Consider the following 134847-nt stretch of genomic DNA (forward strand, 5'->3'; position numbering starts at 1 on the left):
TGGGGGAGAGCTCCAGGGAAGCCCAGTCTGGCAGGCGCTTGCTGGGCACAAACGGAGGATCCCTCTGGCTGTGGTGCTGCCTCCCCCAGCCAGGGGCGCTGGGACCCTGATTCCCTCCGCCCAGCGCTTAGTCTGGGCGGCCAAGCAACCGCTGGGGAACGCAGCCCTGGGCGCTCTCTTTGCCTGACAAAGAGCTCTGCTTGCGGGAGGCTTTGGCAGTTTGCACACCCCCGGCCCCTGAGCCTTCTGCAAAGAGGCCTGGCTCCTAGGTCCAAAGGGAAGGCCAGAGCGGAGCTGAGGCCAGCCAGGCGCCAGGCACGTCTCCCACACTCCCGCAGCCTGCTCCTTCCCGGGCGAGAACGCTAGAAGCTGGGAAGCGCTGGGCGAGGCTCGCCCAGGCCAGAGCAGCCTCTCGGCCGGGGCTCTGCGCTACCGCGCCTGGGCGCAGAGCTGGAGCTCCGCCGCTCTGGCAGCTCGCTCGGTCCTTCCCAGTAACAGGCCCGCAACCCCTCTCTTCTCTCCGGCGTGCTGGGAACCGGGCTTCCAGGCCTGGGCACAGAGCACTTGCCCGGAGCTCTCTGCTCAGGGACTGGTTCCCCTGCGCTGGGGCTGTGCTCTCCCTAGCCCAAACGCACCGGGGAAGGCCCCAAACCACATCCACACGACTCTACGCTGGGGGAGAGCTCCAGGGAAGCCCAGTCTGGCAGGCGCTTGCTGGGCACAAACGGAGGATCCCTCTGGCTGTGGTGCTGCCTCCCCCAGCCAGGGGCGCTGGGACCCTGATTCCCTCCGCCCAGCGCTTAGTCTGGGCGGCCAAGCAACCGCTGGGGAACGCAGCCCTGGGCGCTCTCTTTGCCTGACAAAGAGCTCTGCTTGCGGGAGGCTTTGGCAGTTTGCACACCCCCGGCCCCTGAGCCTTCTGCAAAGAGGCCTGGCTCCTAGGTCCAAAGGGTAGGCCAGAGCGGAGCTGAGGCCAGCCAGGCGCCAGGCACGTCTCCCACACTCCCGCAGCCTGCTCCTTCCCGGGCGAGAACGCTAGAAGCTGGGAAGCGCTGGGCGAGGCTCGCCCAGGCCAGAGCAGCCTCTCGGCCGGGGCTCTGCGCTACCGCGCCTGGGCGCAGAGCTGGAGCTCCGCCGCTCTGGCAGCTCGCTCGGTCCTTCCCAGTAACAGGCCCGCAACCCCTCTCTTCTCTCCGGCGTGCTGGGAACCGGGCTTCCAGGCCTGGGCACAGAGCACTTGCCCGGAGCTCTCTGCTCAGGGACTGGTTCCCCTGCGCTGGGGCTGTGCTCTCCCTAGCCCAAACGCACCGGGGAGGGCCCCAAACCACATCCACACGACTCTACGCTGGGGGAGAGCTCCAGGGAAGCCCAGTCTGGCAGGCGCTTGCTGGGCACAAACGGAGGATCCCTCTGGCTGTGGTGCTGCCTCCCCCAGCCAGGGGCGCTGGGACCCTGATTCCCTCCGCCCAGCGCTTAGTCTGGGCGGCCAAACAACCGCTGGGGAACGCAGCCCTGGGCGCTCTCTTTGCCTGACAAAGAGCTCTGCTTGCGGGAGGCTTTGGCAGTTTGCACACCCCCGGCCCCTGAGCCTTCTGCAAAGAGGCCTGGCTCCTAGGTCCAAAGGGAAGGCCAGAGCGGAGCTGAGGCCAGCCAGGCGCCAGGCACGTCTCCCACACTCCCGCAGCCTGCTCCTTCCCGGGCGAGAACGCTAGAAGCTGGGAAGCGCTGGGCGAGGCTCGCCCAGGCCAGAGCAGCCTCTCGGCCGGGGCTCTGCGCTACCGCGCCTGGGCGCAGAGCTGGAGCTCCGCCGCTCTGGCAGCTCGCTCGGTCCTTCCCAGTAACAGGCCCGCAACCCCTCTCTTCTCTCCGGCGTGCTGGGAACCGGGCTTCCAGGCCTGGGCACAGAGCACTTGCCCGGAGCTCTCTGCTCAGGGACTGGTTCCCCTGCGCTGGGGCTGTGCTCTCCCTAGCGCAAACGCACCGGGGAAGGCCCCAAACCACATCCACACGACTCTACGCTGGGGGAGAGCTCCAGGGAAGCCCAGTCTGGCAGGCGCTTGCTGGGCACAAACGGAGGATCCCTCTGGCTGTGGTGCTGCCTCCCCCAGCCAGGGGCGCTGGGACCCTGATTCCCTTCGCCCAGCGCTTAGTCTGGGCGGCCAAGCAACCGCTGGGGAACGCAGCCCTGGGCGCTCTCTTTGCCTGACAAAGAGCTCTGCTTGCGGGAGGCTTTGGCAGTTTGCACACCCCCGGCCCCTGAGCCTTCTGCAAAGAGGCCTGGCTCCTAGGTCCAAAGGGAAGGCCAGAGCGGAGCTGAGGCCAGCCAGGCGCCAGGCACGTCTCCCACACTCCCGCAGCCTGCTCCTTCCCGGGCGAGAACGCTAGAAGCTGGGAAGCGCTGGGCGAGGCTCGCCCAGGCCAGAGCAGCCTCTCGGCCGGGGCTCTGCGCTATCGCGCCTGGGCGCAGAGCTGGAGCTCTGCCGCTCTGGCAGCTCGCTCGGTCCTTCCCAGTAACAGGCCCGCAACCCCTCTCTTCTCTCCGGCGTGCTGGGAACCGGGCTTCCAGGCCTGGGCACAGAGCACTTGCCTGGAGCTCTCTGCTCAGGGACTGGTTCCCCTGCGCTGGGGCTGTGCTCTCCCTAGCCCAAACGCACCGGGGAAGGCCCCAAACCACATCCACACGACTCTCCGCTGGGGGAGAGCTCCAGGGAAGCCCAGTCTGGCAGGCGCTTGCTGGGCACAAACGGAGGATCCCTCTGGCTGTGGTGCTGCCTCCCCCAGCCAGGGGCGCTGGGACCCTGATTCCCTCCGCCCAGCGCTTAGTCTGGGCGGCCAAGCAACCGCTGGGGAACGCAGCCCTGGGCGCTCTCTTTGCCTGACAAAGAGCTCTGCTTGCGGGAGGCTTTGGCAGTTTGCACACCCCCGGCCCCTGAGCCTTCTGCAAAGAGGCCTGGCTCCTAGGTCCAAAGGGAAGGCCAGAGCGGAGCTGAGGCCAGCCAGGCGCCAGGCACGTCTCCCACACTCCCGCAGCCTGCTCCTTCCCGGGCGAGGACGCTAGAAGCTGGGAAGCGCTGGGCGAGGCTCGCCCAGGCCAGAGCAGCCTCTCGGCCGGGGCTCTGCGCTACCGCGCCTGGGCGCAGAGCTGGAGCTCCACCGCTCTGGCAGCTCGCTCGGTCCTTCCCAGTAACAGGCCCGCAACCCCTCTCTTCTCTCCGGCGTGCTGGGATCCGGGCTTCCAGGCCTGGGCACAGAGCACTTGCCCGGAGCTCTCTGCTCAGGGACTGGTTCCCCTGCGCTGGGGCTGTGCTCTCCCTAGCCCAAACGCACCGGGGAAGGCCCCAAACCACATCCACACGACTCTACGCTGGGGGAGAGCTCCAGGGAAGCCCAGTCTGGCAGGCGCTTGCTGGGCAAAAACGGAGGATCCCTCTGGCTGTGGTGCTGCCTCCCCCAGCCAGGGGCGCTGGGACCCTGATTCCCTCCGCCCAGCGCTTAGTCTGGGCGGCCAAGCAACCGCTGGGGAACGCAGCCCTGGGCGCTCTCTTTGCCTGACAAAGAGCTCTGCTTGCGGGAGGCTTTGGCAGTTTGCACACCCCCGGCCCCTGAGCCTTCTGCAAAGAGGCCTGGCTCCTAGGTCCAAAGGGAAGGCCAGAGCGGAGCTGAGGCCAGCCAGGCGCCAGGCACGTCTCCCACACTCCCGCAGCCTGCTCCTTCCCGGGCGAGAACGCTAGAAGCTGGGAAGCGCTGGGCGAGGCTCGCCCAGGCCAGAGCAGCCTCTCGGCCGGGGCTCTGCGCTATCGCGCCTGGGCGCAGAGCTGGAGCTCCGCCACTCTGGCAGCTCGCTCGGTCCTTCCCAGTAACAGGCCCGCAACCCCTCTCTTCTCTCCGGCGTGCTGGGAACCGGGCTTCCAGGCCTGGGCACAGAGCACTTGCCCGGAGCTCTCTGCTCAGGGACTGGTTCCCCTGCGCTGGGGCTGTGCTCTCCCTAGCCCAAACGCACCGGGGAAGGCCCCAAACCACATCCACACGACTCTACGCTGGGGGAGAGCTCCAGGGAAGCCCAGTCTGGCAGGCGCTTGCTGGGCACAAACGGAGGATCCCTCTGGCTGTGGTGCTGCCTCCCCCAGCCAGGGGCGCTGGGACCCTGATTCCCTCCGCCCAGCGCTTAATCTGGCCGGCCAAGCAACCGCTGGGGAACGCAGCCCTGGGCGCTCTCTTTGCCTGACAAAGAGCTCTGCTTGCGGGAGGCTTTGGCAGTTTGCACAACCCGGGCCCCTGAGCCTTCTGCAAAGAGGCCTGGCTCCTAGGTCCAAAGGGAAGGCGAGAGCGGAGCTGAGGCCAGCCAGGCGCCAGGCACGTCTCCCACACTCCCGCAGCCTGCTCCTTCCCGGGCGAGAACGCTAGAAGCTGGGAAGCGCTGGGCGAGGCTCGCCCAGGCCAGAGCAGCCTCTCGGCCCGGGCTCTGCGCTATCGCGCCTGGGCGCAGAGCTGGAGCTCCGCCGCTCTGGCAGCTCGCTCGGTCCTTCCCAGTAACAGGCCCGCAACCCCTCTCTTCTCTCCGGCGTGCTGGGAACCGGGCTTCCAGGCCTGGGCACAGAGCACTTGCCCGGAGCTCTCTGCTCAGGGACTGGATCCCCTGCGCTGGGGCTGTGCTCTCCCTAGCCCAAACGCACCGGGGAAGGCCCCAAACCACATCCACACGACTCTACGCTGGGGGAGAGCTCCAGGGAAGCCCAGTCTGGCAGGCGCTTGCTGGGCACAAACGGAGGATCCCTCTGGCTGTGGTGCTGCCTCCCCCAGCCAGGGGCGCTGGGACCCTGATTCCCTCCGCCCAGCGCTTAGTCTGGGCGGCCAAGCAACCGCTCGGGAGCAGCCCTGGGCGCTCTCTTTGCCTGACAAAGAGCTCTGCTTGCGGGAGGCTTTGGCAGTTTGCACACCCCGGGCCCCTGAGCCTTCTGCAAAGAGGCCTGGCTCCTAGGTCCAAAGGGAAGGCCAGAGCGGAGCTGAGGCCAGCCAGGCGCCAGCCACGTCTCCCACACTCCCGCAGCCTGCTCCTTCCCGGGCGAGAACGCTAGAAGCTGGGAAGCGCTGGGCGAGGCTCGCCCAGGCCAGAGCAGCCTCTCGGCCGGGGCTCTGCGCTATCGCGCCTGGGCGCAGAGCTGGAGCTCCGCCGCTCTGGCAGCTCGCTCGGTCCTTCCCAGTAACAGGCCCGCAAGCCCTCTCTTCTCTCCGGCGTGCTGGGAACCGGGCTTCCAGGCCTGGGCACAGAGCACTTGCCCGGAGCTCTCTGCACAGGGACTGGATCCCCTGCGCCGGGGCTGTGCTCTCCCTAGCCCAAACGCACCGGGGAAGGCCCCAAACCACATCCACACGACTCTACGCTGGGGGAGAGCTCCAGGGAAGCCCAGTCTGGCAGGCGCTTGCTGGGCACAAACGGAGGATCCCTCTGGCTGTGGTGCTGCCTCCCCCAGCCAGGGGCGCTGGGACCCTGATTCCCTCCGCCCAGCGCTTCGTCTGGCCGGCCAAGCAACCGCTGGGGAACGCAGCCCTGGGCGCTCTCTTTGCCTGACAAAGAGCTCTGCTTGCGGGAGGCTTTGGCAGTTTGCACACCCCAGGCCCCTGAGCCTTCTGCAAAGAGGCCTGGCTCCTAGGTCCAAAGGGAAGGCCAGAGCGGAGCTGAGGCCAGCCAGGCGCCAGCCACGTCTCCCACACTCCCGCAGCCTGCTCCTTCCCGGGCGAGAACGCTAGAAGCTGGGAAGCGCTGGGCGAGGCTCGCCCAGGCCAGAGCAGCCTCTCGGCCAGGGCTCTTCGCTATTGCGCCTGGGCGCAGAGCTTGAGCTCCGCCGCTCTGGCAGCTCGCTCGGTCCTTCCCAGTAACAGGCCCGCAACCCCTCTCTTCTCTCCGGCGTGCTGGGAACCGGGCTTTCAGGCCTGGGCACAGAGCACTTGCCCGGAGCTCTCTGCTCAGGGACTGGTTCCCCTGCGCTGGGGCTGTGCTCTCCCTAGCCCAAACGCACCGGGGAAGGCCCCAAACCACATCCACACGACTCTACGCTGGGGGAGAGCTCCAGGGAAGCCCAGTCTGGCAGGCGCTTGCTGGGCACAAACGGAGGATCCCTCTGGCTGTGGTGCTGCCTCCCCCAGCCAGGGGCGCTGGGACCCTGATTCCCTCCGCCCAGCGCTTCGTCTGGGCGGCCAAGCAACCGCTAGGGAACGCAGCCCTGGGCGCTCTCTTTGCCTGACAAAGAGCTCTGCTTGCGGGAGGCTTTGGCAGTTTGCACACCCCCGGCCCCTGAGCCTTCTGCAAAGAGGCCTGGCTCCTAGGTCCAAAGGGAAGGCCAGAGCGGAGCTGAGGCCAGCCAGGCGCCAGGCACGTCTCCCACACTCCCGCAGCCTGCTCCTTCCCGGGCGAGAACGCTAGAAGCTGGGAAGCGCTGGGCGAGGCTCGCCCAGGCCAGAGCAGCCTCTCGGCCGGGGCTCTGCGCTATCGCGCCTGGGCGCAGAGCTGGAGCTCCGCCGCTCTGGCAGCTCGCTCGGTCCTTCCCAGTAACAGGCCCGCAACCCCTCTCTTCTCTCCGGCGTGCTGGGAACCGGGCTTCCAGGCCTGGGCCCAGAGCACTTGCCCGTAGCTTTCTGCTCAGGGACTGGTTCCCCTGCGCTGGGGCTGTGCTCTCCCTAGCCCAAACGCACCGTGGAAGGCCCCAAACCAAATCCACACGACTCTACGCTGGGGGAGAGCTCCAGGGAAGCCCAGTCTGGCAGGCGCTTGCTGGGCACAAACGGAGGATCCCTCTGGCTGTGGTGCTGCCTCGCCCAGCCAGGGGCGCTGGGACCCTGATTCCCTCCGCCCAGCGCTTAGTCTGGGCGGCCAAGCAACCGCTGGGGAACGCAGCCCTGGGCGCTCTCTTTGCCTGACAAAGAGCTCTGCTTGCGGGAGGCTTTGGCAGTGTGCACACCCCCGGCCCCTGAGCCTTCTGCAAAGAGGCCTGGCTCCTAGGTCCAAAGGGAAGGCCAGAGCGGAGCTGAGGCCAGCCAGGCGCCAGGCACTTCTCCCACACTCCCGCAGCCTGCTCCTTCCCGGGCGAGAACGCTAGAAGCTGGGAAGCGCTGGGCGAGGCTCGCCCAGGCCAGAGCAGCCTCTCGGCCGGGGCTCTGCGCTATCGCGCCTGGGCGCAGAGCTGGAGCTCCGCCGCTCTGGCAGCTCGCTCGGTCCTTCCCAGTAACAGGCCCGCAACCCCTCTCTTCTCTCCGGCGTGCTGGGAACCGGGCTTCCAGGCTGGGCACAGAGCACTTGCCCGGAGCTCTCTGCTCAGGGACTGGTTCCCCTGCGCTGGGGCTGTGCTCTCCCTAGCCCAAACGCACCGGGGAAGGCCCCAAACCACATCCACACGACTCTACGCTGGGGGAGAGCTCCAGGGAAGCCCAGTCTGGCAGGCGCTTGCTGGGCACAAACGGAGGATCCCTCTGGCTGTGGTGCTGCCTCCCCCAGCCAGGGGCGCTGGGACCCTGATTCCCTCCGCCCAGCGCTTAGTCTGGGCGGCCAAGCAACCGCTGGGGAACGCAGCCCTGGGTGCTCTCTTTGCCTGACAAAGAGCTCTGCTTGCGGGAGGCTTTGGCAGTTTGCACACCCCCGGCCCCTGAGCCTTCTGCAAAGAGGCCTGGCTCCTAGGTCCAAAGGGAAGGCCAGAGCGGAGCTGAGGCCAGCCAGGCGCCAGGCACGTCTCCCACATTCCCGCAGCCTGCTCCTTCCCGGGCGAGAACGCTAGAAGCTGGGAAGCGCTGGGCGAGGCTCGCCCAGGCCAGGGCAGCCTCTCGGCCGGGGCTCTGCGCTATCGCGCCTGGGCGCAGAGCTGGAGCTCCGCCGCTCTGGCAGCTCGCTCGGTCCTTCCCAGTAACAGGCCCGCAACCCCTCTCTTCTCTCCGGCGTGCTGGGAACCGAATTTCCAGGCCTGGGCACAGAGCACTTGCCCGGAGCTCTCTGCTCACGGACTGGTTCCCCGGCGCTGGGGCTGTGCTCTCCATAGCCCAAAGGCACCGGGGAAGGCCCCAAACCACATCCACACGACTCTACGCTGGGGGAGAGCTCCAGGGAAGCCCAGTCTGGCAGGCGCTTGCTGGGCACAAACGGAGGATCCCTCTGGCTGTTGTGCTGCCTCCCCCAGCCAGGGGCGCTGGGACCCTGATTCCCTCCGCCCAGCGCTTATTCTGGGCGGCCAAGCAACCGCTGGGGAACGCAGCCCTGGGCGCTCTCTTTGCCTGACAAAGAGCTCTGCTTGCGGGAGGCTTTGGCAGTTTGCACACCCCCGGCCCCTGAGCCTTCTGCAAAGAGGCCTGGCTCCTAGGTCCAAAGGGAAGGCCAGAGCGGAGCTGAGGCCAGCCAGGCGCCAGCCACGTCTCCCACACTCCCGCAGCCTGCTCCTTCCCGGGCGAGAACGCTAGAAGCTGGGAAGCGCTGGGCGAGGCTCGCCCAGGCCAGAGCAGCCTCTCGGCCGGGGCTCTGCGCTATCGCGCCTGGGCGCAGAGCTGGAGCTCCGCCGCTCTGGCAGCTCGCTCGGTCCTTCCCAGTAACAGGCCCGCAACCCCTCTCTTCTCTCTGGCGTGCTGGGAACCGGGCTTCCAGGCCTGGGCACAGAGCACTTGCCCGGAGCTCTCTGCTCAGGGACTGGTTCCCCTGCGCTGGGGCTGTGCTCTCCCTAGCCCAAACGCACCGGGGAAGGCCCCAAACCACATCCACACGATTCTACGCTGGGGGAGAGCTCCAGGGAAGCCCAGTCTGGCAGGCGCTTGCTGGGCACAAACGGAGGATCCCTCTGGCTGTGGTGCTGCATCCCCCAGCCAGGGGCGCTGGGACCCTGATTCCCTCCGCCCAGCGCTTATTCTGGGCGGCCAAGCAACCGCTGGGGAACGCAGCCCTGGGCGCTCTCTTTGCCTGACAAAGAGCTCTGCTTGCGGGAGGCTTTGGCAGTTTGCACACCCCCGGCCCCTGAGCCTTCTGCAAAGAGGCCTGGCTCCTAGGTCCAAAGGGAAGGCCAGAGCGGAGCTGAGGCCAGCCAGGCGCCAGCCACGTCTCCCACACTCCCGCAGCCTGCTCCTTCCCGGGCGAGAACGCTAGAAGCTGGGAAGCGCTGGGCGAGGCTCGCCCAGGCCAGAGCAGCCTCTCGGCCGGGGCTCTGCGCTCTCGCGCCTGGGCGCAGAGCTGGAGCTCCGCCGCTCTGGCAGCTCGCTCGGTCCTTCCCAGTAACAGGCCCGCAACCCCTCTCTTCTCTCCGGCGTGCTGGGAACCGGGCTTCCAGGCTGGGCACAGAGCACTTGCCCGGAGCTCTCTGCTCAGGGACTGGTTCCCCTGCGCTGGGGCTGTGCTCTCCATAGCCCAAACGCACCGGGGAAGGCCCCAAACCACATCCACACGACTCTACGCCTGGGAGAGCTCCAGGGAAGCCCAGTCTGGCAGGCGCTTGCTGGGCACAAACGGAGGATCCCTCTGGCTGTGGTGCTGCCTCCCCCAGCCAGGGGCGCTGGGACCCTGATTCCCTCCGCCCAGCGCTTAGTCTGGGCGGCCAAGCAACCGCTGGGGAACGCAGCCCTGGGCGCTCTCTTTGCCTGACAAAGAGCTCTGCTTGCGGGAGGCTTTGGCAGTTTGCACACCCCCGGCCCCTGAGCCTTCTGCAAAGAGGCCTGGCTCCTAGGTCCAAAGGGAAGGCCAGAGCGGAGCTGAGGCCAGCCAGGCGCCAGGCACGTCTCCCACACTCCCGCAGCCTGCTCCTTCCCGGGCGAGAACGCTAGAAGCTGGGAAGCGCTGGGCGAGGCTCGCCCAGGCCAGAGCAGCCTCTTGGCCGGGACTCTGCGCTATCGCGCCTGGGCGCAGAGCTGGAGCTCCGCCGCTCTGGCAGCTCGCTCGGTCCTTCCCAGTAACAGGCCCGCAACCCCTCTCTTCTCTCCGGCGTGCTGGGAACCGGGCTTCCAGGCCTGGGCACAGAGCACTTGCCCGGAGCTCTCTGCTCAGGGACTGGATCCCCTGCGCTGGGGCTGTGCTCTCCCTAGCCCAAACGCACCGGGGAAGGCCCCAAACCACATCCACACGACTCTACGCTGGGGAGAGCTCCAGGGAAGCCCAGTCTGGCAGGCGCTTGCTGGGCACAAACGGAGGATCCCTCTGGCTGTGGTGCTGCCTCCCCCAGCCAGGGGCGCTGGGACCCTGATTCCCTCCGCCCAGCGCTTCGTCTGGGCGGCCAAGCAACCGCTGGGGAACGCAGCCCTGGGCGCTCTCTTTGCCTGACAAAGAGCTCTGCTTGCGGGAGGCTTTGGCAGTTTGCACACCCCCGGCCCCTGAGCCTTCTGCAAAGAGGCCTGGCTCCTAGGTCCAAAGGGAAGGCCAGAGCGGAGCTGAGGCCAGCCAGGCGCCAGGCACGTCTCCCACACTCCCGCAGCCTGCTCCTTCCCGGGCGAGAACGCTAGAAGCTGGGAAGCGCTGGGCGAGGCTCGCCCAGGCCAGAGCAGCCTCTCGGCCGGGGCTCTGCCCTATCGCGCCAGGGCGCAGAGCTGGAGCTCCGCCGCTCTGGCAGCTCGCTCGGTCCTTCCCAGTAACAGGCCCGCAACCCCTCTCTTCTCTCCGGCGTGCTGGGAACCGGGCTTCCAGGCCTGGGCACAGAGCACTTGCCCGGAGCTCTCTGCTCAGGGACTGCTTCCCCTGCGCTGGGGCTGTGCTCTCCCTAGCCCAAACGCACCGGGGAAGGCCCCAAACCACATCCACACGACTCTACGCTGGGGGAGAGCTCCAGGGAAGCCCAGTCTGGCAGGCGCTTGCTGGGCACAAACGGAGGATCCCTCTGGCTGTGGTGCTGCCTCCCCCAGCCAGGGGCGCTGGGACCCTGATTCCCTCCGCCCAGCGCTTAGTCTGGGCGGCCAAGCAACCGCTGGGGAACGCAGCCCTGGGCGCTCTCTTTGCCTGACAAAGAGCTCTGCTTGCGGGAGGCTTTGGCAGTTTGCACACCCCGGCCCCTGAGCCTTCTGCAAAGAGGCCTGGCTCCTAGGTCCAAAGGGAAGGCCAGAGCGGAGCTGAGGCCAGCCAGGCGCCAGGCACGTCTCCCACACTCCTGCAGCCTGCTCCTTCCCGGGCGAGAACGCTAGAAGCTGGGAAGCGCTGGGCGAGGCTCGCCCAGGCCAGAGCAGCCTCTCGGCCGGGGCTCTGCGCTCTCGCGCCTGGGCACAGAGCTGGAGCTCCGCCGCTCTGGCAGCTCGCTCGGTCCTTCCCAGTAACAGGCCCGCAACCCCTCTCTTCTCTCCGGCGTGCTGGGAACCGGGCTTCCAGGCCTGGGCACAGAGCACTTGCCCGGAGCTCTCTGCTCAGGGACTGGTTCCCCTGCGCTGGGGCTGTGCTCTCCCTAGCCCAAACGCACCGGGGAAGGCCCCAAACCACATCCACACGACTCTACGCTGGGGGAGAGCTCCAGGGAAGCCCAGTCTGGCAGGCGCTTGCTGGGCACAAACGGAGGATCCCTCTGGCTGTGGTGCTGCCTCCCCCAGCCAGGGGCGCTGCGACCCTGATTCCCTCCGCCCAGCGCTTAGTCTGGCCGGCCAAGCAACCGCTGGGGAACGCAGCCCTGGGCGCTCTGTTTGCCTGACAAAGAGCTCTGCTTGCGGGAGGCTTTGGCAGTTTGCACACCCCTGGCCCCTGAGCCTTCTGCAAAGAGGCCTGGCTCCTAGGTCCAAAGGGAAGGCCAGAGCGGAGCTGAGGCCAGCCAGGCGCCAGCCACGTCTCCCACACTCCCGCAGCCTGCTCCTTCCCGGGCGAGAACGCTAGAAGCTGGGAAGCGCTGGGCGAGGCTCGCCCAGGCCAGAGCAGCCTCTCGGCCGGGGCTCTGCGCTCTCGCGCCTGGGCGCAGAGCTGGAGCTCCGCCGCTCTGGCAGCTCGCTCGGTCCTTCCCAGTAACAGGCCCGCAACCCCTCTCTTCTCTCCGGCGTGCTGGGAACCGGGCTTCCAGGCTGGGCACAGAGCACTTGCCCGGAGCTCTCTGCTCAGGGACTGGTTCCCCTGCGCTGGGGCTGTGCTCTCCCTAGCCCAAACGCACCGGGGAAGGCCCCAAACCACATCCACACGACTCTACGCTGGGGGAGAGCTCCAGGGAAGCCCAGTCTGGCAGGCGCTTGCTGGGCACAAACGGAGGATCCCTCTGGCTGTGGTGCTGCCTCCCCCAGCCAGGGGCGCTGGGATCCTGATTCCCTCCGCACAGCGCTTAGTCTGGGCGGCCAAGCAACCGCTGGGGAACGCAGCCCTGGGTGCTCTCTTTGCCTGACAAAGAGCTCTGCTTGCGGGAGGCTTTGGCAGTTTGCACACCCCCGGCCCCTGAGCCTTCTGCAAAGAGGCCTGGCTCCTAGGTCCAAAGGGAAGGCCAGAGCGGAGCTGAGGCCAGCCAGGCGCCAGGCACGTCTCCCACATTCCCGCAGCCTGCTCCTTCCCGGGCGAGAACGCTAGAAGCTGGGAAGCGCTGGGCGAGGCTCGCCCAGGCCAGGGCAGCCTCTCGGCCGGGGCTCTGCGCTATCGCGCCTGGGCGCAGAGCTGGAGCTCCGCCGCTCTGGCAGCTCGCTCGGTCCTTCCCAGTAACAGGCCCGCAACCCCTCTCTTCTCTCCGGCGTGCTGGGAACCGAGCTTCCAGGCCTGGGCACAGAGCACTTGCCCGGAGCTCTCTGCTCACGGACTGGTTCCCCGGCGCTGGGGCTGTGCTCTCCATAGCCCAAAGGCACCGGGGAAGGCCCCAAACCACATCCACACGACTCTACGCTGGGGGAGAGCTCCAGGGAAGCCCAGTCTGGCAGGCGCTTGCTGGGCACAAACGGAGGATCCCTCTGGCTGTTGTGCTGCCTCCCCCAGCCAGGGGCGCTGGGACCCTGATTCCCTCCGCCCAGCGCTTCGTCTGGGCGGCCAAGCAACCGCTGGGGAACGCAGCCCTGGGCGCTCTCTTTGCCTGACAAAGAGCTCTGCTTGCGGGAGGCTTTGGCAGTTTGCACACCCCCGGCCCCTGAGCCTTCTGCAAAGAGGCCTGGCTCCTAGGTCCAAAGGGAAGGCCAGAGCGGAGCTGAGGCCAGCCAGGCGCCAGCCACGTCTCCCACACTCCCGCAGCCTGCTCCTTCCCGGGCGAGAACGCTAGAAGCTGGGAAGCGCTGGGCGAGGCTCGCCCAGGCCAGAGCAGCCTCTCGGCCGGGGCTCTGCGCTATCGCGCCTGGGCGCAGAGCTGGAGCTCCGCCGCTCTGGCAGCTCGCTCGGTCCTTCCCAGTAACAGGCCCGCAACCCCTCTCTTCTCTCTGGCGTGCTGGGAACCGGGCTTCCAGGCCTGGGCACAGAGCACTTGCCCGGAGCTCTCTGCTCAGGGACTGGTTCCCCTGCGCTGGGGCTGTGCTCTCCCTAGCCCAAACGCACCGGGGAAGGCCCCAAACCACATCCACACGATTCTACGCTGGGGGAGAGCTCCAGGGAAGCCCAGTCTGGCAGGCGCTTGCTGGGCACAAACGGAGGATCCCTCTGGCTGTGGTGCTGCCTCCCCCAGCCAGGGGCGCTGGGACCCTGATTCCCTCCGCCCAGCGCTTAGTCTGGGCGGCCAAGCAACCGCTGGGGAACGCAGCCCTGGGCGCTCTCTTTGCCTGACAAAGAGCTCTGCTTGCGGGAGGCTTTGGCAGTTTGCACACCCCCGGCCCCTGAGCCTTCTGCAAAGAGGCCTGGCTCCTAGGTCCAAAGGGAAGGCCAGAGCGGAGCTGAGGCCAGCCAGGCGCCAGCCACGTCTCCCACACTCCCGCAGCCTGCTCCTTCCCGGGCGAGAACGCTAGAAGCTGGGAAGCGCTGGGCGAGGCTCGCCCAGGCCAGAGCAGCCTCTTGGCCGGGACTCTGCGCTATCGCGCCTGGGCGCAGAGCTGGAGCTCCGCCGCTCTGGCAGCTCGCTCGGTCCTTCCCAGTAACAGGCCCGCAACCCCTCTCTTCTCTCCGGCGTGCTGGGAACCGGGCTTCCAGGCCTGGGCACAGAGCACTTGCCCGGAGCTCTCTGCTCAGGGACTGGATCCCCTGCGCTGGGGCTGTGCTCTCCCTAGCCCAAACGCACCGGGGAAGGCCCCAAACCACATCCACACGACTCTACGCTGGGGAGAGCTCCAGGGAAGCCCAGTCTGGCAGGCGCTTGCTGGGCACAAACGGAGGATCCCTCTGGCTGTGGTGCTGCCTCCCCCAGCCAGGGGCGCTGGGACCCTGATTCCCTCCGCCCAGCGCTTCGTCTGGGCGGCCAAGCAACCGCTGGGGAACGCAGCCCTGGGCGCTCTCTTTGCCTGACAAAGAGCTCTGCTTGCGGGAGGCTTTGGCAGTTTGCACACCCCCGGCCCCTGAGCCTTCTGCAAAGAGGCCTGGCTCCTAGGTCCAAAGGGAAGGCCAGAGCGGAGCTGAGGCCAGCCAGGCGCCAGGCACGTCTCCCACACTCCCGCAGCCTGCTCCTTCCCGGGCGAGAACGCTAGAAGCTGGGAAGCGCTGGGCGAGGCTCGCCCAGGCCAGAGCAGCCTCTCGGCCGGGGCTCTGCCCTATCGCGCCAGGGCGCAGAGCTGGAGCTCCGCCGCTCTGGCAGCTCGCTCGGTCCTTCCCAGTAACAGGCCCGCAACCCCTCTCTTCTCTCCGGCGTGCTGGGAACCGGGCTTCCAGGCCTGGGCACAGAGCACTTGCCCGGAGCTCTCTGCTCAGGGACTGGTTCCCCTGCGCTGGGGCTGTGCTCTCCCTAGCCCAAACGCACCGGGGAAGGCCCCAAACCACATCCACACGACTCTACGCTGGGGGAGAGCTCCAGGGAAGCCCAGTCTGGCAGGCGCTTGCTGGGCACAAACGGAGGATCCCTCTGGCTGTGGTGCTGCCTCCCCCAGCCAGGGGCGCTGGGACCCTGATTCCCTCCGCCCAGCGCTTAGTCTGGGCGGCCAAGCAACCGCTGGGGAACGCAGCCCTGGGCGCTCTCTTTGCCTGACAAAGAGCTCTGCTTGCGGGAGGCTTTGGCAGTTTGCACACCCCGGCCCCTGAGCCTTCTGCAAAGAGGCCTGGCTCCTAGGTCCAAAGGGAAGGCCAGAGCGGAGCTGAGGCCAGCCAGGCGCCAGGCACGTCTCCCACACTCCTGCAGCCTGCTCCTTCCCGGGCGAGAACGCTAGAAGCTGGGAAGCGCTGGGCGAGGCTCGCCCAGGCCAGAGCAGCCTCTCGGCCGGGGCTCTGCGCTCTCGCGCCTGGGCGCAGAGCTGGAGCTCCGCCGCTCTGGCAGCTCGCTCGGTCCTTCCCAGTAACAGGCCCGCAACCCCTCTCTTCTCTCCGGCGTGCTGGGAACCGGGCTTCCAGGCCTGGGCACAGAGCACTTGCCCGGAGCTCTCTGCTCAGGGACTGGTTCCCCTGCGCTGGGGCTGTGCTCTCCCTAGCCCAAACGCACCGGGGAAGGCCCCAAACCACATCCACACGACTCTACGCTGGGGGAGAGCTCCAGGGAAGCCCAGTCTGGCAGGCGCTTGCTGGGCACAAACGGAGGATCCCTCTGGCTGTGGTGCTGCCTCCCCCAGCCAGGGGCGCTGCGACCCTGATTCCCTCCGCCCAGCGCTTAGTCTGGCCGGCCAAGCAACCGCTGGGGAACGCAGCCCTGGGCGCTCTCTTTGCCTGACAAAGAGCTCTGCTTGCGGGAGGCTTTGGCAGTTTGCACACCCCCGGCCCCTGAGCCTTCTGCAAAGAGGCCTGGCTCCTAGGTCCAAAGGGAAGGCCAGAGCGGAGCTGAGGCCAGCCAGGCGCCAGCCACGTCTCCCACACTCCCGCAGCCTGCTCCTTCCCGGGCGAGAACGCTAGAAGCTGGGAAGCGCTGGGCGAGGCTCGCCCAGGCCAGAGCAGCCTCTCGGCCGGGGCTCTGCGCTCTCGCGCCTGGGCGCAGAGCTGGAGCTCCGCCGCTCTGGCAGCTCGCTCGGTCCTTCCCAGTAACAGGCCCGCAACCCCTCTCTTCTCTCCGGCGTGCTGGGAACCGGGCTTCCAGGCTGGGCACAGAGCACTTGCCCGGAGCTCTCTGCTCAGGGACTGGTTCCCCTGCGCTGGGGCTGTGCTCTCCCTAGCCCAAACGCACCGGGGAAGGCCCCAAACCACATCCACACGACTCTACGCTGGGGGAGAGCTCCAGGGAAGCCCAGTCTGGCAGGCGCTTGCTGGGCACAAACGGAGGATCCCTCTGGCTGTGGTGCTGCCTCCCCCAGCCAGGGGCGCTGGGATCCTGATTCCCTCCGCCCAGCGCTTAGTCTGGGCGGCCAAGCAACCGCTGGGGAACGCAGCCCTGGGTGCTCTCTTTGCCTGACAAAGAGCTCTGCTTGCGGGAGGCTTTGGCAGTTTGCACACCCCCGGCCCCTGAGCCTTCTGCAAAGAGGCCTGGCTCCTAGGTCCAAAGGGAAGGCCAGAGCGGAGCTGAGGCCAGCCAGGCGCCAGGCACGTCTCCCACATTCCCGCAGCCTGCTCCTTCCCGGGCGAGAACGCTAGAAGCTGGGAAGCGCTGGGCGAGGCTCGCCCAGGCCAGGGCAGCCTCTCGGCCGGGGCTCTGCGCTATCGCGCCTGGGCGCAGAGCTGGAGCTCCGCCGCTCTGGCAGCTCGCTCGGTCCTTCCCAGTAACAGGCCCGCAACCCCTCTCTTCTCTCCGGCGTGCTGGGAACCGAGCTTCCAGGCCTGGGCACAGAGCACTTGCCCGGAGCTCTCTGCTCACGGACTGGTTCCCCGGCGCTGGGGCTGTGCTCTCCATAGCCCAAAGGCACCGGGGAAGGCCCCAAACCACATCCACACGACTCTACGCTGGGGGAGAGCTCCAGGGAAGCCCAGTCTGGCAGGCGCTTGCTGGGCACAAACGGAGGATCCCTCTGGCTGTTGTGCTGCCTCCCCCAGCCAGGGGCGCTGGGACCCTGATTCCCTCCGCCCAGCGCTTCGTCTGGGCGGCCAAGCAACCGCTGGGGAACGCAGCCCTGGGCGCTCTCTTTGCCTGACAAAGAGCTCTGCTTGCGGGAGGCTTTGGCAGTTTGCACACCCCCGGCCCCTGAGCCTTCTGCAAAGAGGCCTGGCTCCTAGGTCCAAAGGGAAGGCCAGAGCGGAGCTGAGGCCAGCCAGGCGCCAGCCACGTCTCCCACACTCCCGCAGCCTGCTCCTTCCCGGGCGAGAACGCTAGAAGCTGGGAAGCGCTGGGCGAGGCTCGCCCAGGCCAGAGCAGCCTCTCGGCCGGGGCTCTGCGCTATCGCGCCTGGGCGCAGAGCTGGAGCTCCGCCGCTCTGGCAGCTCGCTCGGTCCTTCCCAGTAACAGGCCCGCAACCCCTCTCTTCTCTCTGGCGTGCTGGGAACCGGGCTTCCAGGCCTGGGCACAGAGCACTTGCCCGGAGCTCTCTGCTCAGGGACTGGTTCCCCTGCGCTGGGGCTGTGCTCTCCCTAGCCCAAACGCACCGGGGAAGGCCCCAAACCACATCCACACGATTCTACGCTGGGGGAGAGCTCCAGGGAAGCCCAGTCTGGCAGGCGCTTGCTGGGCACAAACGGAGGATCCCTCTGGCTGTGGTGCTGCATCCCCCAGCCAGGGGCGCTGGGACCCTGATTCCCTCCGCCCAGCGCTTATTCTGGGCGGCCAAGCAACCGCTGGGGAACGCAGCCCTGGGCGCTCTCTTTGCCTGACAAAGAGCTCTGCTTGCGGGAGGCTTTGGCAGTTTGCACACCCCCGGCCCCTGAGCCTTCTGCAAAGAGGCCTGGCTCCTAGGTCCAAAGGGAAGGCCAGAGCGGAGCTGAGGCCAGCCAGGCGCCAGCCACGTCTCCCACACTCCCGCAGCCTGCTCCTTCCCGGGCGAGAACGCTAGAAGCTGGGAAGCGCTGGGCGAGGCTCGCCCAGGCCAGAGCAGCCTCTCGGCCGGGGCTCTGCGCTCTCGCGCCTGGGCGCAGAGCTGGAGCTCCGCCGCTCTGGCAGCTCGCTCGGTCCTTCCCAGTAACAGGCCCGCAACCCCTCTCTTCTCTCCGGCGTGCTGGGAACCGGGCTTCCAGGCTGGGCACAGAGCACTTGCCCGGAGCTCTCTGCTCAGGGACTGGTTCCCCTGCGCTGGGGCTGTGCTCTCCATAGCCCAAACGCACCGGGGAAGGCCCCAAACCACATCCACACGACTCTACGCCTGGGAGAGCTCCAGGGAAGCCCAGTCTGGCAGGCGCTTGCTGGGCACAAACGGAGGATCCCTCTGGCTGTGGTGCTGCCTCCCCCAGCCAGGGGCGCTGGGACCCTGATTCCCTCCGCCCAGCGCTTAGTCTGGGCGGCCAAGCAACCGCTGGGGAACGCAGCCCTGGGCGCTCTCTTTGCCTGACAAAGAGCTCTGCTTGCGGGAGGCTTTGGCAGTTTGCACACCCCCGGCCCCTGAGCCTTCTGCAAAGAGGCCTGGCTCCTAGGTCCAAAGGGAAGGCCAGAGCGGAGCTGAGGCCAGCCAGGCGCCAGCCACGTCTCCCACACTCCCGCAGCCTGCTCCTTCCCGGGCGAGAACGCTAGAAGCTGGGAAGCGCTGGGCGAGGCTCGCCCAGGCCAGAGCAGCCTCTTGGCCGGGACTCTGCGCTATCGCGCCTGGGCGCAGAGCTGGAGCTCCGCCGCTCTGGCAGCTCGCTCGGTCCTTCCCAGTAACAGGCCCGCAACCCCTCTCTTCTCTCCGGCGTGCTGGGAACCGGGCTTCCAGGCCTGGGCACAGAGCACTTGCCCGGAGCTCTCTGCTCAGGGACTGGATCCCCTGCGCTGGGGCTGTGCTCTCCCTAGCCCAAACGCACCGGGGAAGGCCCCAAACCACATCCACACGACTCTACGCTGGGGAGAGCTCCAGGGAAGCCCAGTCTGGCAGGCGCTTGCTGGGCACAAACGGAGGATCCCTCTGGCTGTGGTGCTGCCTCCCCCAGCCAGGGGCGCTGGGACCCTGATTCCCTCCGCCCAGCGCTTCGTCTGGGCGGCCAAGCAACCGCTGGGGAACGCAGCCCTGGGCGCTCTCTTTGCCTGACAAAGAGCTCTGCTTGCGGGAGGCTTTGGCAGTTTGCACACCCCCGGCCCCTGAGCCTTCTGCAAAGAGGCCTGGCTCCTAGGTCCAAAGGGAAGGCCAGAGCGGAGCTGAGGCCAGCCAGGCGCCAGGCACGTCTCCCACACTCCCGCAGCCTGCTCCTTCCCGGGCGAGAACGCTAGAAGCTGGGAAGCGCTGGGCGAGGCTCGCCCAGGCCAGAGCAGCCTCTCGGCCGGGGCTCTGCCCTATCGCGCCAGGGCGCAGAGCTGGAGCTCCGCCGCTCTGGCAGCTCGCTCGGTCCTTCCCAGTAACAGGCCCGCAACCCCTCTCTTCTCTCCGGCGTGCTGGGAACCGGGCTTCCAGGCCTGGGCACAGAGCACTTGCCCGGAGCTCTCTGCTCAGGGACTGGTTCCCCTGCGCTGGGGCTGTGCTCTCCCTAGCCCAAACGCACCGGGGAAGGCCCCAAACCACATCCACACGACTCTACGCTGGGGGAGAGCTCCAGGGAAGCCCAGTCTGGCAGGCGCTTGCTGGGCACAAACGGAGGATCCCTCTGGCTGTGGTGCTGCCTCCCCCAGCCAGGGGCGCTGGGACCCTGATTCCCTCCGCCCAGCGCTTAGTCTGGGCGGCCAAGCAACCGCTGGGGAACGCAGCCCTGGGCGCTCTCTTTGCCTGACAAAGAGCTCTGCTTGCGGGAGGCTTTGGCAGTTTGCACACCCCGGCCCCTGAGCCTTCTGCAAAGAGGCCTGGCTCCTAGGTCCAAAGGGAAGGCCAGAGCGGAGCTGAGGCCAGCCAGGCGCCAGGCACGTCTCCCACACTCCTGCAGCCTGCTCCTTCCCGGGCGAGAACGCTAGAAGCTGGGAAGCGCTGGGCGAGGCTCGCCCAGGCCAGAGCAGCCTCTCGGCCGGGGCTCTGCGCTACCGCGCCTGGGCGCAGAGCTGGAGCTCCGCCGCTCTGGCAGCTCGCTCGGTCCTTCCCAGTAACAGGCCCGCAACCCCTCTCTTCTCTCCGGCGTGCTGGGAACCGGGCTTCCAGGCCTGGGCACAGAGCACTTGCCCGGAGCTCTCTGCTCAGGGACTGGTTCCCCTGCGCTGGGGCTGTGCTCTCCCTAGCCCAAACGCACCGGGGAAGGCCCCAAACCACATCCACACGACTCTACGCTGGGGGAGAGCTCCAGGGAAGCCCAGTCTGGCAGGCGCTTGCTGGGCACAAACGGAGGATCCCTCTGGCTGTGGTGCTGCCTCCCCCAGCCAGGGGCGCTGCGACCCTGATTCCCTCCGCCCAGCGCTTAGTCTGGCCGGCCAAGCAACCGCTGGGGAACGCAGCCCTGGGCGCTCTCTTTGCCTGACAAAGAGCTCTGCTTGCGGGAGGCTTTGGCAGTTTGCACACCCCCGGCCCCTGAGCCTTCTGCAAAGAGGCCTGGCTCCTAGGTCCAAAGGGAAGGCCAGAGCGGAGCTGAGGCCAGCCAGGCGCCAGCCACGTCTCCCACACTCCCGCAGCCTGCTCCTTCCCGGGCGAGAACGCTAGAAGCTGGGAAGCGCTGGGCGAGGCTCGCCCAGGCCAGAGCAGCCTCTCGGCCGGGGCTCTGCGCTCTCGCGCCTGGGCGCAGAGCTGGAGCTCCGCCGCTCTGGCAGCTCGCTCGGTCCTTCCCAGTAACAGGCCCGCAACCCCTCTCTTCTCTCCGGCGTGCTGGGAACCGGGCTTCCAGGCTGGGCACAGAGCACTTGCCCGGAGCTCTCTGCTCAGGGACTGGTTCCCCTGCGCTGGGGCTGTGCTCTCCCTAGCCCAAACGCACCGGGGAAGGCCCCAAACCACATCCACACGACTCTACGCTGGGGGAGAGCTCCAGGGAAGCCCAGTCTGGCAGGCGCTTGCTGGGCACAAACGGAGGATCCCTCTGGCTGTGGTGCTGCCTCCCCCAGCCAGGGGCGCTGGGACCCTGATTCCCTCCGCCCAGCGCTTAGTCTGGGCGGCCAAGCAACCGCTGGGGAACGCAGCCCTGGGTGCTCTCTTTGCCTGACAAAGAGCTCTGCTTGCGGGAGGCTTTGGCAGTTTGCACACCCCCGGCCCCTGAGCCTTCTGCAAAGAGGCCTGGCTCCTAGGTCCAAAGGGAAGGCCAGAGCGGAGCTGAGGCCAGCCAGGCGCCAGGCACGTCTCCCACATTCCCGCAGCCTGCTCCTTCCCGGGCGAGAACGCTAGAAGCTGGGAAGCGCTGGGCGAGGCTCGCCCAGGCCAGGGCAGCCTCTCGGCCGGGGCTCTGCGCTATCGCGCCTGGGCGCAGAGCTGGAGCTCCGCCGCTCTGGCAGCTCGCTCGGTCCTTCCCAGTAACAGGCCCGCAACCCCTCTCTTCTCTCCGGCGTGCTGGGAACCGAGCTTCCAGGCCTGGGCACAGAGCACTTGCCCGGAGCTCTCTGCTCACGGACTGGTTCCCCGGCGCTGGGGCTGTGCTCTCCATAGCCCAAAGGCACCGGGGAAGGCCCCAAACCACATCCACACGACTCTACGCTGGGGGAGAGCTCCAGGGAAGCCCAGTCTGGCAGGCGCTTGCTGGGCACAAACGGAGGATCCCTCTGGCTGTTGTGCTGCCTCCCCCAGCCAGGGGCGCTGGGACCCTGATTCCCTCCGCCCAGCGCTTCGTCTGGGCGGCCAAGCAACCGCTGGGGAACGCAGCCCTGGGCGCTCTCTTTGCCTGACAAAGAGCTCTGCTTGCGGGAGGCTTTGGCAGTTTGCACACCCCCGGCCCCTGAGCCTTCTGCAAAGAGGCCTGGCTCCTAGGTCCAAAGGGAAGGCCAGAGCGGAGCTGAGGCCAGCCAGGCGCCAGCCACGTCTCCCACACTCCCGCAGCCTGCTCCTTCCCGGGCGAGAACGCTAGAAGCTGGGAAGCGCTGGGCGAGGCTCGCCCAGGCCAGAGCAGCCTCTCGGCCGGGGCTCTGCGCTATCGCGCCTGGGCGCAGAGCTGGAGCTCCGCCGCTCTGGCAGCTCGCTCGGTCCTTCCCAGTAACAGGCCCGCAACCCCTCTCTTCTCTCTGGCGTGCTGGGAACCGGGCTTCCAGGCCTGGGCACAGAGCACTTGCCCGGAGCTCTCTGCTCAGGGACTGGTTCCCCTGCGCTGGGGCTGTGCTCTCCCTAGCCCAAACGCACCGGGGAAGGCCCCAAACCACATCCACACGATTCTACGCTGGGGGAGAGCTCCAGGGAAGCCCAGTCTGGCAGGCGCTTGCTGGGCACAAACGGAGGATCCCTCTGGCTGTGGTGCTGCATCCCCCAGCCAGGGGCGCTGGGACCCTGATTCCCTCCGCCCAGCGCTTATTCTGGGCGGCCAAGCAACCGCTGGGGAACGCAGCCCTGGGCGCTCTCTTTGCCTGACAAAGAGCTCTGCTTGCGGGAGGCTTTGGCAGTTTGCACACCCCCGGCCCCTGAGCCTTCTGCAAAGAGGCCTGGCTCCTAGGTCCAAAGGGAAGGCCAGAGCGGAGCTGAGGCCAGCCAGGCGCCAGCCACGTCTCCCACACTCCCGCAGCCTGCTCCTTCCCGGGCGAGAACGCTAGAAGCTGGGAAGCGCTGGGCGAGGCTCGCCCAGGCCAGAGCAGCCTCTCGGCCGGGGCTCTGCGCTCTCGCGCCTGGGCGCAGAGCTGGAGCTCCGCCGCTCTGGCAGCTCGCTCGGTCCTTCCCAGTAACAGGCCCGCAACCCCTCTCTTCTCTCCGGCGTGCTGGGAACCGGGCTTCCAGGCTGGGCACAGAGCACTTGCCCGGAGCTCTCTGCTCAGGGACTGGTTCCCCTGCGCTGGGGCTGTGCTCTCCATAGCCCAAACGCACCGGGGAAGGCCCCAAACCACATCCACACGACTCTACGCCTGGGAGAGCTCCAGGGAAGCCCAGTCTGGCAGGCGCTTGCTGGGCACAAACGGAGGATCCCTCTGGCTGTGGTGCTGCCTCCCCCAGCCAGGGGCGCTGGGACCCTGATTCCCTCCGCCCAGCGCTTAGTCTGGGCGGCCAAGCAACCGCTGGGGAACGCAGCCCTGGGCGCTCTCTTTGCCTGACAAAGAGCTCTGCTTGCGGGAGGCTTTGGCAGTTTGCACACCCCCGGCCCCTGAGCCTTCTGCAAAGAGGCCTGGCTCCTAGGTCCAAAGGGAAGGCCAGAGCGGAGCTGAGGCCAGCCAGGCGCCAGCCACGTCTCCCACACTCCCGCAGCCTGCTCCTTCCCGGGCGAGAACGCTAGAAGCTGGGAAGCGCTGGGCGAGGCTCGCCCAGGCCAGAGCAGCCTCTCGGCCGGGACTCTGCGCTATCGCGCCTGGGCGCAGAGCTGGAGCTCCGCCGCTCTGGCAGCTCGCTCGGTCCTTCCCAGTAACAGGCCCGCAACCCCTCTCTTCTCTCCGGCGTGCTGGGAACCGGGCTTCCAGGCCTGGGCACAGAGCACTTGCCCGGAGCTCTCTGCTCAGGGACTGGATCCCCTGCGCTGGGGCTGTGCTCTCCCTAGCCCAAACGCACCGGGGAAGGCCCCAAACCACATCCACACGACTCTACGCTGGGGAGAGCTCCAGGGAAGCCCAGTCTGGCAGGCGCTTGCTGGGCACAAACGGAGGATCCCTCTGGCTGTGGTGCTGCCTCCCCCAGCCAGGGGCGCTGGGACCCTGATTCCCTCCGCCCAGCGCTTCGTCTGGGCGGCCAAGCAACCGCTGGGGAACGCAGCCCTGGGCGCTCTCTTTGCCTGACAAAGAGCTCTGCTTGCGGGAGGCTTTGGCAGTTTGCACACCCCCGGCCCCTGAGCCTTCTGCAAAGAGGCCTGGCTCCTAGGTCCAAAGGGAAGGCCAGAGCGGAGCTGAGGCCAGCCAGGCGCCAGGCACGTCTCCCACACTCCCGCAGCCTGCTCCTTCCCGGGCGAGAACGCTAGAAGCTGGGAAGCGCTGGGCGAGGCTCGCCCAGGCCAGAGCAGCCTCTCGGCCGGGGCTCTGCCCTATCGCGCCAGGGCGCAGAGCTGGAGCTCCGCCGCTCTGGCAGCTCGCTCGGTCCTTCCCAGTAACAGGCCCGCAACCCCTCTCTTCTCTCCGGCGTGCTGGGAACCGGGCTTCCAGGCCTAGGCACAGAGCACTTGCCCGGAGCTCTCTGCTCAGGGACTGGTTCCCCTGCGCTGGGGCTGTGCTCTCCCTAGCCCAAACGCACCGGGGAAGGCCCCAAACCACATCCACACGACTCTACGCTGGGGGAGAGCTCCAGGGAAGCCCAGTCTGGCAGGCGCTTGCTGGGCACAAACGGAGGATCCCTCTGGCTGTGGTGCTGCCTCCCCCAGCCAGGGGCGCTGGGACCCTGATTCCCTCCGCCCAGCGCTTAGTCTGGGCGGCCAAGCAACCGCTGGGGAACGCAGCCCTGGGCGCTCTCTTTGCCTGACAAAGAGCTCTGCTTGCGGGAGGCTTTGGCAGTTTGCACACCCCGGCCCCTGAGCCTTCTGCAAAGAGGCCTGGCTCCTAGGTCCAAAGGGAAGGCCAGAGCGGAGCTGAGGCCAGCCAGGCGCCAGGCACGTCTCCCACACTCCTGCAGCCTGCTCCTTCCCGGGCGAGAACGCTAGAAGCTGGGAAGCGCTGGGCGAGGCTCGCCCAGGCCAGAGCAGCCTCTCGGCCGGGGCTCTGCGCTCTCGCGCCTGGGCGCAGAGCTGGAGCTCCGCCGCTCTGGCAGCTCGCTCGGTCCTTCCCAGTAACAGGCCCGCAAGCCCTCTCTTCTCTCCGGCGTGCTGGGAACCGGGCTTCCAGGCCTGGGCACAGAGCACTTGCCCGGAGCTCTCTGCTCAGGGACTGGTTCCCCTGCGCTGGGGCTGTGCTCTCCCTAGCCCAAACGCACCGGGGAAGGCCCCAAACCACATCCACACGACTCTACGCTGGGGGAGAGCTCCAGGGAAGCCCAGTCTGGCAGGCGCTTGCTGGGCACAAACGGAGGATCCCTCTGGCTGTGGTGCTGCCTCCCCCAGCCAGGGGCGCTGCGACCCTGATTCCCTCCGCCCAGCGCTTAGTCTGGCCGGCCAAGCAACCGCTGGGGAACGCAGCCCTGGGCGCTCTCTTTGCCTGACAAAGAGCTCTGCTTGCGGGAGGCTTTGGCAGTTTGCACACCCCCGGCCCCTGAGCCTTCTGCAAAGAGGCCTGGCTCCTAGGTCCAAAGGGAAGGCCAGAGCGGAGCTGAGGCCAGCCAGGCGCCAGCCACGTCTCCCACACTCCCGCAGCCTGCTCCTTCCCGGGCGAGAATGCTAGAAGCTGGGAAGCGCTGGGCGAGGCTCGCCCAGGCCAGGGCAGCCTCTCGGCCGGGGCTCTGCGCTATCGCGCCTGGGCGCAGAGCTGGAGCTCCGCCGCTCTGGCAGCTCGCTCGGTCCTTCCCAGTAACAGGCCCGCAACCCCTCTCTTCTCTCCGGCGTGCTGGGAACCGGGCTTCCAGGCCTGGGCACAGAGCACTTGCCCGGAGCTCTCTGCTCAGGGACTGGTTCCCCTGCGCTGGGGCTGTGCTCTCCCTAGCCCAAACGCACCGGGGAAGGCCCCAAACCACATCCACACGACTCTACGCTGGGGGAGAGCTCCAGGGAAGCCCAGTCTGGCAGGCGCTTGCTGGGCACAAACGGAGGATCCCTCTGGCTGTGGTGCTGCCTCGCCCAGCCAGGGGCGCTGGGACCCTGATTCCCTCCGCCCAGCGCTTAGTCTGGGCGGCCAAGCAAGCGCTTGGGAAGGCAGCCCTGGGCGCTCTCTTTGCCTGACAAAGAGCTCTGCTTGCGGGAGGCTTTGGCAGTGTGCACAGCCCCGGCCCCTGAGCCTTCTGCAAAGAGGCCTGGCTCCTAGGTCCAAAGGGAAGGCCAGAGCGGAGCTGAGGCCAGCCAGGCGCCAGGCACGTCTCCCACACTCCCGCAACCTGCTCCTTCCCGGGCGAGAACGCTAGAAGCTGGGAAGCGCTGGGCGAGGCTCGCCCAGGCCAGAGCAGCCTCTCGGCCGGGGCTCTGCGCTATCGCGCCTGGGCGCAGAGCTGGAGCTCCGCCGCTTTGGCAGCTCACTCGGTCCTTCCCAGTAACAGGCCCGCAACCCCTCTCTTCTCTCCGGCGTGCGGGGAACCGGGCTTCCAGGCCTGGGCACAGAGCACTTACCCGGAGCTCTCTGCTCAGGGATTGGATCCCCTGTGCTGGGGCTGTGCTCTCCCTAGCCCAAACGCACCGGGGAAGGCCCCAAACCACATCCACACGAATCTACGCTGGGGGAGAGCTCCGGGGAAGCCCAGTCTGGCAGGCGCTTGCTGGGCACAAACGGAGGATCCCTCTGGCTGTGGTGCTGCCTCCCCCAGCCAGGGGCGCTGGGACCCTGATTCCCTCCGCCCAGCGCTTAGTCTGGCCGGCCAAGCAACCGCTGGGGAACGCAGCCCTGGGCGCTCTCTTTGCCTGACAAAGAGCTCTGCTTGCGGGAGGCTTTGGCAGTTTGCACACCCCCGGCCCCTGAGCCTTCTGCAAAGAGGCCTGGCTCCTAGGTCCAAAGGGAAGGCCAGAGCGGAGCTGAGGCCAGCCAGGCGCCAGCCACGTCTCCCACATTCCCGCAGCCTGCTCCTTCCCGGGCGAGAACGCTAGAAGCTGGGAAGCGCTGGGCGAGGCTCGCCCAGGCCAGAGCAGCCTCTCGGCCGGGGCTCTGAGCTATTGCGCCTGGGCGCAGAGCTGGAGCTCCGCCGCTCCGGCAGCTCGCTCGGTCCTTCCCAGTAACAGGCCCGCAACCCCTCTCTTCTCTCCGGCGTGCTGGGAACCGGGCTTCCAGGCCTGGGCACAGAGCACTTGCCCGGAGCTCTCTGCTCAGGGACTGTTTCCCCTGCGCTGGGGCTGTGCTCTCCCTAGCCCAAACGCACCGGGGAAGGCCCCAAACCACATCCACACGACTCTACGCTGGGGGAGAGCTCCAGGGAAGCCCAGTCTGGCAGGCGCTTGCTGGGCACAAACGGAGGATCCCTCTGGCTGTGGTGCTGCCTCCCCCAGCCAGGGGCGCTGGGACCCTGATTCCCTCCGCCCAGCGCTTAGTCTGGCCGGCCAAGCAACCGCTGGGGAACGCAGCCCTGGGCGCTCTCTTTGCCTGACAAAGAGCTCTGCTTGCGGGAGGCTTTGGCAGTTTGCACACCCCCGGCCCCTGAGCCTTCTGCCAAGAGGCCTGGCTCCTAGGTCCAAAGGGAAGGCCAGAGCGGAGCTGAGGCCAGCCAGGCGCCAGCCACGTCTCCCACACTCCCGCAGCCTGCTCCTTCCCGGGCGAGAATGCTAGAAGCTGGGAAGCGCTGGGCGAGGCTCGCCCAGGCCAGAGCAGCCTCTCGGCCGGGGCTCTGCGCTATCGCGCCTGGGCGCAGAGCTGGAGCTCCGCCGCTCTGGCAGCTCGCTCGGTCCTTCCCAGTAACAGGCCCGCAACCCCTCTCTTCTCTCCGGCGTGCTGGGAACCGGGCTTCCAGGCCTGGGCACAGAGCACTTGCCCGGAGCTCTCTGTTCAGGGACTGGTTCCCCTGCGCTGGGGCTGTGCTCTCCCTAGCCCAAACGCACCGGGGAAGGCCCCAAACCACATCCACACGACTCTACGCTGGGGGAGAGCTCCAGGGAAGCGCAGTCTGGCAGGCGCTTGCTGGGCACAAACGGAGGATCCCTCTGGCTGTGGTGCTGCCTCCCCCAGCCAGGGGCGCTGGGACCCTGATTCCCTCCGCCCAGCGCTTAGTCTGGCCGGCAAAGCAACCGCTGGGGAACGCAGCCCTGGGCGCTCTCTTTGCCTGACAAAGAGCTCTGCTTGCGGGAGGCTTTGGCAGTTTGCACACCCCCGGCCCCTGAGCCTTCTGCAAAGAGGCCTGGCTCCTAGGTCCAAAGGGAAGGCCAGAGCGGAGCTGAGGCCAGCCAGACGCCAGGCACGTCTCCCACACTCCCGCAGCCTGCTCCTTCCCGGGCGAGAACGCTAGAAGCTGGGAAGCGCTGGGCGAGGCTCGCCCAGGCCAGAGCAGCCTCTCGGCCGGGGCTCTGCGCTATCGCGCCTGGGCGCAGAGCTGGAGCTCCGCCGCTCTGGCAGCTCGCTCGGTCCTTCCCAGTAACAGGCCCGCAACCCCTCTCTTCTCTCCGGCGTGCTGGGAACCGGGCTTCCAGGCCTGGGCACAGAGCACTTGCTTGGAGCTCTCTGCTCAGGGACTGGTTCCCCTGCGCTGGGGCTGTGCTCTCCCTAGCCCAAACGCCCCGGGGAAGGCCCCAAACCACATCCACACGACTCTACGCTGGGGGAGAGCTCCAGGTAAGCCCAGTCTGGCAGGCGCTTGCTGGGCACAAACGGAGGATCCCTCTGGCTGTGGTGCTGCCTCCCCCAGCCAGGGGCGCTGGGACCCTGATTCCCTCCGCCCAGCGCTTAGTCTGGGCGGCCAAGCAACCGCTGGGGAACGCAGCCCTGGGTGCTCTCTTTGCCTGACAAAGAGCTCTGCTTGCGGGAGGCTTTGGCAGTTTGCACACCCCCGGCCCCTGAGCCTTCTGCAAAGAGGCCTGGCTCCTAGGTCCAAAGGGAAGGCCAGAGCGGAGCTGAGGCCAGCCAGGCGCCAGGCACGTCTCCCACATTCCCGCAGCCTGCTCCTTCCCGGGCGAGAACGCTAGAAGCTGGGAAGCGCTGGGCGAGGCTCGCCCAGGCCAGGGCAGCCTCTCGGCCGGGGCTCTGCGCTATCGCGCCTGGGCGAAGAGCTGGAGCTCCGGCGCTCTGGCAGCTCGCTCGGTCCTTCCCAGTAACAGGCCCGCAACCCCTCTCTTCTCTCCGGCGTGCTGGGAACCGAGCTTCCAGGCCTGGGCACAGAGCACTTGCCCGGAGCTCTCTGCTCACGGACTGGTTCCCCGGCGCTGGGGCTGTGCTCTCCATAGCCCAAAGGCACCGGGGAAGGCCCCAAACCACATCCACACGACTCTACGCTGGGGGAGAGCTCCAGGGAAGCCCCGTCTGGCAGGCGCTTGCTGGGCACAAACGGAGGATCCCTCTGGCTGTGGTGCTGCCTCCCCCAGCCAGGGGCGCTGGGACCCTGATTCCCTCCGCCCAGCGCTTCGTCTGGGCGGCCAAGCAACCGCTGGGGAACGCAGCCCTGGGCGCTCTCTTTGCCTGACAAAGAGCTCTGCTTGCGGGAGGCTTTGGCAGTTTGCACACCCCCGGCCCCTGAGCCTTCTGCAAAGAGGCCTGGCTCCTAGGTCCAAAGGGAAGGCCAGAGCGGAGCTGAGGCCAGCCAGGCGCCAGGCACGTCTCCCACACTCCCGCAGCCTGCTCCTTCCCGGGCGAGAACGCTAGAAGCTGGGAAGCGCTGGGCGAGGCTCGCCCAGGCCAGAGCAGCCTCTCGGCCGGGGCTCTGCGCTATCGCGCCTGGGCGCAGAGCTGGAGCTCCGCCGCTCTGGCAGCTCGCTCGGTCCTTCCCAGTAACAGGCCCGCAACCCCTCTCTTCTCTCTGGCGTGCTGGGAACCGGGCTTCCAGGCCTGGGCACAGAGCACTTGCCCGGAGCTCTCTGCTCAGGGACTGGTTCCCCTGCGCTGGGGCTGTGCTCTCCCTAGCCCAAACGCACCGGGGAAGGCCCCAAACCACATCCACACGACTCTACGCTGGGGGAGAGCTCCAGGGAAGCCCAGTCTGGCAGGCGCTTGCTGGGCACAAACGGAGGATCCCTCTGGCTGTGGTGCTGCATCCCCCAGCCAGGGGCGCTGGGACCCTGATTCCCTCCGCCCAGCGCTTATTCTGGGCGGCCAAGCAACCGCTGGGGAACGCAGCCCTGGGCGCTCTCTTTGCCTGACAAAGAGCTCTGCTTGCGGGAGGCTTTGGCAGTTTGCACACCCCCGGCCCCTGAGCCTTCTGCAAAGAGGCCTGGCTCCTAGGTCCAAAGGGAAGGCCAGAGCGGAGCTGAGGCCAGCCAGGCGCCAGCCACGTCTCCCACACTCCCGCAGCCTGCTCCTTCCCGGGCGAGAACGCTAGAAGCTGGGAAGCGCTGGGCGAGGCTCGCCCAGGCCAGAGCAGCCTCTCGGCCGGGGCTCTGCGCTCTCGCGCCTGGGCGCAGAGCTGGAGCTCCGCCGCTCTGGCAGCTCGCTCGGTCCTTCCCAGTAACAGGCCCGCAACCCCTCTCTTCTCTCCGGCGTGCTGGGAACCGGGCTTCCAGGCTGGGCACAGAGCACTTGCCCGGAGCTCTCTGCTCAGGGACTGGTTCCCCTGCGCTGGGGCTGTGCTCTCCATAGCCCAAACGCACCGGGGAAGGCGCCAAACGACATCCACACGACTCTACGCCTGGGAGAGCTCCAGGGAAGCCCAGTCTGGCAGGCGCTTGCTGGGCACAAACGGAGGATCCCTCTGGCTGTGGTGCTGCCTCCCCCAGCCAGGGGCGCTGGGACCCTGATTCCCTCCGCCCAGCGCTTAGTCTGGGCGGCCAAGCAACCGCTGGGGAACGCAGCCCTGGGCGCTCTCTTTGCCTGACAAAGAGCTCTGCTTGCGGGAGGCTTTGGCAGTTTGCACACCCCCGGCCCCTGAGCCTTCTGCAAAGAGGCCTGGCTCCTAGGTCCAAAGGGAAGGCCAGAGCGGAGCTGAGGCCAGCCAGGCGCCAGCCACGTCTCCCACACTCCCGCAGCCTGCTCCTTCCCGGGCGAGAACGCTAGAAGCTGGGAAGCGCTGGGCGAGGCTCGCCCAGGCCAGAGCAGCCTCTCGGCCGGGAATCTGCGCTATCGCGCCTGGGCGCAGAGCTGGAGCTCCGCCGCTCTGGCAGCTCGCTCGGTCCTTCCCAGTAACAGGCCCGCAACCCCTCTCTTCTCTCCGGCGTGCTGGGAACCGGGCTTCCAGGCCTGGGCACAGAGCACTTGCCCGGAGCTCTCTGCTCAGGGACTGGATCCCCTGCGCTGGGGCTGTGCTCTCCCTAGCCCAAACGCACCGGGGAAGGCCCCAAACCACATCCACACGACTCTACGCTGGGGAGAGCTCCAGGGAAGCCCAGTCTGGCAGGCGCTTGCTGGGCACAAACGGAGGATCCCTCTGGCTGTGGTGCTGCCTCCCCCAGCCAGGGGCGCTGGGACCCTGATTCCCTCCGCCCAGCGCTTCGTCTGGGCGGCCAAGCAACCGCTGTGGAACGCAGCCCTGGGCGCTCTCTTTGCCTGACAAAGAGCTCTGCTTGCGGGAGGCTTTGGCAGTTTGCACACCCCCGGCCCCTGAGCCTTCTGCAAAGAGGCCTGGCTCCTAGGTCCAAAGGGAAGGCCAGAGCGGAGCTGAGGCCAGCCAGGCGCCAGGCACGTCTCCCACACTCCCGCAGCCTGCTCCTTCCCGGGCGAGAACGCTAGAAGCTGGGAAGCGCTGGGCGAGGCTCGCCCAGGCCAGAGCAGCCTCTCGGCCGGGGCTCTGCCCTATCGCGCCAGGGCGCAGAGCTGGAGCTCCGCCGCTCTGGCAGCTCGCTCGGTCCTTCCCAGTAACAGGCCCGCAACCCCTCTCTTCTCTCCGGCGTGCTGGGAACCGGGCTTCCAGGCCTGGGCACAGAGCACTTGCCCGGAGCTCTCTGCTCAGGGACTGGTTCCCCTGCGCTGGGGCTGTGCTCTCCCTAGCCCAAACGCACCGGGGAAGGCCCCAAACCACATCCACACGACTCTACGCTGGGGGAGAGCTCCAGGGAAGCCCAGTCTGGCAGGCGCTTGCTGGGCACAAACGGAGGATCCCTCTGGCTGTGGTGCTGCCTCCCCCAGCCAGGGGCGCTGGGACCCTGATTCCCTCCGCCCAGCGCTTAGTCTGGGCGGCCAAGCAACCGCTGGGGAACGCAGCCCTGGGCGCTCTCTTTGCCTGACAAAGAGCTCTGCTTGCGGGAGGCTTTGGCAGTTTGCACACCCCCGGCCCCTGAGCCTTCTGCAAAGAGGCCTGGCTCCTAGGTCCAAAGGGAAGGCCAGAGCGGAGCTGAGGCCAGCCAGGCGCCAGTCACGTCTCCCACACTCCCGCAGCCTGCTCCTTCCCGGGCGAGAACGCTAGAAGCTGGGAAGCGCTGGGCGAGGCTCGCCCAGGCCAGAGCAGCCTCTCGGCCGCGGCTCTGTGCTACCGCGCCTGGGCGCAGAGCTGGAGCTCCGCCGCTCTGGCAGCTCGCTCGGTCCTTCCCAGTAACAGGCCCGCAACCCCTCTCTTCTCTCCGGCGTGCTGGGAACTGGGCTTCCAGGCCTGGGCACAGAGCACTTGCCCGGAGCTCTCTGCTCAGGGACTGGTTCCCCTGCGCTGGGGCTGTGCTCTCCCTAGCCCAAACGCACCGGGGAAGGCCCCAAACCACATCCACACGACTCTACGCTGGGGGAGAGCTCCAGGGAAGCCCAGTCTGGCAGGCGCTTGCTGGGCACAAACGGAGGATCCCTCTGGCTGTGGTGCTGCCTCCCCCAGCCAGGGGCGCTGGGACCCTGATTCCCTCCGCCCAGCGCTTAGTCTGGGCGGCCAAGCAACCGCTGGGGAACGCAGCCCTGGGCGCTCTCTTTGCCTGACAAAGAGCTCTGCTTGCGGGAGGCTTTGGCAGTTTGCACACCCCCGGCCCCTGAGCCTTCTGCAAAGAGGCCTGGCTCCTAGGTCCAAAGGGAAGGCGAGAGCGGAGCTGAGGCCAGCCAGGCGCCAGGCACGTCTCCCACACTCCCCAGCCTGCTCCTTCCCGGGCGAGAACGCTAGAAGCTGGGAAGCGCTGGGCGAGGCTCGCCCAGGCCAGAGCAGCCTCTCGGCCGGGGCTCTGCGCTACCGCGCCTGGGCGCAGAGCTGGAGCTCCGCCGCTCTGGCAGCTCGCTCGGTCCTTCCCAGAAACAGGCCCGCAACCCCTCTCTTCTCTCCGGCGTGCTGGGAACTGGGCTTCCAGGCCTGGGCACAGAGCACTTGCCCGGAGCTCTCTGCTCAGGGACTGGTTCCCCTGCGCTGGGGCTGTGCTCTCCCTAGCCCAAACGCACCGGGGAAGGCCCCAAACCACATCCACACGACTCTACGCTGGGGGAGAGCTCCAGGGAAGCCCAGTCTGGCAGGCGCTTGCTGGGCACAAACGGAGGATCCCTCTGGCTGTGGTGCTGCCTCGCCCAGCCAGGGGCGCAGGGACCCTGATTCCCTCCGCCCAGCGCTTAGTCTGTGCGGCCAAGCAAGTGCTTGGGAATGCAGCCCTGGGCGCTCTCTTTGCCTGACAAAGAGCTCTGCTTGCGGGAGGCTTTGGCAGTTTGCACACCCCCGGCCCCTGAGCCTTCTGCAAAGAGGCCTGGCTCCTAGGTCCAAAGGGAAGGCGAGAGCGGAGCTGAGGCCAGCCAGGCGCAAGGCACGTCTCCCACACTCCCGCAGCCTGCTCCTTCCCGGGCGAGAACGCTAGAAGCTGGGAAGCGCTGGGCGAGGCTCGCCCAGGCCAGAGCAGCCTCTCGGCCGGGGCTCTGCGCTACCGCGCCTGGGCGCAGAGCTGGAGCTCCGCCGCTCTGGCAGCTTGCTCGGTCCTTCCCAGTAACAGGCCCGCAACCCCTCTCTTCTCTCCGGCGTGCTGGGAACCGGGCTTCCAGGCCTGGGAACAGAGCACTTGCCCGGAGCTCTCTGCTCAGGGACTGGATCCCCTGCGCTGGGGCTGTGCTCTCCCTAGCCCAAACGCACCGGGGAAGGCCCCAAACCACATCCACACGACTCTACGCTGGGGGAGAGCTCCAGGGAAGCCCAGTCTGGCAGGCGCTTGCTGGGCACAAACGGAGGATCCCTCTGGCTGTGGTGCTGCCTCCCCCAGCCAGGGGCGCTGGGACCCTGATTCCCTCCTCCCAGCGCTTAGTCTGGGCGGCCAAGCAACCGCTGGGGAACGCAGCCCTGGGCGCTCTCTTTGCCTGACAAAGAGCTCTGCTTGCGGGAGGCTTTGGCAGTTTGCACACCCCCGGCCCCTGAGCCTTCTGCAAAGAGGCCTGGCTCCTAGGTCCAAAGGGAAGGCCAGAGCGGAGCTGAGGCCAGCCAGGCGCCAGGCACGTCTCCCACACTCCCGCAGCCTGCTCCTTCCCGGGCGAGAACGCTAGAAGCTGGGAAGCGCTGGGCGAGGCTCGCCCAGGTCAGAGCAGCCTCTCGGCCGGGGCTCTGCGCTACCGCGCCTGGGCACAGAGCTGGAGCTCCGCCGATCCGGCAGCTCGCTCGGTCCTTCCCAGTAACAGGCCCGCAACCCCTCTCTTCTCTCCGGCGTGCTGGGAACCGGGCTTCCAGGCCTGGGCACAGAGCACTTGCCCGGAGCTCTCTGCTCAGGGACTGGTTCCCCTGCGCTGGGGCTGTGCTCTCCCTAGCCCAAACGCACCGGGGAAGGCCCCAAACCACATCCACACGACTCTACGCTGGGGGAGAGCTCCACGGAAGCCCAGTCTGGCAGGCGCTTGCTGGGCACAAACGGAGGATCCCTCTGGCTGTGGTGCTGCCTCGCCCAGCCAGGGGCGCTGGGACCCTGATTCCCTCCGCCCAGCGCTTAGTCTGGGCGGCCAAGCAAGCGCTTGGGAATGCAGCCCTGGGCGCTCTCTTTGCCTGACAAAGAGCTCTGCTTGCGGGAGGCTTTGGCAGTTTGCACACCCCCGGCCCCAGAGCCTTCTGCAAAGAGGCCTGGCTCCTAGGTCCAAAGGGAAGGCGAGAGCGGAGCTGAGGCCAGCCAGGCGCCAGTCACGTCTCCCACACTCCCGCAGCCTGCTCCTTCCCGGGCGAGAACGCTAGAAGCTGGGAAGCGCTGGGCGAGGCTCGCCCAGGCCAGAGCAGCCTCTCGGCCGGGGCTCTGCGCTACCGCGCCTGGGCGCAGAGCTGGAGCTCCGCCGCTCTGGCAGCTCGCTCGGTCCTTCCCAGTAACAGGTCCGCAACCCCTCTCTTCTCTCCGGCGTGCTGGGAACTGGGCTTCCAGGCCTGGGCACAGAGCACTTGCCCGGAGCTCTCTGCTCAGGGACTGGTTCCCCTGCGCTGGGGCTGTGCTCTCCCTAGCCCAAACGCACCGGGGAAGGCCCCAAACCACATCCACACGACTCTACGCTGGGGGAGAGCTCCAGGGAAGCCCAGTCTGGCAGGCGCTTGCTGGGCACAAACGGAGGATCCCTCTGGCTGTGGTGCTGCCTCGCCCAGCCAGGGGCGCTGGGACCCTGATTCCCTCCGCCCAGCGCTTAGTCTGGGCGGCCAAGCAAGCGCTTGGGAAGGCAGCCCTGGGCGCTCTCTTTGCCTGACAAAGAGCTCTGCTTGCGGGAGGCTTTGGCAGTTTGCACACCCCCGGCCCCTGAGCCTTCTGCAAAGAGGCCTGGCTCCTAGGTCCAAAGGGAAGGCGAGAGCGGAGCTGAGGCCAGCCAGGCGCCAGGCACGTCTCCCACACTCCCGCAGCCTGCTCGTTCCCGGGCGAGAACGCTAGAAGCTGGGAAGCGCTGGGCGAGGCTCGCCAGGGCCAGAGCAGCCTCTCGGCCGGGGCTCTGCGCTACCGCGCCTGGGCGCAGAGCTGGAGCTCCGCCGCTCTGGCAGCTCGCTCGGTCCTTCCCAGTAACAGGCCCGCAACCCCTCTCTTCTCTCCGGCGTGCTGGGAACTGGGCTTCCAGGCCTGAGCACAGAGCACTTGCCCGGAGCTCTCTGCTCAGGGACTGGTTCCCCTGCGCTGGGGCTGTGCTCCCCCTAGCCCAAACGCACCGGGGAAGGCCCCAAACCACATCCACACGACTCTACGCTGGGGGAGAGCTCCAGGGAAGCCCAGTCTGGCAGGCGCTTGCTGGGCACAAACGGAGGATCCCTCTGGCTGTGGTGCTGCCTCGCCCAGCCAGGGGCGCTGGGACCCTGATTCCCTCCGCCCAGCGCTTAGTCTGGGCGGCCAAGCAACCGCTGGGGAATGCAGCCCTGGGCGCTCTCTTTGCCTGACAAAGAGCTCTGCTTGCGGTAGGCTTTGGCAGTTTGCACACCCCCCGGCCCCTGAGCCTTCTGCAAAGAGGCCTGGCTCCTAGGTCCAAAGGGAAGGCCAGAGCGGAGCTGAGGCCAGCCAGGCGCCAGTCACGTCTCCCACACTCCCGCAGCCTGCTCCTTCCCGGGCGAGAACGCTAGAAGCTGGGAAGCGCTGGGTGAGCCTCGCCCAGGCCAGAGCAGCCTCTCGGCCGGGGCTCTGCGCTACCGCGCCTGGGCGCAGAGCTGGAGCTCCGCCGCTCTGGCAGCTCGCTCGGTCCTTCCCAGTAACAGGCCCGCAACCCGTCTCTTCTCTCCGGCGTGCTGGAACTGGGCTTCCAGGCCTGGGCACAGAGCACTTGCCCGGAGCTCTCTGCTCAGGGACTGGTTCCCCTGCGCTGGGGCTGTGCTCTCCCTAGCCCAAACGCACCGGGGAAGGCCCCAAACCACATCCACACGACTCTACGCTGGGGGAGAGCTCCAGGGAAGCCCAGTCTGGCAGGCGCTTGCTGGGCACAAACGGAGGATCCCTCTGGCTGTGGTGCTGCCTCGCCCAGCCAGGGGCGTGGGACCCTGATTCCCTCCGCCCAACACTTAGTCTGGGCGGCCAAGCAAGCGCTTGGGAATGCAGCCCTGGGCGCTCTCTTTGCCTGACAAAAAGCTCTGCTTGCGGGAGGCTTTGGCAGTTTGCACACCCCCGGCCCCGAGCCTTCTGCAAAGAGGCCTGGCTCCTAGGTCCAAAGGGAAGGCCAGAGCGGAGCTGAGGCCAGCCAGGCGCCAGGCACGTCTCCCACACTCCCGCAGCCTGCTCCTTCCCGGGCGAGAACGCTAGAAGCAGGGAAGCGCTGGGCGAGGCTCGCCCAGGCCAGAGCAGCCTCTCGGCCGGGGCTCTGCGCTACCGCGCCTGGGCGCAGAGCTGGAGCTCCGCCGCTCTGGCAGCTCGCTCGGTCCTTCCCAGTAACAGGCCCGCAACCCCTCTCTCCTCTCCGGCGTGCTGGGAACTGGGCTTCCAGGCCTGGGCACAGAGCACTTGCCCGGAGCTCTCTGCTCAGGGACTGGTTCCCCTGCGCTGGGGCTGTGCTCTCCCTAGCCCAAACGCACCGGGGAAGGCCCCAAACCACATCCACACGACTCTACGCTGGGGGAGAGCTCCAGGGAAGCCCAGTCTGGCAGGCGCTTGCTGGGCACAAACGGAGGATCCCTCTGGCTGTGGTGCTGCCTCGCCCAGCCAGGGGCGCTGGGACCCTGATTCCCTCCGCCCAGCGCTTAGTCTGGGCGGCCAAGCAAGCGCTTGGGAAGGCAGCCCTGGGCGCTCTCTTTGCCTGACAAAGAGCTCTGCTTGCGGGAGGCTTTGGCAGTTTGCACACACCCGGCCCCTGAGCCTTCTGCAAAGAGGCCTGGCTCCTAGGTCCAAAGGGAAGGCGAGAGCGGAGCTGAGGCCAGCCAGGCGCCAGGCACGTCTCCCACACTCCCGCAGCCTGCTCCTTCCCGGGCGAGAACGCTAGAAGCTGGGAAGCGCTGGGCGAGGCTCGCCCAGGCCAGAGCAGCCTCTCGGCCGGGGCTCTGCGCTACCGCGCCTGGGCGCAGAGCTGGAGCTCCGCCGCTCTGGCAGCTCGCTCGGTCCTTCCCAGTAACAGGCCCGCAACCCCTCTCTCCTCTCCGGCATGCTGGGAACTGGGCTTCCAGGCCTGGGCACAGAGCACTTGCCCGGAGCTCTCTGCTCAGGGACTGGTTCCCCTGCGCTGGGGCTGTGCTCTCCCTAGCCCAAACGCACCGGGGAAGTCCCCAAACCACATCCACACGACTCTACGCTTGGGGAGAGCTCCAGGGAAGCCCAGTCTGGCAGGCGCTTGCTGGGCACAAACGGAGGATCCCTCTGGCTGTGGTGCTGCCTCGCCCAGCCAGGGGCGCTGGGACCCTGATTCCCTCCGCCCAGCGCTTAGTCTGGGCGGCCAAGCAAGCGCTTGGGAATGCAGCCCTGGGCGCTCTCTTTGCCTGACAAAGAGCTCTGCTTGCGGGAGGCTTTGGCAGTTTGCACACCCCCGGCCCCTGAGCCTTCTGCAAAGAGGCCTGGCTCCTAGGTCCAAAGGGAAGGCGAGAGCGGAGCTGAGGCCAGCCAGGCGCCAGGCACGTCTCCCACACTCCCGCAGCCTGCTCCTTCCCGGGCGAGAACGCTAGAAGCTAGGAAGCGCTGGGCGAGGCTCGCCCAGGCCAGAGCAGCCTCTCGGCCGGGGCTCTGCGCTACCGCGCCTGGGCGCAGAGCTGGAGCTCCGCCGCTCTGGCAGCTCGCTCGGTCCTTCCCAGTAACAGGCCCGCAACCCCTCTCTTCTCTCCAGCGTGCTGGGAACTGGGCTTCCAGGCCTGGGCACAGAGCACTTGCCCGGAGCTCTCTGCTCAGGGACTGGTTCCCCTGCGCTGGGGCTGTGCTCTCCCTAGCCCAAACGCACCGGGGAAGGCCCCAAACCACATCCACACGACTCTACGCTGGGGGAGAGCTCCAGGGAAGCCCAGTCTGGCAGGCGCTTGCTGGGCACAAACGGAGGATCCCTCTGGCTGTGGTGCTGCCTCGCCCAGCCAGGGGCGTGGGACCCTGATTCCCTCCGCCCAACACTTAGGCTGGGCGGCCAAGCAAGCGCTTGGGAATGCAGCCCTGGGCGCTCTCTTTGCCTGACAAAGAGCTCTGCTTGCGGGAGGCTTTGGCAGTTTGCACACCCCCGGCCCCTGAGCCTTCTGCAAAGAGGCCTGGCTCCTAGGTCCAAAGGGAAGGCGAGAGCGGAGCTGAGGCCAGCCAGGCGCCAGGCACGTCTCCCACACTCCCGCAGCCTGCTCCTTCCCGGGCGAGAACGCTAGAAGCTGGGAAGCGCTGGGCGAGGCTCGCCCAGGCCAGAGCAGCCTCTCGGCCGGGGCTCTGCGCTACCGCGCCTGGGCGCAGAGCTGGAGCTCCGCCGCTCTGGCAGCTCGCTCGGTCCTTCCCAGTAACAGGCCCGCAACCCCTCTCTCCTCTCCGGCGTGCTGGGAACTGGGCTTCCAGGCCTGGGCACAGAGCACTTGCCCGGAGCTCTCTGCTCAGGGACTGGTTCCCCTGCGCTGGGGCTGTGCTCTCCCTAGCCCAAACGCACCGGGGAAGTCCCCAAACCACATCCACACGACTCTACGCTTGGGGAGAGCTCCAGGGAAGCCCAGTCTGGCAGGCGCTTGCTGGGCACAAACGGAGGATCCCTCTGGCTGTGGTGCTGCCTCGCCAAGCCAGGGGCGCTGGGACCCTGATTCCCTCCGCCCAGCGCTTAGTCTGGGCGGCCAAGCAAGCGCTTGGGAATGCAGCCCTGGGCGCTCTCTTTGCCTGACAAAGAGCTCTGCTTGCGGGAGGCTTTGGCAGTTTGCACACCCCCGGCCCCTGAGCCTTCTGCAAAGAGGCCTGGCTCCTAGGTCCAAAGGGAAGGCGAGAGCGGAGCTGAGGCCAGCCAGGCGCCAGGCACGTCTCCCACACTCCCGCAGCCTGCTCCTTCCCGGGCGAGAACGCTAGAAGCTAGGAAGCGCTGGGCGAGGCTCGCCCAGGCCAGAGCAGCCTCTCGGTCGGGGCTCTGCGCTACCGCGCCTGGGCGCAGAGCTGGAGCTCCGCCGCTCTGGCAGCTCGCTCGGTCCTTCCCAGTAACAGGCCCGCAACCCCTCTCTTCTCTCCAGCGTGCTGGGAACTGGGCTTCCAGGCCTGGGCACAGAGCACTTGCCCGGAGCTCTCTGCTCAGGGACTGGTTCCCCTGCGCTGGGGCTGTGCTCTCCCTAGCCCAAACGCACCGGGGAAGGCCCCAAACCACATCCACACGACTCTACGCTGGGGGAGAGCTCCAGGGAAGCCCAGTCTGGCAGGCGCTTGCTGGGCACAAACGGAGGATCCCTCTGGCTGTGGTGCTGCCTCGCCCAGCCAGGGGCGCTGGGACCCTGATTCCCTCCGCCCAGCGCTTAGTCTGGGCGGCCAAGCAAGCGCTTGGGAAGGCAGCCCTGGGCGCTCTCTTTGCCTGACAAAGAGCTCTGCTTGCGGGAGGCTTTGGCAGTTTGCACACCCCCGGCCCCTGAGCCTTCTGCAAAGAGGCCTGGCTCCTAGGTCCAAAGGGAAGGCCAGAGCGGAGCTGAGGCCAGCCAGGCGCCAGGCACGTCTCCCACACTCCCGCAGCCTGCTCCTTCCCGGGCGAGAACGCTAGAAGCTGGGGAGCGCTGGGCGAGGCTCGCCCAGGCCAGAGCAGCCTCTCGGCCGGGGCTCTGCGCTCTCGCGCCTGGGCGCAGAGCTGGAGCTCCGCCGCTCTGGCAGCTCGCTCGGTCCTTCCCAGTAACAGGTCCGCAACCCCTCTCTTCTCTCCGGCGTGCTGGGAACTGGGCTTCCAGGCCTGGGCACAGAGCACTTGCCCGGAGCTCTCTGCTCAGGGACTGGTTCCCCTGCGCTGGGGCTGTGCTCTCCCTAGCCCAAACGCACCGGGGAAGTCCCCAAACCACATCCACACGACTCTACGCTTGGGGAGAGCTCCAGGGAAGCCCAGTCTGGCAGGCGCTTGCTGGGCACAAACGGAGGATCCCTCTGGCTGTGGTGCTGCCTCGCCCAGCCAGGGGCGCTGGGACCCTGATTGCCTCCGCCCAGCGCTTAGTCTGGGCGGCCAAGCAAGCGCTTGGGAATGCAGCCCTGGGCGCTCTCTTTGCCTGACAAAGAGCTCTGCTTGCGGGAGGCTTTGGCAGTTTGCACACCCCCGGCCCCTGAGCCTTCTGCAAAGAGGCCTGGCTCCTAGGTCCAAAGGGAAGGCGAGAGCGGAGCTGAGGCCAGCCAGGCGCCAGGCACGTCTCCCACACTCCCGCAGCCTGCTCCTTCCCGGGCGAGAACGCTAGAAGCTGGGAAGCGCTGGGCGAGGCTCGCCCAGGCCAGAGCAGCCTCTCGGCCGGGGCTCTGCGCTACCGCGCCTGGGCACAGAGCTGGAGCTCCACCGCTCTGGCAGCTCGCTCGGTCCTTCCCAGTAACAGGCCCGCAACCCCTCTCTTCTCTCCGGCGTGCTGGGAACTGGGCTTCCAGGCCTAGGCACAGAGCACTTGCCCGGAGCTCTCTGCTCAGGGACTGGTTCCCCTGCGCTGGGGCTGTGCTCTCCCTAGCCCAAACGCACCGGGGAAAGCCCCAAACCACATCCACACGACTCTACGCTGGGGGAGAGCTCCAGGGAAGCCCAGTCTGGCAGGCGCTTGCTGGGCACAAACGGAGGATCCCTCTGGCTGTGGTGCTGCCTCGCCCAGCCAGGGGCGTGGGACCCTGATTCCCTCCGCCCAACACTTAGTCTGGGCGGCCAAGCAAGCGCTTGGGAATGCAGCCCTGGGCGCTCTCTTTGCCTGACAAAGAGCTCTGCTTGCGGGAGGCTTTGGCAGTTTGCACACCCCCGGCCCCTGAGCCTTCTGCAAAGAGGCCTGGCTCCTAGGTCCAAAGGGAAGGCGAGAGCGGAACTGAGGCCAGCCAGGCGCCAGGCACGTCTCCCACACTCCCGCAGCCTGCTCCTTCCCGGGCGAGAACGCTAGAAGCTGGGAAGCGCTGGGCGAGGCTCGCCCAGGCCAGAGCAGCCTCTCGGCCGGGGCTCTGCGCTACCGCGCCTGGGCGCAGAGCTGGAGCTCCGCCGCTCTGGCAGCTCGCTCGGTCCTTCCCAGAAACAGGCCCGCAACCCCTCTCTTCTCTCCGGCGTGCTGGGAACTGGGCTTCCAGGCCTGGGCACAGAGCACTTGCCCGGAGCTCTCTGCTCAGGGACTGGTTCCCCTGCGCTGGGGCTGTGCTCTCCCTAGCCCAAACGCACCGGGGAAGGCCCCAAACCACATCCACACGACTCTACGCTGGGGGAGAGCTCCAGGGATGCCCAGTCTGGCAGGCGCTTGCTGGGCACAAACGGAGGATCCCTCTGGCTGTGGTGCTGCCTCGCCCAGCCAGGGGCGCAGGGACCCTGATTCCCTCCGCCCAGCGCTTAGTCTGGGCGGCCAAGCAAGCGCTTGGGAATGCAGCCCTGGGCGCTCTCTTTGCCTGACAAAGAGCTCTGCTTGCGGGAGGCTTTGGCAGTTTGCACACCCCCGGCCCCTGAGCCTTCTGCAAAGAGGCCTGGCTCCTAGGTCCAAAGGGAAGGCGAGAGCGGAGCTGAGGCCAGCCAGGCGCCAGTCACGTCTCCCACACTCCCGCAGCCTGCTCCTTCCCGGGCGAGAACGCTAGAAGCTGGGAAGCGCTGGGCGAGGCTCGCCCGGGCCGGAGCAGCCTCTCGGCCGGGGCTCTGCGCTACCGCGCCTGGGCGCAGAGCTGGAGCTCCGCCGCTCTGGCAGCTCGCTCGGTCCTTCCCAGTAACAGGTCCGCAACCCCTCTCTTCTCTCCGGCGTGCTGGGAACTGGGCTTCCAGGCCTGGGCACAGAGCACTTGCCCGGAGCTCTCTGCTCAGGGACTGGTTCCCCTGCGCTGGGGCTGTGCTCTCCCTAGCCCAAACGCACCGGGGAAGGCCCCAAACCACATCCACACGACTCTACGCTGGGGGAGAGCTCCAGGGAAGCCCAGTCTGGCAGGCGCTTGCTGGGCACAAACGGAGGATCCCTCTGGCTGTGGTGCTGCCTCGCCCAGCCAGGGGCGCTGGGACCCTGATTCCCTCCGCCCAGCGCTTAGTCTGGGCGGCCAAGCAAGCGCTTGGGAAGGCAGCCCTGGGCGCTCTCTTTGCCTGACAAAGAGCTCTGCTTGCGGAAGGCTTTGGCAGTTTGCACACCCCCGGCCCCTGAGCCTTCTGCAAAGAGGCCTGGCTCCTAGGTCCAAAGGGAAGGCGAGAGCGGAGCTGAGGCCAGCCAGGCACCAGTCACGTCTCCCACACTCCCGCAGCCTGCTCCTTCCCGGGCGAGAACGCTAGAAGCTGGGAAGCGCTGGGCGAGGCTCGCCCAGGCCAGAGCAGCCTCTCGGCCGGGGCTCTGCGCTACCGCGCCTGGGCGCAGAGCTGGAGCTCCGCCGCTCTGGCAGCTCGCTCGGTCCTTCCCAGTAACAGGCCCGCAACCCCTCTCTTCTCTCCGGCGTGCTGGGAACTGGGCTTCCAGGCCTGGGCACAGAGCACTTGCCCGGAGCTCTCTGCTCAGGGACTGGTTCCCCTGCGCTGGGGCTGTGCTCTCCCTAGCACAAACGCACCGGGGAAGGCCCCAAACCACATCCACACGACTCTACGCTTGGGGAGAGCTCCAGGGAAGCCCAGTCTGGCAGGCGCTTGCTGGGCACAAACGGAGGATCCCTCTGGCTGTGGTGCTGCCTCGCCCAGCCAGGGGCGCTGGGACCCTGATTCCCTCCGCCCAGCGCTTAGTCTGGGCGGCCAAGCAAGCGCTTGGGAATGCAGCCCTGGGCGCTCTCTTTGCCTGACAAAGAGCTCTGCTTGCGGGAGGCTTTGGCAGTTTGCACACCCCCGGCCCCTGAGCCTTCTGCAAAGAGGCCTGGCTCCTAGGTCCAAAGGGAAGGCGAGAGCGGAGCTGAGGCCAGCCAGGCGCCAGGCACGTCTCCCACACTCCCGCAGCCTGCTCCTTCCCGGGCGAGAACGCTAGAAGCTATGAAGCGCTGGGCAAGGCTCGCCCAGGCCAGAGCAGCCTCTCGGCCGAGGCTCTGCGCTACCGCGCCTGGGCGCAGAGCTGGAGCTCCGCCGCTCTGGCAGCTCGCTCGGTCCTTCCCAGTAACAGGCCCGCAACCCCTCTCTTCTCTCCGGCGTGCTGGGACCTGGGCTTCCAGGCCTGGGCACAGAGCACTTGCCCGGAGCTCTCTGCTCAGGGACTGGTTCCCCTGCGCTGGGGCTGTGCTCTCCCTAGCCCAAACGCACCGGGGAAACCCCCAAACCACATCCACACGACTCTACGCTGGGGGAGAGCTCCAGGGAAGCCCAGTCTGGCAGGCGCTTGCTGGGCACAAACGGAGGATCCCTCTGGCTGTGGTGCTGCCTCGCCCAGCCAGGGGCGTGGGACCCTGATTCCCTCCGCCCAACACTTAGTCTGGGCGGCCAAGCAAGCGCTTGGGAATGCAGCCCTGGGCGCTCTCTTTGCCTGACAAAGAGCTCTGCTTGCGGGAGGCTTTGGCAGTTTGCACACCCCCGGCCCCTGAGCCTTCTGCAAAGAGGCCTGGCTCCTAGGTCCAAAGGGAAGGCGAGAGCGGAGCTGAGGCCAGCCAGGCGCCAGTCACGTCTCCCACACTCCCGCAGCCTGCTCCTTCCCGGGCGAGAACGCTAGAAGCTGGGAAGCGCTGGGCGAGGCTCGCCCGGGCCGGAGCAGCCTCTCGGCCGGGGCTCTGCGCTACCGCGCCTGGGCGCAGAGCTGGAGCTCCGCCGCTCTGGCAGCTCGCTCGGTCCTTCCCAGTAACAGGTCCGCAACCCCTCTCTTCTCTCCGGCGTGCTGGGAACTGGGCTTCCAGGCCTGGGCACAGAGCACTTGCCCGGAGCTCTCTGCTCAGGGACTGGTTCCCCTGCGCTGGGGCTGTGCTCTCCCTAGCCCAAACGCACCGGGGAAGGCCCCAAACCACATCCACACGACTCTACGCTGGGGGAGAGCTCCAGGGAAGCCCAGTCTGGCAGGCGCTTGCTGGGCACAAACGGAGGATCCCTCTGGCTGTGGTGCTGCCTCGCCCAGCCAGGGGCGCTGGGACCCTGATTCCCTCCGCCCAGCGCTTAGTCTGGGCGGCCAAGCAAGCGCTTGGGAAGGCAGCCCTGGGCGCTCTCTTTGCCTGACAAAGAGCTCTGCTTGCGGAAGGCTTTGGCAGTTTGCACACCCCCGGCCCCTGAGCCTTCTGCAAAGAGGCCTGGCTCCTAGGTCCAAAGGGAAGGCGAGAGCGGAGCTGAGGCCAGCCAGGCACCAGTCACGTCTCCCACACTCCCGCAGCCTGCTCCTTCCCGGGCGAGAACGCTAGAAGCTGGGAAGCGCTGGGCGAGGCTCGCCCAGGCCAGAGCAGCCTCTCGGCCGGGGCTCTGCGCTACCGCGCCTGGGCGCAGAGCTGGAGCTCCGCCGCTCTGGCAGCTCGCTCGGTCCTTCCCAGTAACAGGCCCGCAACCCCTCTCTTCTCTCCGGCGTGCTGGGAACTGGGCTTCCAGGCCTGGGCACAGAGCACTTGCCCGGAGCTCTCTGCTCAGGGACTGGTTCCCCTGCGCTGGGGCTGTGCTCTCCCTAGCACAAACGCACCGGGGAAGGCCCCAAACCACATCCACACGACTCTACGCTTGGGGAGAGCTCCAGGGAAGCCCAGTCTGGCAGGCGCTTGCTGGGCACAAACGGAGGATCCCTCTGGCTGTGGTGCTGCCTCGCCCAGCCAGGGGCGCTGGGACCCTGATTCCCTCCGCCCAGCGCTTAGTCTGGGCGGCCAAGCAAGCGCTTGGGAATGCAGCCCTGGGCGCTCTCTTTGCCTGACAAAGAGCTCTGCTTGCGGGAGGCTTTGGCAGTTTGCACACCCCCGGCCCCTGAGCCTTCTGCAAAGAGGCCTGGCTCCTAGGTCCAAAGGGAAGGCGAGAGCGGAGCTGAGGCCAGCCAGGCGCCAGGCACGTCTCCCACACTCCCGCAGCCTGCTCCTTCCCGGGCGAGAACGCTAGAAGCTATGAAGCGCTGGGCAAGGCTCGCCCAGGCCAGAGCAGCCTCTCGGCCGAGGCTCTGCGCTACCGCGCCTGGGCGCAGAGCTGGAGCTCCGCCGCTCTGGCAGCTCGCTCGGTCCTTCCCAGTAACAGGCCCGCAACCCCTCTCTTCTCTCCGGCGTGCTGGGACCTGGGCTTCCAGGCCTGGGCACAGAGCACTTGCCCGGAGCTCTCTGCTCAGGGACTGGTTCCCCTGCGCTGGGGCTGTGCTCTCCCTAGCCCAAACGCACCGGGGAAGGCCCCAAACCACATCCACACGACTCTACGCTGGGGGAGAGCTCCAGGGAAGCCCAGTCTGGCAGGCGCTTGCTGGGCACAAACGGAGGATCCCTCTGGCTGTGGTGCTGCCTCGCCCAGCCAGGGGCGCTGGGACCCTGATTCCCTCCGCCCAGCGCTTAGTCTGGGCGGCCAAGCAAGCACTTGGGAATGCAGCCCTGGGCGCTCTCTTTGCCTGACAAAGAGCTCTGCTTGCGTGAGGCTTTGGCAGTTTGCACACCCCCGGCCCCTGAGCCTTCTGCAAAGAGGCCTGGCTCCTAGGTCCAAAGGGAAGGCCAGAGCGGAGCTGAGGCCAGCCAGGCGCCAGGCACGTCTCCCACACTCCCGCAGCCTGCTCCTTCCCGGGCGAGAACGCTAGAAGCTGGGAAGCGCTGGGCGAGGCTCGCCCAGGCCAGAGCAGCCTCTCGGCCGGGGCTCTGCGCTACCGCGCCTGGGCGCAGAGCTGGAGCTCCGCCGATCTGGCAGCTCGCTCGGTCCTTTCCAGTAACAGGTCCGCAACCCCTCTCTTCTCTCCGGCGTGCTGGGAACTGGGCTTCCAGGCCTGGGCACAGAGCACTTGCCCGGAGCTCTCTGCTCAGGGACTGGTTCCCCTGCGCTGGGGCTGTGCTCTCGCTAGCCGAAACGCACCGGGGAAGGCCCCAAACCACATCCACACGACTCTACGCTGGGGGAGAGCTCCAGGGAAGCCCAGTCTGGCAGGCGCTTGCTGGGCACAAACGGAGGATCCCTCTGGCTGTGGTGCTGCCTCGCCCAGCCAGGGGCGTGGGACCCTGATTCCCTCCGCCCAACACTTAGTCTGGGCGGCCAAGCAAGCGCTTGGGAATGCAGCCCTGGGCGCTCTCTTTGCCTGACAAAGAGCTCTGCTTGTGAGAGGCTTTGGCAGTTTACACACCCCCGGCCCCTGAGCCTTCTGCAAAGAGGCCTGGCTCCTAGGTCCAAAGGGAAGGCGAGAGCGGAGCTGAGGCCAGCCAGGCGCCAGTCACGTCTCCCACACTCCCGCAGCCTGCTCCTTCCCGGGCGAGAACGCTAGAAGCTGGGAAGCGCTGGGCGAGGCTCGCCCAGGCCAGAGCAGCCTCTCGGCCGGGGCTCTGCGCTACCGCGCCTGGGCGCCGAGCTGGAGCTCCGCCGCTCTGGCAGCTCGCTCGGTCCTTCCCAGTAACAGGCCCGCAACCCCTCTCTTCTCTCCGGCGTGCTGGGAACCGGGCTTCCAGGCCTGGGCACAGAGCACTTGCCCGGAGCTCTCTGCTCAGGGACTGCTTCCCCTGCGCTGGGGCTGTGCTCTCCCTAGCCCAAACGCACCGGGGAAGGCCCCAAACCACATCCACACGACTCTACGCTGGGGGAGAGCTCCAGGGAAGCCCAGTCTGGCAGGCGCTTGCTGGGCACAAACGGAGGATCCCTCTGGCTGTGGTGCTGCCTCGCCCAGCCAGGGGCGCTGGGACCCTGATTCCCTCCGCCCAGCGCTTAGTCTGGGCGGCCAAGCAAGCGCTTGGGAATGCAGCCCTGGGCGCTCTCTTTGCCTGACAAAGAGCTCTGCTTGCGGGAGGCTTTGGCAGTTTGCACACCCCCGGCCCCTGAGCCTTCTGCAAAGAGGCCTGGCTCCTAGGTCCAAAGGGAAGGCGAGAGCGGAGCTGAGGCCAGCCAGGCGCCAGGCACGTCTCCCACACTCCCGCAGCCTGCTCCTTCCCGGGCGAGAACGCTAGAAGCTGGGAAGCGCTGGGCGAGGCTCGCCCAGGCCAGAGCAGCCTCTCGGCCGGGGCTCTGCGCTATCGCGCCTGGGCACAGAGCTGGAGCTCCGCCGCTCTGGCAGCACGCTCGGTCCTTCCCAGTAACAGGCCCGCAACCCCTCTCTTCTCTCCGGCGTGCTGGGAACTGGGCTTCCAGGCCTAGGCACAGAGCACTTGCCCGGAGCTCTCTGCTCAAGGACTGGTTCCCCTGCGCTGGGGCTGTGCTCTCCCTAGCCCAAACGCACCGGGGAAAGCCCCAAACCACATCCACACGACTCTACGCTGGGGGAGAGCTCCAGGGAAGCCCAGTCTGGCAGGCGCTTGCTGGGCACAAACGGAGGATCCCTCTGGCTGTGGTGCTGCCTCGCCCAGCCAGGGGCGTGGGACCCTGATTCCCTCCGCCCAACACTTAGTCTGGGCGGCCAAGCAAGCGCTTGGGAATGCAGCCCTGGGCGCTCTCTTTGCCTGACAAAGAGCTCTGCTTGCGGGAGGCTTTGGCAGTTTGCACACCCCCGGCCCCTGAGCCTTCTGCAAAGAGGCCTGGCTCCTAGGTCCAAAGGGAAGGCGAGAGCGGAGCTGAGGCCAGCCAGGCGCCAGGCACGTCTCCCACACTCCCGCAGCCTGCTCCTTCCCGGGCGAGAACGCTAGAAGCTGGGAAGCGCTGGGCGAGGCTCGCCCAGGCCAGAGCAGCCTCTCGGCCGGGGCTCTGCGCTACCGCGCCTGGGCGCAGAGCTGGAGCTCCGCCGCTCTGGCAGCTCGCTCGGTCCTTCCCAGTAACAGGCCCGCAACCCCTCTCTTCTCTCCGGCGTGCTGGGACCTGGGCTTCCAGGCCTGGGCACAGAGCACTTGCCCGGAGCTCTCTGCTCAGGGACTGGTTCCCCTGCGCTGGGGCTGTGCTCTCCCTAGCCCAAACGCACCGGGGAAGGCCCCAAACCACATCCACACGACTCTACGCTGGGGGAGAGCTCCAGGGAAGCCCAGTCTGGCAGGCGCTTGCTGGGCACAAACGGAGGATCCCTCTGGCTGCGGTGCTGCCTCGCCCAGCCAGGGGCGCTGGGACCCTGATTCCCTCCGCCCAGCGCTTAGTCTGGGCGGCCAAGCAAGCGCTTGGGAATGCAGCCCTGGGCGCTCTCTTTGCCTGACAAAGAGCTCTGCTTGCGGGAGGCTTTGGCAGTTTGCACACCCCCGGCCCCTGAGCCTTCTGCAAAGAGGCCTGGCTCCTAGGTCCAAAGGGAAGGCGAGAGCGGAGCTGAGGCCAGCCAGGCGCCAGGCACGTCTCCCACACTCCCGCAGCCTGCTCCTTCCCGGGCGAGAACGCTAGAAGCTGGGAAGCGCTGGGCGAGGCTCGCCCAGGCCAGAGCAGCCTCTCGGCCGGGGCTCTGCGCTACCGCGCCTGGGCGCAGAGCTGGAGCTCCGCCGATCTGGCAGCTCGCTCGGTCCTTTCCAGTAACAGGTCCGCAACCCCTCTCTTCTCTCCGGCGTGCTGGGAACTGGGCTTCCAGGCCTGGGCACAGAGCACTTGCCCGGAGCTCTCTGCTCAGGGACTGGTTCCCCTGCGCTGGGGCTGTGCTCTCGCTAGCCCAAACGCACCGGGGAAGTCCCCAAACCACATCCACACGACTCTACGCTGGGGGAGAGCTCCAGGGAAGCCCAGTCTGGCAGGCGCTTGCTGGGCACAAACGGAGGATCCCTCTGGCTGTGGTGCTGCCTCGCCCAGCCAGGGGCGTGGGACCCTGATTCCCTCCGCCCAACACTTAGTCTGGGCGGCCAAGCAAGCGCTTGGGAATGCAGCCCTGGGCGCTCTCTTTGCCTGACAAAGAGCTCTGCTTGTGAGAGGCTTTGGCAGTTTACACACCCCCGGCCCCTGAGCCTTCTGCAAAGAGGCCTGGCTCCTAGGTCCAAAGGGAAGGCGAGAGCGGAGCTGAGGCCAGCCAGGCGCCAGGCACGTCTCCCACACTCCCGCAGCCTGCTCCTTCCCGGGCGAGAACGCTAGAAGCTGGGAAGCGCTGGGCGAGGCTCGCCCAGGCCAGAGCAGCCTCTCGGCCGGGGCTCTGCGCTACCGCGCCTGGGCGCAGAGCTGGAGCTCCGCCGCTCTGGCAGCTCGCTCGGTCCTTCCCAGTAACAGGCCCGCAACCCCTCTCTTCTCTCCGGCGTGCTGGGACCTGGGCTTCCAGGCCTGGGCACAGAGCACTTGCCCGGAGCTCTCTGCTCAGGGACTGCTTCCCCTGCGCTGGGGCTGTGCTCTCCCTAGCCCAAACGCACCGGGGAAGGCCCCAAACCACATCCACACGACTCTACGCTGGGGGAGAGCTCCAGGGAAGCCCAGTCTGGCAGGCGCTTGCTGGGCACAAACGGAGGATCCCTCTGGCTGCGGTGCTGCCTCGCCCAGCCAGGGGCGCTGGGACCCTGATTCCCTCCGCCCAGCGCTTAGTCTGGGCGGCCAAGCAAGCGCTTGGGAATGCAGCCCTGGGCGCTCTCTTTGCCTGACAAAGAGCTCTGCTTGCGGGAGGCTTTGGCAGTTTGCACACCCCCGGCCCCTGAGCCTTCTGCAAAGAGGCCTGGCTCCTAGGTCCAAAGGGAAGGCGAGAGCGGAGCTGAGGCCAGCCAGGCGCCAGGCACGTCTCCCACACTCCCGCAGCCTGCTCCTTCCCGGGCGAGAACGCTAGAAGCTGGGAAGCGCTGGGCGAGGCTCGCCCAGGCCAGAGCAGCCTCTCGGCCGGGGCTCTGCGCTACCGCGCCTGGGCGCAGAGCTGGAGCTCCGCCGATCTGGCAGCTCGCTCGGTCCTTTCCAGTAACAGGTCCGCAACCCCTCTCTTCTCTCCGGCGTGCTGGGAACTGGGCTTCCAGGCCTGGGCACAGAGCACTTGCCCGGAGCTCTCTGCTCAGGGACTGGTTCCCCTGCGCTGGGGCTGTGCTCTCGCTAGCCCAAACGCACCGGGGAAGGCCCCAAACCACATCCACACGACTCTACGCTGGCGGAGAGCTCCAGGGAAGCCCAGTCTGGCAGGCGCTTGCTGGGCACAAACGGAGGATCCCTCTGGCTGTGGTGCTGCCTCGCCCAGCCAGGGGCGCTGGGACCCTGATTCCCTCCGCCCAGCGCTTAGTCTGGGCGGCCAAGCAAGCACTTGGGAATGCAGCCCTGGGCGCTCTCTTTGCCTGACAAAGAGCTCTGCTTGCGTGAGGCTTTGGCAGTTTGCACACCCCCGGCCCCTGAGCCTTCTGCAAAGAGGCCTGGCTCCTAGGTCCAAAGGGAAGGCGAGAGCGGAGCTGAGGCCAGCCAGGCGCCAGGCACGTCTCCCACACTCCCGCAGCCTGCTCCTTCCCGGGCGAGAACGCTAGAAGCTGGGAAGCGCTGGGCGAGGCTCGCCCAGGCCAGAGCAGCCTCTCGGCCGGGGCTCTGCGCTACCGCGCCTGGGCGCAGAGCTGGAGCTCCGCCGATCTGGCAGCTCGCTCGGTCCTTTCCAGTAACAGGTCCGCAACCCCTCTCTTCTCTCCGGCGTGCTGGGAACTGGGCTTCCAGGCCTGGGCACAGAGCACTTGCCCGGAGCTCTCTGCTCAGGGACTGGTTCCCCTGCGCTGGGGCTGTGCTCTCGCTAGCCCAAACGCACCGGGGAAGGCCCCAAACCACATCCACACGACTCTACGCTGGGGGAGAGCTCCAGGGAAGCCCAGTCTGGCAGGCGCTTGCTGGGCACAAACGGAGGATCCCTCTGGCTGTGGTGCTGCCTCGCCCAGCCAGGGGCGTGGGACCCTGATTCCCTCCGCCCAACACTTAGTCTGGGCGGCCAAGCAAGCGCTTGGGAATGCAGCCCTGGGCGCTCTCTTTGCCTGACAAAGAGCTCTGCTTGTGAGAGGCTTTGGCAGTTTACACACCCCCGGCCCCTGAGCCTTCTGCAAAGAGGCCTGGCTCCTAGGTCCAAAGGGAAGGCGAGAGCGGAGCTGAGGCCAGCCAGGCGCCAGTCACGTCTCCCACACTCCCGCAGCCTGCTCCTTCCCGGGCGAGAACGCTAGAAGCTGGGAAGCGCTGGGCGAGGCTCGCCCAGGCCAGAGCAGCCTCTCGGCCGGGGCTCTGCGCTACCGCGCCTGGGCGCAGAGCTGGAGCTCCGCCGCTCTGGCAGCTCGCTCGGTCCTTCCCAGTAACAGGCCCGCAACCCCTCTCTTCTCTCCGGCGTGCTGGGACCTGGGCTTCCAGGCCTGGGCACAGAGCACTTGCCCGGAGCTCTCTGCTCAGGGACTGCTTCCCCTGCGCTGGGGCTGTGCTCTCCCTAGCCCAAACGCACCGGGGAAGGCCCCAAACCACATCCACACGACTCTACGCTGGGGGAGAGCTCCAGGGAAGCCCAGTCTGGCAGGCGCTTGCTGGGCACAAACGGAGGATCCCTCTGGCTGCGGTGCTGCCTCGCCCAGCCAGGGGCGCTGGGACCCTGATTCCCTCCGCCCAGCGCTTAGTCTGGGCGGCCAAGCAAGCGCTTGGGAATGCAGCCCTGGGCGCTCTCTTTGCCTGACAAAGAGCTCTGCTTGCGGGAGGCTTTGGCAGTTTGCACACCCCCGGCCCCTGAGCCTTCTGCAAAGAGGCCTGGCTCCTAGGTCCAAAGGGAAGGCGAGAGCGGAGCTGAGGCCAGCCAGGCGCCAGGCACGTCTCCCACACTCCCGCAGCCTGCTCCTTCCCGGGCGAGAACGCTAGAAGCTGGGAAGCGCTGGGCGAGGCTCGCCCAGGCCAGAGCAGCCTCTCGGCCGGGGCTCTGCGCTACCGCGCCTGGGCGCAGAGCTGGAGCTCCGCCGATCTGGCAGCTCGCTCGGTCCTTTCCAGTAACAGGTCCGCAACCCCTCTCTTCTCTCCGGCGTGCTGGGAACTGGGCTTCCAGGCCTGGGCACAGAGCACTTGCCCGGAGCTCTCTGCTCAGGGACTGGTTCCCCTGCGCTGGGGCTGTGCTCTCGCTAGCCCAAACGCACCGGGGAAGGCCCCAAACCACATCCACACGACTCTACGCTGGCGGAGAGCTCCAGGGAAGCCCAGTCTGGCAGGCGCTTGCTGGGCACAAACGGAGGATCCCTCTGGCTGTGGTGCTGCCTCGCCCAGCCAGGGGCGCTGGGACCCTGATTCCCTCCGCCCAGCGCTTAGTCTGGGCGGCCAAGCAAGCACTTGGGAATGCAGCCCTGGGCGCTCTCTTTGCCTGACAAAGAGCTCTGCTTGCGTGAGGCTTTGGCAGTTTGCACACCCCCGGCCCCTGAGCCTTCTGCAAAGAGGCCTGGCTCCTAGGTCCAAAGGGAAGGCGAGAGCGGAGCTGAGGCCAGCCAGGCGCCAGGCACGTCTCCCACACTCCCGCAGCCTGCTCCTTCCCGGGCGAGAACGCTAGAAGCTGGGAAGCGCTGGGCGAGGCTCGCCCAGGCCAGAGCAGCCTCTCGGCCGGGGCTCTGCGCTACCGCGCCTGGGCGCAGAGCTGGAGCTCCGCCGATCTGGCAGCTCGCTCGGTCCTTTCCAGTAACAGGTCCGCAACCCCTCTCTTCTCTCCGGCGTGCTGGGAACTGGGCTTCCAGGCCTGGGCACAGAGCACTTGCCCGGAGCTCTCTGCTCAGGGACTGGTTCCCCTGCGCTGGGGCTGTGCTCTCGCTAGCCCAAACGCACCGGGGAAGGCCCCAAACCACATCCACACGACTCTACGCTGGGGGAGAGCTCCAGGGAAGCCCAGTCTGGCAGGCGCTTGCTGGGCACAAACGGAGGATCCCTCTGGCTGTGGTGCTGCCTCGCCCAGCCAGGGGCGTGGGACCCTGATTCCCTCCGCCCAACACTTAGTCTGGGCGGCCAAGCAAGCGCTTGGGAATGCAGCCCTGGGCGCTCTCTTTGCCTGACAAAGAGCTCTGCTTGTGAGAGGCTTTGGCAGTTTACACACCCCCGGCCCCTGAGCCTTCTGCAAAGAGGCCTGGCTCCTAGGTCCAAAGGGAAGGCGAGAGCGGAGCTGAGGCCAGCCAGGCGCCAGTCACGTCTCCCACACTCCCGCAGCCTGCTCCTTCCCGGGCGAGAACGCTAGAAGCTGGGAAGCGCTGGGCGAGGCTCGCCCAGGCCAGAGCAGCCTCTCGGCCGGGGCTCTGCGCTACCGCGCCTGGGCGCAGAGCTGGAGCTCCGCCGCTCTGGCAGCTCGCTCGGTCCTTCCCAGTAACAGGCCCGCAACCCCTCTCTTCTCTCCGGCGTGCTGGGAACTGGGCTTCCAGGCCTGGGCACAGAGCACTTGCCCGGAGCTCTCTGCTCAGGGACTGGTTCCCCTGCGCTGGGGCTGTGCTCTCCCTAGCCCAAACGCACCGGGGAAGGCCCCAAACCACATCCACACGACTCTACGCTGGGGGAGAGCTCCAGGGAAGCCCAGTCTGGCAGGCGCTTGCTGGGCACAAACGGAGGATCCCTCTGGCTGTGGTGCTGCCTCGCCCAGCCAGGGGCGCTGGGACCCTGATTCCCTCCGCCCAGCGCTTAGACTGGGCGGCCAAGCAAGCACTTGGGAATGCAGCCCTGGGCGCTCTCTTTGCCTGACAAAGAGCTCTGCTTGCGGGAGGCTTTGGCAGTTTGCACACCCCCGGCCCCTGAGCCTTCTGCAAAGAGGCCTGGCTCCTAGGTCCAAAGGGAAGGCGAGAGCGGAGCTGAGGCCAGCCAGGCGCCAGGCACGTCTCCCACACTCCCGCAGCCTGCTCCTTCCCGGGCGAGAACGCTAGAAGCTGGGAAGCGCTGGGCGAGGCTCGCCCAGGCCAGAGCAGCCTCTCGGCCGGGGCTCTGCGCTACCGCGCCTGGGCGCAGAGCTGGAGCTCCGCCGATCTGGCACCTCGCTCGGTCCTTTCCAGTAACAGGTCCGCAACCCCTCTCTTCTCTCCGGCGTGCTGGGAACTGGGCTTCCAGGCCTGGGCACAGAGCACTTGCCCGGAGCTCTCTGCTCAGGGACTGGTTCCCCTGCGCTGGGGCTGTGCTCTCGCTAGCCCAAACGCACCGGGGAAGTCCCCAAACCACATCCACACGACTCTACGCTGGGGGAGAGCTCCAGGGAAGCCCAGTCTGGCAGGCGCTTGCTGGGCACAAACGGAGGATCCCTCTGGCTGTGGTGCTGCCTCGCCCAGCCAGGGGCGTGGGACCCTGATTCCCTCCGCCCAACACTTAGTCTGGGCGGCCAAGCAAGCGCTTGGGAATGCAGCCCTGGGCGCTCTCTTTGCCTGACAAAGAGCTCTGCTTGTGAGAGGCTTTGGCAGTTTACACACCCCCGGCCCCTGAGCCTTCTGCAAAGAGGCCTGGCTCCTAGGTCCAAAGGGAAGGCGAGAGCGGAGCTGAGGCCAGCCAGGCGCCAGTCACGTCTCCCACACTCCCGCATCCTGCTCCTTCCCGGGCGAGAACGCTAGAAGCTGGGAAGCGCTGGGCGAGGCTCGCCCAGGCCAGAGCAGCCTCTCGGCCGGGGCTCTGCGCTACCGCGCCTGGGCGCAGAGCTGGAGCTCCGCCGCTCTGGCAGCTCGCTCGGTCCTTCCCAGTAACAGGCCCGCAACCCCTCTCTTCTCTCCGGCGTGCTGGGAACTGGGCTTCCAGGCCTGGGCACAGAGCACTTGCCCGGAGCTCTCTGCTCAGGGACTGCTTCCCCTGCGCTGGGGCTGTGCTCTCCCTAGCCCAAACGCACCGGGGAAGGCCCCAAACCACATCCACACGACTCTACGCTGGGGGAGAGCTCCAGGGAAGCCCAGTCTGGCAGGCGCTTGCTGGGCACAAACGGAGGATCCCTCTGGCTGTGGTGCTGCCTCGCCCAGCCAGGGGCGCTGGGACCCTGATTCCCTCCGCCCAGCGCTTAGTCTGGGCGGCCAAGCAAGCGCTTGGGAATGCAGCCCTGGGCGCTCTCTTTGCCTGACAAAGAGCTCTGCTTGCGGGAGGCTTTGGCAGTTTGCACACCCCCGGCCCCTGAGCCTTCTGCAAAGAGGCCTGGCTCCTAGGTCCAAAGGGAAGGCGAGAGCGGAGCTGAGGCCAGCCAGGCGCCAGGCACGTCTCCCACACTCCCGCAGCCTGCTCCTTCCCGGGCGAGAACGCTAGAAGCTGGGAAGCGCTGGGCGAGGCTCGCCCAGGCCAGAGCAGCCTCTCGGCCGGGGCTCTGCGCTATCGCGCCTGGGCACAGAGCTGGAGCTCCGCCGCTCTGGCAGCTCGCTCGGTCCTTCCCAGTAACAGGCCCGCAACCCCTCTCTTCTCTCCGGCGTGCTGGGAACTGGGCTTCCAGGCCTAGGCACAGAGCACTTGCCCGGAGCTCTCTGCTCAAGGACTGGTTCCCCTGCGCTGGGGCTGTGCTCTCCCTAGCCCAAACGCACCGGGGAAAGCCCCAAACCACATCCACACGACTCTACGCTGGGGGAGAGCTCCAGGGAAGCCCAGTCTGGCAGGCGCTTGCTGGGCACAAACGGAGGATCCCTCTGGCTGTGGTGCTGCCTCGCCCAGCCAGGGGCGTGGGACCCTGATTCCCTCCGCCCAACACTTAGTCTGGGCGGCCAAGCAAGCGCTTGGGAATGCAGCCCTGGGCGCTCTCTTTGCCTGACAAAGAGCTCTGCTTGCGGGAGGCTTTGGCAGTTTGCACACCCCCGGCCCCTGAGCCTTCTGCAAAGAGGCCTGGCTCCTAGGTCCAAAGGGAAGGCGAGAGCGGAGCTGAGGCCAGCCAGGCGCCAGGCACGTCTCCCACACTCCCGCAGCCTGCTCCTTCCCGGGCGAGAACGCTAGAAGCTGGGAAGCGCTGGGCGAGGCTCGCCCAGGCCAGAGCAGCCTCTCGGCCGGGGCTCTGCGCTACCGCGCCTGGGCGCAGAGCTGGAGCTCCGCCGCTCTGGCAGCTCGCTCGGTCCTTCCCAGTAACAGGCCCGCAACCCCTCTCTTCTCTCCGGCGTGCTGGGACCTGGGCTTCCAGGCCTGGGCACAGAGCACTTGCCCGGAGCTCTCTGCTCAGGGACTGGTTCCCCTGCGCTGGGGCTGTGCTCTCCCTAGCCCAAACGCACCGGGGAAGGCCCCAAACCACATCCACACGACTCTACGCTGGGGGAGAGCTCCAGGGAAGCCCAGTCTGGCAGGCGCTTGCTGGGCACAAACGGAGGATCCCTCTGGCTGTGGTGCTGCCTCGCCCAGCCAGGGGCGCTGGGACCCTGATTCCCTCCGCCCAGCGCTTAGTCTGGGCGGCCAAGCAAGCGCTTGGGAATGCAGCCCTGGGCGCTCTCTTTGCCTGACAAAGAGCTCTGCTTGCGGGAGGCTTTGGCAGTTTGCACACCCCCGGCCCCTGAGCCTTCTGCAAAGAGGCCTGGCTCCTAGGTCCAAAGGGAAGGCGAGAGCGGAGCTGAGGCCAGCCAGGCGCCAGGCACGTCTCCCACACTCCCGCAGCCTGCTCCTTCCCGGGCGAGAACGCTAGAAGCTGGGAAGCGCTGGGCGAGGCTCGCCCAGGCCAGAGCAGCCTCTCGGCCGGGGCTCTGCGCTATCGCGCCTGGGCACAGAGCTGGAGCTCCGCCGCTCTGGCAGCTCGCTCGGTCCTTCCCAGTAACAGGCCCGCAACCCCTCTCTTCTCTCCGGCGTGCTGGGAACTGGGCTTCCAGGCCTAGGCACAGAGCACTTGCCCGGAGCTCTCTGCTCAAGGACTGGTTCCCCTGCGCTGGGGCTGTGCTCTCCCTAGCCCAAACGCACCGGGGAAAGCCCCAAACCACATCCACACGACTCTACGCTGGGGGAGAGCTCCAGGGAAGCCCAGTCTGGCAGGCGCTTGCTGGGCACAAACGGAGGATCCCTCTGGCTGTGGTGCTGCCTCGCCCAGCCAGGGGCGTGGGACCCTGATTCCCTCCGCCCAACACTTAGTCTGGGCGGCCAAGCAAGCGCTTGGGAATGCAGCCCTGGGCGCTCTCTTTGCCTGACAAAGAGCTCTGCTTGCGGGAGGCTTTGGCAGTTTGCACACCCCCGGCCCCTGAGCCTTCTGCAAAGAGGCCTGGCTCCTAGGTCCAAAGGGAAGGCGAGAGCGGAGCTGAGGCCAGCCAGGCGCCAGGCACGTCTCCCACACTCCCGCAGCCTGCTCCTTCCCGGGCGAGAACGCTAGAAGCTGGGAAGCGCTGGGCGAGGCTCGCCCAGGCCAGAGCAGCCTCTCGGCCGGGGCTCTGCGCTACCGCGCCTGGGCGCAGAGCTGGAGCTCCGCCGCTCTGGCAGCTCGCTCGGTCCTTCCCAGTAACAGGCCCGCAACCCCTCTCTTCTCTCCGGCGTGCTGGGACCTGGGCTTCCAGGCCTGGGCACAGAGCACTTGCCCGGAGCTCTCTGCTCAGGGACTGGTTCCCCTGCGCTGGGGCTGTGCTCTCCCTAGCCCAAACGCACCGGGGAAGGCCCCAAACCACATCCACACGACTCTACGCTGGGGGAGAGCTCCAGGGAAGCCCAGTCTGGCAGGCGCTTGCTGGGCACAAACGGAGGATCCCTCTGGCTGTGGTGCTGCCTCGCCCAGCCAGGGGCGCTGGGACCCTGATTCCCTCCGCCCAGCGCTTAGTCTGGGCGGCCAAGCAAGCGCTTGGGAATGCAGCCCTGGGCGCTCTCTTTGCCTGACAAAGAGCTCTGCTTGCGGGAGGCTTTGGCAGTTTGCACACCCCCGGCCCCTGAGCCTTCTGCAAAGAGGCCTGGCTCCTAGGTCCAAAGGGAAGGCGAGAGCGGAGCTGAGGCCAGCCAGGCGCCAGGCACGTCTCCCACACTCCCGCAGCCTGCTCCTTCCCGGGCGAGAACGCTAGAAGCTGGGAAGCGCTGGGCGAGGCTCGCCCAGGCCAGAGCAGCCTCTCGGCCGGGGCTCTGCGCTACCGCGCCTGGGCGCAGAGCTGGAGCTCCGCCGATCTGGCAGCTCGCTCGGTCCTTTCCAGTAACAGGTCCGCAACCCCTCTCTTCTCTCCGGCGTGCTGGGAACTGGGCTTCCAGGCCTGGGCACAGAGCACTTGCCCGGAGCTCTCTGCTCAGGGACTGGTTCCCCTGCGCTGGGGCTGTGCTCTCGCTAGCCCAAACGCACCGGGGAAGGCCCCAAACCACATCCACACGACTCTACGCTGGGGGAGAGCTCCAGGGAAGCCCAGTCTGGCAGGCGCTTGCTGGGCACAAACGGAGGATCCCTCTGGCTGTGGTGCTGCCTCGCCCAGCCAGGGGCGTGGGACCCTGATTCCCTCCGCCCAACACTTAGTCTGGGCGGCCAAGCAAGCGCTTGGGAATGCAGCCCTGGGCGCTCTCTTTGCCTGACAAAGAGCTCTGCTTGTGAGAGGCTTTGGCAGTTTACACACCCCCGGCCCCTGAGCCTTCTGCAAAGAGGCCTGGCTCCTAGGTCCAAAGGGAAGGCGAGAGCGGAGCTGAGGCCAGCCAGGCGCCAGTCACGTCTCCCACACTCCCGCAGCCTGCTCCTTCCCGGGCGAGAACGCTAGAAGCTGGGAAGCGCTGGGCGAGGCTCGCCCAGGCCAGAGCAGCCTCTCGGCCGGGGCTCTGCGCTACCGCGCCTGGGCGCAGAGCTGGAGCTCCGCCGCTCTGGCAGCTCGCTCGGTCCTTCCCAGTAACAGGCCCGCAACCCCTCTCTTCTCTCCGGCGTGCTGGGAACCGGGCTTCCAGGCCTGGGCACAGAGCACTTGCCCGGAGCTCTCTGCTCAGGGACTGCTTCCCCTGCGCTGGGGCTGTGCTCTCCCTAGCCCAAACGCACCGGGGAAGGCCCCAAACCACATCCACACGACTCTACGCTGGGGGAGAGCTCCAGGGAAGCCCAGTCTGGCAGGCGCTTGCTGGGCACAAACGGAGGATCCCTCTGGCTGTGGTGCTGCCTCCCCCAGCCAGGGGCGCTGGGACCCTGATTCCCTCCGCCCAGCGCTTAGTCTGGGCGGCCAAGCAAGCGCTTGGGAATGCAGCCCTGGGCGCTCTCTTTGCCTGACAAAGAGCTCTGCTTGCGGGAGGCTTTGGCAGTTTGCACTCCCCCGGCCCCTGAGCCTTCTGCAAAGAGGCCTGGCTCCTAGGTCCAAAGGGAAGGCGAGAGCGGAGCTGAGGCCAGCCAGGCGCCAGGCACGTCTCCCACACTCCCGCAGCCTGCTCCTTCCCGGGCGAGAACGCTAGAAGCTGGGAAGCGCTGGGCGAGGCTCGCCCAGGCCAGAGCAGCCTCTCGGCCGGGGCTCTGCGCTATCGCGCCTGGGCACAGAGCTGGAGCTCCGCCGCTCTGGCAGCTCGCTCGGTCCTTCCCAGTAACAGGCCCGCAACCCCTCTCTTCTCTCCGGCGTGCTGGGAACTGGGCTTCCAGGCCTAGGCACAGAGCACTTGCCCGGAGCTCTCTGCTCAAGGACTGGCTCCCCTGCGCTGGGGCTGTGCTCTCCCTAGCCCAAACGCACCGGGGAAAGCCCCAAACCACATCCACACGACTCTACGCTGGGGGAGAGCTCCAGGGAAGCCCAGTCTGGCAGGCGCTTGCTGGGCACAAACGGAGGATCCCTCTGGCTGTGGTGCTGCCTCGCCCAGCCAGGGGCGTGGGACCCTGATTCCCTCCGCCCAACACTTAGTCTGGGCGGCCAAGCAAGCGCTTGGGAATGCAGCCCTGGGCGCTCTCTTTGCCTGACAAAGAGCTCTGCTTGCGGGAGGCTTTGGCAGTTTGCACACCCCCGGCCCCTGAGCCTTCTGCAAAGAGGCCTGGCTCCTAGGTCCAAAGGGAAGGCGAGAGCGGAGCTGAGGCCAGCCAGGCGCCAGGCACGTCTCCCACACTCCCGCAGCCTGCTCCTTCCCGGGCGAGAACGCTAGAAGCTGGGAAGCGCTGGGCGAGGCTCGCCCAGGCCAGAGCAGCCTCTCGGCCGGGGCTCTGCGCTACCGCGCCTGGGCGCAGAGCTGGAGCTCCGCCGCTCTGGCAGCTCGCTCGGTCCTTCCCAGTAACAGGCCCGCAACCCCTCTCTTCTCTCCGGCGTGCTGGGACCTGGGCTTCCAGGCCTGGGCACAGAGCACTTGCCCGGAGCTCTCTGCTCAGGGACTGGTTCCCCTGCGCTGGGGCTGTGCTCTCCCTAGCCCAAACGCACCGGGGAAGGCCCCAAACCACATCCACACGACTCTACGCTGGGGGAGAGCTCCAGGGAAGCCCAGTCTGGCAGGCGCTTGCTGGGCACAAACGGAGGATCCCTCTGGCTGTGGTGCTGCCTCGCCCAGCCAGGGGCGCTGGGACCCTGATTCCCTCCGCCCAGCGCTTAGTCTGGGCGGCCAAGCAAGCGCTTGGGAATGCAGCCCTGGGCGCTCTCTTTGCCTGACAAAGAGCTCTGCTTGCGGGAGGCTTTGGCAGTTTGCACACCCCCGGCCCCTGAGCCTTCTGCAAAGAGGCCTGGCTCCTAGGTCCAAAGGGAAGGCGAGAGCGGAGCTGAGGCCAGCCAGGCGCCAGGCACGTCTCCCACACTCCCGCAGCCTGCTCCTTCCCGGGCGAGAACGCTAGAAGCTGGGAAGCGCTGGGCGAGGCTCGCCCAGGCCAGAGCAGCCTCTCGGCCGGGGCTCTGCGCTACCGCGCCTGGGCGCAGAGCTGGAGCTCCGCCGATCTGGCAGCTCGCTCGGTCCTTTCCAGTAACAGGTCCGCAACCCCTCTCTTCTCTCCGGCGTGCTGGGAACTGGGCTTCCAGGCCTGGGCACAGAGCACTTGCCCGGAGCTCTCTGCTCAGGGACTGGTTCCCCTGCGCTGGGGCTGTGCTCTCGCTAGCCCAAACGCACCGGGGAAGGCCCCAAACCACATCCACACGACTCTACGCTGGGGGAGAGCTCCAGGGAAGCCCAGTCTGGCAGGCGCTTGCTGGGCACAAACGGAGGATCCCTCTGGCTGTGGTGCTGCCTCGCCCAGCCAGGGGCGTGGGACCCTGATTCCCTCCGCCCAACACTTAGTCTGGGCGGCCAAGCAAGCGCTTGGGAATGCAGCCCTGGGCGCTCTCTTTGCCTGACAAAGAGCTCTGCTTGTGAGAGGCTTTGGCAGTTTACACACCCCCGGCCCCTGAGCCTTCTGCAAAGAGGCCTGGCTCCTAGGTCCAAAGGGAAGGCGAGAGCGGAGCTGAGGCCAGCCAGGCGCCAGTCACGTCTCCCACACTCCCGCAGCCTGCTCCTTCCCGGGCGAGAACGCTAGAAGCTGGGAAGCGCTGGGCGAGGCTCGCCCAGGCCAGAGCAGCCTCTCGGCCGGGGCTCTGCGCTACCGCGCCTGGGCGCAGAGCTGGAGCTCCGCCGCTCTGGCAGCTCGCTCGATCCTTCCCAGTAACAGGCCCGCAACCCCTCTCTTCTCTCCGGCGTGCTGGGAACCGGGCTTCCAGGCCTGGGCACAGAGCACTTGCCCGGAGCTCTCTGCTCAGGGACTGCTTCCCCTGCGCTGGGGCTGTGCTCTCCCTAGCCCAAACGCACCGGGGAAGGCCCCAAACCACATCCACACGACTCTACGCTGGGGGAGAGCTCCAGGGAAGCCCAGTCTGGCAGGCGCTTGCTGGGCACAAACGGAGGATCCCTCTGGCTGTGGTGCTGCCTCGCCCAGCCAGGGGCGCTGGGACCCTGATTCCCTCCGCCCAGCGCTTAGTCTGGGCGGCCAAGCAAGCGCTTGGGAATGCAGCCCTGGGCGCTCTCTTTGCCTGACAAAGAGCTCTGCTTGCGGGAGGCTTTGGCAGTTTGCACACCCCCGGCCCCTGAGCCTTCTGCAAAGAGGCCTGGCTCCTAGGTCCAAAGGGAAGGCGAGAGCGGAGCTGAGGCCAGCCAGGCGCCAGGCACGTCTCCCACACTCCCGCAGCCTGCTCCTTCCCGGGCGAGAACGCTAGAAGCTGGGAAGCGCTGGGCGAGGCTCGCCCAGGCCAGAGCAGCCTCTCGGCCGGGGCTCTGCGCTATCGCGCCTGGGCACAGAGCTGGAGCTCCGCCGCTCTGGCAGCTCGCTCGGTCCTTCCCAGTAACAGGCCCGCAACCCCTCTCTTCTCTCCGGCGTGCTGGGAACTGGGCTTCCAGGCCTAGGCACAGAGCACTTGCCCGGAGCTCTCTGCTCAAGGACTGGTTCCCCTGCGCTGGGGCTGTGCTCTCCCTAGCCCAAACGCACCGGGGAAAGCCCCAAACCACATCCACACGACTCTACGCTGGGGGAGAGCTCCAGGGAAGCCCAGTCTGGCAGGCGCTTGCTGGGCACAAACGGAGGATCCCTCTGGCTGTGGTGCTGCCTCGCCCAGCCAGGGGCGTGGGACCCTGATTCCCTCCGCCCAACACTTAGTCTGGGCGGCCAAGCAAGCGCTTGGGAATGCAGCCCTGGGCGCTCTCTTTGCCTGACAAAGAGCTCTGCTTGCGGGAGGCTTTGGCAGTTTGCACACCCCCGGCCCCTGAGCCTTCTGCAAAGAGGCCTGGCTCCTAGGTCCAAAGGGAAGGCGAGAGCGGAGCTGAGGCCAGCCAGGCGCCAGGCACGTCTCCCACACTCCCGCAGCCTGCTCCTTCCCGGGCGAGAACGCTAGAAGCTGGGAAGCGCTGGGCGAGGCTCGCCCAGGCCAGAGCAGCCTCTCGGCCGGGGCTCTGCGCTACCGCGCCTGGGCGCAGAGCTGGAGCTCCGCCGCTCTGGCAGCTCGCTCGGTCCTTCCCAGAAACAGGCCCGCAACCCCTCTCTTCTCTCCGGCGTGCTGGGAACTGGGCTTCCAGGCCTGGGCACAGAGCACTTGCCCGGAGCTCTCTGCTCAGGGACTGGTTCCCCTGCGCTGGGGCTGTGCTCTCCCTAGCCCAAACGCACCGGGGAAGGCCCCAAACCACATCCACACGACTCTACGCTGGGGGAGAGCTCCAGGGATGCCCAGTCTGGCAGGCGCTTGCTGGGCACAAACGGAGGATCCCTCTGGCTGTGGTGCTGCCTCGCCCAGCCAGGGGCGCAGGGACCCTGATTCCCTCCGCCCAGCGCTTAGTCTGGGCGGCCAAGCAAGCGCTTGGGAATGCAGCCCTGGGCGCTCTCTTTGCCTGACAAAGAGCTCTGCTTGCGGGAGGCTTTGGCAGTTTGCACACCCCCGGCCCCTGAGCCTTCTGCAAAGAGGCCTGGCTCCTAGGTCCAAAGGGAAGGCGAGAGCGGAGCTGAGGCCAGCCAGGCGCCAGTCACGTCTCCCACACTCCCGCAGCCTGCTCCTTCCCGGGCGAGAACGCTAGAAGCTGGGGAGCGCTGGGCGAGGCTCGCCCAGGCCAGAGCAGCCTCTCGGCCGGGGCTCTGCGCTACCGCGCCTGGGCGCAGAGCTGGAGCTCCGCCGCTCTGGCAGCTCGCTCGGTCCTTCCCAGTAACAGGCCCGCAACCCCTCTCTTCTCTCCGGCGTGCTGGGAACTGGGCTTCCAGGCCTGGGCACAGAGCACTTGCCCGGAGCTCTCTGCTCAGGGACTGGTTCCCCTGCGCTGGGGCTGTGCTCTCCCTAGCCCAAACGCACCGGGGAAGGCCCCAAACCACATCCACACGACTCTACGCTGGGGGAGAGCTCCAGGGATGCCCAGTCTGGCAGGCGCTTGCTGGGCACAAACGGAGGATCCCTCTGGCTGTGGTGCTGCCTCGCCCAGCCAGGGGCGCTGGGACCCTGATTCCCTCCGCCCAGCGCTTAGTCTGGGCGGCCAAGCAAGCGCTTGGGAATGCAGCCCTGGGCGCTCTCTTTGCCTGACAAAGAGCTCTGCTTGCGGGAGGCTTTGGCAGTTTGCACACCCCCGGCCCCTGAGCCTTCTGCAAAGAGGCCTGGCTCCTAGGTCCAAAGGGAAGGCGAGAGCGGAGCTGAGGCCAGCCAGGCGCCAGGCACGTCTCCCACACTCCCGCAGCCTGCTCCTTCCCGGGCGAGAACGCTAGAAGCTGGGAAGCGCTGGGCGAGGCTCGCCCGGGCCGGAGCAGCCTCTCGGCCGGGGCTCTGCGCTACCGCGCCTGGGCGCAGAGCTGGAGCTCCGCCGCTCTGGCAGCTCGCTCGGTCCTTCCCAGTAACAGGTCCGCAACCCCTCTCTTCTCTCCGGCGTGCTGGGAACTGGGCTTCCAGGCCTGGGCACAGAGCACTTGCCCGGAGCTCTCTGCTCAGGGACTGGTTCCCCTGCGCTGGGGCTGTGCTCTCCCTAGCCCAAACGCACCGGGGAAGGCCCCAAACCACATCCACATGACTCTACGCTGGGGGAGAGCTCCAGGGAAGCCCAGTCTGGCAGGCGCTTGCTGGGCACAAACGGAGGATCCCTCTGGCTGTGGTGCTGCCTCGCCCAGCCAGGGGCGCTGGGACCCTGATTCCCTCCGCCCAGCGCTTCGTCTGGGCGGCCAAGCAAGCGCTTGGGAATGCAGCCCTGGGCGCTCTCTTTGCCTGACAAAGAGCTCTGCTTGCGGGAGGCTTTGGCAGTTTGCACACCCCCGGCCCCTGAGCCTTCTGCAAAGAGGCCTGGCTCCTAGGTCCAAAGGGAAGGCGAGAGCGGAGCTGAGGCCAGCCAGGCGCCAGTCACGTCTCCCACACTCCCGCAGCCTGCTCCTTCCCGGGCGAGAACGCTAGAAGCTGGGAAGCGCTGGGCGAGGCTCGCCCAGGCCAGAGCAGCCTCTCGGCCGGGGCTCTGCACTACCGCGCCTGGGCGCAGAGCTGGAGCTCCGCCGCTCTGGCAGCTCGCTCGGTCCTTCCCAGTAACAGGCCCGCAACCCCTCTCTTCTCTCCGGCGTGCTGGGAACTGGGCTTCCAGGCCTGGGCACAGAGCACTTGCCCGGAGCTCTCTGCTCAGGGACTGGTTCCCCTGCGCTGGGGCTGTGCTCTCCCTAGCCCAAACGCACCGGGGAAGGCCCCAAACCACATCCACACGACTCTACGCTGGGGGAGAGCTCCAGGGAAGCCCAGTCTGGCAGGCGCTTGCTGGGCACAAACGGAGGATCCCTCTGGCTGTGGTGCTGCCTCGCCCAGCCAGGGGCGCTGGGACCCTGATTCCCTCCGCCCAGCGCTTAGTCTGGGCGGCCAAGCAAGCGCTTGGGAAGGCAGCCCTGGGCGCTCTCTTTGCCTGACAAAGAGCTCTGCTTGCGGGAGGCTTTGGCAGTTTGCACACCCCCGGCCCCTGAGCCTCTGCAAAGAGGCCTGGCTCCTAGGTCCAAAGGGAAGGCGAGAGCGGAGCTGAGGCCAGCCAGGTGCCAGTCACGTCTCCAACACTCCCGCAGCCTGCTCCTTCCCGGGCGAGAACGCTAGAAGCTGGGAAGCGCTGGGCGAGGCTCGCCCGGGCCAGAGCAGCCTCTCGGCCGGGGCTCTGCGCTACCGCGCCTGGGCGCAGAGCTGGAGCTCCGCCGCTCTAGCAGCTCGCTCGGTCCTTCCCAGTAACAGGCCCGCAACCCCTCTCTTCTCTCCGGCGTGCTGGGAACTGGGCTTCCAGGCCTGGGCACAGAGCACTTGCCCGGAGCTCTCTGCTCAGGGACTGGTTCCCCTGCGCTGGGGCTGTGCTCTCCCTAGCCCAAACGCACCGGGGAAGGCCCCAAACCACATCCACACGACTCTACGCTGGGGGAGAGCTCCAGGGAAGCCCAGTCTGGCAGGCGCTTGCTGGCACAAACGGAGGATCCCTCTGGCTGTGGTGCTGCCTCGCCCAGCCAGGGGCGCTGGGACCCTGATTCCCTCCGCCCAACACTTAGTCTGGGCGGCCAAGCAAGCGCTTGGGAATGCAGCCCTGGGCGCTCTCTTTGCCTGACAAAGAGCTCTGCTTGTGGGAGGCTTTGGCAGTTTACACACCCCCGGCCCCTGAGCCTTCTGCAAAGAGGCCTGGCTCCTAGGTCCAAAGGGAAGGCGAGAGCGGAGCTGAGGCCAGCCAGGCGCCAGGCACGTCTCCCACACTCCCGCAGCCTGCTCCTTCCCGGGCGAGAACGCTAGAAGCTGGGAAGCGCTGGGCGAGGCTCGCCCAGGCCAGAGCAGCCTCTCGGCCGGGGCTCTGCGCTACCGCGCCAGGGCGCAGAGCTGGAGCTCCGCCGCTCTGGCAGCTCGCTCGGTCCTTCCCAGTAACAGGCCTGCAACCCCTCTCTTCTCTCCGGCCTGCTGGGAACTGGGCTTCCAGGCCTGGGCACAGAGCACTTGCCCGGAGCTCTCTGCTCAGGGACTGGTTCCCCTGCGCTGGGGCTGTGCTCTCCCTAGCCCAAACGCACCGGGGAAGGCCCCAAACCACATCCACAGGACTCTACACTGGGGGAGAGCTCCAGGGAAGCCCAGTCTGGCAGGCGCTTGCTGGGCACAAACGGAGGATCCCTCTGGCTGTGGTGCTGCCTCGCCCAGCCAGGGGCGCTGGGACCCTGATTCCCTCCGCCCAGCGCTTAGTCTGGGCGGCCAAGCAAGCGCTTGGGAATGCAGCCCTGGGCGCTCTCTTTGCCTGACAAAGAGCTCTGCTTGCGGGAGGCTTTGGCAGTTTGCACACCCCCGGCCCCTGAGCCTTCTGCAAAGAGGCCTGGCTCCTAGGTCCAAAGGGAAGGCGAGAGCGGAGCTGAGGCCAGCCAGGCGCCAGGCACGTCTCCCACACTCCCGCAGCCTGCTCCTTCCTGGGCGAGAACGCTAGAAGCTGGGAAGCGCTAGGCGAGGATCGCCCAGGCCAGAGCAGCCTCTCGGCCGGGGCTCTGCGCTACCGCGCCTGGGCGCAGAGCTGGAGCTCCGCCGCTCTGGCAGCTCGCTCGGTCCTTCCCAGTAACAGGCCCGCAACCCCTCTCTTCTCTCCGGCGTGCTGGGAACTGGGCTTCCAGGCCTGGGCACAGAGCACTTGCCCGGAGCTCTCTGCTCAGGGACTGGTTCCCCTGTGCTGGGGCTGTGCTCTCCCTAGCCCAAACGCACCGGGGAAGGCCCTAAACCACATCCAAACGACTCTACGCTGGGGGAGAGCTCCAGGGAAGCCCAGTCTGGCAGGCGCTTGCTGGGCACAAACGGAGGATCCCACTGGCTGTGGTGCTGCCTCGCCCAGCCAGGGGCGCTGGGACCCTGATTCCCTCCGCCCAGCGCTTAGTCTGTGCGGCCAAGAAAGCGCTTGGGAATGCAGCCCTGGGCGCTCTCTTTGCCTGACAAAGAGCTCTGCTTGCGGGAGGCTTTGGCAGTTTGCACACCCCCGGCCCCTGAGCCTTCTGCAAAGAGGCCTGGCTCCTAGGTCCAAAGGGAAGGCGAGAGCGGAGCTGAGGCCAGCCAGGCGCCAGGCACGTCTCCCACACTCCCGCAGCCTGCTCCTTCCCGGGCGAGAACGCTAGAAGCTGGGAAGCGCTGGGCGAGGCTCGCCCAGGCCAGAGCAGCCTCTCGGCCGGGGCTCTGCGCTACCGCGCCTGGGCGCAGAGCTGGAGCTCCGCCGCTCTGGCAGCTCGCTCGGTCCTTCCCAGAAACAGGCCCGCAACCCCTCTCTTCTCTCCGGCGTGCTGGGAACTGGGCTTCCAGGCCTGGGCACAGAGCACTTGCCCGGAGCTCTCTGCTCAGGGACTGGTTCCCCTGCGCTGGGGCTGTGCTCTCCCTAGCCCAAACGCACCGGGGAAGGCCCCAAACCACATCCACACGACTCTACGCTGGGGGAGAGCTCCAGGGATGCCCAGTCTGGCAGGCGCTTGCTGGGCACAAACGGAGGATCCCTCTGGCTGTGGTGCTGCCTCGCCCAGCCAGGGGCGCAGGGACCCTGATTCCCTCCGCCCAGCGCTTAGTCTGGGCGGCCAAGCAAGCGCTTGGGAATGCAGCCCTGGGCGCTCTCTTTGCCTGACAAAGAGCTCTGCTTGCGGGAGGCTTTGGCAGTTTGCACACCCCCGGCCCCTGAGCCTTCTGCAAAGAGGCCTGGCTCCTAGGTCCAAAGGGAAGGCGAGAGCGGAGCTGAGGCCAGCCAGGCGCCAGTCACGTCTCCCACACTCCCGCAGCCTGCTCCTTCCCGGGCGAGAACGCTAGAAGCTGGGGAGCGCTGGGCGAGGCTCGCCCAGGCCAGAGCAGCCTCTCGGCCGGGGCTCTGCGCTACCGCGCCTGGGCGCAGAGCTGGAGCTCCGCCGCTCTGGCAGCTCGCTCGGTCCTTCCCAGTAACAGGCCCGCAACCCCTCTCTTCTCTCCGGCGTGCTGGGAACTGGGCTTCCAGGCCTGGGCACAGAGCACTTGCCCGGAGCTCTCTGCTCAGGGACTGGTTCCCCTGCGCTGGGGCTGTGCTCTCCCTAGCCCAAACGCACCGGGGAAGGCCCCAAACCACATCCACACGACTCTACGCTGGGGGAGAGCTCCAGGGAAGCCCAGTCTGGCAGGCGCTTGCTGGGCACAAACGGAGGATCCCTCTGGCTGTGGTGCTGCCTCGCCCAGCCAGGGGCGCTGGGACCCTGATTCCCTCCGCCCAGCGCTTAGTCTGGGAGGCCAAGCAAGCGCTTGGGAATGCAGCCCTGGGCGCTCTCTTTGCCTGACAAAGAGCTCTGCTTGCGGGAGGCTTTGGCAGTTTGCACACCCCCGGCACCTGAGCCTTCTGCAAAGAGGCCTGGCTCCTAGGTCCAAAGGGAAGGCGAGAGCGGAGCTGAGGCCAGCCAGGCGCCAGGCACGTCTCCCACACTCCCGCAGCCTGCTCCTTCCCGGGCGAGAACGCTAGAAGCTGGGAAGCGCTGGGCGAGGCTCGCCCAGGCCAGAGCAGCCTCTCGGCCGGGGCTCTGCGCTACCGCGCCTGGGCACAGAGCTGGAGCTCCGCCGCTCTGGCAGCTCGCTCGGTCCTTCCCAGTAACAGGCCCGCAACCCCTCTCTTCTCTCCGGCGTGCTGGGAACTGGGCTTCCAGGCCTAGGCACAGAGCACTTGCCCGGAGCTCTCTGCTCAGGGACTGGTTCCCCTGCGCTGGGGCTGTGCTCTCCCTAGCCCAAACGCACCGGGGAAAGCCCCAAACCACATCCACACGACTCTACGCTGGGGGAGAGCTCCAGGGAAGCCCAGTCTGGCAGGCGCTTGCTGGGCACAAACGGAGGATCCCTCTGGCTGTGGTGCTGCCTCGCCCAGCCAGGGGCGTGGGACCCTGATTCCCTCCGCCCAACACTTAGTCTGGGCGGCCAAGCAAGCGCTTGGGAATGCAGCCCTGGGCGCTCTCTTTGCCTGACAAAGAGCTCTGCTTGCGGGAGGCTTTGGCAGTTTGCACACCCCCGGCCCTTGAGCCTTCTGCAAAGAGGCCTGGCTCCTAGGTCCAAAGGGAAGGCGAGAGCGGAGCTGAGGCCAGCCAGGCGCCAGTCACGTCTCCCACACTCCCGCAGCCTGCTCCTTCCCGGGCGAGAACGCTAGAAGCTGGGAAGCGCTGGGCGAGGCTCGCCCAGGCCAGAGCAGCCTCTCGGCCGGGGCTCTGCGCTACCGCGCCTGGGCGCAGAGCTGGAGCTCCGCCGCTCTGGCAGCTCGCTCGGTCCTTCCCAGTAACAGGCCCGCAACCCCTCTCTTCTCTCCGGCGTGCTGGGAACTGGGCTTCCAGGCCTGGGCACAGAGCACTTGCCCGGAGCTCTCTGCTCAGGGACTGGTTCCCCTGCGCTGGGGCTGTGCTCTCCCTAGCCCAAACGCACCGGGGAAGGCCCCAAACCACATCCACACGACTCTACGCTGGGGGAGAGCTCCAGGGATGCCCAGTCTGGCAGGCGCTTGCTGGGCACAAACGGAGGATCCCTCTGGCTGTGGTGCTGCCTCGCCCAGCCAGGGGCGCTGGGACCCTGATTCCCTCCGCCCAGCGCTTAGTCTGGGCGGCCAAGCAAGCGCTTGGGAATGCAGCCCTGGGCGCTCTCTTTGCCTGACAAAGAGCTCTGCTTGCGGGAGGCTTTGGCAGTTTGCACACCCCCGGCCCCTGAGCCTTCTGCAAAGAGGCCTGGCTCCTAGGTCCAAAGGGAAGGCGAGAGCGGAGCTGAGGCCAGCCAGGCGCCAGTCACGTCTCCCACACCCGCAGCCTGCTCCTTCCCGGGCGAGAACGCTAGAAGCTGGGAAGCGCTGGGCGAGGCTCGCCCGGGCCGGAGCAGCCTCTCGGCCGGGGCTCTGCGCTACCGCGCCTGGGCGCAGAGCTGGAGCTCCGCCGCTCTGGCAGCTCGCTCGGTCCTTCCCAGTAACAGGTCCGCAACCCCTCTCTTCTCTCCGGCGTGCTGGGAACTGGGCTTCCAGGCCTGGGCACAGAGCACTTGCCCGGAGCTCTCTGCTCAGGGACTGGTTCCCCTGCGCTGGGGCTGTGCTCTCCCTAGCCCAAACGCACCGGGGAAGGCCCCAAACCACATCCACATGACTCTACGCTGGGGGAGAGCTCCAGGGAAGCCCAGTCTGGCAGGCGCTTGCTGGGCACAAACGGAGGATCCCTCTGGCTGTGGTGCTGCCTCGCCCAGCCAGGGGCGCTGGGACCCTGATTCCCTCCGCCCAGCGCTTAGTCTGGGCGGCCAAGCAAGCGCTTGGGAATGCAGCCCTGGGCGCTCTCTTTGCCTGACAAAGAGCTCTGCTTGCGGGAGGCTTTGGCAGTTTGCACACCCCCGGCCCCTGAGCCTTCTGCAAAGAGGCCTGGCTCCTAGGTCCAAAGGGAAGGCGAGAGCGGAGCTGAGGCCAGCCAGGCGCCAGTCACGTCTCCCACACTCCCGCAGCCTGCTCCTTCCCGGGCGAGAACGCTAGAAGCTGGGAAGCGCTGGGCGAGGCTCGCCCAGGCCAGAGCAGCCTCTCGGCCGGGGCTCTGCACTACCGCGCCTGGGCGCAGAGCTGGAGCTCCGCCGCTCTGGCAGCTCGCTCGGTCCTTCCCAGTAACAGGCCCGCAACCCCTCTCTTCTCTCCGGCGTGCTGGGAACTGGGCTTCCAGGCCTGGGCACAGAGCACTTGCCCGGAGCTCTCTGCTCAGGGACTGGTTCCCCTGCGCTGGGGCTGTGCTCTCCCTAGCCCAAACGCACCGGGGAAGGCCCCAAACCACATCCACACGACTCTACGCTGGGGGAGAGCTCCAGGGAAGCCCAGTCTGGCAGGCGCTTGCTGGGCACAAACGGAGGATCCCTCTGGCTGTGGTGCTGCCTCGCCCAGCCAGGGGCGCTGGGACCCTGATTCCCTCCGCCCAGCGCTTAGTCTGGGCGGCCAAGCAAGCGCTTGGGAATGCAGCCCTGGGCGCTCTCTTTGCCTGACAAAGAGCTCTGCTTGCGGGAGGCTTTGGCAGTTTGCACACCCCCGGCCCCTGAGCCTTCTGCAAAGAGGCCTGGCTCCTAGGTCCAAAGGGAAGGCGAGAGCGGAGCTGAGGCCAGCCAGGCGCCAGGCACGTCTCCCACACTCCCGCAGCCTGCTCCTTCCTGGGCGAGAACGCTAGAAGCTGGGAAGCGCTAGGCGAGGATCGCCCAGGCCAGAGCAGCCTCTCGGCCGGGGCTCTGCGCTACCGCGCCTGGGCGCAGAGCTGGAGCTCCGCCGCTCTGGCAGCTCGCTCGGTCCTTCCCAGTAACAGGCCCGCAACCCCTCTCTTCTCTCCGGCGTGCTGGGAACTGGGCTTCCAGGCCTGGGCACAGAGCACTTGCCCGGAGCTCTCTGCTCAGGGACTGGTTCCCCTGTGCTGGGGCTGTGCTCTCCCTAGCCCAAACGCACCGGGGAAGGCCCTAAACCACATCCAAACGACTCTACGCTGGGGGAGAGCTCCAGGGAAGCCCAGTCTGGCAGGCGCTTGCTGGGCACAAACGGAGGATCCCACTGGCTGTGGTGCTGCCTCGCCCAGCCAGGGGCGCTGGGACCCTGATTCCCTCCGCCCAGCGCTTAGTCTGTGCGGCCAAGAAAGCGCTTGGGAATGCAGCCCTGGGCGCTCTCTTTGCCTGACAAAGAGCTCTGCTTGCGGGAGGCTTTGGCAGTTTGCACACCCCCGGCCCCTGAGCCTTCTGCAAAGAGGCCTGGCTCCTAGGTCCAAAGGGAAGGCGAGAGCGGAGCTGAGGCCAGCCAGGCGCCAGGCACGTCTCCCACACTCCCGCAGCCTGCTCCTTCCTGGGCGAGAACGCTAGAAGCTGGGAAGCGCTGGGCGAGGATCGCCCAGGCCAGAGCAGCCCCTCGGCCGGGGCTCTGCGCTACCGCGCCTGGGCGCAGAGCTGGAGCTCCGCCGCTCTGGCAGCTCGCTCGGTCCTTCCCAGTAACAGGCCCGCAACCCCTCTCTTCTCTCCGGCGTGCTGGGAACTGGGCTTCCAGGCCTGGGCACAGAGCACTTGCCCGGAGCTCTCTGCTCAGGGACTGGTTCCCCTGCGCTGGGGCTGTGCTCTCCCTAGCCCAAACGCACCGGGGAAGGCCCTAAACCACATCCACACGACTCTACGCTGGGGGAGAGCTCCAGGGAAGCCCAGTCTGGCAGGCGCTTGCTGGGCACAAACGGAGGATCCCTCTGGCTGTGGTGCTGCCTCGCCCAGCCAGGGGCGCTGGGACCCTGATTCCCTCCGCCCAGCGCTTAGTCTGGGCGGCCAAGCAAGCGCTTGGGAATGCAGCCCTGGGCGCTCTCTTTGCCTGACAAAGAGCTCTGCTTGCGGGAGGCTTTGGCAGTTTGCACACCCCCGGCCCCTGAGCCTTCTGCAAAGAGGCCTGGCTCCTAGGTCCAAAGGGAAGGCGAGAGCGGAGCTGAGGCCAGCCAGGCGCAAGGCACGTCTCCCACACTCCCGCAGCCTGCTCCTTCCCGGGCGAGAACGCTAGAAGCTGGGAAGCGCTGGGCGAGGCTCGCCCGGGCCAGAGCAGCCTCACGGCCCGGGCTCTGCGCTACCGCGCCTGGGCGCAGAGCTGGAGCTCCGCCGCTCTGGCAGCTCGCTCGGTCCTTCCCAGTAACAGGCCCGCAACCCCTCTCTTCTCTCCGGCGTGCTGGGAACTGGGCTTCCAGGCCTGGGCACAGAGCACTTGCCCGGAGCTCTCTGCTCAGGGACTGGTTCCCCTGTGCTGGGGCTGTGCTCTCCCTAGCCCAAACGCACCGGGGAAGGCCCTAAACCACATCCAAACGACTCTACGCTGGGGGAGAGCTCCAGGGAAGCCCAGTCTGGCAGGCGCTTGCTGGGCACAAACGGAGGATCCCACTGGCTGTGGTGCTGCCTCGCCCAGCCAGGGGCGCTGGGACCCTGATTCCCTCCGCCCAGCGCTTAGTCTGTGCGGCCAAGAAAGCGCTTGGGAATGCAGCCCTGGGCGCTCTCTTTGCCTGACAAAGAGCTCTGCTTGCGGGAGGCTTTGGCAGTTTGCACACCCCCGGCCCCTGAGCCTTCTGCAAAGAGGCCTGGCTCCTAGGTCCAAAGGGAAGGCGAGAGCGGAGCTGAGGCCAGCCAGGCGCCAGGCACGTCTCCCACACTCCCGCAGCCTGCTCCTTCCTGGGCGAGAACGCTAGAAGCTGGGAAGCGCTGGGCGAGGATCGCCCAGGCCAGAGCAGCCCCTCGGCCGGGGCTCTGCGCTACCGCGCCTGGGCGCAGAGCTGGAGCTCCGCCGCTCTGGCAGCTCGCTCGGTCCTTCCCAGTAACAGGCCCGCAACCCCTCTCTTCTCTCCGGCGTGCTGGGAACTGGGCTTCCAGGCCTGGGCACAGAGCACTTGCCCGGAGCTCTCTGCTCAGGGACTGGTTCCCCTGCGCTGGGGCTGTGCTCTCCCTAGCCCAAACGCACCGGGGAAGGCCCTAAACCACATCCACACGACTCTACGCTGGGGGAGAGCTCCAGGGAAGCCCAGTCTGGCAGGCGCTTGCTGGGCACAAACGGAGGACCCCTCTGGCTGTGGTGCTGCCTCGCCCAGCCAGGGGCGCTGGGACCCTGATTCCCTCCGCCCAGCGCTTAGTCTGGGCGGCCAAGCAAGCGCTTGGGAATGCAGCCCTGGGCGCTCTCTTTGCCTGACAAAGAGCTCTGCTTGCGGGAGGCTTTGGCAGTTTGCACACCCCCGGCCCCTGAGCCTTCTGCAAAGAGGCCTGGCTCCTAGGTCCAAAGGGAAGGCCAGAGCGGAGCTGAGGCCAGCCAGGCGCAAGGCACGTCTCCCACACTCCCGCAGCCTGCTCCTTCCCGGGCGAGAACGCTAGAAGCTGGGAAGCGCTGGGCGAGGCTCGCCCGGGCCAGAGCAGCCTCACGGCCCGGGCTCTGCGCTACCGCGCCTGGGCGCAGAGCTGGAGCTCCGCCGCTCTGGCAGCTCGCTCGGTCCTTCCCAGTAACAGGCCCGCAACCCCTCTCTTCTCTCCGGCGTGCTGGGAACTGGGCTTCCAGGCCTGAGCACAGAGCACTTGCCCGGAGCTCTCTGCTCAGGGACTGGTTCCCCTGCGCTGGGGCTGTGCTCTCCCTAGCCCAAACGCACCGGGGAAGGCCCCAAACCACATCCACACGACTCTACGCTGGGGGAGAGCTCCAGGGAAGCCCAGTCTGGCAGGCGCTTGCTGGGCACAAACGGAGGATCCCTCTGGCTGTGGTGCTGCCTCGCCCAGCCAGGGGCGCTGGGACCGTGATTCCCTCCGCCCAGCGCTTAGTCTGGGCGGCCAAGCAAGCGCTTGGGAATGCAGCCCTGGGCGCTCTCTTTGCCTGACAAAGAGCTCTGCTTGCGGGAGGCTTTGGCATTTTGCACACCCCCGGCCCCTGAGCCTTCTGCAAAGAGGCCTGGCTCCTAGGTCCAAAGGGAAGGCGAGAGCGGAGCTGAGGCCAGCCAGGCGCCAGGCACGTCTCCCACACTCCCGCAGCCTGCTCCTTCCCGGGCGAGAACGCTAGAAGCTGGGAAGCGCTGGGCGAGGCTCGCCAGGGCCAGAGCAGCCTCTCGGCCGGGGCTCTGCGCTACCGCGCCTGGGCGCAGAGCTGGAGCTCCGCCGCTCTGGCAGCTCGCTCGGTCCTTCCCAGTAACAGGCCCACAACCCCTCTATTCTCTCCGGCGTGCTGGGAACTGGGCTTCCAGGCCTGGGCACAGAGCACTTGCCCGGAGCTCTCTGTTCAGGGACTGGTTCCCCTGCGCTGGGGCTGTGCTCTCCCTAGCCCAAACGCACCGGGGAAGGCCCCAAACCACATCCACACGACTCTACGCTGGGGGAGAGCTCCAGGGAAGCCCAGTCTGGCAGGCGCTTGCTGGGCACAAACGGAGGATCCCTCTGGCTGTGGTGCTGCCTTGCCCAGCCAGGGGCGCTGGGACCCTGATTCCCTCCGCCCAGCGCTTAGTCTGGGCGGCCAAGCAAGCGCTTGGGAATGCAGCCCTGGGCGCTCTCTTTGCCTGACAAAGAGCTCTGCTTGCGGGAGGCTTTGGCAGTTTGCACACCCCTGGCCCCTGAGCCTTCTGCAAAGAGGCCTGGCTCCTAGGTCCAAAGGGAAGGCGAGAGCGGAGCTGAGGCCAGCCAGGCGCCAGTCACGTCTCCCACACTCCCGCAGCCTGCTCCTTCCCAGGCGAGAACGCTAGAAGCTGGGAAGCGCTGGGCGAGGCTCGCCCAGGCCAGAGAAGCCTCTCGGCCGGGGCTCTGCGCTACCGCGCCTGGGCGCAGAGCTGGAGCTCCGCCGCTCTGGCAGCTCGCTCGGTCCTTCCCAGTAACAGGTCCGCAACCCCTCTCTTCTCTCGGGCGTGCTGGGAACTGGGCTTCCAGGCCTGGGCACAGAGCACTTGCCCGGAGCTCTCTGCTCAGGGACTGGTTCCCCTGCGCTGGGGCTGTGCTCTCCCTAGCCCAAACGCACCGGGGAAGGCCCCAAACCACATCCACACGACTCTACGCTGGGGGAGAGCTCCAGGGAAGCCCAGTCTGGCAGGCGCTTGCTGGGCACAAACGGAGGATCCCTCTGGCTGTGGTGCTGCCTCGCCCAGCCAGGGGCGCTGGGACCCTGATTCCCTCCGCCCAGCGCTTAGTCTGGGCGGCCAAGCAAGCGCTTGGGAATGCAGCCCTGGGCGCTCTCTTTGCCTGACAAAGAGCTCTGCTTGCGGGAGGCTTTGGCAGTTTGCACACCCCCGGCCCCTGAGCCTTCTGCAAAGAGGCCTGGCTCCTAGGTCCAAAGGGAAGGCGAGAGCGGAGCTGAGGCCAGCCAGGCGCCAGGCACGTCTCCCACACTCCCGCAGCCTGCTCGTTCCCGGGCGAGAACGCTAGAAGCTGGGAAGCGCTGGGCGAGGCTCGCCCAGGCCAGAGCAGCCTCTCGGCCGGGGCTCTGCGCTACCGCGCCTGGGCGCAGAGCTGGAGCTCCGCCGCTCTGGCAGCTCGCTCGGTCCTTCCCAGTAACAGGCCCGCAACCCCTCTCTTCTCTCCGGCGTGCTGGGAACTGGGCTTCCAGGCCTGGGCACACAGCACTTGCCCGGAGCTCTCTGCTCAGGGACTGGTTCCCCTGCGCTGGGGCTGTGCTCTCCCTAGCCCAAACGCACCGGGGAAGGCCCCAAACCACATCCACACGACTCTACGCTGGGGGAGAGCTCCAGGGAAGCCCAGTCTGGCAGGCGCTTGCTGGGCACAAACGGAGGATCCCTCTGGCTGTGGTGCTGCCTCGCCCAGCCAGGGGCGCTGGGACCCTGATTCCCTCCGCCCAGCGCTTAGTCTGGGCGGCCAAGCAAGCGCTTGGGAATGCAGCCCTGGGCGCTCTCTTGGCCTGACAAAGAGCTCTGCTTGCGGGAGGCTTTGGCAGTTTGCACACCCCCGGCCCCTGAGCCTTCTGCAAAGAGGCCTGGCTCCTAGGTCCAAAGGGAAGGCGAGAGCGGAGCTGAGGCCAGCCAGGCGCCAGGCACGTCTCCCACACTCCCGCAGCCTGCTCCTTCCCGGGCGAGAACGCTAGAAGCTGGGAAGCGCTGGGCGAGGCTCGCCCAGGCCAGAGCAGCCTCTCGGCCGGGGCTCTGTGCTACCGCGCCTGGGCGCAGAGCTGGAGCTCCGCCGCTCTGGCAGCTCGCTCGGTCCTTCCCAGTAACAGGCCCGCAACCCGTCTCTTCTCTCCGGCGTGCTGGGAACTGGGCTTCCAGGCCTGGGCACAGAGCACTTGCCCGGAGCTCTCTGCTCAGGGACTGGTTCCCCTGCGCTGGGGCTGTGCTCTCCCTAGCCCAAACGCACCGGGGAAGGCCCCAAACCACATCCACACGACTCTACGCTGGGGGAGAGCTCCAGGGAAGCCCAGTCTGGCAGGCGCTTGCTGGGCACAAACGGAGGATCCCTCTGGCTGTGGTGCTGCCTCGCCCAGCCAGGGGCGCTGGGACCCTGATTCCCTCCGCCCAGCGCTTAGTCTGGGCGGCCAAGCAAGCGCTTGGGAATGCAGCCCTGGGCGCTCTCTTTGCCTGACAAAGAGCTCTGCTTGCGGGAGGCTTTGGCAGTTTGCACACCCCCGGCCCCTGAGCCTTCTGCAAAGAGGCCTGGCTCCTAGGTCCAAAGGGAAGGCGAGAGCGGAGCTGAGGCCAGCCAGGCGCCAGGCACGTCTCCCACACTCCCGCAGCCTGCTCCTTCCCGGGCGAGAACGCTAGAAGCTGGGAAGCGCTGGGCGAGGCTCGCCCAGGCCAGAGCAGCCTCTCGGCCGGGGCTCTGCGCTACCGTGCCTGGGCGCACAGCTGGAGCTCCGCCGCTCTGGCAGCTCGCTCGGTCCTTCCCAGTAACAGGCCCGCAACCCCTCTCTTCTCTCGGGCGTGCTGGGAACTGGGCTTCCAGGCCTGGGCACAGAGCACTTGCCCGGAGCTCTCTGCTCAGGGACTGGTTCCCCTGCGCTGGGGCTGTGCTCTCCCTAGCCCAAACGCACCGGGGAAGGCCCCAAACCACATCCACACGACTCTACGCTGGGGGAGAGCTCCAGGGAAGCCCAGTCTGGCAGGCGCTTGCTGGGCACAAACGGAGGATCCCTCTGGCTGTGGTGCTGCCTCCCCCAGCCAGGGGCGCTGGGACCCTGATTCCCTCCGCCCAGCGCTTAGTCTGGGCGGCCAAGCAAGCGCTTGGGAATGCAGCCCTGGGCGCTCTCTTTGCCTGACAAAGAGCTCTGCTTGCGGGAGCCTTTGGCAGTTTGCACACCCCCGGCCCCTGAGCCTTCTGCAAAGAGGCCTGGCTCCTAGGTCCAAAGGGAAGGCGAGAGCGGAGCTGAGGCCAGCCAGGCGCCAGGCACGTCTCCCACACTCCCGCAGCCTGCTCGTTCCCGGGCGAGAACGCTAGAAGCTGGGAAGCGCTGGGCGAGGCTCGCCCAGGCCAGAGCAGCCTCTCGGCCGGGGCTCTGCGCTACCGCGCCTGGGCGCAGAGCTGGAGCTCCGCCGCTCTGGCAGCTCGCTCGGTCCTTCCCAGTAACAGGCCCGCAACCCCTCTCTTCTCTCCGGCGTGCTGGGAACTGGGCTTCCAGGCCTGGGCACACAGCACTTGCCCGGAGCTCTCTGCTCAGGGACTGGTTCCCCTGCGCTGGGGCTGTGCTCTCCCTAGCCCAAAGGCACCGGGGAAGGCCCCAAACCACATCCACACGACTCTACGCTGGGGGAGAGCTCCAGGGAAGCCCAGTCTGGCAGGCGCTTGCTGGGCACAAACGGAGGATCCCTCTGGCTGTGGTGCTGCCTCGCCCAGCCAGGGGCGCTGGGACCCTGATTCCCTCCGCCCAGCGCTTAGTCTGGGCGGCCAAGCAAGCGCTTGGGAATGCAGCCCTGGGCGCTCTCTTGGCCTGACAAAGAGCTCTGCTTGCGGGAGGCTTTGGCAGTTTGCACACCCCCGGCCCCTGAGCCTTCTGCAAAGAGGCCTGGCTCCTAGGTCCAAAGGGAAGGCGAGAGCGGAGCTGAGGCCAGCCAGGCGCCAGGCACGTCTCCCACACTCCCGCAGCCTGCTCCTTCCCGGGCGAGAACGCTAGAAGCTGGGAAGCGCTGGGCGAGGCTCGCCCAGGCCAGAGCAGCCTCTCGGCCGGGGCTCTGTGCTACCGCGCCTGGGCGCAGAGCTGGAGCTCCGCCGCTCTGGCAGCTCGCTCGGTCCTTCCCAGTAACAGGCCCGCAACCCGTCTCTTCTCTCCGGCGTGCTGGGAACTGGGCTTCCAGGCCTGGGCACAGAGCACTTGCCCGGAGCTCTCTGCTCAGGGACTGGTTCCCCTGCGCTGGGGCTGTGCTCTCCCTAGCCCAAACGCACCGGGGAAGGCCCCAAACCACATCCACACGACTCTACGCTGGGGGAGAGCTCCAGGGAAGCCCAGTCTGGCAGGCGCTTGCTGGGCACAAACGGAGGATCCCTCTGGCTGTGGTGCTGCCTCGCCCAGCCAGGGGCGCTGGGACCCTGATTCCCTCCGCCCAGCGCTTAGTCTGGGCGGCCAAGCAAGCGCTTGGGAATGCAGCCCTGGGCGCTCTCTTGGCCTGACAAAGAGCTCTGCTTGCGGGAGGCTTTGGCAGTTTGCACACCCCCGGCCCCTGAGCCTTCTGCAAAGAGGCCTGGCTCCTAGGTCCAAAGGGAAGGCGAGAGCGGAGCTGAGGCCAGCCAGGCGCCAGGCACGTCTCCCACACTCCCGCAGCCTGCTCCTTCCCGGGCGAGAACGCTAGAAGCTGGGAAGCGCTGGGCGAGGCTCGCCCAGGCCAGAGCAGCCTCTCGGCCGGGGCTCTGCGCTACCGTGCCTGGGCGCACAGCTGGAGCTCCGCCGCTCTGGCAGCTCGCTCGGTCCTTCCCAGTAACAGGCCTGCAACCCCTCTCTTCTCTCCGGCGTGCTGGGAACTGGGCTTCCAGGCCTGGGCACAGAGCACTTGCCCGGAGCTCTCTGCTCAGGGACTGGTTCCCCTGCGCTGGGGCTGTGCTCTCCCTAGCCCAAACGCACCGGGGAAGGCCCCAAACCACATCCACACGACTCTACGCTGGGGGAGAGCTCCAGGGAAGCCCAGTCTGGCAGGCGCTTGCTGGGCACAAACGGAGGATCCCTCTGGCTGTGGTGCTGCCTCGCCCAGCCAGGGGCGCTGGGACCCTGATTCCCTCCGCCCAGCGCTTAGTCTGGGCGGCCAAGCAAGCGCTTGGGAATGCAGCCCTGGGAGCTCTCTTTGCCTGACAAAGAGCTCTGCTTGCGGGAGGCTTTGGCAGTTTGCACACCCCCGGCCCCTGAGCCTTCTGCAAAGACGCCTGGCTCCTAGGTCCAAAGGGAAGGCGAGAGCGGAGCTGAGGCCAGCCAGGCGCCAGTCACGTCTCCCACACTCCCGCAGCCTGCTCCTTCCCGGGCGAGAACGCTAGAAGCTGGGAAGCGCTGGGCGAGGCTCGCCCAGGCCAGAGCAGCCTCTCGGCCGGGGCTCTGCGCTACCGCGCCTGGGCGCAGAGCTGGAGCTCCGCCGCTCTGGCAGCTCGCTCGGTCCTTCCCAGAAACAGGCCCGCAACCCCTCTCTTCTCTCCGGCGTGCTGGGAACTGGGCTTCCAGGCCTGGGCACAGAGCACTTGCCCGGAGCTCTCTGCTCAGGGACTGGTTCCCCTGCGCTGGGGCTGTGCTCTCCCTAGCCCAAACGCACCGGGGAAGGCCCCAAACCACATCCACACGACTCTACGCTGGGGGAGAGCTCCAGGGATGCCCAGTCTGGCAGGCGCTTGCTGGGCACAAACGGAGGATCCCTCTGGCTGTGGTGCTGCCTCGCCCAGCCAGGGGCGCTGGGACCCTGATTCCCTCCGCCCAGCGCTTAGTCTGGGCGGCCAAGCAAGCGCTTGGGAATGCAGCCCTGGGCGCTCTCTTTGCCTGACAAAGAGCTCTGCTTGCGGGAGGCTTTGGCAGTTTGCACACCCCCGGCCCCTGAGCCTTCTGCAAAGAGGCCTGGCTCCTAGGTCCAAAGGGAAGGCGAGAGCGGAGCTGAGGCCAGCCAGGCGCCAGTCACGTCTCCCACACTCCCGCAGCCTGCTCCTTCCCGGGCGAGAACGCTAGAAGCTGGGAAGCGCTGGGCGAGGCTCGCCCGGGCCAGAGCAGCCTCTCGGCCGGGGCTCTGCGCTACCGCGCCTGGGCGCAGAGCTGGAGCTCCGCCGCACTGGCAGCTCGCTCGGTCCTTCCCAGTAACAGGTCCGCAACCCCTCTCTTCTCTCCGGCGTGCTGGGAACTGGGCTTCCAGGCCTGGGCACAGAGCACTTGCCCGGAGCTCTCTGCTCAGGAACTGGTTCCCCTGCGCTGGGGCTGTGCTCTCCCTAGCCCAAACGCACCGGGGAAGGCCCCAAACCACATCCACATGACTCTACGCTGGGGGAGAGCTCCAGGGAAGCCCAGTCTGGCAGGCGCTTGCTGGGCACAAACGGAGGATCCCTCTGGCTGTGGTGCTGCCTCGCCCAGCCAGGGGCGCTGGGACCCTGATTCCCTCCGCCCAGCGCTTAGTCTGGGCGGCCAAGCAAGCGCTTGGGAAGGCAGCCCTGGGCGCTCTCTTTGCCTGACAAAGAGCTCTGCTTGCGGGAGGCTTTGGCAGTTTGCACACCCCCGGCCCCTGAGCCTCTGCAAAGAGGCCTGGCTCCTAGGTCCAAAGGGAAGGCGAGAGCGGAGCTGAGGCCAGCCAGGCGCCAGTCACGTCTCCCACACTCCCGCAGCCTGCTCCTTCCTGGGCGAGAACGCTAGAAGCTGGGAAGCGCTGGGCGAGGATCGCCCAGGCCAGAGCAGCCCCTCGGCCGGGGCTCTGCGCTACCGCGCCTGGGCGCAGAGCTGGAGCTCCGCCGCTCTGGCAGCTCGCTCGGTCCTTCCCAGTAACAGGCCCGCAACCCCTCTCTTCTCTCCGGCGTGCTGGGAACTGGGCTTCCAGGCCTGGGCACAGAGCACTTGCCCGGAGCTCTCTGCTCAGGGACTGGTTCCCCTGCGCTGGGGCTGTGCTCTCCCTAGCCCAAACGCACCGGGGAAGGCCCTAAACCACATCCACACGACTCTACGCTGGGGGAGAGCTCCAGGGAAGCCCAGTCTGGCAGGCGCTTGCTGGGCACAAACGGAGGATCCCTCTGGCTGTGGTGCTGCCACGCCCAGCCAGGGGCGCTGGGACCCTGATTCCCTCCGCCCAGCGCTTAGTCTGTGCGGCCAAGCAAGCGCTTGGGAAGGCAGCCCTGGGCGCTCTCTTTGCCTGACAAAGAGCTCTGCTTGCGGGAGGCTTTGGCAGTTTGCACACCCTCGGCCCCTGAGCCTCTGCAAAGAGGCCTGGCTCCTAGGTCCAAAGGGAAGGCGAGAGCGGAGCTGAGGCCAGCCAGGCGCCAGTCACGTCTCCCACACTCCCGCAGCCTGCTCCTTCCTGGGCGAGAACGCTAGAAGCTGGGAAGCGCTGGGCGAGGATCGCCCAGGCCAGAGCAGCCCCTCGGCCGGGGCTCTGCGCTACCGCGCCTGGGCGCAGAGCTGGAGCTCCGCCGCTCTGGCAGCTCGCTCGGTCCTTCCCAGTAACAGGCCCGCAACCCCTCTCTTCTCTCCGGCGTGCTGGGAACTGGGCTTCCAGGCCTGGGCACAGAGCACTTGCCCGGAGCTCTCTGCTCAGGGACTGGTTCCCCTGCGCTGGGGCTGTGCTCTCCCTAGCCCAAACGCACCGGGGAAGGCCCTAAACCACATCCACACGACTCTACGCTGGGGGAGAGCTCCAGGGAAGCCCAGTCTGGCAGGCGCTTGCTGGGCACAAACGGAGGATCCCTCTGGCTGTGGTGCTGCCTCGCCCAGCCAGGGGCGCTGGGACCCTGATTCCCTCCGCCCAGCGCTTAGTCTGGGCGGCCAAGCAAGCGCTTGGGAATGCAGCCCTGGGCGCTCTCTTTGCCTGACAAAGAGCTCTGCTTGCGGGAGGCTTTGGCAGTTTGCACACCCCCGGCCCCTGAGCCTTCTGCAAAGAGGCCTGGCTCCTAGGTCCAAAGGGAAGGCCAGAGCGGAGCTGAGGCCAGCCAGGCGCAAGGCACGTCTCCCACACTCCCGCAGCCTGCTCCTTCCCGGGCGAGAACGCTAGAAGCTGGGAAGCGCTGGGCGAGGCTCGCCCGGGCCAGAGCAGCCTCACGGCCCGGGCTCTGCGCTACCGCGCCTGGGCGCAGAGCTGGAGCTCCGCCGCTCTGGCAGCTCGCTCGGTCCTTCCCAGTAACAGGCCCGCAACCCCTCTCTTCTCTCCGGCGTGCTGGGAACTGGGCTTCCAGGCCTGAGCACAGAGCACTTGCCCGGAGCTCTCTGCTCAGGGACTGGTTCCCCTGCGCTGGGGCTGTGCTCTCCCTAGCCCAAACGCACCGGGGAAGGCCCCAAACCACATCCACACGACTCTACGCTAGGGGAGAGCTCCAGGGAAGCCCAGTCTGGCAGGCGCTTGCTGGGCACAAACGGAGGATCCCTCTGGCTGTGGTGCTGCCTCGCCCAGCCAGGGGCGCTGGGACCGTGATTCCCTCCGCCCAGCGCTTAGTCTGGGCGGCCAAGCAAGCGCTTGGGAATGCAGCCCTGGGCGCTCTCTTTGCCTGACAAAGAGCTCTGCTTGCGGGAGGCTTTGGCATTTTGCACACCCCCGGCCCCTGAGCCTTCTGCAAAGAGGCCTGGCTCCTAGGTCCAAAGGGAAGGCGAGAGCGGAGCTGAGGCCAGCCAGGCGCCAGGCACGTCTCCCACACTCCCGCAGCCTGCTCCTTCCCGGGCGAGAACGCTAGAAGCTGGGAAGCGCTGGGCGAGGCTCGCCAGGGCCAGAGCAGCCTCTCGGCCGGGGCTCTGCGCTACCGCGCCTGGGCGCAGAGCTGGAGCTCCGCCGCTCTGGCAGCTCGCTCGGTCCTTCCCAGTAACAGGCTCACAACCCCTCTATTCTCTCCGGCGTGCTGGGAACTGGGCTTCCAGGCCTGGGCACAGAGCACTTGCCCGGAGCTCTCTGCTCAGGGACTGGTTCCCCTGCGCTGGGGCTGTGCTCTCCCTAGCCCAAACGCACCGGGGAAGGCCCCAAACCACATCCACACGACTCTACGCTGGGGGAGAGCTCCAGGGAAGCCCAGTCTGGCAGGCGCTTGCTGGGCACAAACGGAGGATCCCTCTGGCTGTGGTGCTGCCTTGCCCAGCCAGGGGCGCTGGGACCCTGATTCCCTCCGCCCAGCGCTTAGTCTGGGCGGCCAAGCAAGCGCTTGGGAATGCAGCCCTGGGCGCTCTCTTTGCCTGACAAAGAGCTCTGCTTGCGGGAGGCTTTGGCAGTTTGCACACCCCTGGCCCCTGAGCCTTCTGCAAAGAGGCCTGGCTCCTAGGTCCAAAGGGAAGGCGAGAGCGGAGCTGAGGCCAGCCAGGCGCCAGTCACGTCTCCCACACTCCCGCAGCCTGCTCCTTCCCAGGCGAGAACGCTAGAAGCTGGGAAGCGCTGGGCGAGGCTCGCCCAGGCCAGAGAAGCCTCTCGGCCGGGGCTCTGCGCTACCGCGCCTGGGCGCAGAGCTGGAGCTCCGCCGCTCTGGCAGCTCGCTCGGTCCTTCCCAGTAACAGGTCCGCAACCCCTCTCTTCTCTCGGGCGTGCTGGGAACTGGGCTTCCAGGCCTGGGCACAGAGCACTTGCCCGGAGCTCTCTGCTCAGGGACTGGTTCCCCTGCGCTGGGGCTGTGCTCTCCCTAGCCCAAACGCACCGGGGAAGGCCCCAAACCACATCCACACGACTCTACGCTGGGGGAGAGCTCCAGGGAAGCCCAGTCTGGCAGGCGCTTGCTGGGCACAAACGGAGGATCCCTCTGGCTGTGGTGCTGCCTCGCCCAGCCAGGGGCGCTGGGACCCTGATTCCCTCCGCCCAGCGCTTAGTCTGGGCGGCCAAGCAAGCGCTTGGGAATGCAGCCCTGGGCGCTCTCTTTGCCTGACAAAGAGCTCTGCTTGCGGGAGCCTTTGGCAGTTTGCACACCCCCGGCCCCTGAGCCTTCTGCAAAGAGGCCTGGCTCCTAGGTCCAAAGGGAAGGCGAGAGCGGAGCTGAGGCCAGCCAGGCGCCAGGCACGTCTCCCACACTCCCGCAGCCTGCTCGTTCCCGGGCGAGAACGCTAGAAGCTGGGAAGCGCTGGCCGAGGCTCGCCCAGGCCAGAGCAGCCTCTCGGCCGGGGCTCTGCGCTACCGCGCCTGGGCGCAGAGCTGGAGCTCCGCCGCTCTGGCAGCTCGCTCGGTCCTTCCCAGTAACAGGCCCGCAACCCCTCTCTTCTCTCCGGCGTGCTGGGAACTGGGCTTCCAGGCCTGGGCACACAGCACTTGCCCGGAGCTCTCTGCTCAGGGACTGGTTCCCCTGCGCTGGGGCTGTGCTCTCCCTAGCCCAAACGCACCGGGGAAGGCCCCAAACCACATCCACACGACTCTACGCTGGGGGAGAGCTCCAGGGAAGCCCAGTCTGGCAGGCGCTTGCTGGGCACAAACGGAGGATCCCTCTGGCTGTGGTGCTGCCTCGCCCAGCCAGGGGCGCTGGGACCCTGATTCCCTCCGCCCAGCGCTTAGTCTGGGCGGCCAAGCAAGCGCTTGGGAATGCAGCCCTGGGCGCTCTCTTGGCCTGACAAAGAGCTCTGCTTGCGGGAGGCTTTGGCAGTTTGCACACCCCCGGCCCCTGAGCCTTCTGCAAAGAGGCCTGGCTCCTAGGTCCAAAGGGAAGGCGAGAGCGGAGCTGAGGCCAGCCAGGCGCCAGGCACGTCTCCCACACTCCCGCAGCCTGCTCCTTCCCGGGCGAGAACGCTAGAAGCTGGGAAGCGCTGGGCGAGGCTCGCCCGGGCCAGAGCAGCCTCTCGGCCGGGGCTCTGCGCTACCGCGCCTGGGCGCAGAGCTGGAGCTCCGCCGATCTGGCACCTCGCTCGGTCCTTTCCAGTAACAGGTCCGCAACCCCTCTCTTCTCTCCGGCGTGCTGGGAACTGGGCTTCCAGGCCTGGGCACAGAGCACTTGCCCGGAGCTCTCTGCTCAGGGACTGGTTCCCCTGCGCTGGGGCTGTGCTCTCGCTAGCCCAAACGCACCGGGGAAGTCCCCAAACCACATCCACACGACTCTACGCTGGGGGAGAGCTCCAGGGAAGCCCAGTCTGGCAGGCGCTTGCTGGGCACAAACGGAGGATCCCTCTGGCTGTGGTGCTGCCTCGCCCAGCCAGGGGCGTGGGACCCTGATTCCCTCCGCCCAACACTTAGTCTGGGCGGCCAAGCAAGCGCTTGGGAATGCAGCCCTGGGCGCTCTCTTTGCCTGACAAAGAGCTCTGCTTGTGAGAGGCTTTGGCAGTTTACACACCCCCGGCCCCTGAGCCTTCTGCAAAGAGGCCTGGCTCCTAGGTCCAAAGGGAAGGCGAGAGCGGAGCTGAGGCCAGCCAGGCGCCAGTCACGTCTCCCACACTCCCGCAGCCTGCTCCTTCCCGGGCGAGAACGCTAGAAGCTGGGAAGCGCTGGGCGAGGCTCGCCCAGGCCAGAGCAGCCTCTCGGCCGGGGCTCTGCGCTACCGCGCCTGGGCGCAGAGCTGGAGCTCCGCCGCTCTGGCAGCTCGCTCGGTCCTTCCCAGTAACAGGCCCGCAACCCCTCTCTTCTCTCCGGCGTGCTGGGAACTGGGCTTCCAGGCCTGGGCACAGAGCACTTGCCCGGAGCTCTCTGCTCAGGGACTGCTTCCCCTGCGCTGGGGCTGTGCTCTCCCTAGCCCAAACGCACCGGGGAAGGCCCCAAACCACATCCACACGACTCTACGCTGGGGGAGAGCTCCAGGGAAGCCCAGTCTGGCAGGCGCTTGCTGGGCACAAACGGAGGATCCCTCTGGCTGTGGTGCTGCCTCGCCCAGCCAGGGGCGCTGGGACCCTGATTCCCTCCGCCCAGCGCTTAGTCTGGGCGGCCAAGCAAGCGCTTGGGAATGCAGCCCTGGGCGCTCTCTTTGCCTGACAAAGAGCTCTGCTTGCGGGAGGCTTTGGCAGTTTGCACACCCCCGGCCCCTGAGCCTTCTGCAAAGAGGCCTGGCTCCTAGGTCCAAAGGGAAGGCGAGAGCGGAGCTGAGGCCAGCCAGGCGCCAGGCACGTCTCCCACACTCCCGCAGCCTGCTCCTTCCCGGGCGAGAACGCTAGAAGCTGGGAAGCGCTGGGCGAGGCTCGCCCAGGCCAGAGCAGCCTCTCGGCCGGGGCTCTGCGCTATCGCGCCTGGGCACAGAGCTGGAGCTCCGCCGCTCTGGCAGCTCGCTCGGTCCTTCCCAGTAACAGGCCCGCAACCCCTCTCTTCTCTCCGGCGTGCTGGGAACTGGGCTTCCAGGCCTAGGCACAGAGCACTTGCCCGGAGCTCTCTGCTCAAGGACTGGTTCCCCTGCGCTGGGACTGTGCTCTCCCTAGCCCAAACGCACCGGGGAAAGCCCCAAACCACATCCACACGACTCTACGCTGGGGGAGAGCTCCAGGGAAGCCCAGTCTGGCAGGCGCTTGCTGGGCACAAACGGAGGATCCCTCTGGCTGTGGTGCTGCCTCGCCCAGCCAGGGGCGTGGGACCCTGATTCCCTCCGCCCAACACTTAGTCTGGGCGGCCAAGCAAGCGCTTGAGAATGCAGCCCTGGGCGCTCTCTTTGCCTGACAAAGAGCTCTGCTTGCGGGAGGCTTTGGCAGTTTGCACACCCCCGGCCCCTGAGCCTTCTGCAAAGAGGCCTGGCTCCTAGGTCCAAAGGGAAGGCGAGAGCGGAGCTGAGGCCAGCCAGGCGCCAGGCACGTCTCCCACACTCCCGCAGCCTGCTCCTTCCCGGGCGAGAACGCTAGAAGCTGGGAAGCGCTGGGCGAGGCTCGCCCAGGCCAGAGCAGCCTCTCGGCCGGGGCTCTGCGCTACCGCGCCTGGGCGCAGAGCTGGAGCTCCGCCGCTCTGGCAGCTCGCTCGGTCCTTCCCAGTAACAGGCCCGCAACCCCTCTCTTCTCTCCGGCGTGCTGGGAACTGGGCTTCCAGGCCTGGGCACAGAGCACTTGCCCGGAGCTCTCTGCTCAGGGACTGCTTCCCCTGCGCTGGGGCTGTGCTCTCCCTAGCCCAAACGCACCGGGGAAGGCCCCAAACCACATCCACACGACTCTACGCTGGGGGAGAGCTCCAGGGAAGCCCAGTCTGGCAGGCGCTTGCTGGGCACAAACGGAGGATCCCTCTGGCTGTGGTGCTGCCTCGCCCAGCCAGGGGCGCTGGGACCCTGATTCCCTCCGCCCAGCGCTTAGTCTGGGCGGCCAAGCAAGCGCTTGGGAATGCAGCCCTGGGCGCTCTCTTTGCCTGACAAAGAGCTCTGCTTGCGGGAGGCTTTGGCAGTTTGCACACCCCCGGCCCCTGAGCCTTCTGCAAAGAGGCCTGGCTCCTAGGTCCAAAGGGAAGGCGAGAGCGGAGCTGAGGCCAGCCAGGCGCCAGGCACGTCTCCCACACTCCCGCAGCCTGCTCCTTCCCGGGCGAGAACGCTAGAAGCTGGGAAGCGCTGGGCGAGGCTCGCCCAGGCCAGAGCAGCCTCTCGGCCGGGGCTCTGCGCTATCGCGCCTGGGCACAGAGCTGGAGCTCCGCCGCTCTGGCAGCTCGCTCGGTCCTTCCCAGTAACAGGCCCGCAACCCCTCTCTTCTCTCCGGCGTGCTAGGAACTGGGCTTCCAGGCCTAGGCACAGAGCACTTGCCCGGAGCTCTCTGCTCAAGGACTGGTTCCCCTGCGCTGGGGCTGTGCTCTCCCTAGCCCAAACGCACCGGGGAAAGCCCCAAACCACATCCACACGACTCTACGCTGGGGGAGAGCTCCAGGGAAGCCCAGTCTGGCAGGCGCTTGCTGGGCACAAACGGAGGATCCCTCTGGCTGTGGTGCTGCCTCGCCCAGCCAGGGGCGTGGGACCCTGATTCCCTCCGCCCAACACTTAGTCTGGGCGGCCAAGCAAGCGCTTGGGAATGCAGCCCTGGGCGCTCTCTTTGCCTGACAAAGAGCTCTGCTTGCGGGAGGCTTTGGCAGTTTGCACACCCCCGGCCCCTGAGCCTTCTGCAAAGAGGCCTGGCTCCTAGGTCCAAAGGGAAGGCGAGAGCGGAGCTGAGGCCAGCCAGGCGCCAGGCACGTCTCCCACACTCCCGCAGCCTGCTCCTTCCCGGGCGAGAACGCTAGAAGCTGGGAAGCGCTGGGCGAGGCTCGCCCAGGCCAGAGCAGCCTCTCGGCCGGGGCTCTGCGCTACCGCGCCTGGGCGCAGAGCTGGAGCTCCACCGCTCTGGCAGCTCGCTCGGTCCTTCCCAGAAACAGGCCCGCAACCCCTCTCTCCTCTCCGGCGTGCTGGGAACTGGGCTTCCAGGCCTGGGCACAGAGCACTTGCCCGGAGCTCTCTGCTCAGGGACTGGTTCCCCTGCGCTGGGGCTGTGCTCTCCCTAGCCCAAAGGCACCGGGGAAGGCCCCAAACCACATCCACACGACTCTACGCTGGGGGAGAGCTCCAGGGAAGCCCAGTCTGGCAGGCGCTTGCTGGGCACAAACGGAGGATCCCTCTGGCTGTGGTGCTGCCTCGCCCAGCCAGGGGCGCTGGGACCCTGATTCCCTCCGCCCAGCGCTTAGTCTGGGCGGCCAAGCAAGCGCTTGGGAATGCAGCCCTGGGAGCTCTCTTTGCCTGACAAGGAGCTCTGCTTGCGGGAGGCTTTGGCAGTTTGCACACCCCCGGCCCCTGAGCCTTCTGCAAAGACGCCTGGCTCCTAGGTCCAAAGGGAAGGCGAGAGCGGAGCTGAGGCCAGCCAGGCGCCAGTCACGTCTCCCACACTCCCGCAGCCTGCTCCTTCCCGGGCGAGAACGCTAGAAGCTGGGAAGCGCTGGGCGAGGCTCGCCCAGGCCAGAGCAGCCTCTCGGCCGGGGCTCTGCGCTACCGCGCCTGGGCGCAGAGCTGGAGCTCCGCCGCTCTGGCAGCTCGCTCGGTCCTTCCCAGAAACAGGCCCGCAACCCCTCTCTTCTCTCCGGCGTGCTGGGAACTGGGCTTCCAGGCCTGGGCACAGAGCACTTGCCCGGAGCTCTCTGCTCAGGGACTGGTTCCCCTGCGCTGGGGCTGTGCTCTCCCTAGCCCAAACGCACCGGGGAAGGCCCCAAACCACATCCACACGACTCTACGCTGGGGGAGAGCTCCAGGGATGCCCAGTCTGGCAGGCGCTTGCTGGGCACAAACGGAGGATCCCTCTGGCTGTGGTGCTGCCTCGCCCAGCCAGGGGCGCTGGGACCCTGATTCCCTCCGCCCAGCGCTTAGTCTGGGCGGCCAAGCAAGCGCTTGGGAATGCAGCCCTGGGCGCTCTCTTTGCCTGACAAAGAGCTCTGCTTGCGGGAGGCTTTGGCAGTTTGCACACCCCCGGCCCCTGAGCCTTCTGCAAAGAGGCCTGGCTCCTAGGTCCAAAGGGAAGGCGAGAGCGGAGCTGAGGCCAGCCAGGCGCCAGTCACGTCTCCCACACTCCCGCAGCCTGCTCCTTCCCGGGCGAGAACGCTAGAAGCTGGGAAGCGCTGGGCGAGGCTCGCCCGGGCCAGAGCAGCCTCTCGGCCGGGGCTCTGCGCTACCGCGCCTGGGCGCAGAGCTGGAGCTCCGCCGCACTGGCAGCTCGCTCGGTCCTTCCCAGTAACAGGTCCGCAACCCCTCTCTTCTCTCCGGCGTGCTGGGAACTGGGCTTCCAGGCCTGGGCACAGAGCACTTGCCCGGAGCTCTCTGCTCAGGAACTGGTTCCCCTGCGCTGGGGCTGTGCTCTCCCTAGCCCAAACGCACCGGGGAAGGCCCCAAACCACATCCAAATGACTCTACGCTGGGGGAGAGCTCCAGGGAAGCCCAGTCTGGCAGGCGCTTGCTGGGCACAAACGGAGGATCCCTCTGGCTGTGGTGCTGCCTCGCCCAGCCAGGGGCGCTGGGACCCTGATTCCCTCCGCCCAGCGCTTAGTCTGTGCGGCCAAGCAAGCGCTTGGGAAGGCAGCCCTGGGCGCTCTCTTTGCCTGACAAAGAGCTCTGCTTGCGGGAGGCTTTGGCAGTTTGCACACCCCCGGCCCCTGAGCCTCTGCAAAGAGGCCTGGCTCCTAGGTCCAAAGGGAAGGCGAGAGCGGAGCTGAGGCCAGCCAGGCGCCAGTCACGTCTCCCACACTCCCGCAGCCTGCTCCTTCCCGGGCGAGAACGCTAGAAGCTGGGAAGCGCTGGGCGAGGCTCGCCCGGGCCAGAGCAGCCTCTCGGCCGGGGCTCTGCGCTACCGCGCCTGGGCGCAGAGCTGGAGCTCCGCCGCTCTAGCAGCTCGCTCGGTCCTTCCCAGTAACAGGCCCGCAACCCCTCTCTTCTCTCCGGCGTGCTGGGAACTGGGCTTCCAGGCCTGGGCACAGAGCACTTGCCCGGAGCTCTCTGCTCAGGGACTGGTTCCCCTGCGCTGGGGCTGTGCTCTCCCTAGCCCAAACGCACCGGGGAAGGCCCCAAACCACATCCACACGACTCTACGCTGGGGGAGAGCTCCAGGGAAGCCCAGTCTGGCAGGCGCTTGCTGGGCACAAACGGAGGATCCCTCTGGCTGTGGTGCTGCCTAGCCCAGCCAGGGGCGCAGGGAGCCTGATTCCCTCCGCCCAGCGCTTAGTCTGTGCGGCCAAGCAAGCGCTTGGGAATGCAGCCCTGGGAGCTCTCTTTGCCTGACAAAGAGCTCTGCTTGCGGAGGCTTTGGCAGTTTGCACACCCCAGGCCCCTGAGCCTCTGCAAAGAGGCCTGGCTCCTAGGTCCAAAGGGAAGGCGAGAGCGGAGCTGAGGCCAGCCAGGCGCAAGGCACGTCTCCCACACTCCCGCAGCCTGCTCCTTCCCGGGCGAGAACGCTAGAAGCTGGGAAGCGCTGGGCGAGGCTCGCCCGGGCCAGAGCAGCCTCTCGGCCGGGGCTCTGCGCTACCGCGCCTGGGCGCAGAGCTCGAGCTCCGCCGCTCTAGCAGCTCGCTTGGTCCTTCCCAGTAACTGGCCCGCAAGCCCTCTCTTCTCTCGGGCGTGCTGGGAACTGGGCTTCCAGGCCTGGGCACAGAGCACTTGCCCGGAGCTCTCTGCTCAGGGACTGGTTCCCCTGCGCTGGGGCTGTGCTCTCCCTAGCCCAAACGCACCGGGGAAGGCCCCAAACCACATCCACACGACTCTACGCTGGGGGAGAGCTCCAGGGAAGCCCAGTCTGGCAGGCGCTTGCTGGGCACAAACGGAGGATCCCTCTGGCTGTGGTGCTGCCTCGCCCAGCCAGGGGCGCTGGGACCCTGATTCCCTCCGCCCAGCGCTTAGTCTGGGCGGCCAAGCAAGCGGTTGGGAAGGCAGCCCTGGGCGCTCTCTTTGCCTGACAAAGAGCTCTGCTTGCGGGAGGCTTTGGCAGTTTGCACACCCCCGGCCCCTGAGCCTTCTGCAAAGAGGCCTGGCTCCTAGGTCCAAAGGGAAGGCGAGAGCGGAGCTGAGGCCAGCCAGGCGCCAGGCACGTCTCCCACACTCCCGCAGCCTGCTCCTTCCCGGGCGAGAACGCTAGAAGCTGGGAAGCGCTGGGCGAGGCTCGCCCGGGCCAGAGCAGCCTCTCGGCCGGGGCTCTGCGCTACCGCGCCTGGGCGCAGAGCTGGAGCTCCGCCGATCTGGCACCTCGCTCGGTCCTTTCCAGTAACAGGTCCGCAACCCCTCTCTTCTCTCCGGCGTGCTGGGAACTGGGCTTCCAGGCCTGGGCACAGAGCACTTGCCCGGAGCTCTCTGCTCAGGGACTGGTTCCCCTGCGCTGGGGCTGTGCTCTCGCTAGCCCAAACGCACCGGGGAAGTCCCCAAACCACATCCACACGACTCTACGCTGGGGGAGAGCTCCAGGGAAGCCCAGTCTGGCAGGCGCTTGCTGGGCACAAACGGAGGATCCCTCTGGCTGTGGTGCTGCCTCGCCCAGCCAGGGGCGTGGGACCCTGATTCCCTCCGCCCAACACTTAGTCTGGGCGGCCAAGCAAGCGCTTGGGAATGCAGCCCTGGGCGCTCTCTTTGCCTGACAAAGAGCTCTGCTTGCGGGAGGCTTTGGCAGTTTGCACACCCCCGGCCCCTGAGCCTTCTGCAAAGAGGCCTGGCTCCTAGGTCCAAAGGGAAGGCGAGAGCGGAGCTGAGGCCAGCCAGGCGCCAGGCACGTCTCCCACACTCCCGCAGCCTGCTCCTTCCCGGGCGAGAACGCTAGAAGCTGGGAAGCGCTGGGCGAGGCTCGCCCAGGCCAGAGCAGCCTCTCGGCCGGGGCTCTGCGCTACCGCGCCTGGGCGCAGAGCTGGAGCTCCGCCGCTCTGGCAGCTCGCTCGGTCCTTCCCAGTAACAGGCCCGCAACCCCTCTCTTCTCTCCGGCGTGCTGGGACCTGGGCTTCCAGGCCTGGGCACACAGCACTTGCCCGGAGCTCTCTGCTCAGGGACTGGTTCCCCTGCGCTGGGGCTGTGCTCTCCCTAGCCCAAACGCACCGGGGAAGGCCCCAAACCACATCCACACGACTCTACGCTGGGGGAGAGCTCCAGGGAAGCCCAGTCTGGCAGGCGCTTGCTGGGCACAAACGGAGGATCCCTCTGGCTGTGGTGCTGCCTCGCCCAGCCAGGGGCGCTGGGACCCTGATTCCCTCCGCCCAGCGCTTAGTCTGGGCGGCCAAGCAAGCGCTTGGGAATGCAGCCCTGGGCGCTCTCTTTGCCTGACAAAGAGCTCTGCTTGCGGGAGGCTTTGGCAGTTTGCACACCCCCGGCCCCTGAGCCTTCTGCAAAGAGGCCTGGCTCCTAGGTCCAAAGGGAAGGCGAGAGCGGAGCTGAGGCCAGCCAGGCGCCAGGCACGTCTCCCACACTCCCGCAGCCTGCTCCTTCCCGGGCGAGAACGCTAGAAGCTGGGAAGCGCTGGGCGAGGCTCGCCCAGGCCAGAGCAGCCTCTCGGCCGGGGCTCTGCGCTACCGCGCCTGGGCGCAGAGCTGGAGCTCCGCCGATCTGGCAGCTCGCTCGGTCCTTTCCAGTAACAGGTCCGCAACCCCTCTCTTCTCTCCGGCGTGCTGGGAACTGGGCTTCCAGGCCTGGGCACAGAGCACTTGCCCGGAGCTCTCTGCTCAGGGACTGGTTCCCCTGCGCTGGGGCTGTGCTCTCGCTAGCCCAAACGCACCGGGGAAGGCCCCAAACCACATCCACACGACTCTACGCTGGGGGAGAGCTCCAGGGAAGCCCAGTCTGGCAGGCGCTTGCTGGGCACAAACGGAGGATCCCTCTGGCTGTGGTGCTGCCTCGCCCAGCCAGGGGCGTGGGACCCTGATTCCCTCCGCCCAACACTTAGTCTGGGCGGCCAAGCAAGCGCTTGGGAATGCAGCCCTGGGCGCTCTCTTTGCCTGACAAAGAGCTCTGCTTGTGAGAGGCTTTGGCAGTTTACACACCCCCGGCCCCTGAGCCTTCTGCAAAGAGGCCTGGCTCCTAGGTCCAAAGGGAAGGCGAGAGCGGAGCTGAGGCCAGCCAGGCGCCAGGCACGTCTCCCACACTCCCGCAGCCTGCTCCTTCCCGGGCGAGAACGCTAGAAGCTGGGAAGCGCTGGGCGAGGCTCGCCCAGGCCAAAGCAGCCTCTCGGCCGGGGCTCTGCGCTACCGCGCCTGGGCGCAGAGCTGGAGCTCCGCCGCTCTGGCAGCTCGCTCGGTCCTTCCCAGTAACAGGCCCGCAACCCCTCTCTTCTCTCCGGCGTGCTGGGAACTGGGCTTCCAGGCCTGGGCACAGAGCACTTGCCCGGAGCTCTCTGCTCAGGGACTGGTTCCCCTGCGCTGGGGCTGTGCTCTCCCTAGCCCAAACGCACCGGGGAAGGCCCCAAACCACATCCACACGACTCTACGCTGGGGGAGAGCTCCAGGGAAGCCCAGTCTGGCAGGCGCTTGCTGGGCACAAACGGAGGATCCCTCTGGCTGTGGTGCTGCCTCGCCCAGCCAGGGGCGCTGGGACCCTGATTCCCTCCGCCCAGCGCTTAGTCTGGGCGGCCAAGCAAGCACTTGGGAATGCAGCCCTGGGCGCTCTCTTTGCCTGACAAAGAGCTCTGCTTGCGGGAGGCTTTGGCAGTTTGCACACCCCCGGCCCCTGAGCCTTCTGCAAAGAGGCCTGGCTCCTAGGTCCAAAGGGAAGGCGAGAGCGGAGCTGAGGCCAGCCAGGCGCCAGGCACGTCTCCCACACTCCCGCAGCCTGCTCCTTCCCGGGCGAGAACGCTAGAAGCTGGGAAGCGCTGGGCGAGGCTCGCCCAGGCCAGAGCAGCCTCTCGGCCGGGGCTCTGCGCTACCGCGCCTGGGCGCAGAGCTGGAGCTCCGCCGATCTGGCAGCTCGCTCGGTCCTTTCCAGTAACAGGTCCGCAACCCCTCTCTTCTCTCCGGCGTGCTGGGAACTGGGCTTCCAGGCCTGGGCACAGAGCACTTGCCCGGAGCTCTCTGCTCAGGGACTGGTTCCCCTGCGCTGGGGCTGTGCTCTAGCTAGCCCAAACGCACCGGGGAAGGCCCCAAACCACATCCACACGACTCTACGCTGGGGGAGAGCTCCAGGGAAGCCCAGTCTGGCAGGCGCTTGCTGGGCACAAACGGAGGATCCCTCTGGCTGTGGTGCTGCCTCGCCCAGCCAGGGGCGTGGGACCCTGATTCCCTCCGCCCAACACTTAGTCTGGGCGGCCAAGCAAGCGCTTGGGAATGCAGCCCTGGGCGCTCTCTTTGCCTGACAAAGAGCTCTGCTTGTGAGAGGCTTTGGCAGTTTACACACCCCCGGCCCCTGAGCCTTCTGCAAAGAGGCCTGGCTCCTAGGTCCAAAGGGAAGGCGAGAGCGGAGCTGAGGCCAGCCAGGCGCCAGTCACGTCTCCCACACTCCCGCAGCCTGCTCCTTCCCGGGCGAGAACGCTAGAAGCTGGGAAGCGCTGGGCGAGGCTCGCCCAGGCCAGAGCAGCCTCTCGGCCGGGGCTCTGCGCTACCGCGCCTGGGCGCAGAGCTGGAGCTCCGCCGATCTGGCAGCTCGCTCGGTCCTTTCCAGTAACAGGTCCGCAACCCCTCTCTTCTCTCCGGCGTGCTGGGAACTGGGCTTCCAGGCCTGGGCACAGAGCACTTGCCCGGAGCTCTCTGCTCAGGGACTGGTTCCCCTGCGCTGGGGCTGTGCTCTCGCTAGCCCAAACGCACCGGGGAAGGCCCCAAACCACATCCACACGACTCTACGCTGGGGGAGAGCTCCAGGGAAGCCCAGTCTGGCAGGCGCTTGCTGGGCACAAACGGAGGATCCCTCTGGCTGTGGTGCTGCCTCGCCCAGCCAGGGGCGTGGGACCCTGATTCCCTCCGCCCAACACTTAGTCTGGGCGGCCAAGCAAGCGCTTGGGAATGCAGCCCTGGGCGCTCTCTTTGTCTGACAAAGAGCTCTGCTTGTGAGAGGCTTTGGCAGTTTACACACCCCCGGCCCCTGAGCCTTCTGCAAAGAGGCCTGGCTCCTAGGTCCAAAGGGAAGGCGAGAGCGGAGCTGAGGCCAGCCAGGCGCCAGTCACGTCTCCCACACTCCCGCAGCCTGCTCCTTCCCGGGCGAGAACGCTAGAAGCTGGGAAGCGCTGGGCGAGGCTCGCCCAGGCCAGAGCAGCCTCTCGGCCGGGGCTCTGCGCTACCGCGCCTGGGCGCAGAGCTGGAGCTCCGCCGCTCTGGCAGCTCGCTCGGTCCTTCCCAGTAACAGGCCCGCAACCCCTCTCTTCTCTCCGGCGTGCTGGGAACTGGGCTTCCAGGCCTGGGCACAGAGCACTTGCCCGGAGCTCTCTGCTCAGGGACTGGTTCCCCTGCGCTGGGGCTGTGCTCTCCCTAGCCCAAACGCACCGGGGAAGGCCCCAAACCACATCCACACGACTCTACGCTGGGGGAGAGCTCCAGGGAAGCCCAGTCTGGCAGGCGCTTGCTGGGCACAAACGGAGGATCCCTCTGGCTGTGGTGCTGCCTCGCCCAGCCAGGGGCGCTGGGACCCTGATTCCCTCCGCCCAGCGCTTAGTCTGGGCGGCCAAGCAAGCACTTGGGAATGCAGCCCTGGGCGCTCTCTTTGCCTGACAAAGAGCTCTGCTTGCGGGAGGCTTTGGCAGTTTGCACACCCCCGGCCCCTGAGCCTTCTGCAAAGAGGCCTGGCTCCTAGGTCCAAAGGGAAGGCGAGAGCGGAGCTGAGGCCAGCCAGGCGCCAGGCACGTCTCCCACACTCCCGCAGCCTGCTCCTTCCCGGGCGAGAACGCTAGAAGCTGGGAAGCGCTGGGCGAGGCTCGCCCAGGCCAGAGCAGCCTCTCGGCCGGGGCTCTGCGCTACCGCGCCTGGGCGCAGAGCTGGAGCTCCGCCGATCTGGCAGCTCGCTCGGTCCTTTCCAGTAACAGGTCCGCAACCCCTCTCTTCTCTCCGGCGTGCTGGGAACTGGGCTTCCAGGCCTGGGCACAGAGCACTTGCCCGGAGCTCTCTGCTCAGGGACTGGTTCCCCTGCGCTGGGGCTGTGCTCTAGCTAGCCCAAACGCACCGGGGAAGGCCCCAAACCACATCCACACGACTCTACGCTGGGGGAGAGCTCCAGGGAAGCCCAGTCTGGCAGGCGCTTGCTGGGCACAAACGGAGGATCCCTCTGGCTGTGGTGCTGCCTCGCCCAGCCAGGGGCGTGGGACCCTGATTCCCTCCGCCCAACACTTAGTCTGGGCGGCCAAGCAAGTGCTTGGGAATGCAGCCCTGGGCGCTCTCTTTGCCTGACAAAGAGCTCTGCTTGTGAGAGGCTTTGGCAGTTTACACACCCCCGGCCCCTGAGCCTTCTGCAAAGAGGCCTGGCTCCTAGGTCCAAAGGGAAGGCGAGAGCGGAGCTGAGGCCAGCCAGGCGCCAGTCACGTCTCCCACACTCCCGCAGCCTGCTCCTTCCCGGGCGAGAACGCTAGAAGCTGGGAAGCGCTGGGCGAGGCTCGCCCAGGCCAGAGCAGCCTCTCGGCCGGGGCTCTGCGCTACCGCGCCTGGGCGCAGAGCTGGAGCTCCGCCGCTCTGGCAGCTCGCTCGGTCCTTCCTAGTAACAGGCCCGCAACCCCTCTCTTCTCTCCGGCGTGCTGGGAACTGGGCTTCCAGGCCTGGGCACAGAGCACTTGCCCGGAGCTCTCTGCTCAGGGACTGCTTCCCCTGCGCTGGGGCTGTGCTCTCCCTAGCCCAAACGCACCGGGGAAGGCCCCAAACCACATCCACACGACTCTACGCTGGGGGAGAGCTCCAGGGAAGCCCAGTCTGGCAGGCGCTTGCTGGGCACAAACGGAGGATCCCTCTGGCTGTGGTGCTGCCTCGCCCAGCCAGGGGCGCTGGGACCCTGATTCCCTCCGCCCAGCGCTTAGTCTGGGCGGCCAAGCAAGCGCTTGGGAATGCAGCCCTGGGCGCTCTCTTTGCCTGACAAAGAGCTCTGCTTGCGGGAGGCTTTGGCAGTTTGCACACCCCCGGCCCCTGAGCCTTCTGCAAAGAGGCCTGGCTCCTAGGTCCAAAGGGAAGGCGAGAGCGGAGCTGAGGCCAGCCAGGCGCCAGGCACGTCTCCCACACTCCCGCAGCCTGCTCGTTCCCGGGCGAGAACGCTAGAAGCTGGGAAGCGCTGGGCGAGGCTCGCCCAGGCCAGAGCAGCCTCTCGGCCGGGGCTCTGCGCTATCGCGCCTGGGCACAGAGCTGGAGCTCCGCCGCTCTGGCAGCTCGCTCGGTCCTTCCCAGTAACAGGCCCGCAACCCCTCTCTTCTCTCCGGCGTGCTGGGAACTGGGCTTCCAGGCCTAGGCACAGAGCACTTGCCCGGAGCTCTCTGCTCAGGGACTGGTTCCCCTGCGCTGGGGCTGTGCTCTCCCTAGCCCAAACGCACCGGGGAAAGCCCCAAACCACATCCACACGACTCTACGCTGGGGGAGAGCTCCAGGGAAGCCCAGTCTGGCAGGCGCTTGCTGGGCACAAACGGAGGATCCCTCTGGCTGTGGTGCTGCCTCGCCCAGCCAGGGGCGTGGGACCCTGATTCCCTCCGCCCAACACTTAGTCTGGGCGGCCAAGCAAGCGCTTGGGAATGCAGCCCTGGGCGCTCTCTTTGCCTGACAAAGAGCTCTGCTTGCGGGAGGCTTTGGCAGTTTGCACACCCCCGGCCCCTGAGCCTTCTGCAAAGAGGCCTGGCTCCTAGGTCCAAAGGGAAGGCGAGAGCGGAGCTGAGGCCAGCCAGGCGCCAGGCACGTCTCCCACACTCCCGCAGCCTGCTCCTTCCCGGGCGAGAACGCTAGAAGCTGGGAAGCGCTGGGCGAGGCTCGCCCAGGCCAGAGCAGCCTCTCGGCCGGGGCTCTGCGCTACCGCGCCTGGGCGCAGAGCTGGAGCTCCGCCGCTCTGGCAGCTCGCTCGGTCCTTCCCAGAAACAGGCCCGCAACCCCTCTCTTCTCTCCGGCGTGCTGGGAACTGGGCTTCCAGGCCTGGGCACAGAGCACTTGCCCGGAGCTCTCTGCTCAGGGACTGCTTCCCCTGCGCTGGGGCTGTGCTCTCCCTAGCCCAAACGCACCGGGGAAGGCCCCAAACCACATCCACACGACTCTACGCTGGGGGAGAGCTCCAGGGATGCCCAGTCTGGCAGGCGCTTGCTGGGCACAAACGGAGGATCCCTCTGGCTGTGGTGCTGCCTCGCCCAGCCAGGGGCGCAGGGACCCTGATTCCCTCCGCCCAGCACTTAGTCTGGGCGGCCAAGCAAGCGCTTGGGAATGCAGCCCTGGGCGCTCTCTTTGCCTGACAAAGAGCTCTGCTTGCGGGAGGCTTTGGCAGTTTGCACACCCCCGGCCCCTGAGCCTTCTGCAAAGAGGCCTGGCTCCTAGGTCCAAAGGGAAGGCGAGAGCGGAGCTGAGGCCAGCCAGGCGCCAGTCACGTCTCCCACACTCCCGCAGCCTGCTCCTTCCCGGGCGAGAACGCTAGAAGCTGGGGAGCGCTGGGCGAGGCTCGCCCAGGCCAGAGCAGCCTCTCGGCCGGGGCTCTGCGCTACCGCGCCTGGGCGCAGAGCTGGAGCTCCGCCGCTCTGGCAGCTCGCTCGGTCCTTCCCAGTAACAGGCCCGCAACCCCTCTCTTCTCTCCGGCGTGCTGGGAACTGGGCTTCCAGGCCTGGGCACAGAGCACTTGCCCGGAGCTCTCTGCTCAGGGACTGGTTCCCCTGCGCTGGGGCTGTGCTCTCCCTAGCCCAAACGCACCGGGGAAGGCCCCAAACCACATCCACACGACTCTACGCTGGGGGAGAGCTCCAGGGAAGCCCAGTCTGGCAGGCGCTTGCTGGGCACAAACGGAGGATCCCTCTGGCTGTGGTGCTGCCTCGCCCAGCCAGGGGCGCTGGGACCCTGATTCCCTCCGCCCAGCGCTTAGTCTGGGAGGCCAAGCAAGCGCTTGGGAATGCAGCCCTGGGCGCTCTCTTTGCCTGACAAAGAGCTCTGCTTGCGGGAGGCTTTGGCAGTTTGCACACCCCCGGCCCCTGAGCCTTCTGCAAAGAGGCCTGGCTCCTAGGTCCAAAGGGAAGGCGAGAGCGGAGCTGAGGCCAGCCAGGCGCCAGGCACGTCTCCCACACTCCCGCAGCCTGCTCCTTCCCGGGCGAGAACGCTAGAAGCTGGGAAGCGCTGGGCGAGGCTCGCCCAGGCCAGAGCAGCCTCTCGGCCGGGGCTCTGCGCTATCGCGCCTGGGCACAGAGCTGGAGCTCCGCCGCTCTGGCAGCTCGCTCGGTCCTTCCCAGTAACAGGCCCGCAACCCCTCTCTTCTCTCCGGCGTGCTGGGAACTGGGCTTCCAGGCCTAGGCACAGAGCACTTGCCCGGAGCTCTCTGCTCAGGGACTGGTTCCCCTGCGCTGGGGCTGTGCTCTCCCTAGCCCAAACGCACCGGGGAAAGCCCCAAACCACATCCACACGACTCTACGCTGGGGGAGAGCTCCAGGGAAGCCCAGTCTGGCAGGCGCTTGCTGGGCACAAACGGAGGATCCCTCTGGCTGTGGTGCTGCCTCGCCCAGCCAGGGGCGTGGGACCCTGATTCCCTCCGCCCAACACTTAGTCTGGGCGGCCAAGCAAGCGCTTGGGAATGCAGCCCTGGGCGCTCTCTTTGCCTGACAAAGAGCTCTGCTTGCGGGAGGCTTTGGCAGTTTGCACACCCCCGGCCCCTGAGCCTTCTGCAAAGAGGCCTGGCTCCTAGGTCCAAAGGGAAGGCGAGAGCGGAGCTGAGGCCAGCCAGGCGCCAGTCACGTCTCCCACACTCCCGCAGCCTGCTCCTTCCCGGGCGAGAACGCTAGAAGCTGGGAAGCGCTGGGCGAGGCTCGCCCAGGCCAGAGCAGCCTCTCGGCCGGGGCTCTGCGCTACCGCGCCTGGGCGCAGAGCTGGAGCTCCGCCGCTCTGGCAGCTCGCTCGGTCCTTCCCAGTAACAGGCCCGCAACCCCTCTCTTCTCTCCGGCGTGCTGGGAACTGGGCTTCCAGGCCTGGGCACAGAGCACTTGCCCGGAGCTCTCTGCTCAGGGACTGGTTCCCCTGCGCTGGGGCTGTGCTCTCCCTAGCCCAAACGCACCGGGGAAGGCCCCAAACCACATCCACACGACTCTACGCTGGGGGAGAGCTCCAGGGATGCCCAGTCTGGCAGGCGCTTGCTGGGCACAAACGGAGGATCCCTCTGGCTGTGGTGCTGCCTCGCCCAGCCAGGGGCGCTGGGACCCTGATTCCCTCCGCCCAGCGCTTAGTCTGGGCGGCCAAGCAAGCGCTTGGGAATGCAGCCCTGGGCGCTCTCTTTGCCTGACAAAGAGCTCTGCTTGCGGGAGGCTTTGGCAGTTTGCACACCCCCGGCCCCTGAGCCTTCTGCAAAGAGGCCTGGCTCCTAGGTCCAAAGGGAAGGCGAGAGCGGAGCTGAGGCCAGCCAGGCGCCAGTCACGTCTCCCACACTCCCGCAGCCTGCTCCTTCCCGGGCGAGAACGCTAGAAGCTGGGAAGCGCTGGGCGAGGCTCGCCCGGGCCGGAGCAGCCTCTCGGCCGGGGCTCTGCGCTACCGCGCCTGGGCGCAGAGCTGGAGCTCCGCCGCTCTGGCAGCTCGCTCGGTCCTTCCCAGTAACAGGTCCGCAACCCCTCTCTTCTCTCCGGCGTGCTGGGAACTGGGCTTCCAGGCCTGGGCACAGAGCACTTGCCCGGAGCTCTCTGCTCAGGGACTGGTTCCCCTGCGCTGGGGCTGTGCTCTCCCTAGCCCAAACGCACCGGGGAAGGCCCCAAACCACATCCACATGACTCTACGCTGGGGGAGAGCTCCAGGGAAGCCCAGTCTGGCAGGCGCTTGCTGGGCACAAACGGAGGATCCCTCTGGCTGTGGTGCTGCCTCGCCCAGCCAGGGGCGCTGGGACCCTGATTCCCTCCGCCCAGCGCTTAGTCTGGGCGGCCAAGCAAGCGCTTGGGAATGCAGCCCTGGGCGCTCTCTTTGCCTGACAAAGAGCTCTGCTTGCGGGAGGCTTTGGCAGTTTGCACACCCCCGGCCCCTGAGCCTTCTGCAAAGAGGCCTGGCTCCTAGGTCCAAAGGGAAGGCGAGAGCGGAGCTGAGGCCAGCCAGGCACCAGTCACGTCTCCCACACTCCCGCAGCCTGCTCCTTCCCGGGCGAGAACGCTAGAAGCTGGGAAGCGCTGGGCGAGGCTCGCCCAGGCCAGAGCAGCCTCTCGGCCGGGGCTCTGCACTACCGCGCCTGGGCGCAGAGCTGGAGCTCCGCCGCTCTGGCAGCTCGCTCGGTCCTTCCCAGTAACAGGCCCGCAACCCCTCTCTTCTCTCCGGCGTGCTGGGAACTGGGCTTCCAGGCCTGGGCACAGAGCACTTGCCCGGAGCTCTCTGCTCAGGGACTGGTTCCCCTGCGCTGGGGCTGTGCTCTCCCTAGCCCAAACGCACCGGGGAAGGCCCCAAACCACATCCACACGACTCTACGCTGGGGGAGAGCTCCAGGGAAGCCCAGTCTGGCAGGCGCTTGCTGGGCACAAACGGAGGATCCCTCTGGCTGTGGTGCTGCCTCGCCCAGCCAGGGGCGCTGGGACCCTGATTCCCTCCGCCCAGCGCTTAGTCTGGGAGGCCAAGCAAGCGCTTGGGAATGCAGCCCTGGGCGCTCTCTTTGCCTGACAAAGAGCTCTGCTTGCGGGAGGCTTTGGCAGTTTGCACACCCCCGGCCCCTGAGCCTTCTGCAAAGAGGCCTGGCTCCTAGGTCCAAAGGGAAGGCGAGAGCGGAGCTGAGGCCAGCCAGGCGCCAGGCACGTCTCCCACACTCCCGCAGCCTGCTCCTTCCCGGGCGAGAACGCTAGAAGCTGGGAAGCGCTGGGCGAGGCTCGCCCAGGCCAGAGCAGCCTCTCGGCCGGGGCTCTGCGCTACCGCGCCTGGGCACAGAGCTGGAGCTCCGCCGCTCTGGCAGCTCGCTCGGTCCTTCCCAGTAACAGGCCCGCAACCCCTCTCTTCTCTCCGGCGTGCTGGGAACTGGGCTTCCAGGCCTAGGCACAGAGCACTTGCCCGGAGCTCTCTGCTCAGGGACTGGTTCCCCTGCGCTGGGGCTGTGCTCTCCCTAGCCCAAACGCACCGGGGAAAGCCCCAAACCACATCCACACGACTCTACGCTGGGGGAGAGCTCCAGGGAAGCCCAGTCTGGCAGGCGCTTGCTGGGCACAAACGGAGGATCCCTCTGGCTGTGGTGCTGCCTCGCCCAGCCAGGGGCGTGGGACCCTGATTCCCTCCGCCCAACACTTAGTCTGGGCGGCCAAGCAAGCGCTTGGGAATGCAGCCCTGGGCGCTCTCTTTGCCTGACAAAGAGCTCTGCTTGCGGGAGGCTTTGGCAGTTTGCACACCCCCGGCCCCTGAGCCTTCTGCAAAGAGGCCTGGCTCCTAGGTCCAAAGGGAAGGCGAGAGCGGAGCTGAGGCCAGCCAGGCGCCAGTCACGTCTCCCACACTCCCGCAGCCTGCTCCTTCCCGGGCGAGAACGCTAGAAGCTGGGAAGCGCTGGGCGAGGCTCGCCCAGGCCAGAGCAGCCTCTCGGCCGGGGCTCTGCGCTACCGCGCCTGGGCGCAGAGCTGGAGCTCCGCCGCTCTGGCAGCTCGCTCGGTCCTTCCCAGTAACAGGCCCGCAACCCCTCTCTTCTCTCCGGCGTGCTGGGAACTGGGCTTCCAGGCCTGGGCACAGAGCACTTGCCCGGAGCTCTCTGCTCAGGGACTGGTTCCCCTGCGCTGGGGCTGTGCTCTCCCTAGCCCAAACGCACCGGGGAAGGCCCCAAACCACATCCACACGACTCTACGCTGGGGGAGAGCTCCAGGGATGCCCAGTCTGGCAGGCGCTTGCTGGGCACAAACGGAGGATCCCTCTGGCTGTGGTGCTGCCTCGCCCAGCCAGGGGCGCTGGGACCCTGATTCCCTCCGCCCAGCGCTTAGTCTGGGCGGCCAAGCAAGCGCTTGGGAATGCAGCCCTGGGCGCTCTCTTTGCCTGACAAAGAGCTCTGCTTGCGGGAGGCTTTGGCAGTTTGCACACCCCCGGCCCCTGAGCCTTCTGCAAAGAGGCCTGGCTCCTAGGTCCAAAGGGAAGGCGAGAGCGGAGCTGAGGCCAGCCAGGCGCCAGTCACGTCTCCCACACTCCCGCAGCCTGCTCCTTCCCGGGCGAGAACGCTAGAAGCTGGGAAGCGCTGGGCGAGGCTCGCCCGGGCCGGAGCAGCCTCTCGGCCGGGGCTCTGCGCTACCGCGCCTGGGCGCAGAGCTGGAGCTCCGCCGCTCTGGCAGCTCGCTCGGTCCTTCCCAGTAACAGGTCCGCAACCCCTCTCTTCTCTCCGGCGTGCTGGGAACTGGGCTTCCAGGCCTGGGCACAGAGCACTTGCCCGGAGCTCTCTGCTCAGGGACTGGTTCCCCTGCGCTGGGGCTGTGCTCTCCCTAGCCCAAACGCACCGGGGAAGGCCCCAAACCACATCCACATGACTCTACGCTGGGGGAGAGCTCCAGGGAAGCCCAGTCTGGCAGGCGCTTGCTGGGCACAAACGGAGGATCCCTCTGGCTGTGGTGCTGCCTCGCCCAGCCAGGGGCGCTGGGACCCTGATTCCCTCCGCCCAGCGCTTAGTCTGGGCGGCCAAGCAAGCGCTTGGGAATGCAGCCCTGGGCGCTCTCTTTGCCTGACAAAGAGCTCTGCTTGCGGGAGGCTTTGGCAGTTTGCACACCCCCGGCCCCTGAGCCTTCTGCAAAGAGGCCTGGCTCCTAGGTCCAAAGGGAAGGCCAGAGCGGAGCTGAGGCCAGCCAGGCGCCAGTCACGTCTCCCACACTCCCGCAGCCTGCTCCTTCCCGGGCGAGAACGCTAGAAGCTGGGAAGCGCTGGGCGAGGCTCGCCCAGGCCAGAGCAGCCTCTCGGCCGGGGCTCTGCGCTACCGCGCCTGGGCGCAGAGCTGGAGCTCCGCCGCTCTGGCAGCTCGCTCGGTCCTTCCCAGTAACAGGCCTGCAACCCCTCTCTTCTCTCCGGCCTGCTGGGAACTGGGCTTCCAGGCCTGGGCACAGAGCACTTGCCCGGAGCTCTCTGCTCAGGGACTGGTTCCCCTGCGCTGGGGCTGTGCTCTCCCTAGCCCAAACGCACCGGGGAAGGCCCCAAACCACATCCACAGGACTCTACACTGGGGGAGAGCTCCAGGGAAGCCCAGTCTGGCAGGCGCTTGCTGGGCACAAACGGAGGATCCCTCTGGCTGTGGTGCTGCCTCGCCCAGCCAGGGGCGCTGGGACCCTGATTCCCTCCGCCCAGCGCTTAGTCTGGGCGGCCAAGCAAGCGCTTGGGAATGCAGCCCTGGGCGCTCTCTTTGCCTGACAAAGAGCTCTGCTTGCGGGAGGCTTTGGCAGTTTGCACACCCCCGGCCCCTGAGCCTTCTGCAAAGAGGCCTGGCTCCTAGGTCCAAAGGGAAGGCGAGAGCGGAGCTGAGGCCAGCCAGGCGCCAGGCACGTCTCCCACACTCCCGCAGCCTGCTCCTTCCTGGGCGAGAACGCTAGAAGCTGGGAAGCGCTAGGCGAGGATCGCCCAGGCCAGAGCAGCCTCTCGGCCGGGGCTCTGCGCTACCGCGCCTGGGCGCAGAGCTGGAGCTCCGCCGCTCTGGCAGCTCGCTCGGTCCTTCCCAGTAACAGGCCCGCAACCCCTCTCTTCTCTCCGGCGTGCTGGGAACTGGGCTTCCAGGCCTGGGCACAGAGCACTTGCCCGGAGCTCTCTGCTCAGGGACTGGTTCCCCTGTGCTGGGGCTGTGCTCTCCCTAGCCCAAACGCACCGGGGAAGGCCCTAAACCACATCCAAACGACTCTACGCTGGGGGAGAGCTCCAGGGAAGCCCAGTCTGGCAGGCGCTTGCTGGGCACAAACGGAGGATCCCACTGGCTGTGGTGCTGCCTCGCCCAGCCAGGGGCGCTGGGACCCTGATTCCCTCCGCCCAGCGCTTAGTCTGTGCGGCCAAGAAAGCGCTTGGGAATGCAGCCCTGGGCGCTCTCTTTGCCTGACAAAGAGCTCTGCTTGCGGGAGGCTTTGGCAGTTTGCACACCCCCGGCCCCTGAGCCTTCTGCAAAGAGGCCTGGCTCCTAGGTCCAAAGGGAAGGCGAGAGCGGAGCTGAGGCCAGCCAGGCGCCAGGCACGTCTCCCACACTCCCGCAGCCTGCTCCTTCCTGGGCGAGAACGCTAGAAGCTGGGAAGCGCTAGGCGAGGATCGCCCAGGCCAGAGCAGCCTCTCGGCCGGGGCTCTGCGCTACCGCGCCTGGGCGCAGAGCTGGAGCTCCGCCGCTCTGGCAGCTCGCTCGGTCCTTCCCAGTAACAGGCCCGCAACCCCTCTCTTCTCTCCGGCGTGCTGGGAACTGGGCTTCCAGGCCTGGGCACAGAGCACTTGCCCGGAGCTCTCTGCTCAGGGACTGGTTCCCCTGTGCTGGGGCTGTGCTCTCCCTAGCCCAAACGCACCGGGGAAGGCCCTAAACCACATCCAAACGACTCTACGCTGGGGGAGAGCTCCAGGGAAGCCCAGTCTGGCAGGCGCTTGCTGGGCACAAACGGAGGATCCCACTGGCTGTGGTGCTGCCTCGCCCAGCCAGGGGCGCTGGGACCCTGATTCCCTCCGCCCAGCGCTTAGTCTGTGCGGCCAAGAAAGCGCTTGGGAATGCAGCCCTGGGCGCTCTCTTTGCCTGACAAAGAGCTCTGCTTGCGGGAGGCTTTGGCAGTTTGCACACCCCCGGCCCCTGAGCCTTCTGCAAAGAGGCCTGGCTCCTAGGTCCAAAGGGAAGGCGAGAGCGGAGCTGAGGCCAGCCAGGCGCCAGGCACGTCTCCCACACTCCCGCAGCCTGCTCCTTCCCGGGCGAGAACGCTAGAAGCTGGGAAGCGCTGGGCGAGGCTCGCCCAGGCCAGAGCAGCCTCTCGGCCGGGGCTCTGCGCTACCGCGCCTGGGCGCAGAGCTGGAGCTCCGCCGCTCTGGCAGCTCGCTCGGTCCTTCCCAGAAACAGGCCCGCAACCCCTCTCTTCTCTCCGGCGTGCTGGGAACTGGGCTTCCAGGCCTGGGCACAGAGCACTTGCCCGGAGCTCTCTGCTCAGGGACTGGTTCCCCTGCGCTGGGGCTGTGCTCTCCCTAGCCCAAACGCACCGGGGAAGGCCCCAAACCACATCCACACGACTCTACGCTGGGGGAGAGCTCCAGGGATGCCCAGTCTGGCAGGCGCTTGCTGGGCACAAACGGAGGATCCCTCTGGCTGTGGTGCTGCCTCGCCCAGCCAGGGGCGCAGGGACCCTGATTCCCTCCGCCCAGCGCTTAGTCTGGGCGGCCAAGCAAGCGCTTGGGAATGCAGCCCTGGGCGCTCTCTTTGCCTGACAAAGAGCTCTGCTTGCGGGAGGCTTTGGCAGTTTGCACACCCCCGGCCCCTGAGCCTTCTGCAAAGAGGCCTGGCTCCTAGGTCCAAAGGGAAGGCGAGAGCGGAGCTGAGGCCAGCCAGGCGCCAGTCACGTCTCCCACACTCCCGCAGCCTGCTCCTTCCCGGGCGAGAACGCTAGAAGCTGGGGAGCGCTGGGCGAGGCTCGCCCAGGCCAGAGCAGCCTCTCGGCCGGGGCTCTGCGCTACCGCGCCTGGGCGCAGAGCTGGAGCTCCGCCGCTCTGGCAGCTCGCTCGGTCCTTCCCAGTAACAGGCCCGCAACCCCTCTCTTCTCTCCGGCGTGCTGGGAACTGGGCTTCCAGGCCTGGGCACAGAGCACTTGCCCGGAGCTCTCTGCTCAGGGACTGGTTCCCCTGCGCTGGGGCTGTGCTCTCCCTAGCCCAAACGCACCGGGGAAGGCCCCAAACCACATCCACACGACTCTACGCTGGGGGAGAGCTCCAGGGAAGCCCAGTCTGGCAGGCGCTTGCTGGGCACAAACGGAGGATCCCTCTGGCTGTGGTGCTGCCTCGCCCAGCCAGGGGCGCTGGGACCCTGATTCCCTCCGCCCAGCGCTTAGTCTGGGAGGCCAAGCAAGCGCTTGGGAATGCAGCCCTGGGCGCTCTCTTTGCCTGACAAAGAGCTCTGCTTGCGGGAGGCTTTGGCAGTTTGCACACCCCCGGCACCTGAGCCTTCTGCAAAGAGGCCTGGCTCCTAGGTCCAAAGGGAAGGCGAGAGCGGAGCTGAGGCCAGCCAGGCGCCAGGCACGTCTCCCACACTCCCGCAGCCTGCTCCTTCCCGGGCGAGAACGCTAGAAGCTGGGAAGCGCTGGGCGAGGCTCGCCCAGGCCAGAGCAGCCTCTCGGCCGGGGCTCTGCGCTACCGCGCCTGGGCACAGAGCTGGAGCTCCGCCGCTCTGGCAGCTCGCTCGGTCCTTCCCAGTAACAGGCCCGCAACCCCTCTCTTCTCTCCGGCGTGCTGGGAACTGGGCTTCCAGGCCTAGGCACAGAGCACTTGCCCGGAGCTCTCTGCTCAGGGACTGGTTCCCCTGCGCTGGGGCTGTGCTCTCCCTAGCCCAAACGCACCGGGGAAAGCCCCAAACCACATCCACACGACTCTACGCTGGGGGAGAGCTCCAGGGAAGCCCAGTCTGGCAGGCGCTTGCTGGGCACAAACGGAGGATCCCTCTGGCTGTGGTGCTGCCTCGCCCAGCCAGGGGCGTGGGACCCTGATTCCCTCCGCCCAACACTTAGTCTGGGCGGCCAAGCAAGCGCTTGGGAATGCAGCCCTGGGCGCTCTCTTTGCCTGACAAAGAGCTCTGCTTGCGGGAGGCTTTGGCAGTTTGCACACCCCCGGCCCTTGAGCCTTCTGCAAAGAGGCCTGGCTCCTAGGTCCAAAGGGAAGGCGAGAGCGGAGCTGAGGCCAGCCAGGCGCCAGTCACGTCTCCCACACTCCCGCAGCCTGCTCCTTCCCGGGCGAGAACGCTAGAAGCTGGGAAGCGCTGGGCGAGGCTCGCCCAGGCCAGAGCAGCCTCTCGGCCGGGGCTCTGCGCTACCGCGCCTGGGCGCAGAGCTGGAGCTCCGCCGCTCTGGCAGCTCGCTCGGTCCTTCCCAGTAACAGGCCCGCAACCCCTCTCTTCTCTCCGGCGTGCTGGGAACTGGGCTTCCAGGCCTGGGCACAGAGCACTTGCCCGGAGCTCTCTGCTCAGGGACTGGTTCCCCTGCGCTGGGGCTGTGCTCTCCCTAGCCCAAACGCACCGGGGAAGGCCCCAAACCACATCCACACGACTCTACGCTGGGGGAGAGCTCCAGGGATGCCCAGTCTGGCAGGCGCTTGCTGGGCACAAACGGAGGATCCCTCTGGCTGTGGTGCTGCCTCGCCCAGCCAGGGGCGCTGGGACCCTGATTCCCTCCGCCCAGCGCTTAGTCTGGGCGGCCAAGCAAGCGCTTGGGAATGCAGCCCTGGGCGCTCTCTTTGCCTGACAAAGAGCTCTGCTTGCGGGAGGCTTTGGCAGTTTGCACACCCCCGGCCCCTGAGCCTTCTGCAAAGAGGCCTGGCTCCTAGGTCCAAAGGGAAGGCGAGAGCGGAGCTGAGGCCAGCCAGGCGCCAGTCACGTCTCCCACACCCGCAGCCTGCTCCTTCCCGGGCGAGAACGCTAGAAGCTGGGAAGCGCTGGGCGAGGCTCGCCCGGGCCGGAGCAGCCTCTCGGCCGGGGCTCTGCGCTACCGCGCCTGGGCGCAGAGCTGGAGCTCCGCCGCTCTGGCAGCTCGCTCGGTCCTTCCCAGTAACAGGTCCGCAACCCCTCTCTTCTCTCCGGCGTGCTGGGAACTGGGCTTCCAGGCCTGGGCACAGAGCACTTGCCCGGAGCTCTCTGCTCAGGGACTGGTTCCCCTGCGCTGGGGCTGTGCTCTCCCTAGCCCAAACGCACCGGGGAAGGCCCCAAACCACATCCACATGACTCTACGCTGGGGGAGAGCTCCAGGGAAGCCCAGTCTGGCAGGCGCTTGCTGGGCACAAACGGAGGATCCCTCTGGCTGTGGTGCTGCCTCGCCCAGCCAGGGGCGCTGGGACCCTGATTCCCTCCGCCCAGCGCTTAGTCTGGGCGGCCAAGCAAGCGCTTGGGAATGCAGCCCTGGGCGCTCTCTTTGCCTGACAAAGAGCTCTGCTTGCGGGAGGCTTTGGCAGTTTGCACACCCCCGGCCCCTGAGCCTTCTGCAAAGAGGCCTGGCTCCTAGGTCCAAAGGGAAGGCGAGAGCGGAGCTGAGGCCAGCCAGGCGCCAGTCACGTCTCCCACACTCCCGCAGCCTGCTCCTTCCCGGGCGAGAACGCTAGAAGCTGGGAAGCGCTGGGCGAGGCTCGCCCAGGCCAGAGCAGCCTCTCGGCCGGGGCTCTGCACTACCGCGCCTGGGCGCAGAGCTGGAGCTCCGCCGCTCTGGCAGCTCGCTCGGTCCTTCCCAGTAACAGGCCCGCAACCCCTCTCTTCTCTCCGGCGTGCTGGGAACTGGGCTTCCAGGCCTGGGCACAGAGCACTTGCCCGGAGCTCTCTGCTCAGGGACTGGTTCCCCTGCGCTGGGGCTGTGCTCTCCCTAGCCCAAACGCACCGGGGAAGGCCCCAAACCACATCCACACGACTCTACGCTGGGGGAGAGCTCCAGGGAAGCCCAGTCTGGCAGGCGCTTGCTGGGCACAAACGGAGGATCCCTCTGGCTGTGGTGCTGCCTCGCCCAGCCAGGGGCGCTGGGACCCTGATTCCCTCCGCCCAGCGCTTAGTCTGGGCGGCCAAGCAAGCGCTTGGGAATGCAGCCCTGGGCGCTCTCTTTGCCTGACAAAGAGCTCTGCTTGCGGGAGGCTTTGGCAGTTTGCACACCCCCGGCCCCTGAGCCTTCTGCAAAGAGGCCTGGCTCCTAGGTCCAAAGGGAAGGCGAGAGCGGAGCTGAGGCCAGCCAGGCGCCAGGCACGTCTCCCACACTCCCGCAGCCTGCTCCTTCCTGGGCGAGAACGCTAGAAGCTGGGAAGCGCTAGGCGAGGATCGCCCAGGCCAGAGCAGCCTCTCGGCCGGGGCTCTGCGCTACCGCGCCTGGGCGCAGAGCTGGAGCTCCGCCGCTCTGGCAGCTCGCTCGGTCCTTCCCAGTAACAGGCCCGCAACCCCTCTCTTCTCTCCGGCGTGCTGGGAACTGGGCTTCCAGGCCTGGGCACAGAGCACTTGCCCGGAGCTCTCTGCTCAGGGACTGGTTCCCCTGTGCTGGGGCTGTGCTCTCCCTAGCCCAAACGCACCGGGGAAGGCCCTAAACCACATCCAAACGACTCTACGCTGGGGGAGAGCTCCAGGGAAGCCCAGTCTGGCAGGCGCTTGCTGGGCACAAACGGAGGATCCCACTGGCTGTGGTGCTGCCTCGCCCAGCCAGGGGCGCTGGGACCCTGATTCCCTCCGCCCAGCGCTTAGTCTGTGCGGCCAAGAAAGCGCTTGGGAATGCAGCCCTGGGCGCTCTCTTTGCCTGACAAAGAGCTCTGCTTGCGGGAGGCTTTGGCAGTTTGCACACCCCCGGCCCCTGAGCCTTCTGCAAAGAGGCCTGGCTCCTAGGTCCAAAGGGAAGGCGAGAGCGGAGCTGAGGCCAGCCAGGCGCCAGGCACGTCTCCCACACTCCCGCAGCCTGCTCCTTCCTGGGCGAGAACGCTAGAAGCTGGGAAGCGCTGGGCGAGGATCGCCCAGGCCAGAGCAGCCCCTCGGCCGGGGCTCTGCGCTACCGCGCCTGGGCGCAGAGCTGGAGCTCCGCCGCTCTGGCAGCTCGCTCGGTCCTTCCCAGTAACAGGCCCGCAACCCCTCTCTTCTCTCCGGCGTGCTGGGAACTGGGCTTCCAGGCCTGGGCACAGAGCACTTGCCCGGAGCTCTCTGCTCAGGGACTGGTTCCCCTGCGCTGGGGCTGTGCTCTCCCTAGCCCAAACGCACCGGGGAAGGCCCTAAACCACATCCACACGACTCTACGCTGGGGGAGAGCTCCAGGGAAGCCCAGTCTGGCAGGCGCTTGCTGGGCACAAACGGAGGATCCCTCTGGCTGTGGTGCTGCCTCGCCCAGCCAGGGGCGCTGGGACCCTGATTCCCTCCGCCCAGCGCTTAGTCTGGGCGGCCAAGCAAGCGCTTGGGAATGCAGCCCTGGGCGCTCTCTTTGCCTGACAAAGAGCTCTGCTTGCGGGAGGCTTTGGCAGTTTGCACACCCCCGGCCCCTGAGCCTTCTGCAAAGAGGCCTGGCTCCTAGGTCCAAAGGGAAGGCGAGAGCGGAGCTGAGGCCAGCCAGGCGCAAGGCACGTCTCCCACACTCCCGCAGCCTGCTCCTTCCCGGGCGAGAACGCTAGAAGCTGGGAAGCGCTGGGCGAGGCTCGCCCGGGCCAGAGCAGCCTCACGGCCCGGGCTCTGCGCTACCGCGCCTGGGCGCAGAGCTGGAGCTCCGCCGCTCTGGCAGCTCGCTCGGTCCTTCCCAGTAACAGGCCCGCAACCCCTCTCTTCTCTCCGGCGTGCTGGGAACTGGGCTTCCAGGCCTGGGCACAGAGCACTTGCCCGGAGCTCTCTGCTCAGGGACTGGTTCCCCTGTGCTGGGGCTGTGCTCTCCCTAGCCCAAACGCACCGGGGAAGGCCCTAAACCACATCCAAACGACTCTACGCTGGGGGAGAGCTCCAGGGAAGCCCAGTCTGGCAGGCGCTTGCTGGGCACAAACGGAGGATCCCACTGGCTGTGGTGCTGCCTCGCCCAGCCAGGGGCGCTGGGACCCTGATTCCCTCCGCCCAGCGCTTAGTCTGTGCGGCCAAGAAAGCGCTTGGGAATGCAGCCCTGGGCGCTCTCTTTGCCTGACAAAGAGCTCTGCTTGCGGGAGGCTTTGGCAGTTTGCACACCCCCGGCCCCTGAGCCTTCTGCAAAGAGGCCTGGCTCCTAGGTCCAAAGGGAAGGCGAGAGCGGAGCTGAGGCCAGCCAGGCGCCAGGCACGTCTCCCACACTCCCGCAGCCTGCTCCTTCCTGGGCGAGAACGCTAGAAGCTGGGAAGCGCTGGGCGAGGATCGCCCAGGCCAGAGCAGCCCCTCGGCCGGGGCTCTGCGCTACCGCGCCTGGGCGCAGAGCTGGAGCTCCGCCGCTCTGGCAGCTCGCTCGGTCCTTCCCAGTAACAGGCCCGCAACCCCTCTCTTCTCTCCGGCGTGCTGGGAACTGGGCTTCCAGGCCTGGGCACAGAGCACTTGCCCGGAGCTCTCTGCTCAGGGACTGGTTCCCCTGCGCTGGGGCTGTGCTCTCCCTAGCCCAAACGCACCGGGGAAGGCCCTAAACCACATCCACACGACTCTACGCTGGGGGAGAGCTCCAGGGAAGCCCAGTCTGGCAGGCGCTTGCTGGGCACAAACGGAGGACCCCTCTGGCTGTGGTGCTGCCTCGCCCAGCCAGGGGCGCTGGGACCCTGATTCCCTCCGCCCAGCGCTTAGTCTGGGCGGCCAAGCAAGCGCTTGGGAATGCAGCCCTGGGCGCTCTCTTTGCCTGACAAAGAGCTCTGCTTGCGGGAGGCTTTGGCAGTTTGCACACCCCCGGCCCCTGAGCCTTCTGCAAAGAGGCCTGGCTCCTAGGTCCAAAGGGAAGGCCAGAGCGGAGCTGAGGCCAGCCAGGCGCAAGGCACGTCTCCCACACTCCCGCAGCCTGCTCCTTCCCGGGCGAGAACGCTAGAAGCTGGGAAGCGCTGGGCGAGGCTCGCCCGGGCCAGAGCAGCCTCACGGCCCGGGCTCTGCGCTACCGCGCCTGGGCGCAGAGCTGGAGCTCCGCCGCTCTGGCAGCTCGCTCGGTCCTTCCCAGTAACAGGCCCGCAACCCCTCTCTTCTCTCCGGCGTGCTGGGAACTGGGCTTCCAGGCCTGAGCACAGAGCACTTGCCCGGAGCTCTCTGCTCAGGGACTGGTTCCCCTGCGCTGGGGCTGTGCTCTCCCTAGCCCAAACGCACCGGGGAAGGCCCCAAACCACATCCACACGACTCTACGCTGGGGGAGAGCTCCAGGGAAGCCCAGTCTGGCAGGCGCTTGCTGGGCACAAACGGAGGATCCCTCTGGCTGTGGTGCTGCCTCGCCCAGCCAGGGGCGCTGGGACCGTGATTCCCTCCGCCCAGCGCTTAGTCTGGGCGGCCAAGCAAGCGCTTGGGAATGCAGCCCTGGGCGCTCTCTTTGCCTGACAAAGAGCTCTGCTTGCGGGAGGCTTTGGCATTTTGCACACCCCCGGCCCCTGAGCCTTCTGCAAAGAGGCCTGGCTCCTAGGTCCAAAGGGAAGGCGAGAGCGGAGCTGAGGCCAGCCAGGCGCCAGGCACGTCTCCCACACTCCCGCAGCCTGCTCCTTCCCGGGCGAGAACGCTAGAAGCTGGGAAGCGCTGGGCGAGGCTCGCCAGGGCCAGAGCAGCCTCTCGGCCGGGGCTCTGCGCTACCGCGCCTGGGCGCAGAGCTGGAGCTCCGCCGCTCTGGCAGCTCGCTCGGTCCTTCCCAGTAACAGGCCCACAACCCCTCTATTCTCTCCGGCGTGCTGGGAACTGGGCTTCCAGGCCTGGGCACAGAGCACTTGCCCGGAGCTCTCTGTTCAGGGACTGGTTCCCCTGCGCTGGGGCTGTGCTCTCCCTAGCCCAAACGCACCGGGGAAGGCCCCAAACCACATCCACACGACTCTACGCTGGGGGAGAGCTCCAGGGAAGCCCAGTCTGGCAGGCGCTTGCTGGGCACAAACGGAGGATCCCTCTGGCTGTGGTGCTGCCTTGCCCAGCCAGGGGCGCTGGGACCCTGATTCCCTCCGCCCAGCGCTTAGTCTGGGCGGCCAAGCAAGCGCTTGGGAATGCAGCCCTGGGCGCTCTCTTTGCCTGACAAAGAGCTCTGCTTGCGGGAGGCTTTGGCAGTTTGCACACCCCTGGCCCCTGAGCCTTCTGCAAAGAGGCCTGGCTCCTAGGTCCAAAGGGAAGGCGAGAGCGGAGCTGAGGCCAGCCAGGCGCCAGTCACGTCTCCCACACTCCCGCAGCCTGCTCCTTCCCAGGCGAGAACGCTAGAAGCTGGGAAGCGCTGGGCGAGGCTCGCCCAGGCCAGAGAAGCCTCTCGGCCGGGGCTCTGCGCTACCGCGCCTGGGCGCAGAGCTGGAGCTCCGCCGCTCTGGCAGCTCGCTCGGTCCTTCCCAGTAACAGGTCCGCAACCCCTCTCTTCTCTCGGGCGTGCTGGGAACTGGGCTTCCAGGCCTGGGCACAGAGCACTTGCCCGGAGCTCTCTGCTCAGGGACTGGTTCCCCTGCGCTGGGGCTGTGCTCTCCCTAGCCCAAACGCACCGGGGAAGGCCCCAAACCACATCCACACGACTCTACGCTGGGGGAGAGCTCCAGGGAAGCCCAGTCTGGCAGGCGCTTGCTGGGCACAAACGGAGGATCCCTCTGGCTGTGGTGCTGCCTCGCCCAGCCAGGGGCGCTGGGACCCTGATTCCCTCCGCCCAGCGCTTAGTCTGGGCGGCCAAGCAAGCGCTTGGGAATGCAGCCCTGGGCGCTCTCTTTGCCTGACAAAGAGCTCTGCTTGCGGGAGGCTTTGGCAGTTTGCACACCCCCGGCCCCTGAGCCTTCTGCAAAGAGGCCTGGCTCCTAGGTCCAAAGGGAAGGCGAGAGCGGAGCTGAGGCCAGCCAGGCGCCAGGCACGTCTCCCACACTCCCGCAGCCTGCTCGTTCCCGGGCGAGAACGCTAGAAGCTGGGAAGCGCTGGGCGAGGCTCGCCCAGGCCAGAGCAGCCTCTCGGCCGGGGCTCTGCGCTACCGCGCCTGGGCGCAGAGCTGGAGCTCCGCCGCTCTGGCAGCTCGCTCGGTCCTTCCCAGTAACAGGCCCGCAACCCCTCTCTTCTCTCCGGCGTGCTGGGAACTGGGCTTCCAGGCCTGGGCACACAGCACTTGCCCGGAGCTCTCTGCTCAGGGACTGGTTCCCCTGCGCTGGGGCTGTGCTCTCCCTAGCCCAAACGCACCGGGGAAGGCCCCAAACCACATCCACACGACTCTACGCTGGGGGAGAGCTCCAGGGAAGCCCAGTCTGGCAGGCGCTTGCTGGGCACAAACGGAGGATCCCTCTGGCTGTGGTGCTGCCTCGCCCAGCCAGGGGCGCTGGGACCCTGATTCCCTCCGCCCAGCGCTTAGTCTGGGCGGCCAAGCAAGCGCTTGGGAATGCAGCCCTGGGCGCTCTCTTGGCCTGACAAAGAGCTCTGCTTGCGGGAGGCTTTGGCAGTTTGCACACCCCCGGCCCCTGAGCCTTCTGCAAAGAGGCCTGGCTCCTAGGTCCAAAGGGAAGGCGAGAGCGGAGCTGAGGCCAGCCAGGCGCCAGGCACGTCTCCCACACTCCCGCAGCCTGCTCCTTCCCGGGCGAGAACGCTAGAAGCTGGGAAGCGCTGGGCGAGGCTCGCCCAGGCCAGAGCAGCCTCTCGGCCGGGGCTCTGTGCTACCGCGCCTGGGCGCAGAGCTGGAGCTCCGCCGCTCTGGCAGCTCGCTCGGTCCTTCCCAGTAACAGGCCCGCAACCCGTCTCTTCTCTCCGGCGTGCTGGGAACTGGGCTTCCAGGCCTGGGCACAGAGCACTTGCCCGGAGCTCTCTGCTCAGGGACTGGTTCCCCTGCGCTGGGGCTGTGCTCTCCCTAGCCCAAACGCACCGGGGAAGGCCCCAAACCACATCCACACGACTCTACGCTGGGGGAGAGCTCCAGGGAAGCCCAGTCTGGCAGGCGCTTGCTGGGCACAAACGGAGGATCCCTCTGGCTGTGGTGCTGCCTCGCCCAGCCAGGGGCGCTGGGACCCTGATTCCCTCCGCCCAGCGCTTAGTCTGGGCGGCCAAGCAAGCGCTTGGGAATGCAGCCCTGGGCGCTCTCTTTGCCTGACAAAGAGCTCTGCTTGCGGGAGGCTTTGGCAGTTTGCACACCCCCGGCCCCTGAGCCTTCTGCAAAGAGGCCTGGCTCCTAGGTCCAAAGGGAAGGCGAGAGCGGAGCTGAGGCCAGCCAGGCGCCAGGCACGTCTCCCACACTCCCGCAGCCTGCTCCTTCCCGGGCGAGAACGCTAGAAGCTGGGAAGCGCTGGGCGAGGCTCGCCCAGGCCAGAGCAGCCTCTCGGCCGGGGCTCTGCGCTACCGTGCCTGGGCGCACAGCTGGAGCTCCGCCGCTCTGGCAGCTCGCTCGGTCCTTCCCAGTAACAGGCCCGCAACCCCTCTCTTCTCTCGGGCGTGCTGGGAACTGGGCTTCCAGGCCTGGGCACAGAGCACTTGCCCGGAGCTCTCTGCTCAGGGACTGGTTCCCCTGCGCTGGGGCTGTGCTCTCCCTAGCCCAAACGCACCGGGGAAGGCCCCAAACCACATCCACACGACTCTACGCTGGGGGAGAGCTCCAGGGAAGCCCAGTCTGGCAGGCGCTTGCTGGGCACAAACGGAGGATCCCTCTGGCTGTGGTGCTGCCTCCCCCAGCCAGGGGCGCTGGGACCCTGATTCCCTCCGCCCAGCGCTTAGTCTGGGCGGCCAAGCAAGCGCTTGGGAATGCAGCCCTGGGCGCTCTCTTTGCCTGACAAAGAGCTCTGCTTGCGGGAGCCTTTGGCAGTTTGCACACCCCCGGCCCCTGAGCCTTCTGCAAAGAGGCCTGGCTCCTAGGTCCAAAGGGAAGGCGAGAGCGGAGCTGAGGCCAGCCAGGCGCCAGGCACGTCTCCCACACTCCCGCAGCCTGCTCGTTCCCGGGCGAGAACGCTAGAAGCTGGGAAGCGCTGGGCGAGGCTCGCCCAGGCCAGAGCAGCCTCTCGGCCGGGGCTCTGCGCTACCGCGCCTGGGCGCAGAGCTGGAGCTCCGCCGCTCTGGCAGCTCGCTCGGTCCTTCCCAGTAACAGGCCCGCAACCCCTCTCTTCTCTCCGGCGTGCTGGGAACTGGGCTTCCAGGCCTGGGCACACAGCACTTGCCCGGAGCTCTCTGCTCAGGGACTGGTTCCCCTGCGCTGGGGCTGTGCTCTCCCTAGCCCAAAGGCACCGGGGAAGGCCCCAAACCACATCCACACGACTCTACGCTGGGGGAGAGCTCCAGGGAAGCCCAGTCTGGCAGGCGCTTGCTGGGCACAAACGGAGGATCCCTCTGGCTGTGGTGCTGCCTCGCCCAGCCAGGGGCGCTGGGACCCTGATTCCCTCCGCCCAGCGCTTAGTCTGGGCGGCCAAGCAAGCGCTTGGGAATGCAGCCCTGGGCGCTCTCTTGGCCTGACAAAGAGCTCTGCTTGCGGGAGGCTTTGGCAGTTTGCACACCCCCGGCCCCTGAGCCTTCTGCAAAGAGGCCTGGCTCCTAGGTCCAAAGGGAAGGCGAGAGCGGAGCTGAGGCCAGCCAGGCGCCAGGCACGTCTCCCACACTCCCGCAGCCTGCTCCTTCCCGGGCGAGAACGCTAGAAGCTGGGAAGCGCTGGGCGAGGCTCGCCCAGGCCAGAGCAGCCTCTCGGCCGGGGCTCTGTGCTACCGCGCCTGGGCGCAGAGCTGGAGCTCCGCCGCTCTGGCAGCTCGCTCGGTCCTTCCCAGTAACAGGCCCGCAACCCGTCTCTTCTCTCCGGCGTGCTGGGAACTGGGCTTCCAGGCCTGGGCACAGAGCACTTGCCCGGAGCTCTCTGCTCAGGGACTGGTTCCCCTGCGCTGGGGCTGTGCTCTCCCTAGCCCAAACGCACCGGGGAAGGCCCCAAACCACATCCACACGACTCTACGCTGGGGGAGAGCTCCAGGGAAGCCCAGTCTGGCAGGCGCTTGCTGGGCACAAACGGAGGATCCCTCTGGCTGTGGTGCTGCCTCGCCCAGCCAGGGGCGCTGGGACCCTGATTCCCTCCGCCCAGCGCTTAGTCTGGGCGGCCAAGCAAGCGCTTGGGAATGCAGCCCTGGGCGCTCTCTTGGCCTGACAAAGAGCTCTGCTTGCGGGAGGCTTTGGCAGTTTGCACACCCCCGGCCCCTGAGCCTTCTGCAAAGAGGCCTGGCTCCTAGGTCCAAAGGGAAGGCGAGAGCGGAGCTGAGGCCAGCCAGGCGCCAGGCACGTCTCCCACACTCCCGCAGCCTGCTCCTTCCCGGGCGAGAACGCTAGAAGCTGGGAAGCGCTGGGCGAGGCTCGCCCAGGCCAGAGCAGCCTCTCGGCCGGGGCTCTGCGCTACCGTGCCTGGGCGCACAGCTGGAGCTCCGCCGCTCTGGCAGCTCGCTCGGTCCTTCCCAGTAACAGGCCTGCAACCCCTCTCTTCTCTCCGGCGTGCTGGGAACTGGGCTTCCAGGCCTGGGCACAGAGCACTTGCCCGGAGCTCTCTGCTCAGGGACTGGTTCCCCTGCGCTGGGGCTGTGCTCTCCCTAGCCCAAACGCACCGGGGAAGGCCCCAAACCACATCCACACGACTCTACGCTGGGGGAGAGCTCCAGGGAAGCCCAGTCTGGCAGGCGCTTGCTGGGCACAAACGGAGGATCCCTCTGGCTGTGGTGCTGCCTCGCCCAGCCAGGGGCGCTGGGACCCTGATTCCCTCCGCCCAGCGCTTAGTCTGGGCGGCCAAGCAAGCGCTTGGGAATGCAGCCCTGGGAGCTCTCTTTGCCTGACAAAGAGCTCTGCTTGCGGGAGGCTTTGGCAGTTTGCACACCCCCGGCCCCTGAGCCTTCTGCAAAGACGCCTGGCTCCTAGGTCCAAAGGGAAGGCGAGAGCGGAGCTGAGGCCAGCCAGGCGCCAGTCACGTCTCCCACACTCCCGCAGCCTGCTCCTTCCCGGGCGAGAACGCTAGAAGCTGGGAAGCGCTGGGCGAGGCTCGCCCAGGCCAGAGCAGCCTCTCGGCCGGGGCTCTGCGCTACCGCGCCTGGGCGCAGAGCTGGAGCTCCGCCGCTCTGGCAGCTCGCTCGGTCCTTCCCAGAAACAGGCCCGCAACCCCTCTCTTCTCTCCGGCGTGCTGGGAACTGGGCTTCCAGGCCTGGGCACAGAGCACTTGCCCGGAGCTCTCTGCTCAGGGACTGGTTCCCCTGCGCTGGGGCTGTGCTCTCCCTAGCCCAAACGCACCGGGGAAGGCCCCAAACCACATCCACACGACTCTACGCTGGGGGAGAGCTCCAGGGATGCCCAGTCTGGCAGGCGCTTGCTGGGCACAAACGGAGGATCCCTCTGGCTGTGGTGCTGCCTCGCCCAGCCAGGGGCGCTGGGACCCTGATTCCCTCCGCCCAGCGCTTAGTCTGGGCGGCCAAGCAAGCGCTTGGGAATGCAGCCCTGGGCGCTCTCTTTGCCTGACAAAGAGCTCTGCTTGCGGGAGGCTTTGGCAGTTTGCACACCCCCGGCCCCTGAGCCTTCTGCAAAGAGGCCTGGCTCCTAGGTCCAAAGGGAAGGCGAGAGCGGAGCTGAGGCCAGCCAGGCGCCAGTCACGTCTCCCACACTCCCGCAGCCTGCTCCTTCCCGGGCGAGAACGCTAGAAGCTGGGAAGCGCTGGGCGAGGCTCGCCCGGGCCAGAGCAGCCTCTCGGCCGGGGCTCTGCGCTACCGCGCCTGGGCGCAGAGCTGGAGCTCCGCCGCACTGGCAGCTCGCTCGGTCCTTCCCAGTAACAGGTCCGCAACCCCTCTCTTCTCTCCGGCGTGCTGGGAACTGGGCTTCCAGGCCTGGGCACAGAGCACTTGCCCGGAGCTCTCTGCTCAGGAACTGGTTCCCCTGCGCTGGGGCTGTGCTCTCCCTAGCCCAAACGCACCGGGGAAGGCCCCAAACCACATCCACATGACTCTACGCTGGGGGAGAGCTCCAGGGAAGCCCAGTCTGGCAGGCGCTTGCTGGGCACAAACGGAGGATCCCTCTGGCTGTGGTGCTGCCTCGCCCAGCCAGGGGCGCTGGGACCCTGATTCCCTCCGCCCAGCGCTTAGTCTGGGCGGCCAAGCAAGCGCTTGGGAAGGCAGCCCTGGGCGCTCTCTTTGCCTGACAAAGAGCTCTGCTTGCGGGAGGCTTTGGCAGTTTGCACACCCCCGGCCCCTGAGCCTCTGCAAAGAGGCCTGGCTCCTAGGTCCAAAGGGAAGGCGAGAGCGGAGCTGAGGCCAGCCAGGCGCCAGTCACGTCTCCCACACTCCCGCAGCCTGCTCCTTCCTGGGCGAGAACGCTAGAAGCTGGGAAGCGCTGGGCGAGGATCGCCCAGGCCAGAGCAGCCCCTCGGCCGGGGCTCTGCGCTACCGCGCCTGGGCGCAGAGCTGGAGCTCCGCCGCTCTGGCAGCTCGCTCGGTCCTTCCCAGTAACAGGCCCGCAACCCCTCTCTTCTCTCCGGCGTGCTGGGAACTGGGCTTCCAGGCCTGGGCACAGAGCACTTGCCCGGAGCTCTCTGCTCAGGGACTGGTTCCCCTGCGCTGGGGCTGTGCTCTCCCTAGCCCAAACGCACCGGGGAAGGCCCTAAACCACATCCACACGACTCTACGCTGGGGGAGAGCTCCAGGGAAGCCCAGTCTGGCAGGCGCTTGCTGGGCACAAACGGAGGATCCCTCTGGCTGTGGTGCTGCCACGCCCAGCCAGGGGCGCTGGGACCCTGATTCCCTCCGCCCAGCGCTTAGTCTGTGCGGCCAAGAAAGCGCTTGGGAAGGCAGCCCTGGGCGCTCTCTTTGCCTGACAAAGAGCTCTGCTTGCGGGAGGCTTTGGCAGTTTGCACACCCTCGGCCCCTGAGCCTCTGCAAAGAGGCCTGGCTCCTAGGTCCAAAGGGAAGGCGAGAGCGGAGCTGAGGCCAGCCAGGCGCCAGTCACGTCTCCCACACTCCCGCAGCCTGCTCCTTCCTGGGCGAGAACGCTAGAAGCTGGGAAGCGCTGGGCGAGGCTCGCCCAGGCCAGAGCAGCCTCTCGGCCGGGGCTCTGCGCTACCGCGCCTGGGCGCAGAGCTGGAGCTCCGCCGCTCTGGCAGCTCGCTCGGTCCTTCCCAGTAACAGGCCCGCAACCCCTCTCTTCTCTCCGGCGTGCTGGGAACTGGGCTTCCAGGCCTGGGCACAGAGCACTTGCCCGGAGCTCTCTGCTCAGGGACTGCTTCCCCTGCGCTGGGGCTGTGCTCTCCCTAGCCCAAACGCACCGGGGAAGGCCCCAAACCACATCCACACGACTCTACGCTGGGGGAGAGCTCCAGGGAAGCCCAGTCTGGCAGGCGCTTGCTGGGCACAAACGGAGGATCCCTCTGGCTGTGGTGCTGCCTCGCCCAGCCAGGGGCGCTGGGACCCTGATTCCCTCCGCCCAGCGCTTAGTCTGGGCGGCCAAGCAAGCGCTTGGGAATGCAGCCCTGGGCGCTCTCTTTGCCTGACAAAGAGCTCTGCTTGCGGGAGGCTTTGGCAGTTTGCACACCCCCGGCCCCTGAGCCTTCTGCAAAGAGGCCTGGCTCCTAGGTCCAAAGGGAAGGCGAGAGCGGAGCTGAGGCCAGCCAGGCGCCAGGCACGTCTCCCACACTCCCGCAGCCTGCTCCTTCCCGGGCGAGAACGCTAGAAGCTGGGAAGCGCTGGGCGAGGCTCGCCCAGGCCAGAGCAGCCTCTCGGCCGGGGCTCTGCGCTATCGCGCCTGGGCACAGAGCTGGAGCTCCGCCGCTCTGGCAGCTCGCTCGGTCCTTCCCAGTAACAGGCCCGCAACCCCTCTCTTCTCTCCGGCGTGCTAGGAACTGGGCTTCCAGGCCTAGGCACAGAGCACTTGCCCGGAGCTCTCTGCTCAAGGACTGGTTCCCCTGCGCTGGGGCTGTGCTCTCCCTAGCCCAAACGCACCGGGGAAAGCCCCAAACCACATCCACACGACTCTACGCTGGGGGAGAGCTCCAGGGAAGCCCAGTCTGGCAGGCGCTTGCTGGGCACAAACGGAGGATCCCTCTGGCTGTGGTGCTGCCTCGCCCAGCCAGGGGCGTGGGACCCTGATTCCCTCCGCCCAACACTTAGTCTGGGCGGCCAAGCAAGCGCTTGGGAATGCAGCCCTGGGCGCTCTCTTTGCCTGACAAAGAGCTCTGCTTGCGGGAGGCTTTGGCAGTTTGCACACCCCCGGCCCCTGAGCCTTCTGCAAAGAGGCCTGGCTCCTAGGTCCAAAGGGAAGGCGAGAGCGGAGCTGAGGCCAGCCAGGCGCCAGGCACGTCTCCCACACTCCCGCAGCCTGCTCCTTCCCGGGCGAGAACGCTAGAAGCTGGGAAGCGCTGGGCGAGGCTCGCCCAGGCCAGAGCAGCCTCTCGGCCGGGGCTCTGCGCTACCGCGCCTGGGCGCAGAGCTGGAGCTCCACCGCTCTGGCAGCTCGCTCGGTCCTTCCCAGAAACAGGCCCGCAACCCCTCTCTCCTCTCCGGCGTGCTGGGAACTGGGCTTCCAGGCCTGGGCACAGAGCACTTGCCCGGAGCTCTCTGCTCAGGGACTGGTTCCCCTGCGCTGGGGCTGTGCTCTCCCTAGCCCAAAGGCACCGGGGAAGGCCCCAAACCACATCCACACGACTCTACGCTGGGGGAGAGCTCCAGGGAAGCCCAGTCTGGCAGGCGCTTGCTGGGCACAAACGGAGGATCCCTCTGGCTGTGGTGCTGCCTCGCCCAGCCAGGGGCGCTGGGACCCTGATTCCCTCCGCCCAGCGCTTAGTCTGGGCGGCCAAGCAAGCGCTTGGGAATGCAGCCCTGGGAGCTCTCTTTGCCTGACAAGGAGCTCTGCTTGCGGGAGGCTTTGGCAGTTTGCACACCCCCGGCCCCTGAGCCTTCTGCAAAGACGCCTGGCTCCTAGGTCCAAAGGGAAGGCGAGAGCGGAGCTGAGGCCAGCCAGGCGCCAGTCACGTCTCCCACACTCCCGCAGCGTGCTCCTTCCCGGGCGAGAACGCTAGAAGCTGGGAAGCGCTGGGCGAGGCTCGCCCAGGCCAGAGCAGCCTCTCGGCCGGGGCTCTGCGCTACCGCGCCTGGGCGCAGAGCTGGAGCTCCGCCGCTCTGGCAGCTCGCTCGGTCCTTCCCAGAAACAGGCCCGCAACCCCTCTCTTCTCTCCGGCGTGCTGGGAACTGGGCTTCCAGGCCTGGGCACAGAGCACTTGCCCGGAGCTCTCTGCTCAGGGACTGGTTCCCCTGCGCTGGGGCTGTGCTCTCCCTAGCCCAAACGCACCGGGGAAGGCCCCAAACCACATCCACACGACTCTACGCTGGGGGAGAGCTCCAGGGATGCCCAGTCTGGCAGGCGCTTGCTGGGCACAAACGGAGGATCCCTCTGGCTGTGGTGCTGCCTCGCCCAGCCAGGGGCGCTGGGACCCTGATTCCCTCCGCCCAGCGCTTAGTCTGGGCGGCCAAGCAAGCGCTTGGGAATGCAGCCCTGGGCGCTCTCTTTGCCTGACAAAGAGCTCTGCTTGCGGGAGGCTTTGGCAGTTTGCACACCCCCGGCCCCTGAGCCTTCTGCAAAGAGGCCTGGCTCCTAGGTCCAAAGGGAAGGCGAGAGCGGAGCTGAGGCCAGCCAGGCGCCAGTCACGTCTCCCACACTCCCGCAGCCTGCTCCTTCCCGGGCGAGAACGCTAGAAGCTGGGAAGCGCTGGGCGAGGCTCGCCCGGGCCAGAGCAGCCTCTCGGCCGGGGCTCTGCGCTACCGCGCCTGGGCGCAGAGCTGGAGCTCCGCCGCACTGGCAGCTCGCTCGGTCCTTCCCAGTAACAGGTCCGCAACCCCTCTCTTCTCTCCGGCGTGCTGGGAACTGGGCTTCCAGGCCTGGGCACAGAGCACTTGCCCGGAGCTCTCTGCTCAGGAACTGGTTCCCCTGCGCTGGGGCTGTGCTCTCCCTAGCCCAAACGCACCGGGGAAGGCCCCAAACCACATCCAAATGACTCTACGCTGGGGGAGAGCTCCAGGGAAGCCCAGTCTGGCAGGCGCTTGCTGGGCACAAACGGAGGATCCCTCTGGCTGTGGTGCTGCCTCGCCCAGCCAGGGGCGCTGGGACCCTGATTCCCTCCGCCCAGCGCTTAGTCTGTGCGGCCAAGCAAGCGCTTGGGAAGGCAGCCCTGGGCGCTCTCTTTGCCTGACAAAGAGCTCTGCTTGCGGGAGGCTTTGGCAGTTTGCACACCCCCGGCCCCTGAGCCTCTGCAAAGAGGCCTGGCTCCTAGGTCCAAAGGGAAGGCGAGAGCGGAGCTGAGGCCAGCCAGGCGCCAGTCACGTCTCCCACACTCCCGCAGCCTGCTCCTTCCCGGGCGAGAACGCTAGAAGCTGGGAAGCGCTGGGCGAGGCTCGCCCGGGCCAGAGCAGCCTCTCGGCCGGGGCTCTGCGCTACCGCGCCTGGGCGCAGAGCTGGAGCTCCGCCGCTCTAGCAGCTCGCTCGGTCCTTCCCAGTAACAGGCCCGCAACCCCTCTCTTCTCTCCGGCGTGCTGGGAACTGGGCTTCCAGGCCTGGGCACAGAGCACTTGCCCGGAGCTCTCTGCTCAGGGACTGGTTCCCCTGCGCTGGGGCTGTGCTCTCCCTAGCCCAAACGCACCGGGGAAGGCCCCAAACCACATCCACACGACTCTACGCTGGGGGAGAGCTCCAGGGAAGCCCAGTCTGGCAGGCGCTTGCTGGGCACAAACGGAGGATCCCTCTGGCTGTGGTGCTGCCTAGCCCAGCCAGGGGCGCAGGGAGCCTGATTCCCTCCGCCCAGCGCTTAGTCTGTGCGGCCAAGCAAGCGCTTGGGAATGCAGCCCTGGGAGCTCTCTTTGCCTGACAAAGAGCTCTGCTTGCGGAGGCTTTGGCAGTTTGCACACCCCAGGCCCCTGAGCCTCTGCAAAGAGGCCTGGCTCCTAGGTCCAAAGGGAAGGCGAGAGCGGAGCTGAGGCCAGCCAGGCGCAAGGCACGTCTCCCACACTCCCGCAGCCTGCTCCTTCCCGGGCGAGAACGCTAGAAGCTGGGAAGCGCTGGGCGAGGCTCGCCCGGGCCAGAGCAGCCTCTCGGCCGGGGCTCTGCGCTACCGCGCCTGGGCGCAGAGCTCGAGCTCCGCCGCTCTAGCAGCTCGCTTGGTCCTTCCCAGTAACTGGCCCGCAAGCCCTCTCTTCTCTCGGGCGTGCTGGGAACTGGGCTTCCAGGCCTGGGCACAGAGCACTTGCCCGGAGCTCTCTGCTCAGGGACTGGTTCCCCTGCGCTGGGGCTGTGCTCTCCCTAGCCCAAACGCACCGGGGAAGGCCCCAAACCACATCCACACGACTCTACGCTGGGGGAGAGCTCCAGGGAAGCCCAGTCTGGCAGGCGCTTGCTGGGCACAAACGGAGGATCCCTCTGGCTGTGGTGCTGCCTCGCCCAGCCAGGGGCGCTGGGACCCTGATTCCCTCCGCCCAGCGCTTAGTCTGGGCGGCCAAGCAAGCGGTTGGGAAGGCAGCCCTGGGCGCTCTCTTTGCCTGACAAAGAGCTCTGCTTGCGGGAGGCTTTGGCAGTTTGCACACCCCCGGCCCCTGAGCCTTCTGCAAAGAGGCCTGGCTCCTAGGTCCAAAGGGAAGGCGAGAGCGGAGCTGAGGCCAGCCAGGCGCCAGGCACGTCTCCCACACTCCCGCAGCCTGCTCCTTCCCGGGCGAGAACGCTAGAAGCTGGGAAGCGCTGGGCGAGGCTCGCCCGGGCCAGAGCAGCCTCTCGGCCGGGGCTCTGCGCTACCGCGCCTGGGCGCAGAGCTGGAGCTCCGCCGATCTGGCACCTCGCTCGGTCCTTTCCAGTAACAGGTCCGCAACCCCTCTCTTCTCTCCGGCGTGCTGGGAACTGGGCTTCCAGGCCTGGGCACAGAGCACTTGCCCGGAGCTCTCTGCTCAGGGACTGGTTCCCCTGCGCTGGGGCTGTGCTCTCGCTAGCCCAAACGCACCGGGGAAGTCCCCAAACCACATCCACACGACTCTACGCTGGGGGAGAGCTCCAGGGAAGCCCAGTCTGGCAGGCGCTTGCTGGGCACAAACGGAGGATCCCTCTGGCTGTGGTGCTGCCTCGCCCAGCCAGGGGCGTGGGACCCTGATTCCCTCCGCCCAACACTTAGTCTGGGCGGCCAAGCAAGCGCTTGGGAATGCAGCCCTGGGCGCTCTCTTTGCCTGACAAAGAGCTCTGCTTGCGGGAGGCTTTGGCAGTTTGCACACCCCCGGCCCCTGAGCCTTCTGCAAAGAGGCCTGGCTCCTAGGTCCAAAGGGAAGGCGAGAGCGGAGCTGAGGCCAGCCAGGCGCCAGGCACGTCTCCCACACTCCCGCAGCCTGCTCCTTCCCGGGCGAGAACGCTAGAAGCTGGGAAGCGCTGGGCGAGGCTCGCCCAGGCCAGAGCAGCCTCTCGGCCGGGGCTCTGCGCTACCGCGCCTGGGCGCAGAGCTGGAGCTCCGCCGCTCTGGCAGCTCGCTCGGTCCTTCCCAGTAACAGGCCCGCAACCCCTCTCTTCTCTCCGGCGTGCTGGGACCTGGGCTTCCAGGCCTGGGCACACAGCACTTGCCCGGAGCTCTCTGCTCAGGGACTGGTTCCCCTGCGCTGGGGCTGTGCTCTCCCTAGCCCAAACGCACCGGGGAAGGCCCCAAACCACATCCACACGACTCTACGCTGGGGGAGAGCTCCAGGGAAGCCCAGTCTGGCAGGCGCTTGCTGGGCACAAACGGAGGATCCCTCTGGCTGTGGTGCTGCCTCGCCCAGCCAGGGGCGTGGGACCCTGATTCCCTCCGCCCAACACTTAGTCTGGGCGGCCAAGCAAGCGCTTGGGAATGCAGCCCTGGGCGCTCTCTTTGCCTGACAAAGAGCTCTGCTTGTGAGAGGCTTTGGCAGTTTACACACCCCCGGCCCCTGAGCCTTCTGCAAAGAGGCCTGGCTCCTAGGTCCAAAGGGAAGGCGAGAGCGGAGCTGAGGCCAGCCAGGCGCCAGGCACGTCTCCCACACTCCCGCAGCCTGCTCCTTCCCGGGCGAGAACGCTAGAAGCTGGGAAGCGCTGGGCGAGGCTCGCCCAGGCCAAAGCAGCCTCTCGGCCGGGGCTCTGCGCTACCGCGCCTGGGCGCAGAGCTGGAGCTCCGCCGCTCTGGCAGCTCGCTCGGTCCTTCCCAGTAACAGGCCCGCAACCCCTCTCTTCTCTCCGGCGTGCTGGGAACTGGGCTTCCAGGCCTGGGCACAGAGCACTTGCCCGGAGCTCTCTGCTCAGGGACTGGTTCCCCTGCGCTGGGGCTGTGCTCTCCCTAGCCCAAACGCACCGGGGAAGGCCCCAAACCACATCCACACGACTCTACGCTGGGGGAGAGCTCCAGGGAAGCCCAGTCTGGCAGGCGCTTGCTGGGCACAAACGGAGGATCCCTCTGGCTGTGGTGCTGCCTCGCCCAGCCAGGGGCGCTGGGACCCTGATTCCCTCCGCCCAGCGCTTAGTCTGGGCGGCCAAGCAAGCACTTGGGAATGCAGCCCTGGGCGCTCTCTTTGCCTGACAAAGAGCTCTGCTTGCGGGAGGCTTTGGCAGTTTGCACACCCCCGGCCCCTGAGCCTTCTGCAAAGAGGCCTGGCTCCTAGGTCCAAAGGGAAGGCGAGAGCGGAGCTGAGGCCAGCCAGGCGCCAGGCACGTCTCCCACACTCCCGCAGCCTGCTCCTTCCCGGGCGAGAACGCTAGAAGCTGGGAAGCGCTGGGCGAGGCTCGCCCAGGCCAGAGCAGCCTCTCGGCCGGGGCTCTGCGCTACCGCGCCTGGGCGCAGAGCTGGAGCTCCGCCGATCTGGCAGCTCGCTCGGTCCTTTCCAGTAACAGGTCCGCAACCCCTCTCTTCTCTCCGGCGTGCTGGGAACTGGGCTTCCAGGCCTGGGCACAGAGCACTTGCCCGGAGCTCTCTGCTCAGGGACTGGTTCCCCTGCGCTGGGGCTGTGCTCTAGCTAGCCCAAACGCACCGGGGAAGGCCCCAAACCACATCCACACGACTCTACGCTGGGGGAGAGCTCCAGGGAAGCCCAGTCTGGCAGGCGCTTGCTGGGCACAAACGGAGGATCCCTCTGGCTGTGGTGCTGCCTCGCCCAGCCAGGGGCGTGGGACCCTGATTCCCTCCGCCCAACACTTAGTCTGGGCGGCCAAGCAAGCGCTTGGGAATGCAGCCCTGGGCGCTCTCTTTGCCTGACAAAGAGCTCTGCTTGTGAGAGGCTTTGGCAGTTTACACACCCCCGGCCCCTGAGCCTTCTGCAAAGAGGCCTGGCTCCTAGGTCCAAAGGGAAGGCGAGAGCGGAGCTGAGGCCAGCCAGGCGCCAGTCACGTCTCCCACACTCCCGCAGCCTGCTCCTTCCCGGGCGAGAACGCTAGAAGCTGGGAAGCGCTGGGCGAGGCTCGCCCAGGCCAGAGCAGCCTCTCGGCCGGGGCTCTGCGCTACCGCGCCTGGGCGCAGAGCTGGAGCTCCGCCGATCTGGCAGCTCGCTCGGTCCTTTCCAGTAACAGGTCCGCAACCCCTCTCTTCTCTCCGGCGTGCTGGGAACTGGGCTTCCAGGCCTGGGCACAGAGCACTTGCCCGGAGCTCTCTGCTCAGGGACTGGTTCCCCTGCGCTGGGGCTGTGCTCTCGCTAGCCCAAACGCACCGGGGAAGGCCCCAAACCACATCCACACGACTCTACGCTGGGGGAGAGCTCCAGGGAAGCCCAGTCTGGCAGGCGCTTGCTGGGCACAAACGGAGGATCCCTCTGGCTGTGGTGCTGCCTCGCCCAGCCAGGGGCGTGGGACCCTGATTCCCTCCGCCCAACACTTAGTCTGGGCGGCCAAGCAAGCGCTTGGGAATGCAGCCCTGGGCGCTCTCTTTGTCTGACAAAGAGCTCTGCTTGTGAGAGGCTTTGGCAGTTTACACACCCCCGGCCCCTGAGCCTTCTGCAAAGAGGCCTGGCTCCTAGGTCCAAAGGGAAGGCGAGAGCGGAGCTGAGGCCAGCCAGGCGCCAGTCACGTCTCCCACACTCCCGCAGCCTGCTCCTTCCCGGGCGAGAACGCTAGAAGCTGGGAAGCGCTGGGCGAGGCTCGCCCAGGCCAGAGCAGCCTCTCGGCCGGGGCTCTGCGCTACCGCGCCTGGGCGCAGAGCTGGAGCTCCGCCGCTCTGGCAGCTCGCTCGGTCCTTCCCAGTAACAGGCCCGCAACCCCTCTCTTCTCTCCGGCGTGCTGGGAACTGGGCTTCCAGGCCTGGGCACAGAGCACTTGCCCGGAGCTCTCTGCTCAGGGACTGGTTCCCCTGCGCTGGGGCTGTGCTCTCCCTAGCCCAAACGCACCGGGGAAGGCCCCAAACCACATCCACACGACTCTACGCTGGGGGAGAGCTCCAGGGAAGCCCAGTCTGGCAGGCGCTTGCTGGGCACAAACGGAGGATCCCTCTGGCTGTGGTGCTGCCTCGCCCAGCCAGGGGCGCTGGGACCCTGATTCCCTCCGCCCAGCGCTTAGTCTGGGCGGCCAAGCAAGCACTTGGGAATGCAGCCCTGGGCGCTCTCTTTGCCTGACAAAGAGCTCTGCTTGCGGGAGGCTTTGGCAGTTTGCACACCCCCGGCCCCTGAGCCTTCTGCAAAGAGGCCTGGCTCCTAGGTCCAAAGGGAAGGCGAGAGCGGAGCTGAGGCCAGCCAGGCGCCAGGCACGTCTCCCACACTCCCGCAGCCTGCTCCTTCCCGGGCGAGAACGCTAGAAGCTGGGAAGCGCTGGGCGAGGCTCGCCCAGGCCAGAGCAGCCTCTCGGCCGGGGCTCTGCGCTACCGCGCCTGGGCGCAGAGCTGGAGCTCCGCCGATCTGGCAGCTCGCTCGGTCCTTTCCAGTAACAGGTCCGCAACCCCTCTCTTCTCTCCGGCGTGCTGGGAACTGGGCTTCCAGGCCTGGGCACAGAGCACTTGCCCGGAGCTCTCTGCTCAGGGACTGGTTCCCCTGCGCTGGGGCTGTGCTCTAGCTAGCCCAAACGCACCGGGGAAGGCCCCAAACCACATCCACACGACTCTACGCTGGGGGAGAGCTCCAGGGAAGCCCAGTCTGGCAGGCGCTTGCTGGGCACAAACGGAGGATCCCTCTGGCTGTGGTGCTGCCTCGCCCAGCCAGGGGCGTGGGACCCTGATTCCCTCCGCCCAACACTTAGTCTGGGCGGCCAAGCAAGTGCTTGGGAATGCAGCCCTGGGCGCTCTCTTTGCCTGACAAAGAGCTCTGCTTGTGAGAGGCTTTGGCAGTTTACACACCCCCGGCCCCTGAGCCTTCTGCAAAGAGGCCTGGCTCCTAGGTCCAAAGGGAAGGCGAGAGCGGAGCTGAGGCCAGCCAGGCGCCAGTCACGTCTCCCACACTCCCGCAGCCTGCTCCTTCCCGGGCGAGAACGCTAGAAGCTGGGAAGCGCTGGGCGAGGCTCGCCCAGGCCAGAGCAGCCTCTCGGCCGGGGCTCTGCGCTACCGCGCCTGGGCGCAGAGCTGGAGCTCCGCCGCTCTGGCAGCTCGCTCGGTCCTTCCCAGTAACAGGCCCGCAACCCCTCTCTTCTCTCCGGCGTGCTGGGAACTGGGCTTCCAGGCCTGGGCACAGAGCACTTGCCCGGAGCTCTCTGCTCAGGGACTGCTTCCCCTGCGCTGGGGCTGTGCTCTCCCTAGCCCAAACGCACCGGGGAAGGCCCCAAACCACATCCACACGACTCTACGCTGGGGGAGAGCTCCAGGGAAGCCCAGTCTGGCAGGCGCTTGCTGGGCACAAACGGAGGATCCCTCTGGCTGTGGTGCTGCCTCGCCCAGCCAGGGGCGCTGGGACCCTGATTCCCTCCGCCCAGCGCTTAGTCTGGGCGGCCAAGCAAGCGCTTGGGAATGCAGCCCTGGGCGCTCTCTTTGCCTGACAAAGAGCTCTGCTTGCGGGAGGCTTTGGCAGTTTGCACACCCCCGGCCCCTGAGCCTTCTGCAAAGAGGCCTGGCTCCTAGGTCCAAAGGGAAGGCGAGAGCGGAGCTGAGGCCAGCCAGGCGCCAGGCACGTCTCCCACACTCCCGCAGCCTGCTCGTTCCCGGGCGAGAACGCTAGAAGCTGGGAAGCGCTGGGCGAGGCTCGCCCAGGCCAGAGCAGCCTCTCGGCCGGGGCTCTGCGCTATCGCGCCTGGGCACAGAGCTGGAGCTCCGCCGCTCTGGCAGCTCGCTCGGTCCTTCCCAGTAACAGGCCCGCAACCCCTCTCTTCTCTCCGGCGTGCTGGGAACTGGGCTTCCAGGCCTAGGCACAGAGCACTTGCCCGGAGCTCTCTGCTCAGGGACTGGTTCCCCTGCGCTGGGGCTGTGCTCTCCCTAGCCCAAACGCACCGGGGAAAGCCCCAAACCACATCCACACGACTCTACGCTGGGGGAGAGCTCCAGGGAAGCCCAGTCTGGCAGGCGCTTGCTGGGCACAAACGGAGGATCCCTCTGGCTGTGGTGCTGCCTCGCCCAGCCAGGGGCGTGGGACCCTGATTCCCTCCGCCCAACACTTAGTCTGGGCGGCCAAGCAAGCGCTTGGGAATGCAGCCCTGGGCGCTCTCTTTGCCTGACAAAGAGCTCTGCTTGCGGGAGGCTTTGGCAGTTTGCACACCCCCGGCCCCTGAGCCTTCTGCAAAGAGGCCTGGCTCCTAGGTCCAAAGGGAAGGCGAGAGCGGAGCTGAGGCCAGCCAGGCGCCAGGCACGTCTCCCACACTCCCGCAGCCTGCTCCTTCCCGGGCGAGAACGCTAGAAGCTGGGAAGCGCTGGGCGAGGCTCGCCCAGGCCAGAGCAGCCTCTCGGCCGGGGCTCTGCGCTACCGCGCCTGGGCGCAGAGCTGGAGCTCCGCCGCTCTGGCAGCTCGCTCGGTCCTTCCCAGAAACAGGCCCGCAACCCCTCTCTTCTCTCCGGCGTGCTGGGAACTGGGCTTCCAGGCCTGGGCACAGAGCACTTGCCCGGAGCTCTCTGCTCAGGGACTGCTTCCCCTGCGCTGGGGCTGTGCTCTCCCTAGCCCAAACGCACCGGGGAAGGCCCCAAACCACATCCACACGACTCTACGCTGGGGGAGAGCTCCAGGGATGCCCAGTCTGGCAGGCGCTTGCTGGGCACAAACGGAGGATCCCTCTGGCTGTGGTGCTGCCTCGCCCAGCCAGGGGCGCAGGGACCCTGATTCCCTCCGCCCAGCACTTAGTCTGGGCGGCCAAGCAAGCGCTTGGGAATGCAGCCCTGGGCGCTCTCTTTGCCTGACAAAGAGCTCTGCTTGCGGGAGGCTTTGGCAGTTTGCACACCCCCGGCCCCTGAGCCTTCTGCAAAGAGGCCTGGCTCCTAGGTCCAAAGGGAAGGCGAGAGCGGAGCTGAGGCCAGCCAGGCGCCAGTCACGTCTCCCACACTCCCGCAGCCTGCTCCTTCCCGGGCGAGAACGCTAGAAGCTGGGGAGCGCTGGGCGAGGCTCGCCCAGGCCAGAGCAGCCTCTCGGCCGGGGCTCTGCGCTACCGCGCCTGGGCGCAGAGCTGGAGCTCCGCCGCTCTGGCAGCTCGCTCGGTCCTTCCCAGTAACAGGCCCGCAACCCCTCTCTTCTCTCCGGCGTGCTGGGAACTGGGCTTCCAGGCCTGGGCACAGAGCACTTGCCCGGAGCTCTCTGCTCAGGGACTGGTTCCCCTGCGCTGGGGCTGTGCTCTCCCTAGCCCAAACGCACCGGGGAAGGCCCCAAACCACATCCACACGACTCTACGCTGGGGGAGAGCTCCAGGGAAGCCCAGTCTGGCAGGCGCTTGCTGGGCACAAACGGAGGATCCCTCTGGCTGTGGTGCTGCCTCGCCCAGCCAGGGGCGCTGGGACCCTGATTCCCTCCGCCCAGCGCTTAGTCTGGGAGGCCAAGCAAGCGCTTGGGAATGCAGCCCTGGGCGCTCTCTTTGCCTGACAAAGAGCTCTGCTTGCGGGAGGCTTTGGCAGTTTGCACACCCCCGGCCCCTGAGCCTTCTGCAAAGAGGCCTGGCTCCTAGGTCCAAAGGGAAGGCGAGAGCGGAGCTGAGGCCAGCCAGGCGCCAGGCACGTCTCCCACACTCCCGCAGCCTGCTCCTTCCCGGGCGAGAACGCTAGAAGCTGGGAAGCGCTGGGCGAGGCTCGCCCAGGCCAGAGCAGCCTCTCGGCCGGGGCTCTGCGCTACCGCGCCTGGGCGCAGAGCTGGAGCTCCGCCGATCTGGCAGCTCGCTCGGTCCTTTCCAGTAACAGGTCCGCAACCCCTCTCTTCTCTCCGGCGTGCTGGGAACTGGGCTTCCAGGCCTGGGCACAGAGCACTTGCCCGGAGCTCTCTGCTCAGGGACTGGTTCCCCTGCGCTGGGGCTGTGCTCTCGCTAGCCCAAACGCACCGGGGAAGGCCCCAAACCACATCCACACGACTCTACGCTGGGGGAGAGCTCCAGGGAAGCCCAGTCTGGCAGGCGCTTGCTGGGCACAAACGGAGGATCCCTCTGGCTGTGGTGCTGCCTCGCCCAGCCAGGGGCGTGGGACCCTGATTCCCTCCGCCCAACACTTAGTCTGGGCGGCCAAGCAAGCGCTTGGGAATGCAGCCCTGGGCGCTCTCTTTGCCTGACAAAGAGCTCTGCTTGCGGGAGGCTTTGGCAGTTTGCACACCCCCGGCCCCTGAGCCTTCTGCAAAGAGGCCTGGCTCCTAGGTCCAAAGGGAAGGCGAGAGCGGAGCTGAGGCCAGCCAGGCGCCAGTCACGTCTCC

The sequence above is a fragment of the Bubalus kerabau genome, unplaced genomic scaffold, assembly GCF_029407905.1.
Source record: "Bubalus kerabau isolate K-KA32 ecotype Philippines breed swamp buffalo unplaced genomic scaffold, PCC_UOA_SB_1v2 scaffold_77, whole genome shotgun sequence".
NCBI lineage: Eukaryota > Metazoa > Chordata > Mammalia > Artiodactyla > Bovidae > Bubalus > Bubalus kerabau.